Consider the following 144,179-nt stretch of genomic DNA (forward strand, 5'->3'; position numbering starts at 1 on the left):
GGATGGCGATGTTTCAGCCCCATTGGTGTAAAAATAAGAACCTCCCTCCATGGCAGCTGTTGCCAAAACATAACTCTCAGGAAGGCGCTTGCCTAGATCTGTGAGGCTTTGACCTCTGGGTCCCAAAGTAGTTGGGACTTACAAGGCTGTCAGGCGATGAGGTAAGCTAAATGGTGGTCCTTCTCTGGCAGAAGTACAAATTGGTACTTTTTAAAAAAAATTTTTTTAATGTTTATTTAATTTTTACAGAGAGAGAGAGAGAGAGAGAGAGAGACAGAGCATGAGTGGGGGAGGGGCAGAGACAGAGAGAGGGAGACACAGAATCCGAAGCAGGCTCCAGGCTCTGAGCTGTCAGCACAGAACCCAAAGCAGGGCTCGAACTCACAGACTGCAAGATTGTGACCTGAGCCGAAGTCGGATGCTCAATCGACTGAGCTACCCAGGCGCCTCACAAATTGGTACTTTTAATTTGGTACCTATCACTTACCCAATCCTCAAAAAACCAATTAGAATTTTCCTATAGTTCTATTTTACATTCAGCTCTCTTTCTCTCTCCCTTCCTCTGGGTATCAGGACCTTCCATGGAGATAAGGAAATAGGTTAAGTAAAGAGGAGCTGGAAAAGTCAACCTGATTGGAGAGGGAGAGGGATTTGGTCCTATGTCATCACAAACTTGAGAGTTTGTTGAACACAACTGAAACTGTGCTGAAAGTCTCTTCTAAGATGCCAACTTGGAGAAGGCACAAAATCCCATTGCTATTTTTCATTTCCATGGTGATGGGCTTGAGTTTTGGGAGAGGAGTAACTCCACAGACTTACCTTTTGGAAAATGCTTGTTGGGGGCGGGGGAGATATTGTTCTTCTCCTATTCACAACCCAGCTTCTGAGATGCTGGGGAGAAGGGCCGCTCCAGAGGGTGGGGGTGTGGTGGTGGGGAAGGGAGCAGGCAGCCAGTTGGCCTTCCTCAGAGTGTAAGCACAGAGCAAAGTGCTCTGCTTTGCAGCCAGAAACAGTGATTCATTTGATTTTAATTTTGACGTTAGCATTTTTCTCATGACTCATTTGATAATTTCATATGGAATTTAAAAGGCTGAAACAGTTATTTACTTTTTAGGAACTTAAAACATTCACTGGGTAGAACACAGTATTATCCTCTGAAACAGAAGATGCCCTTAAGACTTCATTAAAAAAAAAAAAAAAAAAAAAGAGGGGGCATTACTCCCATCTTTCCCCTCCCAGCTCCAACATAAGTCTCTACCGTAGATGATCTTCTCACTAATGTTGACCGACTGTCAGACTGTCAGGCAGCCTGTTTCATCTTAATGTTTTCCTTATCTTGACTTCCTTTCATCACCATATAGGAGATTTGCTGTAGGTACTTTTAAAAAGATGTTTCCTTATCACATTGAAGAAATTCTCCTCTATTTCTGTGTTTTGAGAGCTTTTAACACGCATGAAAAATGCATTTTACGCTTCAATGGCTGTGATCAATGACTTTTCTGTTTTAGTCTGTTAATATGGTACATTACATTGATTTATTTTCAAATATTCAGTCAGCCTTGTATCACTGAAATAATCCCTACTTGGTCATGGCACAATAGTTTTTATACATTGCTGAATTCTATCTGCTAATGTATTATTAAAAATTTGTGCATTCATATTCATGAGGGATATTGGTCTACAGTGGGGTTTTTTTTGTACTATTTTTGTCTGGTTTTGTTATAAGGATAATACTGGCTTCATGGAATGAATTAGAAAGCGTTCCTTCTTGAATTTTCTGGAAGAGATTGTATAAATTTGGCTTTAAGTCTTTGAGCATTGGTAGAATTCTTCAGTGAACATCTGGGTTGAAGATTTCTGCAGAGATTTTTAATTATGAATTCAATTTCAATTTTTAAAATAGTTCTAGGGTTATTCAAATTACCTATTATATATTAGATGATTTATGATAGTTTGTGCTTCTGAGGAATTGGTTCACTTTATTTACGTTTTCAAATATATGTGTAGAGATGTTTGTAATATTCCCTTATTCTTTTGGTGTCTGCAGGGTCTGTAGTGGTATCTTGTTCTACTGTAGATAATATTAGTTATGCCTTTTCTCTTTTTTCTTTGTGAGTCTTGCTAGGGGTTTGTAGATTTATATTCAAAGAACCAGACTTTCTGCTCATTGATTCTCTAATTTTTTCCTGTTTTCAATTTCATTAATTTCTATTCTTTGTTATTTCCTTCCTTCTTATTTGGGTTTATTTTTGCTCTTCATTTTCTGTGCTCCTGAGGTGAGAGCTTAGTTCCTTTATTGATTCAAGACTTTTCCTCTTCATGAAAGCAATCTAGTACTACGATATTTCCCTCTCAACACTACTTTATCTGTCTTGCAAATTTTGATATATTTTCATTTTCAGGGTTTTTTTTTTTTTTTTTTTTTTTTTTTTTTGCCAGTGAGAATTTCCCTTTGACTCAGCGTTTATTTAGAAGTGTTGTTTAGTTTCCAAGGGTTAAAATATTTTCTTTCTGCCTTCCGAATGCTGTTGATTTCTAGTTTGATTACATTGTGGTCAGAGAACATACTCTATACAATTTCAAATCTTTTAAATTTGTTGCCATTTGTTCTGTGGACAAGTTTGGTCTATCTTGGTATATATCATGTGAAGAATTGAAGATGATGTGATTTCTGCTGTTGTGTGGAGTGTTCTGTGAATGACTTTAGAATTTGTTGGTTGATAATGTTGTTGGATTTTCTAAATCCTTGCTGACTTTCTGTCTTTTTATTCTATAAATTACTGATAGAGGGGTGTTGAAATATTCAGCTATAACAGTGGATTTTTCGATTTTTCCTTTTAGTTCTATCAATTTTTGCTTTAAATATGCATGCACATAAAATATACAGCATCATATTATCTTTTTTTTTTTCATCTTTTTACTTTCAACCTACTTAAATCTTTATATTTGAAGTTACTTTCTTGTAGGCAGCACATAGTTGGGTCATATTTCTCAATCCACTCTGCAAACCCTTGTCTTTTAATTGCTACAACGTCTTTTTAGTGACATGTAATACATGGTTGATAATTGCCTAAGTCTTCCTTTTTATTATTTCTCTTTGCTCTCATTGCCTTTTATTTTCTTTCTCCTGCCTGTCTTGAACATTTTTTAGAATTCTATTTTATCTACAGTTTGTGTGTGTGTGTGTGTGTGCGCATCTCTTTGTAAAAGGCATTTTTGGTATATAACTCTGTACTACAGAAACTAAAGTGAAGAAATCTTACCTCCCCTCAGGTGCCTTTACCCATCTCCGCTGAGAACATGGGTGTCCCAAATAATTTCTCTGCATTCATTGCCAACCACATTAGACAAGGTTACAATTTTTGCTTCAATCATTAAAACGTAATTTAGAAAAGTCAGGAAGAGAAGGACAGTTGATTGTGCTTAACCCATATATCTGTTCCTCCTGTGGACCTTTTTCATTGCTGATATCCCAGGAGTCCTTTAATCACTACGTGGGTTCACAGCTGCAGCCTGGGAGGCGGCTGGATGCGCACGCGCACTGAGAACGGCGCGCGGCGCGCGAGAGAGCAGGAGGCCCATAGAGTTCCCGGCAGGCCGTGGCAGCCACGGCAGCAGCAGCATGGCGGCAACTCCGTGGCGGCCGGCCTGGCGGCTTGGGCCGCATTCCCCTGTCCCTGTGGTGGTTTGCGCCATTCTTTACTCTTTAAGGCAGGTTGGCTGGCAACAAATTCTTGTAGGTTTTCTTCACCTGAGAATGTGTTGGTTTCACCTTTATTCTTGAAGGATCCTGTCAACTGGGTATAGGATTCTGGGTTGATTTTTTTTTCCAGCTCTTAAAAAACATTGTGCTATTTTCCTTGCCTTCTGTGGTTTCTGGTGACAAATGCTCTGCTCTTTGAATTGTTTTTTACGTCTAAAAGCAATGTGTCATTTTTCTTAGGCTGTTTTTGATATTTTCTTTGTCTTTAGTTTTCAAAATTTTGACTATGGTGTGTCTTGTTAATAGATTTCTTTGGCTTTTTAAGTTTATTCCGCTTGAATCTGTAGGCTGCCCCTGCCCCTGCTACTTGGCCTTTTTTTTTTTTTTCCCAAAATTTAGGAGATTTTTTTGCTGTATTTATTTTTTCAGTCTTCTTTCCTCTTTCTAGGGCTTTGATGACAAGGTCTTTTGTTGCAGTTCACATATCCCTGAGACTGTCCATTTCTTTTAGTCTGTTTATACTCTTGTGCTTGGATTGAATAATTTCGATTATGTTTAGGTTCACTGATTCTCTCCTCTGCCTTGTTCATTCTGGTGTCAAGCCCATCTGTGTAGTTTTTTTTGTATCAATTATTTTGTTTTTTAGTTCTAAAATTTCCATTTGGTTTTTCCTTATATCTTCTGTTTCTTTGCCAGGACTTTCTGTGTATTAAATTATTTTAAGTATGTTTGTAACTATTCTGAGCAGTTTTATGAAGCCTGCTTTAAAATCCTTGTGAGATAATTCCAATGTATGTGTATCATCTTGGGGCAATCTTATGATTGTCTTTTTCTCGTTTAGTATGAGTTCTTCCTGGTTCTTGTTATAACAAATGATTTTTTTATTGAAACCTGGACAGTTTGGGTTATTAACAGATTCTAGGTCTTATTTAAATCTTGTGTAGCAGTCCTCCTCTGATAGTGTTCTGGTGGGTAAAGTAGGGTTGCCACCTCCTGCTGCCAGGTGCAGGTGGAAGTCCAGGTTTTCCACTCTGCCTCCATTGACACCCAGGGAGTAAGGGACTTCTTGATGGAATTTCAGGGTCTCCTTATGGCTTCCACTGACACTTATGAGTTGGAGTATTCTTGTTACACTGAACACTGGTGAAAATTTACTCTCCATTAGGCTTCTTTTGACATATTCCCAAGGAAGAGAGAATTGAGGCACCTTGTTACAGCCTGCCAAGGGTGCCTGTGTAGCTAGGTTCTCCATGTGGCTTTTGCTGTCAGAGGTAGGGGTTGGGCTGCAGTTCTTTTCTGTGTTGTTTGGCTGGAGTAGACTTTGTGTTATCTAAACGTTTTTGTATTTCTGGAGTAGACTTTGTATTATCTAAACGTTTTTGTATTTTCCTGGTTCTTTGGCCAGAGAGGGCAGGCTTTCCTTTGGGCTGCTTCTTCCTCCCCTTCCTTCCTCCCTCACTCCCTCTCTCTTTCTCTTCCTGCCTCTCTCTTTCTTTTTTCCTTTGTGTCTATGACCATAGGGTGCCAGTTCTCCAGTCTACTCTGGAATATATGAAGCAGAAAAAAGCCCCAGAGAACTCACTACCTATGTTCTTCTGGCCCAAGGTCCCTAGATGGACTGCCTTCCTCTAATTAACCTTTCAGATATGCTTGTGTTTGTTTTATATATAACATCCGGGGTTTTTAGTAGAACTTAGCAGGAGGAATAGGGAAAAGTACGTCTGCTCCATCATCTTGGAAACAAATACCAGCAGGTAAGTTTCATTCAATCTTTAAATGCCCTCACAAATTTGCAGATCAAAGGTGATAAATTATTTCAATTTTCTGAGGGAAAAATTGAGACACTTAGAGGTAATTTACCTGATCAAAGTTGCTTAGAAATGTGGCCTTGGCTTGAAGTAAAATCTTGGAATTTTAACAGTTATTATTTTGCTTTTCCTTTTTCTTTCTATGTTTGTTAGAAAGAAAAATCTGGGTGTAGGGGTGGTGAGAGTGGGGAAGGAAGGAATAGTTACTAAAGAGAAGACTAAAGGATACTTGCTTGTTCATAAGCAGCAACTGTTTAGAATTATAAAACTAGGACTTTTTAGGTGGATTTTAATTGACCTATGAAATGTTGTTAATTTCCACAAATTGACTCCATGATCTTCATAGTTACTCATTTATGTCTCATTTGTAAATGAATGGCTTCAATTATTTATACCGTGTCCTGAAACTCAAGTGGCAAGGTACATATTTAGTAATCACTGCCACCTCCTTAATTAAAAATTTGCATAGACATGGGAAGGATGGGGAAAATTTTCATCACTTTGCAGTGATGAAAGCATGTATAAAACTTGCATCTGAATACTTTTGGTCCTGTAAATTCTCTAGATTGCTTAGTATTTCAAAGAAGATTTTATTTTGGAATGCTATCTTAAAGCCCATTATTTAGAGTTCCTGAAAAGTTTCCAATGCTGCAAAGGCAACAATGAGCTCAGAGAATTAACTTCCCTAAGCAAATTTTCCTAATTCTAATATGTTTCCTAATAGATAGAGCATTCACAGCTTCCTCTTTTCCTATTTTAGTCTTGATCACTAACACCACTCTTCAGAATTCCTGAGTCTGAAATTAAGAAGGGATAGGAAATGGGGAAGACCTTTTAGAAACTAGTGAACTGACCTATCTGCTTGATCCTTTTGTGGCCATTTTAGTTCAGCCAATTCTTAGGAGTTCAGACCTGGCATATATTCTAGGAAGAGGGTGAGCAAAACTGTGTAAATTCTTGAGAAGAATGTGGGGCACAACAGAAGGCAGTTGGGAGGGTAGAATGAAGTAAGGGTATAGTCATTACTATGGAAAATTATCCTTGCTTCTGAGTCAAGAGTTATGACAGTTCTAGTTTTACGAAGGAATTTGGGGTTCCATTTAAACTACCTACTATTCAGGAATCTCCTGGAGTGCCTCTGTCTTCCATCCAGTCTCCCGGTCTTCCCATAGAGCTCGGTGGGAAAAATGTCTCTTTGAATGTAGCAACTTCTAGGTTTTTGTGGAAATTTTAGCTGTAGGGATTTTTTCCCCCCTAAGTTGTTTATAGTATGTTCCAGCCTCTCAGCTCTAGAACCACCTCCACTGAGGCTTTCAAATTTGTCTCAACTTTGGTTCAAGACGCTTTTTTGTTACTTTAATTGTCAGGAAAGGCAGTGAGCCTTGCTCCCTACACTTTCTTTGTTGGAGGGGATAGGCTGATTGCTGCTTGGAGAAGGGAAGAGTGGGTGATAAGATCTGTCTTCTGCTTTCTCTTTTCATTTTCCATGCTATACTTCTCTCATGAAAAAAGACAGCCACACATAAACTACTTGGACATAGAGGAACCCATGAACTTGGCTGGAGGCAGGCTTAGAGTTTAGGGGCAGCTGAAAAATCTGTTACAAGTTTGCAGTCGTTTCCATGAAACTAATTGTCACCTCCAGAAATCAGACCAGAAGGAATAAATATGTGTTTTTCCCTGGTAAGGGAAGGGGAATGAGGAAATGGGGATTGGGGATTAACCCTTTCACAGGAAATGACTGGGCCCCTAAAGATCATCTGAGGTCTGCTACCCAGCAGAAAAATGAGATAGGTGGACCATGTAGAGTTTATGTTGGCCACTGGCATTGCCTGCTGTAAAGGTGGTTATTCTTTGTAATACCAGAAAAATTGCTTTGTTAGGGTATCAGAGGTCAAAAGTCTGTTTTGCTTTTTTTTTTTTTTTTAATGTTTTACAGTCTTCCATTTGAAGTTTTTCTTCTCAAGATAATGGTTTCTCTTAAGACCTATCATTCTCGGTGAATGTGTAGAATTCCAGAAGAATCTGTGTCTTTGCTCCCTCTCTAGAACACAAAGCTAGTGCTACAAACAGTAAGAATGAATATTTTCTAATTAGAGAATATTATGTGAACAAAAGAGTATCTTATATCAACATTCATTTCTGTATCTCAGTTTAAATTTGGATACTTTGTGTCATTTAAAATTTTTTTTCACATGCCACTTATCCTTGTTCCATACCAGAAGCCATGCTAAGAAGTTTGCAAAGAATAATGCAGTTTACTTCTAAGCTCAAATATTTAGTGATCTTTGTATATAATACTTCTAATTGCAAAATTTTGTGCACCTGGAAAGGAGATCCGTGTTTCTAAATATTGATGTTTCAATAGGGTTATTGAGCTTATCTCTTACACATGTTCTCAAGGAAAGACAACTTCTGTAACTTTTCAGTTTCAAAGTACAAGTGTTCTATCATTTATTCATTTTTAGATTTCAGAATCTATTGAGTGTTTTATTTTTTATATATATTTGTAAAAGTTTATTTTTGACAGAGAGGTAGAGAGAGGAGAGAGGAGAGAGAGAGAGAGATAAGAAAGAAAGAAAGAAAGAAAGAAAGAAAGCAAGCGAGCACAAGCAGGGGAGGGGCAGAGAGAGACAGAGACAGAGGATCTGAAGTGGGCTCTATACTGAGAGTGGAGAGTCCGATATGGAGCTTGAACTCAGTAATGGAGAGATCATGACCTGAACTGAAGTCAGAAGCTTAACCAACTGAGCCACCCAGGCGCCCCTATAATTTTTTTTAAAGTTTAATTATTTATTTTGTGTGTGTGAGAGAGGGTGTGCTTGCATGAGTGGGGAAGGGGCAGAGAGAGAGGGAGAGAGGGAATCCCAAGCAGTCTCCACACTGTCAGTGCAGAGCCCAACACAGGGCTCAGTCCCACAAACCACAAGACTATGACCTGAGCCAAAATCAAGAATTGGCCGCTTAACTGAATGAGCCACCCAGGTGCCCCTAATGAGTGTTTTAAATAATATTGAACGGCTCAGAAGTTGACAGTTGTGTCTGAAGAGGAGTAATGGATTACAAAGATCTGTTAACTGGCTATGCATCATTTTCCCAGTTTTTGGCAGATACTCTTCAAAATTTAACAGATATTTGTAGGATACATTTTGGGCACTGAGTAATATTGTAGGCCCTGTGAATTCAATGGTGGATGAAAGCTTACAGGCCCTTCCCTATCTAGTCCACATGCCCACTATTCCTTTGTACTCAAAGTGCAGACTACCAGTGTTACCTGGGATACTAGAAATGCAGAATCTTAGACTTCATTCAAAATTTCCTGAACCAGAATCTGCATTTTACCAAGATTCTCAGAGTTTTCATGTGGACATGAAATCCTGAGAAGTTTGCTAGTGGTCAATTGAAGAATTCAGGCTGTAGCCAACCATTGTGTGCCATTCCTTGGACCACAGGAATTGGCTCAGAAATGGGTATCTTTTCAAGGAGATGATGGTAAAGGAAGTTCTTTTTTCTGTAGAGAGAGCCAGAGGAAGGAATAGTCCCTTTCTCCCTCTGTCTACTATGCTGTTGAGGTAAAATTCCTGAAATTGCTTCAGCCTGTTGATGAATGTGAGGATGGGCAGAGGCAACAGTATCACAGGAACATGGAGCGGAACCCTGATTGAACCATATTTGATCCCCATCTTACCCTTGGGCCTTGTCAGTTATGGAAGCCAATATATCCTCTAACATCCTAACTGATTCACTCAAAGAGGCTATATTCTAGAGCCTTAGTGGAAAGGCCCATATGTCAGAAAACAACATATACCAGAATAGGTAAACTTGGTCAGCAGCATGTCAGTCCTTAGTGCTGCCTGCCAAGGGGGATAAATGAGACACAGTTTTGGGAAATCTCTGGGCTTGGGACCAATTTGGGAGGCAAGGTGGAGGAGTGAAACTACATGTTTTGCTGATAGAGGAGAGTGGTGAGTCATAGAGATACACAGATGCTTGGGGTTGTTGTGAAAGAGAAGGGAGAAGTCCTTGGATTCCTGAAATGGGATCTGTGAGGTGGCCTCAGGCACAATCAGTCTTCTCTGCTCATTTTGCCACCTTCAATTGCTCTCACCTTCTTTCTACTACCACCTAAGGCAAATCAGTGGCTTTCTCTACCTTCTGTTCAGTCCCCTCTCCCTTCTCACCTTTCCTACTTCCCCTCCCACCTCATCTAGTGGCACTTTTTCCAAATCCAATAGGGTTGTGAGGCTACAGTGAGTCCTTGATGTTTGTTTTTTAGGAGGGCTTCCTTAGCATGACTTATCCTAGCATAAGTCCAATAAAGGGGAGGGATATTGGGTTGTGGATTCCCACCTTCACTCAAACAAATACCTCCATTGTCAACCCAGAGGACATCCCCTGGGCGTATGAAATAATTATAACTATGACAATTGATGGAGCATTTATATTCCAGGCTCTGTGTTATATATTTGAAATGCCATATCTGAACCACTGAGGAACAGAGGAATAAGGCATGAAACAAAGAAAACAAAAAAGCAAAGTGGCATGTAAATGAAACCATATCAATAACTACACTAAATGTGAATGAGTTAAAAATTCTAGTCAAAGGCAGAGATTGTCAGACGGGATAAAACTTTAAGCTCCAGCTGTATGCTATCTATAAGGCATTTTTTATCCAAATAGGTAAAAATCAAAAGCATGGCAGTGATACACCATGTAAATGATAACCTTATTATCAGAAAAAATAGAACTTAAGATCACATGTGTTACTAGAGACCAAGAGGGGCATTTTATAATGTAAAAGGGCCCATTATCAGGAAGATATAACACTTATCTAAGTGTAAACACCTAATAACAGATCCCCAAAATATGTAAAGCAAAAATAGAAAGAATTGGAAGAAAAAATGGCCAGTAACAATAGTTGGAAACTTCAATACCCTATGCTCAATAATTTGTAAAGTGGTATTGTATATGACAGGAAAATTTACAAACATGCAGAAGACTTAAATAACACTATCATCCCTGTGGGATACTTCACCCAGCAGTAGCACACATGGAACATTCTCCAGGGTAGACCATATGTTAGGCCATAAACAAGGCTCACTAAATTTAAAATGATTGAAATCATACAATTACATCCTCAGACCATAACACAGTTAGAAATCAACAACAGAAACAAATTTAGGAAATTCCCTATTTGAAATTAACATATTTCAAATAATCCATGGGTCAAAAAGAAATCATATGGAAATCAAAGTATTTTAAACTGAATAAAAACCAAAGCATGGCAAATCAAGATTTGTGGGGTACTGCAAAAGCAGATTAAAGAGAAGCAGTTTAAAGAGATTTAAAGCTTTAAACACCTACCTTTGAAGTGAAGATAGAGCTCAAATCAATAAGCTAGCTTTTTGTCTTAAGAAATAGGAAGAGAAGAACAAATTAAATGCAAATCAAGCAAAATGATGAAAACAATAAAGATTGAAGTGGAAATCAATGAATGGAAAACAGAAAAGCAGTAGAGAGTATTAATGAAGACAAACATTGAAAAATCAACAAAATTGACAATCACTTAGCTAGTGTGACAAAAAAAAAGACACAATCAAAATCAGGAAGAGGGGAGTATTATTAGTGCTAACCCTGAGAATTTAAAGGGCTTATAAGGGAATATTATGAAGAATTTGATGTCAACAAATTGGCCAATTTAGGAAACCAAATGCAGCAGCATATATAAAGGATTATAATCCACTGGTAGCACAGAGCCTGAAGCCTGCTTCAGGTTCTGTGTCTGTCTCTCTCTGCCCCTCCCCTGCTCATGCTCTCTCTCTCTCTCAAAAATAAACACTAAAATAAATTTTTAAATATAAATTAAAAAACTTACAGAAGAAAACATAAGGGGAAATGTTCATGACCTTGGGCTAGGCAAATGATTCTTAGATATGAAACCAAAATTAAGATCCATAAAATAAAAATTTCATAAAGTGGACTTAATCTAAATTAAAAACTTTTGCATCTCAAAACAAAGATTTTTGCACCTCAAAAGACACCATTAATAAAATAAAGACAAGTCACAAACTGGATGAAAATATTTTTAAATCATATCTGATAAAGGATCTGTATTCATAACATATAAAGAGCTCTCACAGTTCAATGCAGTTGACCCTTGAATAACATGAGTTTGAACTGCACAAGTCCACTTATACATAGATTTTTTTACATTACTGCAAATATATTTCTCTTATGATTTTCATAATGTTTTGTTTTCTCTGGCTTTATCATAAGAATACTATTATAACATACAAAATATGTGTTAATTGGATGTTTATGTTATCAGTAAGGCTTATGGCCAACAGGAGGCTATTAGTAAAATTTTTAGGGAGGGGAATCGAAAGTTATATGTGGATTTTGACTTTGAAGGGGGTTGGTGCCTCTAACTCTTGTGGTGTTCAAGGGTCAACTGTACTGAGAGTAACAACCTAATTTAAAAAAAATGAACAAACTATTTGAATAGGTATTTTACCAAGAGGATATACAAATAGCTTCTAAGCATATGAAAAGAGGTTCAGCATCATTACTCCTTTAGGAAATTAAAATTAAAATCACAGTGAGATACCACTGGAAAGATTACCATAAAGAAAGCAGATTAAAGCAAATATTGGCAAGGATGTAGAAAAACTGGAACACTCATACATTGCTAACGAGAATGTAAACTGGTGCAGATACTTTGGAAATAATTTGACAGTTTCTTAAAAAGTTAAATATAAATTTGCCATGCAACCCAGTAATTCCACTCCTAAGAATCTACCCAAGAGAACTGAAAACATATGTTCTCCCAAAGACTTTTATTATGAATGTTTGTAGTAGCATTATGCATAATAGCCCCAAAGTGGAAACCCTCTGAGTGCCCATCAACTAATGAATGGATAAACAAAACGTGGTGTATTCATATGATGGAATACTATTCAGCAATAAAACAAACTACTGATACATTCTATAACATGGGTGGATTTTTAAAACATTATGCAAAATGAAAGAAGCCAGAGGCAATAAGCAATATATATTGTATGATTCTCAGTATATGAATCGTATATTTTATATGAAATGTTCAGTAAAGGGAAATCTATGGAGACAGAAAGCAGTTCAGAGGTTGTCTGCAGTAGAGACTGACTGCAGATGGGCCTAAGGGATCTTTTGGGGTGATGGTAATGTTCTAACACTGGATTGTGGCAATGGTTGCACAACTCTATAAATTCACGGTAATTTGTTGAAATACTTAAAATGAAGAGTTTCTGGTATGTAAGTTATACTTCACTAAAACTGTTAGAAAATTAAAAAAAAAAAAAAAACACAAACCTCCCAAGTAAAGCCAACCAACAAACAAAGCAAGCAAACCAAATACAAAAATACATATACAAAAAAACTAAAAAAACAAAACAAAAACAAGTCAGCCTTGCCTTGAACTTCTTGGTTAATGTTGAAATAGTGTCCCAGAAACAAGGCTAATTTTTCAGAGTAAGGATTAATACAAGTACCCTGCCCTTTGCAAATGGTAGGTGCATCATGTAGTGTGCATTCCTAAAAAGCTGTAAGCTTTAGATACTTCTTTGTTTTATTTATTTGCTATCACCTTCCTTTCTCCGCCCCCCTCCCCACCTCGAAATCCCCAGTCAGAGCTCAGTCACTATTGACTGATGTCCCTGAAAGAGCTTGTTGTCTCCTCCCTGTCAGGGGAGAACTGCATGTAATCCTTTCTCAACCTAAATTCTTGTGGGAGGAGAGGGAGGGCACAGAGCTATGACCTGATCAGGACTGAGCTTCATGTATGGGCCAGCAAAGATGATTCTGATCTATAACTACAATTGTCACATGTCCTTACTCCAGAAGGGTTCTTAGAGGTCTCCTGGCTGAACTCACTTCTTCCCAGCTGGTGACCACCTGTTTTAGTGTCTCTAACACTTTGAATTCCAGATAGTAAAAATATGTGCTCTTATTTCTGTGGCTCAAGGTGAATTTTAAAGATTTAAAGTGTCCTGGGTTCTTTGGGAAGGATTTCTTTCTGTAAATATAAAGGATTCTTATCATTACCAAAACATTCTGAAAACAATAATGTTCCTGGCATTTGACCCAATTTCATATCTGTATACAAAATACTCGTGCATTGAAGCCTTGCTATCTTATGTTTTCAAGGTTCCAGAAAGCAAGAAAGTGGTAAATAAAGGGCATATTACAAATGGAATTTCTCTACAGTCTCACAGTTAGTCTTCTGAGAATATCATAAGCAAAAATGCTAAGTGAAAGAAGCCTATAAAATCTGCATTGTTCCCACTTTTCTGTTCCATGTTTCCTTAGAGTCCTCAGGCTTAGAGACCCCAGGGAACTGGCAGGTGCAGATTTCCATGGAAACCAGCCCTAAAAGAATGAAATCCAAAGAGAGAATTGTGTGAAGTGCCCTTGCTCCTGTGTAATTTCCTTGCCAACAGTTTTCGAGGTCAACCTAGCTTATTTCATGAAATTAGAGGCCCTGCTGTCAGGATTTCCCCAGCAAGGAGGGTTTGCTCAGTTCTGTTGGTTGGAAGTCCACAGATTAGGGTTAGTTCTCTGCTTCTAGAAGAACAGGCCTCATTACTTGGCCTGACTTTCAAATACCTTTTATTCTAGCCTCATTTTAGTTAAACAGAGCCATGCTTTTTTTTTTTTTTTCACATTTAGGTTGCATTTATTTACTTTCTTCATTACAAAATAGGTGTATTTTTAAAGAACCAATGAGAAGAGGTTTTTATTATTACACATGTATGAATTTTATATATGTGTTCACATATATATGTATTTTATATATGTATTTTACATATATATATGTATAGTTATAGTTAAAATTTCTGACAGTATAAAAAGTCAAAAAGGAAAATACCTGTGAATCCTTCTTCCCAAAAGCAAAATGGGTGTAAGTTGTAGGAGTGAGTGTGATTCCTCCAACACTGGCCAGAGGAACACTCTTTACTAGTATCTGCCAGGGTGGAGAAATGGGCCTCAATTCTAGAAAATCTCGGCTTGAAATCAGTTTGGGAAATGTCTTACACCTTGCTTTGTGATTTAATAAAAATATAGCTTAGAAGATTTTCTTCATCGACTTACAGATCCAGCTCATGTAGTAGATCAGTGGTTCTCAAACTTGAGAGCATATCAGAATCACCTGGAGGGCTTGGTACCCCACCCCAGATGACAAGGTGCTACCCTCAGAGTTCTTTATTTAATAGGTCTGGGCTGGGGGTCTGATATTTTGCTTTTCTAACCAGCTTTCAGGTGATGCTGTTGCTTCCACGTGTGTACCATTCTTTAGTGCTGTGATTGAGTGCTCTGAGCAAATGTAGAGATCCATCTTAGCAAAGCAGTACTGTATGAATTTATCATCCTATTTTTAACCAACTCTGTGTCATTAAACATTGTGAACTTCTTTTTGTTATCTCATTGTCATCCTCACAACGATCTTACAATAAGACGAATAGTCACCATTTTTAAGTATATACTATAGGCCAAACACTGTGAATTGTTTTATCCTCACAGCAACCCTGTCGTGAAGGTACTTCCATTATTCCCATTCTATAGATGAGAAGACTGAGTCTGAAAAATTACATAATGCGATTGAGTTCATACAATTAATAACTTAAGATAGGTTTGCCTGATTCCAGAACCCATGTTCTTTTCAGAGTGTCTACAAGGAATTTACAGGCTAGTGGGAGAGTTAAGGATGAAACACAAAGGACTAAGAATAATAGAGAGTGATAAGTAACATAAGAAATACAGAGAAGTTGACTTAATCAAAGAAGGGATCAGGGTGTATAGTCTCTTGTGGTCCCAAGCTTAGAAGTGCTGGCTCTTGTTTCATGCTTTACTGTCACTATCTTGAAATTCAAATTTTTAAACAAAGTTAAAGCATATTTTCACTTTGCACTGGGTCATACAAATTATATAGCCACTCCTGGAATGGTTAGTCTTCAAAAGCTTTAACAGTACCTTTAATAACCACTAAACTGGGGCACCTAGGTGGCTCGGTCAGTTAAGCATCTGACTCTTGATTTTGGCTCAAGTCATGATACCATGGTTCATGAGTTCGAGCGCTACATGGAGCCCCATGTGGAGCCCTGCGTGGAGCCACTTGGGATTCTCTCTCTCTGTTTCTCTACCCCTCCATCATGCACGAGTGTTCTCTCTCTCTCTCTCTCTCAATAATAAATAAATAAAAAAACTTAAATAAACACTAAAATGATATGCCCACAAAGTTCACTCTTCACTGTTCATTCGCTGTTTACTGTACCTTCATGGAGGGAGGGAGCATTTTCAAATGATTTGTGCAACTTTTTATTCTATACTTCTTTGTTTTTGATCTCCAAGTAGACACCCTCCTGAGATATATATATATATATATATATATATATATATACATATATATATATATATATATATATATATATTTTTTTTTTTTTTTTACCTGAATACATTCAGAGAGGCATTCATTTGCCAAACAAAAACATCACTAGGACAGTAAATCTGAAGGAAGATAATGCCAAACATAGCTTTCCAAAGTCAGCCAGAAAGGATGTTTTGGGGGAGATGGAGGGGAAGGGAAGAATCATTTTTTATTTCCCATCTCCTGGTCCACATTTATTCATTAGAATATTGTTATCTTAACTATAGTTTACAGCCTCTGAAATTTATTATTCTTAATGTAAAGCAAAGTAGAGATTCTGAAATTTTTCTACATTAGCTAGTTTTCATATATTTTCCAGGGAGTAAAAATTATTTCCACTTCTGTACACTGGGAAAATTCCATTGTGAACACAGTGCACATCAGCTATGCCCCAGGGGAGTGCTGCCTTGTGTATTTCATATTTCACGCCATAACAATGTTATCCGATTTTATAATTAACATTAAATTTTTATAGGAAAAAGTACCTTGTTATACTAGTTGTTAACCTTTCGATGTATTTAAAGCTCATTTCATAAGGAGCCATATGCTTCTTCATCACCATCCTAAGTGGGCTCTGTTGCTAAGTGTTATGGGATCTGGTAATGAAAGATATATACACAATGTGTTTGCCCAATACCAGGGGCAGAATTAAGGGAGCAGTGGGAGCCTTAATTCTTGAATTTCCTGACTTCTGTGGGTTTCATTTGCAATTTCAGCATTCCAGTGATATTTCCTTTCTCACACCCATTCTTTTTTTAGTTTCTTCCTCAACATCCCTACCTCCTCTCCAACCCAGATAACAACTACTTAAACATTCATACTCACTTTCCTACCACATCTGAGTTATATGATTCATTATACCATAGATTAATGTATTAGTGCCATCTCTCATGGGGCTTAATTATTGCTTCAGTGTTCCCAAACTATGGCTCAGTGACACAAATCCATCTAGGACAAGACATGTAATAAGCAAGCAATGGTGAACCTAACAGATTTTTATATACTTTTCCAAAAATTTAAGTGGGTAACAGCTTACCTGAGAATAGGTTTTCAAGCTTGTATTTAAAGTAAAAATAGAGAATGGTAAAATTTGCCATTGAAAATCTTTTATGTCATTCCTTAAGAATATGGGAGCATGTGTGTTTAATGTAACAATAATTCTTACTAAAGCTAAAGTTAAACAACAACCAAGTCAGACCAAAAGAAGAAATTAAAGAAGAATCTTTACGCAGACAACTGGGCAGCCAAACCATTTGTGTTCTGACACCTACCTAGTGGAGGGAGAGGAATGGATGGAGAGGCTAATGTGGTCTTCTTGTTTGCTGGTTTATTTCTTTCTGTTTTAATATTAAGCATCTCCAAACTAGTTTATAGTAATTGATTGCTTGCTCATGAGGATTAAGAGAAATGGTAGAGTCTCATCTTACAGAGGATGAAGTTTTGAAGTCAGCAGCTGAATTAAATTTGCAGGTGGGGCAAACATACATTTCTAGCATTAATTTGAATTTTTGTAACATGCATACTCAGAAAGGTAAGTAAGACATTTGGGATTGCAGTATCATTGAACTTATAGAAAAAAGTGATGTTCCATTTAGGTGGTATGTGGCCTAAAATAGTGCTTCTCAAACCTCATTGAGCCTGTGAATCCCTTGAGGGATCACGTGGATTTAAAAGGTCTGAGGTGGGATCTGAAATTCTGAATTTCCAAGTTCCTGAGTCACCCTGCTGCTCTTGGTCTGCAGACTATACATTGAGAAGTCAGAATGTAATGGATTAAGTATTGGGAACTGAAGAAAGAGTGGTCATGACATTTACCTTCACCTCTGCCTTTGTGTGCTAATTACTGAAAATGCCTTAATTCTAGTTTCTTCACCTGAAAACAGTGTCAGGAGAACTTTATGTTAGTAAGTTTCTGCAACAAGTAGATGTTTAAGTTAGTTGGAACAGATGTACAGGTACTTTCAACTTGAAAATATTTGTTACCTTTTATAATTTATACATTATATTTTTGGTTTAATATTAAAAAAAACAGTGTTGCAACTTGGTAGGTTTGAAGTAGGTTCCACACTTAGAAGACCAAACACATGCAGGTAAAAGCATCTCTGGTGAGTAAATCACTCCTGCTTGCCCGCCTTCCATGACTGGTGGCTGTCACTTTTACTTTGAAGGTATTCCCCTAGCCTGAAATTTTATAACCTTATTTAATATAGCCTCCTCAGTATTTAAGTATCTTTTTGATTAAAACCATTCTTTGTGTTTAATTTAAGCTCTGCAATTGAAAAGTTTTTGTCCCTGAACTTAGTTGAGTTACGGATATAAATCCACTGCCCATTTAAAGGAATCACGATAGGGTAGGATTTATTTCCCATAAGCCATGTGATTTCCTTTCAAATTAGCAAGACATTTTTGGCTTGAAGGGGAATTTTTTTTTAATGATGCAAACTCTGTATAAAAATAATATCATGGTCTATAATCCTAAGCACTGTCATTTTTCTGTAGAATAGGCATTTCAGTGGACTTCGTCTAATAATTAGAGCTTCATCCTCATCCTTTATTCTGTAAAACAATGTCTATTGCAAACAGTGTACTTTGACTAGACTCTTTAAAATTGAAAGCATATCATGAAACTGATAATTCAAAGATTCACATTTTAAAAATATTTACACTTATTTAAAAAAAATCTAGACTGGATTTCCTACCCACTGAGATAACTTGGAAAATAATAGTACAACTGGTAGGGAAGTTTTAAAATTTCAGTTAACCAATGTGATAAAAATAAATGGTTCTTTCCTTCATGGGCAAAATAGAGTCAGAAACCCAGGGTATTTCTTTAGAAGAAGCTGCTTTTGGATATTTGGTTTCTCCAGCATCCTTTCACCAGGAGGATTGGAGACAGGGTCCCTGGTGAGGTTAGGGTGAGAACTAAGGGTATTGAGAGCAGTGGGAGTTCAGGGTGAGGCTGCTGACCAGGGTGCTGAGAGCGGAGATTGTTAACAGTGTAGCTGTGTGTCCATTCCAGTGAGCAGTGGAGATGGATAAAGCTTGGCATTGACTCTGTGGCTCTTCCTGTTGGGGTGTCCAGTGTGGAGTCCACTGGGTGATGTAACAGGGGTAGTTGCTTTTGCACAGCAGTAATTTAGAAAAGAATTGGAATTATCGTGATCAGTGCAAGACTTCCCTGTGTGGAATACTAGTTGATATTTTATTTGTCCAATGAAGTTAAAAAGATGTTTTAAAACACATTTTAGTTCATGCCTTCTCACAATCTTGAATTATTTTTCATGTGACTGGATGGAAACTCAATGAAACTTTTCCTTTGGTCCAATTCCTTTGCTATATATAATTGAAAAATCTCTGTTGCTAACCATGATATTTTTAGGATGTATCATTTGGTAATTGCAGTTTTCAAATACTTGTATTTTATTTTATGTTTTTAATTTTTAAAATTTTTTTCAATATATGAAATTTATTGTCAGATTGATTTCCATACAACACCCAGTGCTCATCCCAAAAGATGCCCTCCTCAATACCCATCACCCACCCTCCCCTCCCTCCCACCCCCCATCAACCCTCAGTTTGTTCTCAGTTTTTAAGAGTCTCTTATGCTTTGGCTCTCTGCCACTCTAACCTCTTTTTTTTTTTTTTCCCTTCCCCTCCCCCATGGGTTTCTGTTAAGTTTCTCAGGATCCACATAAGAGTGAAAACATATGGTATGTGTCTTTCTCTGTATGGCTTATTTCACTTAGCATCACACTCTCCAGTTCCATCCACGTAGCTACAAAGGGCCGTATTTCATTCTTTCTCATTGCCACGTAGTACTCCATTGTGTATATAAACCACAATTTCTTTATCCATTCATCAGTTGATGGACATTTAGGCTCTTTCCATAATTTGGCTATTGTTGAGAGTGCTGCTATAAACATTGGGGTACAAATGCCCCTATGCATCAGTACTCCTGTATCCCTTGGGTAAATTCCTAGCAGTGCTATTGCTGGGTCATAGGATAGATCTATTTTTAATTTTCTGAGGAACCTCCACACTGTTTTCCAGAGTGGCTGCACCAATTTGCATTCCCACCAACAGTGCAAGAGGGTTCCCGTTTCTCCACATCCTCTCCAGCATCTATAGTCTCCTGATTTGTTCATTTTGGCCACTCTGACTGGCGTGAGGTGATATCTGAGTGTGGTTTTGATTTGTATTTCCCTGAAAGGAGCGACGATGAGCATCTTTTCATGTGTCTGTTGGCCATCTGGATGTCTTCTTTAGAGAAGTGTCTATTCATGTTTTCTGCCCATTTCTTCACTGGATTATTTGTTTTTCAGGTGTGGAGTTTGGTGAGCTCTTTATAGATTTTGGATACTAGCCCTTTGTCCAATATGTCATTTGCAAGTATCTTTTCCCACTCCGTTGGTTGCCTTTTCGTTTTGTTGGTTGTTTCCTTTGCTGTGCAGAAGCTTTTTATCTTCATAAGGTCCCAGTAATTCACTTTTGCTTTTAATTCCCTTGCCTTTGGGGATGTGCCGAGTAAGAGATTGCTACGGCTGAGGTCAGAGAGGACTTTTCCTGCTTTCTTCTCTAGGGTTTTGATGGTTTCCTGTCTCACATTCAGGTCCTTTATCCATTTTGAGTTTATTTTTGTGAATGGTGTGAGAAAGTGGTCTAGTTTCAACCTTCTGCATGTTGCTATCCAGTTCTCCCAGCACCATTTGTTAAAGAGACTGTCTTTTTTTCAATTGGATGTTCTTTCCTGCTTTGTCAAAGATTAGTCGGCCATACGTTTGTGGGTCTAGTTCTGGGGTTTCTATTCTATTCCATTGGTCTATGTGTCTGTTTTTGTGCCAATACCATGCTGTCTTGATGATGACAGCTTTGAAGTAGAGGCTAAAGTCTGGGATTGTGATGCCTCCTGCTTTGGTCTTCTTCTTCAAAATTACTTTGGCTATTCAGGGCCTTTTGTGGTTCCATACAAATCTTAGGATTGCTTGTTCTAGTTTCAAGAAGAATGCTGGTATAATTTTGATTGGGATTGCATTGAATGTGTAGATAGCTTTGGGTAGTATTGACATTTTGACAATATTTATTCTTCCAACCCATGAGCAGGGAATGTCTTTCCATTTCTTTATATCTTCTTCAATTACCTTCATAAGCTTTCTATAGTTTTCAGCATACAGATCTTTTACATCTTTGGTTAGATTTATTCCTAGGTATTTTATGCTTCTTGGTGCAATTGTGAATGGGATCAGTTTCTTTATTTGTCTTTCTGTTGCTTCATTGTTAGTGTATAAGAATGCAACTGATTTCTGTGCATTGATTTTGTATCCTGTAACTTTGCTGAATTAATGTATCAGTTCTCGCAGACTTTTGGTAGAGTCTATCGGATTTTCAAATACTTGTATTTTAAAGCTTCAGAGACCCAAGTCATAGGGAACTGAACCAGAGAAGAATTTTTTCCTTTCTTTCTCATAACATGAAGTTTGGAAGAAGATAGTGCAGGGATGTGATGAAAATTCTATAGCCCTACCAAGGTCTTAGGCTTGTTCTTTCTTTCTGTTCTGCCATCTTTTCAGAATTAATGGCTGCTATAGCACTAGCTATGGCATTTACTCTCTAGGCATGAAGAGGGAGTAAGGGAAAAAGGAGTCTTACAGTTCAGCAACCCCCCCCCCCCCTTTTGGATAATTCTCCCAGATGTGCCACATAATGAGGACTTTTCCCTCTGTTTCATTATCCACACTATTCTTTTAGAGTCACTGGGAAATGTAGTTTGTAGCTGCCTCCAGCAATATAGGGATTTTGTTAGTAAGAAGGAAGGGTATTATGAATATTGAGTAGAGAACTAGTAGACTCTTGTCCCAGATGTTTGGCATTTTAGTGAAACATGATGCTCTTTCATGATGCTATGACATGTATACTCTTCATTCAAGATGGTTTCGTTCATGGGCAGGATGAATTTTCCCTCATGTGACCAGAGTAGCTAGACATATTCCTTACATGTATTAAAAAAGAAAAAGAAAGACAAGAAAGGAAGAAAGAAAGTAAGTGCTACAGTATGATAGAGTGAAAGGTGAACACTTAGGTGTCACAGTTCCAGTATGGTAGATGGAATTGTTCACTCCTTCAGTGCCCCCTTGTGCCCAATATACTGTAACAGGATAATAAAGTTAAGCACTGTAGAAAGAGACCTGTTGAAAAGTTTTCTCCATTACAGTTACAGTGTAGCAATGTGTGGTTTTAGCTACTAGGAAAGCAAAAAGAGAAATATATATCTTCATGATATTGGACAAAAAGTCACAGTGTTGAGGTGTATCTATTTATTTAAAATTTCTAGCATTTGTTGTTTTTGAGAGAGAAATAGAGTGCAAATGTGGGAGGAGCAGAGACAGTGGGAGACACAGAATCCAAAGCAGGCTTTAGGCTCTGAGCTGTCAGCACAGAGCCCTATGTGGGGCTCGATCCCATGAACCTTGAGATCATGACCTCAGCCAAAGTCAGATGCTTAACCAACTGAACCACCCAGGCTCCCTGAGGTGTATCTTTGTTATGCTAAATGGTTTTCTCATCAAAATAGTAAATTTTACTTACATTTAAATTAAGAGTATTTCTCCCCCCTGAAATTTATGCATAGACTGACTATATTTATATTTATTCTATAATCTGCTAATCTATGAATGAACTTGGATAATAGTTTACAAACAGATTTGATCATTTGGAATTCAAGAGGGATTTTTTGAAAATAAAATACTCATTTGGTTTGATGGACAACAAACTTTATTAAAGAGGGTGTGGATCAGAGACTTTCCGATGGACTTAACAGGAATTGAATAAATCTTTGTTATACTGACACAAACCATGAAAGACTATGAGCATCATTACTGTTTGTTTACCTTATAATTTACCTTATAGTATATGTTATAACTAAAGATACTTTTTTTTGAGACAATGGACACTACTTGATTGCATCAAGATAGTAGTGTTTCATCCTTGATATGTTGATACCAGGTGTTTAATCTTGACTTATTCATTCCATAGAAGAAAAACTGGCAACAGACCTCTAACGTAGTCTGCCAGAGATAAAGCATCAGTATAAATTCCAAATAATTTTTGTTTTCTACTTTAATGCAAACTCAGTTTAAGCTAGATGCAAGAGTGTTTTATTTGTTTCTTTTTGATTTTCTGTAACTGTCAGAAAGACATTGGAACATGTGCTGCAAAATTTACCAGAAGCACTGTCAACTGATAATTGATAAAAGTGGGTATCAAAACGAAAGCACCCCACGTCTTTGTTATGGGTAGGCACCCACTAAGCATTGAATGGGTCTTGCTGATTTGGATTCTCTAATTGCCCCTAGGCAGATTCCACTGGAAGCAATATTTAGAGCTATAATCATCAGTAGTGACCATCTAGCACAATTCTCTCTTTATACTGAGGAAGAAGCTGAAGTTACAGAGGAGAAACAAATCTTTTCATAGTCTCATGGGCCAGAGCAGGAGCTTGAATCAAGGTTTCATCCAGAGTTCATGTTAACTTCAAACTACTGCTACCATCTGCAGAGGCTCATAGGGGTCGCTGCTTCCATATGTGTGTGACTACTCCGAAGTAGGACTGGGAGTAAATCTTACATTTTTTCCTGTCTGCTGCTACATTGTCATTGTCACTCTGTTTTCCTTCCCTAATTTGAAGACTTGACCCATTGCAGACCTCCATTGGAATAAAATGGGTCAGTGTATAAGAATGCCATTGGACTAACACTGTCAATAGGAAAATTAAAAATTTTATTCCACTTGAAATAAAGTGTTGGCAGTTTAAAGAAATTTACCATAGGCAAAGAGGATGGGGAACCTTTGGAATTTATTTTCAATAAAAGACCCTGCAAGTAGAAGAAAACCCCTGAAACTCTGGTTTTATTAAGGCCCATTAACATGTGTACTTGAAACAAGAGTATGAAGCTTTTAAAATTTGCCCTTTCAAAAACTTTGACAAGTTATGTAGGGAGTTACAAGTACTTAAGATGAAAATGAACACCTTCCCTTGGTAAATGTATTTCAGGAACATTGAGAAACCATAAAGAGAAAGTTGAGGGTAATAGAACCTCACCTTGTAATTTTCTGGGGTGAGAAGACAAGGCAAAATGGCCCTGGGCTGAAAGGAAAAGGAGAAAGAAGGACAACTCATTCTTAAATAATGTGTATAAATTTCTGCCCTGAAATTCTTATTTTGGGTAAGAACTTTTACTTTCCCTAACAATGTGATCAGACTTAAGAGTTTGATATAATGTTTAAATAGTCTTTGTGTTTCTAGTCAGTAAAAACCTAAATACAAGTGAAATATCTTTGCTTATTCTATACCAGTATTTAGTTGGAGAATGGGAAAATCCCATCAATGTCTTACTATACAGTTCATCTAATATTGCTTTCAACTGGATTGTGGAGAATATTCTTTATTTCTGCATGAGAGTCTATTTGCTCTATTGTGGACTTTTTCCTTACCTTAAATCCATCCACAAGTGGCCATTATATCCTGGTCCCAAATGTAGTGAGGAAGTGAGTAGGAAATCCTTAACATCCATTTTCTCTGTTCTCTATGTCTTTGCTTCTGTAATTGCTGTCTGAAAGCTGGTCACATCAGTATCACCTGGGAGCTTGCTTGAAATGCAGATCTCAGGCCCTCATGCCAACCTGCTGAATTAGAACCAACATTTTTAAAAGATCCTTGGGTAAATTGTAAGCCCATTAGAGTTTGAGAGGCTGCCACGATATATATAAATAACACTTCTTCAGATCTAAATGTTGATTATGAAGTTGATAAAGTGTAAAATAATCTTCACATGATTTAAATGCCTACTCTTGAGAGATACCTGGGAAATAAAATTAATGAGATGATCTGTGTGTATATAGCTTTCTATGGCTCAGCTTGATGTTTCTCCTCTTTTTTATGCCAATGACTATTCTACCGAACCAACTTGGCTTTTGAATGGTTACTTGACTTATGCATTTCATAAATCTGTATTAAACACTCTAAGTATCAAGAATAATAAAAAGATGATGAATATGTCCCTTTCTTCTTGAGAAATTTAGACTATGTCCAGGGGAGCAAATTTGTGTTTCAAGGAGCCCTAGCTTAGATATTCTTAACTTCAAGTGGGTCACAGACCCCCTTGATAGAATTGTGGAAGCTAAGGAACCTTTCTCAGGAAAATGTCCACAATTTGGGGTGTTAAAGTAACCAGATTAGACCCAAGATGGAGTTGCTTATGCTACACCTTATGTCGCAAACCAGAAAACTTAAATAAGTTTCTATGCTCAGCTCTCCCGGAATAGGAAGGCTTTAGGTCAACTAATCAGCACTTGCCTGCTTAGCACAAGTTACCTGACCTAGTTCCAAGACTTCTCTTTGTTCCATATAAGGAAATCTCCCCTGCTTTAACCAGTCAGCAAATGCCCAGTATAACTTCCTTGATCCTGCTCACTTTGGTCTATAAAAATCTGTTATCTTGAACAGTTCTTTCGACATCCTTTCGGTCTGCTAGATTGGATGCTGCCCGATTTATGAACCACTGAATAAAAGCCTGCTAGATCAATAAATTGTTTATGGAATATTTTTCTACATGAGGAATTTGTGGTACCACTGAAACCCATCCGTAGACCTCCTCAGATAGTTTTCCTTATCTGGTTCACTTTGGTCACAGTATCTAGGATTCATGAATCTCAGAGATATTTCAGACCTCTGATATCTTATATAAAATTCTGTTTATGTGAATTTTTTTGTGTGAAGAGAAACCATGATAATAATCTGGTTACCAAGAAGTCCAATTCTCAAAAAGCAGGTTTAGTAGATTTACATAGGTTTTTACATAGAAAATCCTTCACCTGTGTTATCTTTAGTAACTCAACAGAAGGGGTAAACAGGAGATTCAGAGGTGGGACCTAAAGAAAAAGGTGAATTAGTCTAGTTTCACACCCCGTCTCCCTTTCCTGGCTGTTGAGCTGGTAAAAGCTTTAGGGGCCTTCTCCAAACCCCATATACACCATTTTCACAGGTGTTCCCAGAGAAGTAGTCCTCCCTGGCATCATCAGCCCTCACATGTCAGGAGGCCAATTGTGTCCTTGAACAAGAAGCAACTCCCAAGTTTCCTATAGTGAGCAGGGAGAGCAGATTTAATTTGGAAGATCTTCATGGAAATTAAGAAAACAAAGTAAGGAAATGGAGGAAAATGAAGGAAATTAGCTTGGAAGAGTAGAGGAAGGACATGCAATGCGATGACATTCTCTTTCATGGATAGTATCAAGGCAATAAAATGGAAAAAAAATGTTTGCTTAAAATGCAGCTAAGATGTAGGCAAGATATCTCTTTTGGCAGGGTGGATTAAAAGTTATTTGAAGTTTAATATAATAAAGCTCTTTAAATGGAGAGCCTTAGCTTGCCTGAAGTAATCCAGTTAGTAGAGCTTCAGCTTTATGTGATAGTGTTGGTATTTCAAAATATAACTCTTCACATTCTCTTTTTCTTGAATAGTCTTAGATGTCCTCACAAATTTAAAAAATTTGTAATACATTTTTCTTTGATATATTTGTGCTTTAAAATATTTATTTTCCCTTTGTTTTTTAAGGATAAGATGAAGTAGGCGATGGGCTAAAATATATTTTTTTCTTTAATGATAAATTTGTGAATTGTAATCTTAGTTACATAGATAGAACTAGATGTGACAACTGGGGAACATCCTGGGTTAGGAAAAGTTGGCATGTTGCTTCTTTGAGCTACTTTTCAGATGATTAAAATTTTGAAAAAACTTCTTTTGAGTAGAGTGTTTTGTGGATTGCTTTAGAGTATATGTGACGGTTCTAATTTTTTAAAGCTGGAATTCATGTATGAATTATAGTGCCTAGAACAGTCTTGTTATTTCATTTACCTACTAGTAACAATTTACTCTAATTGAATCTTTTAATCGAGAAATACCAGAGCAGTTTACAAGCATTAATTAATGCTCCCAACTCCCCAATGCGGTAGGTACGTGTTAGTCTTGTTTTATAAATGCAGAATTAAAGAAAGAGTTAAGTGACTTGCCCAGGGCCACCCAGGAAGCCAAGAGGTGAAAGGTAGAGAGAAACTAACCATTCTTGGCTCTGAGGGAGCATCCTTGTGGTTCTTGAGCTGAAGGAAGGCCTGCATTTTGGTTTATGTGGTGGTATGAGAGAATAGGGAGAAAACGTGGAGATCCTCTTATCTTCACTCATTTATTTCATAGATGAGGAAATTAAGTCACAGAGCAGTGATGTGACTTCACTGCCCAAGATAAATTCATTCATTCATTCATTCATTCATTCACCAAGTATTCATTGAGTACCTATTGCATGACAAGCATGCTTTAAATTCTGGAAACACACTAAACAAAGTCCCTGTTTTCGAGGAGCTTATATGACAATGGGAGGGAGACAGTCAATAAACAAGTAGACAAATAAATTTTATGTTGTATCTTTTGGGAAAAAAAAGTCCAGAAAAGGAGAGGAAGTGTGTGTGTACTGGAGGGGAGGTGTTGCTGTTTTATACATGGTGTGCAATAAAGGTAATAAAGCATTAGAGCAGAGATAATATGTATTGTGGGATCAGAATATTTAGGTAGCTGGAGGAACAGCTTTCCAAGGAGAAGGAAAAGTATAAATGGAGGCAAAATCCCTGAGGTAGAAGAGTTCTTGGCTTACTTGAGAAAGAGCAAGAAGGCCAATTTACCTAAGAAAAGCAAGCAAAGGGAAGAGTCTTAGGCAGTGAGATCAGAATGCAAAAGGGGGCAGTATTTGAGAGGACCTGGTCAGCCATTGTAAGGACTTCAGCTTTTACCCTGACATGTGAAGCCATGAGACAGTTTGGGAACAGGAGTGATGTAATCTGACTTACTATAAGAAGGATCACTCTGGCTGTTATGTGGGGAAGAGTTACAGGGGTTTGGGGGAAGTGTAAAAATAGGGAGATCAGTTAAATGAGCAATTTTATGCTAAAATCGAATATTGACCAAGACAGATGTCAGGGAATAGGAAAAGCTGTCATGAGCTGAATGGCTAGGACATTAAATTCCAACTTTAAAGCACAAGCTTTTCTCCTTGTGACGCTAAGTATTTAATTAGGTTCAGAAGGTTTAAAAATATTCCTTCTGTGTGAGTAACAGCAACTGTATCTAAATTTTCTCTAATGTGCACTCTTTAAGATATAGATGCCAAATGATGGCCACCGAGCAAGCTGTACATTGGTGTGGATATACAGGTCACTCAAGTGAGACACTTCCTAAGATACTTACTGGGTAGAGAGCTAATGATGGGCCCAGCCCTACCTGGAGGCTAGGGGTGGTGCTAGAAGTAAGCCTGTGAACATCATGTCAGTGGACGTGGGTTCAAGTCTCAGGTCTGTCTTGTAAGCTGGGTAACCTTGGATAAACTTACCTCTCAGAACCTCAGTTTCCTCATCTATGAAATGGGTTAACAATACCAGCTCTTTCATTAGGTCAAATCATTCACAGGCTCAGATTATTGAGGTAAAATGCTTAATACTATTTTTCATTAGTCAGCCTCATTAAAGATTAATTTTTATTATTTTTCAGTTCATTAAAAGAAACTTTTCCATGGAAATGCTTATAAAACAAGTCACTTTTATACTTCAGCCTTCATTGTTACTGCTAAAGATCTTCAAGAAAGTTTAGCAAGAAGATTATAGGCCTCAGTAACTCTGTTGGTTCTTTGTCATCAGGTATTTTTAAGTGGACGCTACATTATAGAGTCGAAGATTTTTAATGAGTGAGCCATCATCATTTAGCAGGAAGATTCTGTGTGAGTGAACATATCAATTAGGAATACTTTGTGCTGAATGTAACAGAAAGATATGATGAGCAGGGTCTTAAATGATAAGGTTATGTGATAATTTTTTATGGCAATGAATCTACAGGTTGGTTGTTGGACCAGGAGCAGTGTAGTGGTTCAAAGATCAGAGTCTGATTTGTATCTTACTATTTTATCATTCTTGGTGTGTTAGGTTTTCATTATCATGCTGTTTATCTCACATCACAAGATGGTTGCTTATCTAATAGTTCTGGACTTATATCCTTATGGTAGTTACATTTGGAGAAGTAGTGATGGGAGAAAAAGATGTTGTTCTTACCAAGATTACTCTTTTTATTTTAGAAAGGAAGCTCCCAGTAAATATCCTCCTACCTCTCATTAGTTGGTGTAGGACCACATGACAGTTCTAGACCCTTTTGCTTCATCATTGAAGGAAAGGATTACTGTGTCTGCAGTAGAGTAACATGTGTCATTTCCTATAGATGAGAGGAGCCTGCATTCCCTAATACTGAGATCTCTAGGGGCACCTGGGTGGCTCAGGCTGGTGGGTTCTAGCCCTGCATTGGGCTTTGTGCTGAGAGCAGGGAGATGGCTTGGGATTCTCTTTCTCGTTGCTCCTCCCTGCTCATGCACTTTTTCTGTTTTTCGAAATAAATAAATAAACTTCTAAATAAAAAAGTAAAATGAAAAAAGAAAAGATCTCTTTGCCTGTTCTTTTTTAAAGTTTATTTATTTATTTTGAGAGAGAGAGAGAGAGAGCACGAGTGAGGGAGGGGCAGAGCAAGGGGAAGAGACAAAGAGGGAGGGAGGGAGAGAATCCCAAGCAGGTTCCACACTGTCAGCACGGAGCCTGATGTGGGGCTCGAACTCACAAATCACGAGATCATGACTTGAGCTGAAATCAAGAATCAGATGCTTAGCCAACTGAGCCACCCAGGTGTCCCCTGCCTGTTCTTTAAAAAAAAAAAAAAAAAGTTTATTTTGAGAGAGAGAGAAAGCATGAGTGGGGGAGGGGCATAGGGAGAGGTAATTCTAAGCAGTCTCCATGCTCAACATGGAGATCATGATCTGAGCTGAAATCAAGAGTCGGACGCTTAACTGAGTCACCCAGGTGCCCCTTGCCTGCTCTTAAAGAGTCAGGATGCTCTTAGCAGGTAAGACGTGCACTTGTGTTTGTGTATGGGGCTGGGGCAAGAATGACAGCTGGGCAGGGGAGTATCTGAATGAGTACTGTATCTAAGATACAGTAAAGCCAGTGGTTTTTCCGGAAGTGACATTTAAGCTGTGGTCTAAATTCTCCCAGGGAAGAGGAACCCAACCTGGTATGTTGGAGGAACAAGCATCTGTCTATGGTGGCTGGGTTTGATGGGAAATGAACTTTATAGGTAGGCAAGGCCAGGTTAAGAGTTTGGATCTTACTCTATGTAAAATGGGAAGCCATTGGAGGGTTCTAAGTACAAGAATGACAAGATCTGATTTCTGGCTTCTGAGTGGTTAATGAATGGAGATGGCAAGAGGAGAAGCAGGGATGTGGATCTGTGGGCTGTTTCAGGCCCCTAAGCAGTTGTGTGTAGAGGGTTAGGCTAGGATGAAATGGTAGCCAGCTTTCACATTTGCCTACAGTGATTCTCTATTGATATTTACAGTCTTCTGTTAGTCAGCTCCCACATTTTGCCATGGTTAGTCAGAATGACTAGTAGAATATAGCAGAAGTGATGTTCTGTTGCTTCTGAGATTAGGTTATAAAAGACTATTGGTTCCACGTTGGTCTCTCTCTTTCTTGATCTCTCACTCTGGGAGAAATGGGCTACCGTGTTCTGAGTTACCATAGGGAGAAGCTCATGTAGTAAAGAACTGAAACCTCCAGCTAGTGGCCTTCAAGGAACTGAGCATGCCAACAACTTCCTGTTTGACCTTGACATGACTGCAGCCCTGCTCAATGCTGCAGCCCTCTTGAGTTTGTAGCCTCATGAGAGACTCTGAGCCAGAACCACCCAGCAAAGTCTGTCCCAGATTCCCGACTCTCAGAAACCATGTGACATAATAAATCCTTGTTGTTTTATGGCACTATGTTATGGAATTATTTATTATGCCCAAATAGATGGCTAACATAGGTGGCATCAGTGGAGATGGAGAGAAATAGAATTTTAGAGAATTTTAATTCAGCAAGAATTTCAGATGGATTATGTATAAGGAGTGAGAGAAAAGAGTCTGATCAAAGTTAGCTTTCAGATTTTTTACTTGAGCAAATGGAAGTGTTTTTGTGCTGTTTACAAAAATGAAGGCATTTAGAGAGAAGAGCAAGTTTGGGTAACATAATTAAGAGTTTTGCTTTGGGGTATGTCACGTTTGAGATGCTGGTTATTTCTCAGATGGTCAGTTGGCTATGAGTCTGGAGTTCTGGGGAGAAATCAGGAATGGAGAAATAGATTGAAAAATGTCTAGAATACAGGTGGCATTTACAGGCTGTAGAACTGGATGAGATAACCTAGAGAGAGTGTAAAAAGAAAATAAGGGTGCAGGGCATAGCCTTGGGCCCCTTAACATTGGTTTTCTTATTGTGAGCATTGACAAGGGAATGAAAAATGAATATTAAAACACAGCTCACTTTACAAATTAAAACTCAAAATACATATAAGTATTGAGTTGTTCATGCTGGGCCTATTCAATATTGCGCATGTCTACTGAAGAAAACTTTTAAACCTCTTTATGATGTGGCATTTGTACATTGTGGGTATGTTAAGACTACTATGGGACTTTAATTCTTGAACTTCCTGATACTTGGTATACTTTCATTTGAAACTTTCCTATTGTATGACCATAAATTTAAAAGTTAAACATGTATAGCTATGCACAATGACTTCTGATGTGTCTAAATTTCCAAGAAACATGTACCATGGTATTGGCTATTTATGAGTGTGGAGAAATTTAAGGAAATATATTTCTATTTCATGTTGTATAGCAAATTACAGCTCAGTATGGGCCTTTAAAAAATAGATTTGCTTTACTTCAACATGCTTACCCTGAATTTTTCCAGGAGTGTTTGGTACATACACTTCTGATGGTTCTTTTATAAATGATGTGGTGTACCAGAACCTTGTCACCCCCCAGGCTCCTTGGAAACAGGCAGAAGAGGTTATCTTTTGCCTTTGGGGTTTGCCTAGGGAAAATTGAAAAGCAGTCTTCCATTTGAGGTCAAGTTCCTCAAGATACACAACAGGATAAAACTTATAGTCTTCAAGATACACAGCAGGATACAAAATTATATCTCCAGTGGTCAGGGGAATGCATGTCCAATATAGCTTGTAGAGGGAAAGGTAATGGCAGGTTAACTGAATCTCTTGTATTGGTGGAATAATAGGACTGAAACATACCCAGAACTTCTTGAAAGTTGACTGTGAATAGGATCTTTTCCCTTTGCTTTCTGGACTTTTCTTTTCCCCTGTCAAGGAAGACTGAGTCCCCATGAAATGAAGACTTTTGATTTTGGCCTAAAGCTTACAACTTGCGTTTCCCATGAGAATACCAACACCATGCCTTGTACGTCAATCATGATATGTCACCAGCAGGTGGCAACAGCGGGTGCAATAGAATGAAAACCCTAGGTCAGTATCTTGTGGATAACTAAGAAGGGTGGCATGCCAGTGCATGCAGAAGGGAAACAACTGCTATTTATTTAAAAATAAATGTGTTTTACCACTTTATCTCACCTCTCCAAAAGCCCATTTTCTTTCTTCCACCAACATTGATTTGGACCAGAGGTCAGTACTCTATTAACCAGAGGGAGGTCCTTTTAACAGCCTGTAGATCTTTTCCTCTACATCAAGGGGAGGGTGGTTTGCCAGCGTTTGTTAAAGAGTTCTCATTTTTGACTTGCCTGCCCCTGTGGGCCTCTTGAAACAACTCTGAAAACAAGTGGCAAAGAATAATTTATTACTTAGAAGACTTAGTGAGAGCCAACTAATTTGACCCCGTTAAGTGGGGTATTACAAAGCTAGGAAGGGATGACTGAGTTATTTGCCAACATGAGAGAACAACAGAATTCATTGGCTTTTAAAGCTGGCACAGCTGTGGTCAAAGGGGTTTGCTGTCATTGACTCCCAGCCTGTTGGTGAAGAGTCCCATTTCATTGTGGATGCCAACTCAGAGAGAGGGACTTGCCCCTTGCAGTGGCTTCTGTGTGATTTCAGAACTGGTGTTTTGACAAACACACTATGGCAGGGTGGACATGCTTGGACTTGCCACAAACACAATGAGGGTCTCAAGTTTTCTTTCAGATCCAAAGAAAAAGGCTATTTGAAGAATGAGGTCAACGGAGTGAATGTTCGTGAGAGTACATCTGCTCCATAGGGGTGTAGATCCTTGGAAGGGCATCCTTTGCAGACTGAGGATGGGACAAGCCATAAATGAGGATAAGCTTGCCCTGTGCTTTAGTCTACTCTGAGCTCAAAATTACCGTATATGCTTAATAAATTAGTTAGGCCTCAGGTATCACAATATGTCAAGGAAAAGAAATACAAAACTATGAGGACATGGTTGTAGGCACAGTCATAGCAGGGCAACTGTAAAAATGATCCCTTTACATTCCTCTGAAAGCCAGCCTGTGCGTATTTTGCAGAAACCTCTTGCCTCCTATCTCACTCAGAATCTGAACTGTTAGTAGCTTCCCGAGATGCAGTTTTAATCATCCATGAAGTCTTTTCCCACTTCACTGTCTCTAAGAGCAACAACTTTTCATGTTTTTAAGAAGGTGGGATCTGTATTTACCTTACCACATAAAAGAAGCTCAGTGTAGGAGGTTGGGCTATGGCTTTGGTCTGGCCTGAAACTGACATTTTAACTTCTTATAAGTAAAAAATGTATACATTTTCATTTAATCATCTATCAAATAGGGTAATAATCCTACCTGGGAGACATTATAGAATATATAATAATAATAATAACTAATTACGATTATAGCTTATTTATGTGCTAATTGCTAGACCATGTGGCTTGACACTTCACCTGTCTATCTCAGAGAAAAGCCGAAATCCTACCATTGCTTCCAAGGCTGTGTGCAATCCCACTCCCTTACATCTGACCTCATTCCCTCCTGGTTTCCTTTCATTCTTCAGGTCACTGTGCTGGCCCCCTTTCTATGTTTTGAGTATACTGGGGTCTTTGCATTGCTGTACCACCTGGCTGGACTGCCCTTCACTCAGATATGTACAGGGTGAAATTTCTCACTGCCTTCTGTTCTGTCAAGTGCCACCTTCTCAAGGAAGTCTACCTGGATCATGCTTTTTAAAAATGCAACCTGCCCCCTACTGACACTCCTAACAGTATTGATAACCCATGTCTGATTCTGTGTTTTCTACATTTCAAAACACTTCTCTGTTAATTATGATTATTTTTTGTTGTCTGTCTCCCTCAATTAGAACATAAATTCTTTGAGTGCAATAATTTTTAACTTTTTCTTAGTGGAGTATTGTAAGTACCTTGAATGTGGCTAATATAGAAAGGCATTCAATTTAACTTTTGGTTGAATGAGTGACAAGACAACAATCCTGCAGTTAGGTACACACACACCACACACACTCTTATCCATACTCACACGTACGTATACTCACAAACTCGTACTTCCACACACCCCTCACACTCTCCTGTTCATACACACTAATACACACTTACATACAGGATTTATTTTTGATATTGATAAATTTGGTTGATAACCTATTTTGTGTTCCTATTACAAAGGTAACATAATTAGAACTGCTCGAATATACATTTAGGTGAATTGGGTAACCTTTTTCCACTAGAATCATTTCTATAAAAGAAAATACTTGTATATTATACAAGATAATATCTTATTATGCAGGTATTTGTTAGTATTGTTTTTCTAATATGAAAAATTATGAGATGGTCAGTATAAATATGAAAAATCAGAATCTATGAATACTTTACAGATATACAGTTTTAATGTTAAAGTAATAGTAAGCAAGCTACTAAACTATTCCAGATAAACACTCTGCTAGATGTAGTTGAATGAATAAATAAGGATCATTTACAATTAACACACTGTTGGATAATTGTAAATGTGTTTGAAAACAATTTGTTCCCTTAAGTAAATTTTAACGCCTCCCACCTCCACCTTTGTTTACATTAATTTGTTTAATCAATCTATTTTTTTTATAATGGGAAAGTAAACTGTAGAGGCATAGACAGTAGACAAAGTTGTATTTAGATTGTCACAAATTGCAAATTACAAGTCTTAATTTAAGGTACTTTTTTTTTTCTCTTGAACAAGTGCTATTCTATAACTACCATTTGATTTGTTTTGATGGTTACTTTTGACCCATATTCATACTTCTTTATCCAGAATCTTCCCAAATCACACTTCATTACCCAAATCCTCATTCAGAAAATGATTGAGCCACAAAAATATGGGTTTTATTTTGTTTGCAAAGGAATATTGGTAGTAGAGATGAATGATGATTTTTAAGGTGTATTTTAGTTCATCTGATATTTGGTTTGATAAATTTCTCAATTTTGGTGGGGAGGGAGGAGGCGTTGTATCCAGGAAGCCTAGCTCCTTCCATTGGGTACTTTCCCTTGTTTGGAGTTCTGTGAATCTGTGTCTTCTGCAGCTGCTCAGAGTGACCATCTGGTTTTGGTTGGAACATTCCTGCAGGGCCTTACTATTTTCCCAAATAGAGCATTACAGGATTGCATAGTTATAGGTGTTACAGAGTTCTTCCTCATGTATAGCTAAAATTTGGTTTCTTGGGGTTTCCCCAACTGGTGGTAGATCTAACACTGTGGTAAGGCCCTAGCTACTACTTCTTTTTTCCTCTACATGTCAAGATCCTTTTCTCAAGAAAACTAAGAGTGACATTATTCCTGTTTTTTCTTCTCCGGGAGAGACCAAATATATCCACTTTCTTAATTTTTTTAAGAAGGTGAGTATCTATACACACACATACACACATATGGTTTGTGCCATCATTTTTTGAGGTTTACCTCATTTTTAAATGAGATCCTGTACTTTTTGCCTCCAGAAAAATCTTCTCCGATTGGTGCAAAGTCATAGGGAAAAGGAAACAGTATTTGCATTGCAGAGACTCTTGTCCAGACAGCTTCACCCTGTCCAGACAGGGTACATGCCTTCTGTAAAATGAGGCACAACTATTTCCTGGTGAAGTCTAGATGTGCACCCTGTTACTGCTGTTTATTTCTTTCAGGTTGGATTGTAGGCATTCTTCATTGGCCCTCAGAACATCCCTGAGACTCGTCATTGCTTCTACTGTTCTAGGGAGGATAATCTGGAGGTACACATTGACTGGGAACCTGCCCAAATATTACACAAATCTAACCAAGAATCAAATCCAAATCTTTGGACATATGTGAAAAACAGAAAGAGAAGACAAATGGAGTGCATGTGTCTGCATCAGCGAACTACATTATTGTAAGTGATGGTGACTTTTAGTCTTAATTGTAATGCCTTAACCTTTTCTAATTGATCAAAAGGCAAGGGGATGTGGAAGAAATTGCTAACCTTGACAGTGTCTTAGGCCCAAGTTTGATCTCCAAATTCTGGATTGCTTTGAGAAATAGCTGAACATATAGCAATGATCAGTTTAAGAATTATAATTGTGGAATTATGTATTTTTTTCCTCAGACCCAGGTAACAGAATCTTCTGGAGAAGATTAATATCAAAATAGAGTAGGGTAAAAAAAAAAATCACGAAGGAAAGTCATCTTCAACTTAAAATTAAATACGATGACATCTAACATCAAAGAGGATTCTTGCAGTGTCTAATTGTTTAGTTGTTAGTATAGTCATTTTCAAAACCAATTTTATCTCTGTAGTAGTTTTTGTCTACTGGCAACTGAGGTGAAGGCCTCTGGGCTGTTGGAAAGATTCAAGCTGTTTTACAGAACTGCTCATGGAAGGCAGGAGAGAATGGACTTGTAAACAAATGTTTATTTTCAACTATCACTGAATTGTTAGTAAAGGTGTCTGAGCATTTTGATTTCCCTGATGTACCCAGACCTGTGCTTCTCACTACTTATTTCTAAACTTTGGGAAATAGAGTTCGGTTTCAAAGTATATCAAATGTTTTGTAAACTATGGACGGAAAATCTGTGATAGGATGTGGTTATCAAATGTTGCCATTGGGAGCATTTAATCAGAATAAACAAATAATATGCCCTTGGATCACATTTTAATTAGGAAGGTCTTAATTAAAAGCTGAGAACCTGTCGCTGAATTTATATTCAATTTGTGTATTAAGTATATCACCTATGATATTATGCAAAAGAGGATGTTTTGCATCCTCAGGTTTTTCCAGATTTGCTTAATTGAAGTTTTACAGAATTGGTGCTTATTAAAGTTATAAAATGTGCCACATTATTATATTATAAAGACTATAGCTTTTATTTTATGTTTTTCATTTCTTAATGCCTTCTGATTATTTGACTAAAGTCATTTGACCAGAAGATGAAATAAGCATGACACTTGCTGGACAGTCCCCTCACCTCCCTGCACCATTCAAGTTTAAAATAACATTTATGATTTTTTACACTTACACACTATCTCTGTGATAGACATCATATAAATTTGTAAAAAGTATAAGAAGAAAATACCAGCCTGATCTTATTGCTCAAAAATTAGCAGTTAATATTTTAATGTTTCTTTCCTGTCTTCTACTTCTGTGTGTTACGTAGCTTATATCCTTTTGTGTGTGTGTGTGTGTGTGTGTGTTTTACAGCACATATTGTTTTGTGTATTACGAGCTCTTCATAAACATATTTTGTAATATCCTGTTAGGATGGATAATTAATAGCACTAATTACCAAGCCTTTCTGTATTTCAACAATATTGTTTAGGAAAAACATACTTTTAGATGATGAAAACCATGAGACTTAAAAAGCAGAGCTTTGTTTATGATTGATCACTAACATGAGAATATTAAGTGCCCATTAAATGCCCCTTAGTTTCTTGATTCCCCAGCTCTCTTGGGACAGTGGTTTAAAGCCTTCATTTAGATATTGGAGTAAATTTTTGAAAGCCAGACTTGAGACTGGTAGACTTACTGGGAAATAAAACCACTAAGGAAAAACTTAGAAATTCATGGATCTCCTAGAGAAAAAATGATGTATTTTGTGTTATTTTAAATTAATGTTAGGCTTAAAGGAAGGCTGCAAATGATGAACTTTTAGGGACTGTATTTTGTGCTATGATGTTAAATGAAATGGAAAATACTCCCAACTTCTGGAAAACATACATATATCACAGTTTATGTCTTGGTAACATTTATAAAGGAAAGATGCTATTTTCTGAATTTCTCTATGATAATCATTTGTATTTTCCTTCTGATTTAATTTTCTTTGTGGAGGTGGGTATGGGGACTATGAGTACAGTTTCCGAATCAGCTGAAACTTTTGAAGTAGGCTGAAAACCTTTGAACATATCGATACCCTCCACCTTTCAAGATATCACACAACTCTTGTTTATGTAACAGGAAAAAAACAAAACAAAACAAAACAAAAAACCTCGAACCAAACACCAGTACACCACTCTTCAACCAAATTGTTCTCTTTGCTATTTCTCAAAGAGTCTAACACATGGTTAGTGGGATATTTTAGCTGCTGACACAGCATTCTTTTTTTGTACCCAGGACTTTGAGAATTTTGGATTTTCAGGACTTTACCCTGAACATTCTATCCCCCAGGTTGATGTCCCAAGAACATCAGATGCATTTTTGGGTTCAGCAAGACATTTAAAAATGTAGTGGCACCATTGAGAGGTACATTAATTCCTCTTTAAATTTAGAGTTAGAAAAAAAGAACTAGCCATGAGTACTTGCTGGAAATTTTTAGGGTTTCTTGTTATAAAAATTTCAGACCTGGAAGACACTTGAGACTTCTTTATCTTGTCCATACCAGTCCTAAAGTGTAAAGTGTTAGTTTGCCTAGGACAGTCCCAATTTATGTCTGTTGTCCCTGTGTAATTATAAAAGTACCTCCTGCTGCTCTCAAGAGTTTGTGGTTTAAATAATAAATTATACATTTACTAACCTTACTAGGAAGGGAACAGAATCTCAAGTCTTGATAGAGCTGCACAGGTTTTTCAGCTAGACCAAGCTAAGTTTACAAGAAAGTAGAAATGAACTCTTCTAACTTCTAAAACAGGGTTAGGTTATTATACTCATGCTATTCATGATTTAGGATGAATTGAATAAATGCAAAACCCCTGGATTTTTGACTAAGCAGTGCATGTGCCCAGTGGTTCTCAAAACGTTAGCTTGCATTAGGATTACCTGAGGGCCTTGTTAAAACAGATTACTGGGCCCCACCCCTAGAGTTTCTTATTTCAGAGATCTAGAAATTTATATTTCTAATAAGCTCTCAAGTGATTCTGGTGCTGTTTATGCAGTGTGCTCACATTCTGAGAACCTCTGACATAGTATTAAAGTGGCATTTTCATGAATGTCATGACTGTGCACCTTCCCTAGCTGTAAATGTTCACTTTTTCTTCTCAATATGTAATTTATGTTATATGTGCCAGAATTTTCTTACAGTGACAACTAGAGGGGTGTAAATGAAAAATTTTGAAATACAAAATTAATGGAAAAACGTAGGGTGATTTGGGATTGGGCTGGTTGTTTTTTCATCAGCAGGCCCAAAACCAGTCTGTGAGGGCAGAACTGGATGGTTATCCAACTGGAAGGGAGAAAATTGCTTCTACATGTATGCTCAAGAAGCTTGCTACTCAGAGTGTGTTCATGATCCATCAGTATCATCTGGAGATTGTAGGAAATGCAGTTAGGAGCTGTTGGGGCTCCTCTGAGACCTTCCTAAATCAGTCTTGGTTAACTGGTACAGTGAGTGAGTGCAGAAGTTTTACCTGGAGATCATGGAGACATCAAGAAAGTCTCAATTGCAGAAATTCCTTCCCATTGAAACATTAGCTTCAATATTAGCAGACAGTCTCTGCTTTCAAACCACTGTGAAGTAAGGTTAAAGTTTACTGTAAATTTATCTGAAATAGTTTTGTATTTTCAACACTTTATAAAATCCTGAACCTGACAAAAATCTAGGGAGAAAGACCTGCTCCACTCCTACTTGGAGAAATACCTAACTGGAAATAGATGGGAAACTAACATCAAGGTAAGAAGCTAAAGGAAGGCTGAGTTTAGAATCATAAGCATCATGTCAGTCAGGGAAGAGCGTGTCTCAGTGGTTGCCTTAGCCTAGGTTAGAGGAATTTAGTTGGTAAGAATGAGGTTATGTATTCTTGTATCCTTTGGGTAAATATCTAGCAGTGCAATTGCTGGATTGTAGGGTAGTTGTGTTTTTAACCTTTTGAGGAACCCCCATACTGTTCTCTAGAGTGGCTGCACCAGTTTTCATTCCTCCCAGCAGTGCAAGAGGGTTCCCCTTTCTCTGTACCCTCGCCAACACCTGTTGTTTCTTGTGTTGTTGATTTTAGCCGTTCTGACAGGTCTGAGGTGATATTGTGATTTTGATTTGTATTTCCCTGATGATGAGTGATGTTGAGCATCTTTTCACGTGTCTGTTAGCCATTGAAGGTTGATGGAGGGAGGTGGTGGGAGATGGGCTAGATGGGTGATGGGTACTAAGGAGGGGACTTGTAATGATGAGCACTGGGTGTTGTAGGTAAGTGATGAATCAGTGAATTCTATCCCTGAAACCAATATTGCACTGTATGTTAACTAAAATTTAAATTAAAAAAGAATGAAGTTATGTATGGATAACACCATTGAAATCAAATTCACCTGGAAGTTCTGAAGGTGGAATTAATAAGAATTTCCAGTAATGTTATGTCAAATACTTTGGGTTTTCCGGGAATTAGACCCAAATGATAAGACATTGACATTGGATTTTCATTCCCTGCCTTTTCTTCAACAACAACAACAAAATGGGAAAACTGTTTTTCTGTAAGATACATATTAAAAACAGAATTTTGTGTGAGTCAAGCAGAATCACCTTTGCAACTGTAGCAATGGTGAGTCACCATTTTAAATTACTTGTCAACTCTCAAAATCTTGCAGTTGCTATGAATGACATCGCCTTTCCTGGAGCATGCCTTGAAGATAGCCCCAAAGAGCACCATTTTCTCTCTTTTAAGAGGCCAAACGTTCAAAATGCACTTCTCCTTTGTGCACCTGTGGTTTTGAGTCAACAAAAATTGCCAACCCAGGGTGATAAGCTCCATATAAATAATTAATGACATGGAACTAATTACTCCTGCATTAGGCCACCTGCACCCTCAAAGCTCAAGAGCCCCAGGTGTGAAAATTGCAGGGGCAGCTAATTGTGAGCTGCATTTCATCACGTAAACCCTGCAGATGAGGCCCTGGCTGTTTCCTGCTCATGGTTTTTCAGGGTTCAGCAGGCTGAGCATGGGTGGGACTGGCTGCATTTGTAACTATCTCAGAAGGCAAACCAGACAACACAGTGACTTGAAAACCGAGCCCTTAGAGGCCTCCAGGAGGTAATAGGGATTAGGTTTAATTAGAGGAAAATACGCCTTGAAGGATATGGCTGGAAATTGTCCCTTGAGGTATGCGAAACCTCCTGCAACAACTCTAGGTGAGAATGTTACATTTAGGAGCTAGGAGACATCTGTTTGATTATTCAAGTAGATTATTCAACTAGAGGACTTTAGAATTTCTGTCTGGAAATATGTGAATTAAATTATGTATCTATACATCTGAGTTTCAAGTGTACTTTTTGGTGGGGATCTTTCTTTGAGTGCATTAGTGCGGCCTGTGTGTGTGTGTGTGTGTGTGGTGTAGACTCCCCCAACCAAGATCTTAAAATCTTGTTTAGAAGGAAATCTAAAGCAGAGAACTCTATGCTCACTTAAATACCTGTAGAAATTTTCAGGCTGTCTTGCAGAGTACTCATTATTTTATGTTGGCTTTGGAATGAGGAATAACAGAAAAAAATAATTAAAGTTACTATGTCTAGCAGCTTCAAATGCACTGTTGAATTTTGCTTGATCGTAAAGCATGGTCTGAAGATCCAGCTTCTCACTTACTTATCAATTATTATTCCTATCTCATGGTTTGAAGGTGAGCTGAGGAAAGGCGTACTTATGAAGTGATAGGATTAAGTATTATAAAAGTAGTTGGAAAAAAAATTCCAGCCAAGATTGTTCAGCTGTATATTTTTCCTTCTACACACACACACACACACACACACACACACACACACACAGAGTTTTACATGAATTAGATCATAGAATACCTACTGTTTTCATCTTGTAAATTGAAAAATTTGAAAAAAACACTTTTTGGGGGGCTTAACTCCCTTATCCAACAACCTACAGTGTTTTTCTATGCCTATTATAATATTTAATAAGTGGAGAGTGGTCTCTAACCATTTTTTTAATGAATAGACTTTTGTTGATAAGTTGTAGGTTTACATAAAAATTGAGTAGAAGTATAGACATATTCCATAAACCCCTCAACTCTTCTCCCCCAGTTTTTCCTATTCTTCAGTCTGACGTTGATGTGGCACATTTGTTACAATTGATGATCCAATGTTGACACTTACTACACATTAATTAAAATCCATAGTTAGGGTTCTTTCTTGTGTTTTACTTTGTGTGTGGTTTGACAAATATGTAATGACACAGTATCCACCATAACAATATCCAGAAGAGTCCCACTATTTCTAAAATTTCTAATCATGTCTTCACAAAGTTTGGATATATCTTCCTTCTTTTCTCTTAGCATCTCTTGAGTCAACTGACTAGGCAAATCTATCTCTTTTACTTTCTTTGTTGTTTTCCATGGTAGGACTATGCCACAGTTTATTCAACATTTCCCCTTGTGGAGTAGAATTTAACATTATACCCTTGTACATATTATGCTTTTATACCTCAGGATTAACTCCCAGGAGTACGGCTGCAAGATCAAAGGCTGTGTGCACTAATACTTTTAATAAGCACATGGCTTATTGTCACATGGCTTTTAAAGATAGCTGCATCAGGTGACATTTCTATAAGTAATATGTGTGTACTTTTTTGGACCTAATCCCCATCAGGAGCAGGTGTTTTTTTTTTTTTTAACATTCAGTTTTATTAGTATTTTTAAAATTTATTTTTTGAGATAGACAGCTCCATTGAGGGAGGGAGACAGCTCCATTGAGCTCTCTCTCCAGAGAGAGAGGGGTAAAGAGTACCTGAAGCAGGCTCTGTGCTGACAGTGGCAAGCCCAATGCAGGCTCGAACTCATGAACTGTGAGATCACAACCTGAGCTGAAGTCAGACACTCAACAGACTGAGCCACACAGGTGCTCCTAACATTTGTGGTTTTGTGTGTGTGTGTTTGTTTGTTTTTTGCAACAGTTGGTATTTTTAAAAACTTGGTAATTCTTGTTTGAGAAGGAGGCATGATATACTAGTTAACTTATATTGGCTCTGAATTCTGATTGGCTTAGAGTTCCAGTTCTATCACTTTTTGCTCTTCGACCTCAGGCAATTCACTTCACTCTTAGTGTCTCAGTTTCCTCATCCTCATCTGTAAAGTATGGATGGTGATTACCTTTTTTTTTTTTTTTTTTTTTTTTTAAGAGAGAGAGAGAGCAGGCAAGGGAGAGGGGTAGAGGTAGAGAGAGAGAATCTTAAACAGGCTCCATGTTCAGCATGAAGCCTGACACAGGGCTTGATCCCACGACCCTGGAATCATAAGCTGAGCTGAAGGTCGCTCAACTGACTAAGCCACCCAGGTGCCCCTGGATGTTCTATTACATCATAGGTTTCATGGGTGATTTGACTTAGACTAAGCATTCAGGTAATGATAGTTTTTGTTGTTGCGGTGTTACAGATTGATCATCAGACCCTTTGAGCAGTATCCAGGAATACTGCTTCATTATGATATTCCTGGATATATTCTAGAGTTCTGTCAAATTTGATGATAATTAGTGAGATACAGAGCAGGTGCAGCATTCCCTTTTAATACCAAACCACAGAATATAGTGCCCTGAAACAGAAGGCTGTCTCTGATCATAGTTCCTCTGTACACATGCAAAAAAGATTAATTGAAAACCAGGTTGTTATAGAACCTTGCTCTGTATAAGCATGAACCTTTTGTTGGAGTTGAAGCTACCTGGCATATCAAATTTATTCAAGTGTTATTTCTCCTTGTCCATTTTTAAAGATAATATAGAAGCTGTTACTCTTAAATTATTAAGTAGCTTATTTCTTTTCAGATTTTATTTGAAATCTTTCGTTTAGGCAGTCTGTAGACTGTACCTCAGAGCACATTTTACGTTCCCTGTGATTCTTTGGGCCTATGACTCTCTCTGACTCTCACCATAGCCCATGCTATTTTTGCTACTCACTCACCAAAAATTATTCCTTAAAAGAAGTTGGGAGCATCCTTTGGGAAGAAATAGAGGGGAAGGAGGAGGGATGGGTATTTATCTCTATATCTGAAACAGAATCATTATCCTCCAGAAGCCTCCAGACCAATGGCAGTCAGGTGACAGGGAAGGTGTTCCATTCTAGTCCCAGGTGAAGTGGCCCCTCCCTCAAATGAGAATTCTTGTGATAGACTGAGAAATTATGAACATGCTGAAGGTATAGATCCTGGTCTTATGCTGGGAAATGTTAGTTGTGACAGAAAGTTGGTTGTAGTGGATAAAGACCTTGAAGAACCGTGAGGAATTTTGCTTGTTTCTCTGGGGGCTTTTGTTCTGTACTGAAGCAGGAAATATGGCTTATGAACTGGATGACCTCCTAGGAAGCATGCCCTGCTACATCAACCCTTATTTCTGAACCAGAAGGCAGGACATGTTGTCAGACAAAGGCGTTTTCATTAGCTGTTGTGAGTAATGCCAAACATTGAAATTTCCAAGACCTTTTTGCTATTTTATGGGATTTGTGAAAAAGAGTATTCTAACCAAATTGGTATTGACTTGAAGAATCAGTAAAGTGCAGTTTCTGAACAGTAAAATTGGAAATCAGTTGTGCTTTTTTTTATCTAGCCAATTTTTATACAACTCCATACCAAAAATCAATTTATATTCTGTACATTTTAAATTATTAATTTAATAACACTCACTGAATTCCCATTATATGGAAAAAAAAAGGCATCAAAAGTCTAATAGGCCAGACCTAACTCCCTTCTAAGCTTACTATCAAGAATGGGAAATACAACACTTGTCAGTAATTATATGTGTAAACCTCTGAGCAAGAACTGACCCTGAGTGAGTGTGAGAAGAAGGAATAACTTCTGTTTGGAAAGTCACCAGCCATATCTCATGGGCAAAGAAAAGGGGCCAGGCTTTCCAAGATGGGTATAGATTCCAACATCTTTAGGAATCCTTCCTAAGAAGCCGTGATGTGTAGGCTAAGAGTGCGAGGAACACTTAATTAATTAATTATATTAAATATAATTTATTGTCAGATTGGTTTCCATACAACATCCCGTGTTCATCCCAACAGGTGCCCTCCTCAATGCCCATCACCCACTTTCCCCTCTCCTCACCCCCCATCAGCCCTAAGTTTGTTCTCAGTATTTAAGTCTCTTATGGTTTACCTCCCTCCCTCTCTGTAACTTCCCCACCCCATGGTTCTGTTAAGTTTCTCAGGATCCATATATGAGTGAAAACATATGGTAACTGTCTTTCTCTGCCTGACTTATTTCGCTTAGTATAATACCCTCCAGTTCCATTCATGTTGCTACAAATAACCAGATTTCATTCTTTCTCATTGCCAAGTAGTTTTCCATTGTGTGTGTGTGTGTGTGTGTGTGTGTGTATACCACATCTTTATCCATTCGTCAGTTGATGGACATTTAGGCTCTTTCCATAATTTGGCTATTGTTGAAAGTGTTGCTATAAACATTGGTGTACAAGTGCCCCTATGCATCAGCACTCCTGTATCCCTTGGGTAAATTCCTAACAGTGCTATTGCTATTGCTGGGTCATAGGGTAGATATAGTTTCATTTTATTTTTTCATTTATTTATTTTTGAGAGAGCACAAGTGGGAGAGGGGCAGAGAGAGAAGGAGAGAATCCAAAGCAGGCTCCAGGCTCTGAGCTGTCAGCACAGAGCCCAGCACAGGGCTCGAACCCACAAACCGCGAGATCACGACCTGAGCTAAAGGAGGATGCTTAACTGACTGAGCCACCCAGGGGCCCCAATTGTTAGTTTTTTGAGGAACCTCCACACTGTTTTCCAGAGCAGCTGCACCAGTTTGCATTCCCACCAACAGTGCAAGAGGGTTCCCATTTCTCGACGTCCTCTCCAGCATCTATAGTCTCCTGATTTCTTCATTTTAGCCACTCTGACCAGAGTAAGGTGGTATCTCAGTATGGTTTTGATTTGTATTTCCCTGATGAGGAATGACGTTGAGCATCTTTTCATGTGTCTCTTGGCCATCTGGATGTCTTCTTTGGAAAAGCATCTATTCATGTCTTCTGCCCATTTCTTCACTGGATTATTTGTTTTTCAGGTGTGGAGTTTGGTGAGTTCTTTATACATTTTGGATACTGGCCCTTTATCCGATATGTCATTTGCAAATGTCTTTTCCCATTCCGTCGGTTGCCTTTTAGTTTTGTTGATGGTTTCTTTTGCAGTGCAGAAGCTTTTTATCTTGCTGAGGTCCCAATAGTTCATTTTTGCTTTTAATTCCCTTGCCTTTGGAGATGTGTCAAGTAAGAAACTGCTGCGGCTGAGGTCAAAGAGGTTTTTTCCTGCTTTTTCCTCTAGGGTTTTGATGGTTTCCTGTCTCACATTCAGGTCCTTCAACCACTTTGAGTTTACTTTTGTGAATGGTGTAAGAAAGTGGTCCAGTTTCATTCTTCTGCATGTTGCTGCCCAGTTCTCCCAGCACCATTTGTTAAAGAGACTGTCTTTTTTCCATTGGATACTCTTTCCTGCTTTGTCAAAGATTAGTTGGCTATACATTTGTGGGTCCAATTCTGGGGTCTCTATTCCATTGGTCTATGTGTCTGTTTTTGTGCCAATACCATAGTGTCTTGATGATTACAGCTTTGTAGTAGAGGTTAAAGTCTGGGATTGTGATGCCTCCCACTTTGGTTTCCTTCTTCAATATTACTTTGGCTATTCGGGGTCTTTTGTGGTTCCATACAGATCTTAGGATTGCTTGTTCTAGCTTCAAGAAGAATGCTGGTGCAATTATGATTGGGATTGCATTGAAAGTGTAGATTGCTTTGGGTAGTATTGACATTTTAACAATATTTATTCTTCCAATCCATGAACACGGAATGTTTTTCCATTTCTTTGTATCTTCTTCAATTCCCTTCCATAAGCTTTCTATAGTTTTCAGCATACAGATCTTGTACATCTTTGGTTAGATTTATTCCTAGGTATTTTATGATTCTTGGTGCAGTTGTGAATGGAATCAGATTCTTTATTTCTCTTTCTGTTGCTTCATTATTGGTGTATAAAAATGCAGCCGGTTTCTGTACATTGATTTTGTATGCTGCGACTTTGCTGAATTCATGTATCAGTTCTCGCAGACTTTTGATGGAGTCTATCGGGTTTTTCATGTAGAGTATCATGTCGTCTGCGAATAGTGAAAGTTTGACTTCATCTTTGCCAGTTTTGATGCCTTTGATTTCCTTTTGTTGTCTGATTGCTGACGCTAGGACTTCCAACACTATGTTAAACAACAGTGGTGAGAGTGGACATCCCTGTTGTGTTCCTGATCTTGGGGGGAAAGCTTAGTTTTTCCCCATTGAGGATGATATTAGCTGTGGGCTTTTCATAAATGTCTTTTATGATGTTTAAGTATGTTCCTTCTATCCTGACTTTCTTCAGGGTTTTTATTAAGAAAGGATGCTGTATTTTGTCAAATGCTTTTTTTGCATCTATTGACAAGATCATATGGTTCTTTCCTTTAATTAATGTGATGTATCATATTGATTGATTTGCAAATATTGAACCAGCCCTGCAGCCCAGGAATGAATCCCACTTGAACATAGTGAATAGTTCTTTTTATATGCTGTTGAATTCTATTTGCTAGTCTCTTGTTGAGAATTTTTGCATCCATATTCATCAGGGATATTGGCCTGTAGTTCTCTTTTTTTGCTGGGTTTCTGTCTGGTTTGGGAATCAAAGTAATGCTGGCTTCATAGAATGAGTCTGGAAGTTTTCTTTGCAAAGAAAAGGGGCCAGGCTTTAAAAGATGGGTATAGATTCCCAACGTCTTTAGGAAGCCTTCCTAAGAAGCTGTGATGTATAGGCTAAGAGTGTGAGGAACATTATAGATTGAACAGGTTGATTTGGATCCCAGATGCATAGGGCCAGTGTTAATTTCAAATATTCCCATTTGTTGTCTTTTCATGAAAATAAATTTGCGAATCAGTAAGAAGAAAAATGCCTTGTCATGCCATGTGTCTCCAATCAGGGCTGGCAAAGTCAGTTAATCCAAATGCAAGAAAAATGGTGGATAGTGACTCTCAATTTATGGAGGAGCTGTAATGTGGAGGATTTTTGAATAACAGCTGTTAATGGACCACCATTCTGGAGTCCATAGGGAATTATTAAAAAGTTTTGAGCAGGCATGGTGTTGGAATTGTCAAAGTTGAGACTGTACCTAAGAGAGTCAGAGCAGAAACAAGACTTGCCAATCACTTATATGGAAGGAACAATGGAATGGGAGAAACCAGAGATGAATCTGAAGTTTTAAACTGTTGTGGATTGAATGAAAGGTAATGTAATGATTGATTGCTTGAGCTGTGGAATGCACAGATATAGCTTGAAACTCATTTTTCTCACTTCCTAAGAACAACTTTGGGAAAGTTTTCTTATCTTTAAAACAGGAAACCTAATAGAACTGCATTATAAAGTTGTCTAAAAAACAAGTCTGTGCTCCAAAAATTGTAGTTATTTATATCATTCGGACAATATTTCAGGTAAGAAATCCTAGGCATTCTGACTGAACTGTCCAAGTCCCTTCCCTTTGTGGAGTCAGTATATCAGAGGCAGAAATCAAAATTAGCATAAAATAATGTGTAGGATTTTGCATTGGTTTTCCATTTGTAAATTGCCTGTAGAATGTCCTGGATTATTTATAGAAGTTCTTCTAGTGAAGGATAGAGAGGGAAAAGAAAGGATAGGAATGGTAGGGTGGGATGTCCTTAAACCAAAGCAGAGAATTACTAGGAAAAGGATATGTGATGGGGGGATGGGAAACTGGCAGGAGGAAGCCTGGATCATGTGTGTACTCATTACACTGCTTATTTTGGAAAAGATGTGGAAAATTGCATGCAGAGTTTGAAAATGACTGTCCCAGCTATGATTCACTAGAGAAGTCACTCTCAGCCTCATCGACCTTGGCATTTTTTCAGAGGTCATGTTTACACATAATTTATAAAGTTATAACATGTGGTTGAAAGTTTCTCTGGCATATTTATAAATGTCAGGGAGGGCATTTCTCACTATTTCACTCTGTCTGCCTTCAGTTTCTGCCTATGTTTTAATTCAGTAAGTATTTATTGTGCTTAAAGCAAAGAAGGGCTCTAGTTTTGTGTGCTGTGAACCACAAATCTGGAGCCCTCTGGAGACTAAGTTCTCAGCTGGCCACCTTTAAACGGTGAAGAAATGTCTGTGCTGTGGACTCTGAGAACATCGTTCATCTGGCCCCTCACATTGGTCCTCTTCATTTTCTGGGTCATAACTGAAGAGACATTTTTTTAAATGCTTTGAAGAAAAGTCATCAGGTTAGGTGTATTAGTGAATTCCACCTGGCTTCTGCTTTTCCCTTATGATTGGATACCATTAAAGGGAGGTCACTTCTTTAAAAGGTCCATCTCATTCCTAGGCAGTTCCAGTTGCTAACTTACTCTTCCTTAAAATCTGTGTCTATCTTTGCTTGTTGCTTCTGGAACTAATTAGAATAAATCTATTCCCTCTTTTGCATTAAGAGAGATTAATTTGGATGGTATTGTGTTTCCATAATCTCTCCTTATTTTTTTTTGTCTTTTATAAGCTAGACCTACCTCAGTGTTCTCTTTGACATGGTCAACACTGTTTTACATTCCCCCTTTCTAATATTTGAAGTTTGTTCTACCAGTAATTAGCAGTATAGTATTATATCTTTAAGATAACTTATCTTGATAGGTGTACTAGGTTTTCACATAGATGAGCAACTAATTTTTAAAATTAGTTTCTCTCTGAAAGTTAACATGTTGACTTGTGGAGGTGATAATTTCAGTTATGTGGCCAAATTCCTGAGGAAAACTCCTTTGGCCTAATTTTGAGGGTTTGCCACTCTGCTTTCCAAAGAGGTTGCTGGTGACCAAGTCAGATTTGAACATGCTTCAGATTTTTTTAAAAAAGGAGTTTCTAGTGTTTGGGGCAAAATTGTTTTGTATTATTAATTCTTTTATAGCAATGTAAAGTGGGCTTCTTTATTCATTTATTCATCAAACCTTTATTGAGTGCCTGATAAATATTAGGTGAGAAGTTGTGAAAGATGGATAATGTTCCTGCCAGTCACCAAAAGCTCTCCTGGTGTCAGTTGGTCTTGCTCTTCCATTGATAAAGCTCATTATGCTGTTCAAAGTGCTTTCACGTGCACTATGGCATTTGAACCATGGACTCTGGAATCTGGAAGAGTAGAGAGAAGCCAGAGGTCACACTCTCATTGAGAGCTGAGGTACCTGAAACTCAGAGTGGAAATGTCGTTTGACTTTGTCTCATCCTGTTCACCAGGCTCTACAAACAAGTACGAAATCAACAAAGTCAGTTTGGGATTGAACAACATTGTCCTTATTTTGAAGCCATAAGTGATATGAGAAGTTTTAAAAGTTATAAGTGAGTTATTTTTCATATTTTTGAGTGGAATATGTTACTTTTTGTAGATCTTAGAGACTATATCTGGAGTTAACCTGAAAGGGACAATGCTCAGGGAGATGTTTAGAGGCCATTATTAAACTTCCCGATACCTTTGAGTTGATAACACATATTTATTGTGATTTAGCAACAAATTTATCTGTAGGACATTTTTCTAGCTACCTCAACTTTGGGAATATAGACAAAAACCCAGAGGGAATAATAAAAATTCTTTGAGCAGCCAAACAGATGTTGCAAGTTCTATAATTGACCTTTAACAAGAAGGTTTTGTAAATTCAAGAAATAGCTAAATGTTGTTTATACATTATCCTTAAGATGGAAGGGAAGAGTTTAATCAGTTTTAGAAAGATCACTAACAGGTAGAAATCTTCAGTTATGTGGAAAGTGACATTGGATACATGAGTTATTATTAGCTGTTTAGTGGAGTATAAAAAAAAGTTGAATTTGAAATTGAAGATGGCTTTGGAGAGAACAATTAATACAGGCCCAGGAGGGAGGGGTGTGTGTGTGTGTGTGTGTGTGTGTGTGTGTGTGTGTGTGTTTTAGTAACATTGTTAAATAAAAAGACATTAGAATGTAAGCCTTAAGAATGTTCCTCAGCCCTTTGAAGCTGTGATTTTAGCTTTCGGCTATGTGATGCATGTCTTTTACCTCCATTTCATTACCATCTTTGGACCCCATAATTAAGCACATTATTTAGAAGTGTAGGTCAAATTCTTTTCAAACAAATGCTACTAAAATGAAAAAAAGATTCCCAAATGTCACTAATTTTACATGGCATTGCATGTAATAAAATTCCAGAACTATAAAATAACTTGGTTAAACCTGAGAGTTTATTGTATAAGAGAATTTGGATTGTGCCCAAGTATCTGAAGTGTAATACTGGTATCCACCTGGGTTGAGCTTGACTTCCCATGAGCTTTGGCACTGAGGTGGGGGGGGGGGTCTTGAGCTAATTAGTCACTTTTTGCCAGAAGCCAGGGATTAAATCATGTTTACTGGAAATTGTATAATTCTATAGATGTGTTTGCAAAGTTTTGTACCTCTCACCAGTGTCACTCATCTGCAAAGTTTCATGGTATTTTTTCCACCTGTATTTGACCATATGGATGTAAAAAGAGAGAAAGCTCATGGTTGTTGATCTAGGTTTGGAGGTGTGGCAAAAGGACAAGACACTAGGAGTTAATAGGTAAAGTAGAAGTTGAAAGAGCAAACCAGGGTGACAAGACTGCTTAGTAAAGGAAGCCAGGAGGAGGGTCTTGGAATGGAGGGAAAGGGAAGCTCCTAGAACTGGAGGACATAGTGGAGTGAAGGAGGAAAATGGAAGAATGAGCTCAGAAGGAAGGGTATATGTAATTAAAATTTCAGAAGTGGAACAATCCTGAAATTCAAGTTATGGCCATGAAGTGGATTAGCAAAGACAGTAGAAATTTTAGAATTGGGTTCAGGCAGACAGGGCATCATAGGTATCTGATAATGGCCGTGCTGTCTACTTGGGTGTTGCCAGTTGGCAAGAGCTATAGTGATCTAAGAATATTGTGATCCAAGTACCAAAGTATTCAGTTGATGGAGGGATTCTAGGAGCCAGTAGATATCAACCCTGTGGAGGGACAGGCAGTGATGGAGTTAGGTGTCATGAGCTTTTGTGGAGAGGGAGTTTTGCAGGAGCTTAGAAGACCATGAGGAGCAAGGAGAATGCTGATGTTGAATTCATCCATGAGTGGTGGGAGATTGAATGTCTTCCATTAGGAAAGTTGCAAGGGGGGAGTGGAGTGACTACGTGAAAGAGCAGATTTTGCTTAGCAGGGGGCTACATGTTGAGCTTCGGTTTCCTTAATCTGTAAGACTCTTAGAATCTGTTTTCCACATTTAGAATTCTTACCACCATCTTTGGCAAAGTGACCAATGCTACAACCTGCATTAAAGAGATCTGGTGGCTTGGTTTTAACACCTTGTTTGAAAATCAGCAGCCTGAATCGGCAAGCCTCATCCTTCCCCCATAATGTCCCACAGCTGTGAATTCTCTAGTTAATTATATGTTGGGTAATGAGGATTGCTTTTATCTGTACTAAATTTCAGTTTTAAGCTTTATTAATGGGCTTTCATTTTGGCCCTTGTGGGAAAAGGGCAGTAAAGAGGCCTATTAAATTTTCTCTTGGGTTTTTATACATCTTCCTTCCTTCTAAGTAGAATAATAAATATTTGCTTCCTTTCTTCTGTAACATTCTCTTCATCTCTTTTAACCCAGATGCCTTGTCCAACATTTCTGAATCCCAGGTATGCCGCTTATTAGTTCTTGAGCATCTCTGTGCCTCAGTTTCCTCATTTGTAAATTGATTATAATGTTATTTATACCTCAGAGGCTTGTTACGAGGGATAAGTGAACTGGTAACATTTGGAAAGCAAGAATAACAGGATCTGGCAATAATAAGCCCGATGAAAAGTATTTGTTAAATAAAAATACTGTGTGTGGGATTCTTTAATAGTAATACTTGCTGCAAACTTGGCCATAGAAGACAGCAATGTAAAGCTATTGACTGGTGTTGTCCTCTTTTAAAGATGAAATTCTTCTTTTCCTTGGAGTTCCCCATTGTGGTTCTGCATATTTGTATATCTCTAGAAGAATCTTGTGAATAGATACATCCTCAGTATCAACTTCATAACTTCCTTTAACTCTGTCACCATGGGCCACTTATCTCTCCACTGTCTCACACTTGTTCCAGCCAAAGATTAGGAATTTCACTCAAAGCCTTAGTAGTGGATTAGAAAGCCTTCTCTGCTTTGGTGCTCTATACCAAAGCCTTTCAAGGCTAGTGGTTGGGCCATTACAGGGCCTGAGCTGAACTTAATTGTTAACCCACTTCCTAACCAAACCTCTAACTCAATTAGCACTTATTTGACTGTCTAAATCTTTGGCTTGAAGCACCCTGCCAGTTTGGGTGGGAGCTTTTGGTATGAAAAGACACCCTTTTCCTGGGAACTCAGCCCGGACAAACCAATTCATTTCACACTTCTTTCCAACCGCCTACAAATGGGAAGCAAATCTTCATCCCAGTTCATCTCTTGGGATTGCAGCCAGAAAGCTGATAGATCCCATCAGCCAATCCATCTCTGAAGTTTCCTGGCCTTTTTAATACTTATAATGGCTTTTGAGTAACACCTTTACTTTAAATAACCTTTTCATTGGGAGGCTTCTGTGCTTGCTGGCAATTCCTTTGGGGAGAGCAGCAATTTTGAAGATGATATTTGTGTCCCTCTTAATGCCATTTTATAACTTGAGCGTTAAAGATTGTTAAGCAAACAAGTACAGCCTTTGGTTTTGTACTAACATTTTATGACTGGTGAATTCAGTGACCTTCTACTTTGGCTTTGATCTTAATTATTTTAAATATCATAGGGTCTGATTCACAAGGCAGTAACGGCAGCTCATTATTCCTGGCATGATTAGTCTAGGTTAGAAATTAGCTTTGAGGCCCCCGGCACTATGCTCTAATACTTTCTGAAATGGAACACCTGTGTAATGGCTGCACAAATCATTTGGTTAAATCAGTCTCTAATTTAATGAGCTCTGACTTCACATTTGTGTTGTGATCTTTAAGAGTTAAATATGTATGCATAGTTTTGAATTTGCCATCCTGTACAATTATGTGCATGCTCATCTTGTGTAACTTATTGCTACTAATTCATGTAAGAAACCTTTGCATAGATAAACATCAGTAAATTGAAAATCAGCCTTTAGTTTAGAAGGAATGAAATAGAAAACCATAGTAATCTATCTATACTTCAACCCACTTGCCAAAATGTAAAGAGCAGCAACAGAATGTCCTCATGATTTATCCTCAGAAACTGGATAAAGTCATAAGTGAATATGAGATTTTTAGTGTCCGCATCAGAGGTTCAAGATTGTATGTACATGGCCAGTTGCTATTTAGTAGGTTACCCTTTCATTTTGTGGTCTTTGGATCATCACATCACTTGGGAACTTAGAAATGCAGAATCTCAGGCCCACCCTCGGTCTGCTCAAACAGAACCTACATTTTAATAAGATCCTCAGTTAATTTATAGATACAGTGAAGTTTGAGAAACACTAATTAGCTTATTCGCATTAGGCTGATACTGACTCTGCCCCCACTGTTGGTATTTAGGGTCAAAAGTCCTGGAGAGATCAAATGAGACAGCACTAACAAAAGCTAATAATATAATGTGGATTTCTAGCGACGTTAGAAAATCCTGAACTCAGCCTGGGCCATTCTACCATCCTTTTCCAAGCCCTCATCACCCTTTGCCTAGATTATTACAAGAGCCTCCGAAGTATTCTTCTTGCTTCTACTTTACCTGTTACTCCCTCCAGCTTTACTATTTGATCATAATCTGTTCTCCACAATGCCAAGTAATTCTTTCAAAACTTTAGATCCATTCCTCTCTTCCTAAATCCTTCTATTGGCTCCTTATGTCACTCAGAGTAAAAGCTACTGTTACATGTAGATACAGTCTGCTCAAACATTATGAACCAATGGGCATGCTTAGAGCCATGTGAATTCTTCCTGGAGTGGGTGAATATTGGGCATCATATGGTGTCCACTTCTGTAATCATATTTTAATACAGAATTATTTTTCACTTCCCCGAATCTTTGAAACCACGAGTGTTTATGTCACAGAGCTTCCTTCACTGAACAAGGGAAGGGACTGCTATTGGCTGCCCAGTTCTCCTTGCTCAGAATTCTAGGAAATCAGGCTATGGGAAGGAAAGGTGGCATGCTGAAAGACAGCATATTTGAAGTGTGGTGCCTAGAATTTGGCAGCTGTTCAAAAGAGTACCTGGTGAAATCTTGTGTTATGCCAATAAAATTGCATATCTTGCCCTCCCCTCTTGCTGCCTTTCTCTTTCTCTCTTGCCATCTAATTTTTCTTTTTTCTAATTTTCTCTCCCTCCATCTCTCCCTCATGTCTTCCTCATGTTCCTTTGAGATCTGAAGCATATTGTAGATTGCTGGCTATATTCAATTGTCTTCATTTTCTTTTCTTATTTAAAAGATAATTTGTTACTGTTCATATTTGTTTAAATATATGCCCTAGCACTCAAAGATCAAGAATTTTTTGGTAGCAATTTAATGGATATTCAAAGAGGAAACCCACACCTTTGCTCTGAATGTTCAACCGCATTTGAGCAATGCTACTCAATTAGTTCACTTGCAAATACCTGTCTGTGGCTGATTTCTTTTTATGGGCCAAAGTTTTTGCAATCAGGTTTTATGAAGATACCTTGAGATTTGTTCAGATTGTATTTTTCATGGATGGCAGCAATGATATCTCTCATCTTCTATTTTCTGGTGCCTTGACAAGCTGCCTTCAAGAGGTAAAGTCCACATCCCCTCTCCTTGAACCTGGATGGGCCATTTTAATTGTGTCAGTGAATGAAGTAAAATGAAAGCAAGTACTCTGTGATTTCTGAGGCTGGATCATAAAAATGTGTACTTCAGAACATTTGGGATGTTGATCTGTGAGAAAGCCAAGGTTGCCCATGGTGAGACCACATTGAGAAGGAACCATGGCCCCTGGCCCCTAGCTCCAGCTAAGCTATTAGCCAGTATCCAGCACAAACTGAGCTAGCCATGGCAGTCAGCCATCTTAAAAATGGCTCCTTCACCCCCTAGTTGAGTTTCTGGAAGCACAGATGAACAGTCTCTACCAAACCATCTCAAATTGTATATTCATGAACATAATAAATAATTGTGATTGTCTTAAATTTTAGGGCTGACGTATCTATGTTGCTTAGATATTTATTTTTGTATTTAGTCAAAGTTTGAAAAACACTTAATGATCAAATAGTACAACCCACTTATTTAAAACAGTACCAACACCCCACATAGACTAGCCATTGTTTCACCTTTTCTGAAGCATTTACTTTGTCCCAGGGCCATAATTTGAATGCAAAAATCTCTGGAACTCTGCCCAAGATTAGTTTAAATTCTAACAACTTATCACATTAGGAAATTATGCACTACTGTTTTCATGCCTATTTCAGACTCCTAGGAGCAGTGATGGATGACCCTAGAGAGGCTTTACATCAGGAATGAAAGTAGCAAGTGTGAATTCCAAGCTCAATCACAACCATCATCTGAGAGGCTTTATAGATTTGTCAGAGGGCAGGGAATGAAGACATGATATAAAAAGGGAGTGAGTTTTGGGGGAGGAGCAAGATTGAGGCTAGTGGGACTGAGGTCTTCAGAGCTGGTCCCCAAAGAACTTGGATAGCAACTAAGAGAAGGGTTGTTGTATATTAAACATTTTGACAGTTCTTAGTAGCCTAAGAATCCAACCTGCTAGGTATGGCTGGGAAGTTGTGGGCAGAAGCAGTGCTCAGTGCCAGGCAACTCCTAAGCAAAATCTACCCATGTCAAGGTTGAGGCCCTCTCTAGTGTCTTCAGTCCAGCCTTTCTAGGAGAGAGGCCAGCCTGTCTGAGCCCCCTCAGTCTGAAGGGGAACTGAATCACCAGCCAGTGAGGAAGCCAGACAGAACTGGCTTCCCTCAAGGGGGCTAATTTGTGTTATTATTGTTGCTCCATTTGTTGCATAATATTGTCCAGAATATTTCTCAGGCTCTAAAAAGCAAAATGGAAAAGTATATCCGTCCATAACACTGTTACCTATTTCCGAAGATGTTTGCTTGTCATTTTTTTTCTTAACGTTTTACTGATTTCAACACAAGGTCTAAATTGCTCATTTATTTGTCCTTGCAAACTGCACAGACCCATCTTAATTATAGATCTACAAAAATTTTGGAGGTCATCCCTTAGGTAAATTGATCCTTCTGCCAGTTTGCAGAGGTGTGGGGGGGAAGCAGGCTAAAAGCAGGTGAGCTGCAAAGAGGATTATCAGGTGATTCTATGGGAGGAAGAAGCATGGGAATGAGGCCTGAGAACATTGAAGCAGCCTTAAGAGCAATTTGGGACAGTTTGGTTCCTATAGAAGAAAATAAAAAATGAAAAAGTTCATGTATGTGTCTGTTTTATTTTTTTATTTCCAGAAATTAGGGCAGTTCCTGGCATAAGGTAAATGCTCAAAAATATTTACTGGGAGAAAAAAAACACACACAAACCCTGCAGCTTCCCCAGCATATTTCTGGGATAAGCCCAGGCCACTGGCCTTGAATTTTCAGTCCCTGCAGCCATCTTCCAAAGTCTCTTCTGCCTCTTTCTTTAAAATTATTAGTGATAAAGAATAGCAAGAGCCCTTTTAATCAGAAATTCTTGTCAGTATTAGGAACAAATTATTTTGACCATCTTCTAATTGATTAATTGGATCTTCCAAATGTATTGGGATAGAGACTGTGCATTCTAAGGCATAAAAACCAAAGTGTCCCTGGTTTCCTGCCTCTCTCATAAAGCCGCTTCTAATTTCCTGCTTTTAATACAGGTTATAATCAGACACTATTAGTTTGGGATCCTTAGTCTTCTGTGGTAGAGGCTTCTTCCTCTTGTTTCAAATGTCCAAAGAGTAGAGACCTGCCCTACCTCCCGTCCCCCCTTAAATAAAGAAAAACAGAAGTTAATTCACTGGAGAGATCTGTGGACATGGCCAGGTTACAGCTTCCCGGGGGCAAGGAAACATGACTCTCTCTTTAATAAGCAGATGGTTGACCTTGGTGACATCCACTTACCACTTTTCCTTTCTCATTTGAAGCCCGGGAGGTGGGTTTCCTCTCTTCTCTAACAGATATGTTATGAAATTCCAAACATAGACAGTTTCAGGACAGAGGGTAAGTATTAAAATGAAGCAGATTTCTTTCACGTGTTGAAATATTCATAGGTCATCCTGTTGACTGAAATGGTCCTGGCCTTGTGGTTCCATATCCCAAGAACAGAAGTGTCTGCATATCAAGTTCATTTTATCCCAGGTCTGGGAAGATCCTAGTGAGTAAGAGTTTTGTGCCTCCTGCCACATTTCCTCTGTAGACCTTGTGTTTCACCCTCAGCACATTCTACACTGTTTTTGAGAGGGTCCCCACAAGATGGAGCCCCACTATGCACAGTAAAAACAGATCAATTCACTTGTGAATTGGCTGTCCCTCATGCCTTATTACATCATTCTGGGATCATTTGTACTTCCTATGGGATCATCTCTCATATATGCTACTTGCACACAAGTCCTTATCTCAGGCTGTACTTTTGAGAGAACCCAAACTAGCACTGACAGTATTGCAACACACACACACACACACACACACACACACACACACACACATATATATATATATATAGCACATGGAAAGTGATGTGCTAGTTATCAGCTCTCCCAAAGAAAAGCCCCTGATTTGTAGCATTTGCAAGTTTCTGTGGTGTAAATATTTCCACTCTGGCCGATATCAAGCCACCAGCATGCTATTGCTAAACTCAGAGTGGGCTGAGACATGCACCATCAGCCCTTCAAATGCAGTTTGGCTCCAGCACATCACTGCCAGGGAGCCCAGATCAATATAATCCACATAGCTGGTCATCGAGGAATATCGGTGAAGACTACAGATACTACTAATGTTCTGTTTTCTATTAGGTGCTCTAACCCATTGTATTAAATATTGCTTTATTAAAAAATAGATTGCTTTATTTATTTTAAACATTAAAAATACATATTTTACCCATACACCTATAATCAGAATGTAAGTCACTGACATTTGGAGCTGCCTTTGTGTAATCATGTTGCACACAGAGCAGTTGCCATCTCCTTAGAGGGAAACAGGTGGCACCCTTACATTGAGATAATTTGAGGAGAGTTTAGTGAAAGGGCTCTTTACAAAGAAGTAGGCAGGGGATAGAGAAAGGATTTATGCAGTACCTCTGGGTCTATGTTATTAATCCTAGGCCTGAAGGGGCAGAGAAGGAAGATATAGTTATCAGAACTGAGGACAGGGCTGTGTGGAAAGAGCTAGCTGACAGAAATCAAAAATTTGCAAAAGACATAGCCAGCCCACAGTAACTCATGGTGGTTGCAGGGATAATTATTCCAGCAGCTCTGTCCTCCTTCCTTCCAGTCTCCTACGCAGGCAATCCATTGGCAAAACCATCTCTGCCCTTAAGAAGCTTACATTCTGGTTCTAGTAGGGTCTGTACTTTCATTTGAGCCTCAAGCTTAAGAACCCATTTTCATAAAATGAACTAATTGAGGCCTTTAAGAATTAAGTTACCATAACATTAGGTTGCAGTTTGAAATAATAATAGCACTTGGGCTGTTTGGAATGATCAGGAGAAGTAGAATCAAATGCAATGCTGATCTGTTTGCTGGGAAAGCTGTACTTTAACTAATGAAAGTACCACAATTGAAATTGGAAGAGTGGAAATTTATGAGGCAAGTATGCCAGGGAACATTCTGAAGGAAGTCCAAGGGAAAGGTGTCTAGACAATATTAAGGAGTGGCTGGACAACGCCGTCAGCTGGTGACACAAATAACTATCTGTAAAGTTCGCAGCTCAGAATGGTTGCCATAGATACTCCTGGAATGGAACAATAGGGTTTCTAGCAATGCTTTTTTTCCAACATACTAAAATGCTTTAAGGAAATCTCCTTGATTTTATTTTTTAATTCTTGACTGCTGACCCCTCCATGTGGAAAGCCCCAGCAAGGTTTTAGATATGGGCCTAGGAGCACTGTTCTACCCTGACCTAGATTTTGACCTCATTTTCCTTTTTAAACATTGGTCAATAAGTTTCGAAGAAATTACGAAGTTCAAGACTTGGATTTTGATCTTCAGCATTGGTTTCTATTAGTGAGAATTTGTGGGTAGGGTGAGGTGCAAGAAGAGTTACTTTCAGTAAGAACCTTTTGAAAGATGTTCAAGGAATTGAGCTTAGTGCCAGTGATCCTTAACTTGGAGTCAAGGGACTCCTGGCAGCTGAAGTTTCTATTTGAGTTTCAACCAGTGTTGCTTATAGGGAATAAAACTTCCTAGAGCTTGAATGACACATACCAGACTGTCATACTGCATGGCCCTTCCATTCTGGGACCACAGCTGTAGTATGACATATTTCTGGAGGGCACTAGGAATGTGGTTTGGGCTAATATTTATAACAGAGAAGGAAGGAAGTGAATGATGATGTGCTGAACAAAAAAGCAGAGGGTTTATCAGGATGCTTTGGTTATAATTAAGACAAAAGCCAACCCAAACTGGCTTTAACAATATGGAGTTGTATTGGTTTTCACATCTGGAAAGTTTATAAACTTCAGCATGGTTTGTTTTTGGTTTGTTGTTAAAAAGTTCAAGCTCTTCTTTTTAATGAATCTCTCATTTCAGCTCTCTACTGTGAGTTGTTTTTATATTCATGGTAGCAGAAGAGCTACTGTGGACTAGCTGCATCACCTAGAGCATAACAGTCACTGTTTCAGAATTTCAGGAGTTCCCAGAAGTCACTATAATTAGTTTGACGTAAGTCACACACCCACCCCGGATCAGTCTTGTGTCAGCGTAGTAGAGAGTATATCTTCTTGAACCTCAGTCTGTGCCTCTGGAACCACATTCACACAAAAGGAGGCATGAAATGGGCAGTAGAGAGATCAGCATGGCACTCATTGCAAAGAGTGATGGACAAATGATAACAATAATTTATTGCTACTATTATATACTCCCAAGGTGGTAGTTACTATATTTTAGAGTAGTTTTGGTGATTATAAAAGATAGTATCTCTAAAGGATTTGGAATAAATGGGAAGAGAAGTAATATTAGAATTAATGATAACAATACTGCATAGTTTATTTAACATTATATATCATATAATTATTATTTACCCCTAATACTGTATTACTAATTTTATAATGTAAATAATTCCAAGATACAGATTTGAAGGGCAGCACTCCCTTGATTATTTAAATTTTGTAATAGAAGCTTATAAGATTTGCCTTATTACTGCATGGCTCCATATCATAGTCATTGCAAAAGACCAATAAATAGTGCTGTAGTGATGGCTAGGATTCATAATTATGATTTGTTAGTAGTTATTACTAAAAGGTTAACTTTATGATGTATTCACTTGATAACAATGCTGTGTAATTTCCCCCTTTTAGTATTCAACACCTAATGTGTACAAAGATATCATTTTGAGAAAACAAGGTACGGATGGCCTTGTTAGGTTATGCTTTCAATTACATTCTCAGTGACCTCTCTTAGCAATCTTATTCTCATAATCTACTTTTATAAGCTTAGGGGTTTTAGGTGGTAGGTAAGATGAAAACTATATATAATGGCAGCATTTAGTGTATTTATATTCTGAATTGTCTTGCCTTGCAACACTCAAAACTGTAACATTTCTCACATTGTATTCTCCCATATTCACTGCTAGTTGGTTATTTATCTCTGGTACTTTTAGTGTTTAATTCCTATGGCAGTCTTGTTTTTAGTTCCAACTGTTATCTTTATTCAAATGTTTCTGTCATATTCAGTGGTTAATTTCAGTCTTATAAGTGACAAGAACTTTCCTCTAATCTTTTCTAAGTCTATCTTACATGACTTTCTGGTTTCTTTTCCATCTTTCAACTATTTTAATACATCCTAAAACAATTAAACCTTTGCTTAAGTCTCAGAAACACATACAAATATTTGGTCAAGTAAATAAATGATTAGAAACTCATAGTATTCTTAAAAATATGTCTGTGCTGTATTAAATTTCAAATGAGACATGAGTTTGCTATTAGACAATATTAAAAATTCTACCTTACTTATAAAGATTAAGTAAATAAATGTTCAGAAATGCATATAGTTCCTACTAAATGCCATTACCTGTCTCCTTTAAGCATTGATATTTATCAACTGACTGACTTGTTTTATCAAGTAGTCACTGTATGCGTAGACATGTTTTGCTAGTCACTTCATGTGAAAATCACTGCTACTGAATCTTAAGAATGCACACATACATGTACACATATTCTCCTTATAGGTTATAGATCAGATGAAAAATGATTTACGTTAAGAGATTCATGATAAAGTGCATTTACTTTTCTTGGAATTTGATCACCAATTAAATGAAACTTTGAGGGCTTTGTGATACTAGGAAGTAATAAAGGATGATAAGTTCTTTGCACAGAGTACATTTTAGAGTGAGGTATGCCTTACAAAACATGAAAACTTAATTCTAAAATGAAACCATTAAAAGAAGAAAAAAAATCCTAGGGCTGATGAAATGATAGCCCCAGTAAGCATAGGGACTGTAAACATGACTAATCACAAATTATTTACAACAGAACAAAGGAGATAGCAGGAAAGACATTCCTTGGTTAATGCCTCCAAACTCATGGAGTAGGACCAGATTTTTCTCTAAAAAAGTCTGCTGTAAAAAATTCTTGGAGACTTATCATTGTGATGCATTTGGTGAAGGATGCTCTTTTTTGGGCAGGAGGAAGGTTGGGTTTTGGTGGGAAGGATGCTCTTTTAACCTCTAATCTATTTCAGTAAAATTACAGCACTATATTAAGGAAAGAGTAAATAAAAAATAATTGAAATAAAGTTAAAATAAAATTATCTTTTTATAGAATATTATAATTATATATTATATGATGTACAATATCATGTACTTGAAACCAGAATTGCCTTGCTTAATCAATTTAGATACATCTTAGAGTGCTTTATGCTTAGAGCATATAAGTAACACATTAATGGTTATTGGCATTTAGTATTTGGCATCAGACCCCTACTACACTAGTGATCCACTAGTAATCAATTTAGATACATCTTAGAGTGCTTTATGCTTAAAGCATATAAGTAACACATTTATGGTTATTGGCATTTAGTATTTGGCATCAGACCCCTACTACACTAGTGATCCATGACTACTACACTAGTCATCCATTGTGACTTACAGGCTTGTCCTTTTGGGTAACATTTTAAGGAATCTAATGTGCCTTGGGTAAGAGGATTGTATTTATTCATTCACATCCACTGGTATCATCTGTGTGTTGACTGATTTATAAATATTAAGGAGGAGTTTTGTTTCTGTGGGGTTGACATTAGCTATTAAAGTGGTAGGTTTGTGGAAGTCTTATGTAGTTTTTTCCATTTACCAGTGAGTTGAGTAGAAAGACTACTGAAGGGTCCTGATTTTTTTGTTGTGTGTTGCTTTCCCTTTCTGAATCTGTCACTTAATCTGTAAAATGAGAGGGTTTGAAGTAGATTATCTTTAAAATGTCCTATTTGAAATTTTAATCTCACTGGGTGAATTAGCAAAGTAGAAATTACTCATTGGTAGCACACTGATATGGGAAAGGTAACTAACATGGGGCACAACTGTGTACCTCCTGTCTCAATCCAGTGCGTGGAGATGTAGTTCACTTGGTTTGTAGGTATTTGCTGACCATGAGCATCTCAGCTCAAGTGAGCATACATGGAATTAGAAAACAGGGGGCTCTCAGTTCTTATTTGAGCTTTCTTCATGTGGAATAATATTTCCTGGGTCTCCTTGTGAGCTAATATGAATAGGGACAGGAAACCCAATTAAACTGAACTCCTCAGAAACTTTTCTTATCCTAATAAACCTTCACTCCCAGCCCCAAAATAACCATTTTAGGTGTTTGACTAAAATGTTACAAGTGCCTTTAGAGTTTTAGAACTTTTCTTTAATGTTAAACCTCAGCTTTCATATATATGTGTGTGTGTGTATATATATATATATGTATATATACACACACACACACACACACACACATATATATATATATATTTTTTTTTGCCTATATATTTTTATACATTATTTTTATGGGAACCCTACTTTCAATATTTTATTTTTCCCAGAACATTTCTGAGGATTTTCTCACCTACTTTTCTCTGTCTCAATCTTGACTTTTTTCCTTTATAATGTTTGCATTTATTTTATGTAGGTGTGTTCACTCATTTTTCGGTTATTTTCCTGTTAGAAAAGAATTTCCATGAAGACAGAACCATAACTATCTTGTTTTTCTTATGTACCCAGTGCCTAACATTTAAAGGAAGCATAATAAGTATTTATTGAATAAATAAATGAAATAAAGTTTATTGTCCAACATTCCAGGGAGACATTATGTTAAGGATTATCTAATATCCTCCAATCATTTTGAGGTGGGTTAAATTATGATATCCTTTTTGATGGATGAAGGAACTAAAGATCTAGAATATATTAAACTCTCCTTTAAAAATTATTAGGCTTGGGCACCTGGGTGTCTCAGTCAGTTGATCATCCGACTCTTGATTTAGGCTCAGGTCATGATCCCAGGATCATGGGATCGGGCCTCATGTTGGGCTCCTCAAGAGTGTGGAGCCTGATTGAGATCTATATACACATATATAATATATATTATATATTATTATATTATATATTACATTATATATATTATTATAAAGAATTCTATATTATATACAATATATACATATGATGTAATATATACACATATATAATATATATATGCATATATAGCTTGAATATTTAAAACAAGGATGTGACAGTGATAAAAAAAAACAGCCAATTTAGTAATATATCTTATGAGAAACCAAGCAAAATGATAAAACAGGTTGAAAAACTGAGAGATGGAAAAACATCCACTGGAAACTACCAGAAAAAAATGGATAAATCTACAATTTAAAGAGATATTTTTACACATTTCTCTTAGAAGCTGACAAATCAAGCCAACAAAGGATTATCATGGATACAAAAGTTTCAGCAATTAACAAGCTTGATATTAAGCTTATACTCCAACTTGGCTGTTGCTTCTGTCAACTCTTTTTCTTTAAAAAGACATTATTGAAGCATACTTTATCTAGAGTAAGATGCAGAGATATAAACTGTACTGTTGGAAGTATTTTAACAAATACATACACACATGCAACAATCACCCCAATTTATTAGAGCATTTCCTAGAACTAGAGAGTTCAAAAGAACTAGAGAGTTCTTTTGTGATTCTTTCCAGTCAGCTCCCAAACCCCACCCTCCAAAGGCAACCCTGATCTGATTTCTGTCCCTAAAGATGAGATTTTTCTGTTCTTGAACTTCATGGAAATGACTCATATAGTATGTTCTTTTACCAGTTTGGCTGCTTTCACTGCACATACTGTTTTTCAGATTCATTAATATTGTTGCATGTATTAGTAGTTCATTCTTTTTTATGGCTAAATAGACTTGTATGGATTTACCGTAGTTTGTTTATTCCTTCACTTGTTGATAAACATTTGGATTGTTTCTAGGTCTTGGGTGTTATCAATAACATCTTTATGAACATATCTATGAACAAATCTTTTTGTAGATACATGCTTTCATTTCTTCTAGGTAAGTACCTAGGGAAGGAGTTGCCAGATCATATAACAAGTGTAAGTTTAACAAAATTGCCAAACTGTTTTTCAAAGTGATTGTATTATTTTCCATGCTGACCAGCAGTATATGAGCATTCCAGTTGTTCGACATTCTCACCAACCTTGTTTTAATCATTATAGTGGGTGTGGAGTGGGGTGTAAGTAGTATCTTAGTGTAGTTTTAATTTACATTTCCTTCATGGTAAATGATGTTGATGATATTTCCATGTGCTAATTCAAGTGTTATGTCAAGATTAGAATCTTTTGTCCCCTTTAAAAACACTGGGTTGTTTGTTTTATTAAGTAGCATATGATTTTTATATATTTTGGATATAAGTCTATAGTAGGCAGAATGCTTCCTTCCTCTAAATATCCATGCCCCCATTCTTGGATTCTATGTATATGTTACATTACATAGTGAAAGGGATTTTGCAGATAGAATTAAGGGCAGGGACCTGAAATAGGGAGATTACTTTAGATTACTGTGGTGGGCCCAGTCTCATGTGCCAGTATAAGCAGAGAACTTTCTCTGGCTAGAGGCAGAAGAGATGAGGCAGAAAGAAAAATCAGAGAGATTGGAACAATGAGAAGTATTTGATACACTGTTGTTGGCTTAAAGGTAGAGGGGACAATGTGACAAAGAAATAGGCAGCCTTAAGGATCTAAAAGAGGCTCCTGGGTGACAGCCAGCAAGGAAATGAGGACTTCAGCTTAAAAGTCTCAAGGAACTGAACGCTGCCAACAACCTGAATTAGTCTGGAAGTGGATTCTCCCCGAGAGCCTCCAGTAAGAGTTCTGGATGGCTGACACCTTGATTTTGGCCATGTGAGACCCAGAGTAGAGGAACCAGTCCAGCCCACCTGGACTTCCAACCTTCAGAGCTGTGAGATAATACATTTATGTTGCTTTAAATCATCAAATTTGTGGTAATTTGTTAAAGCAGCAATAGAAAACTAACATAAGAGTCGAGTCATTTGTCAGATGAATGCATTGCAGATACTTTCTTGCAATCCTGATTTGGCTTTTCATTTTTTTAATGGTGCCTTTTGATGACCATTTTTAGCAGTTTTAAATTCAGGTGAAGTCTGGTTGTGTGTGTGTGTGTGTGTGTGTGTGTGTGTGTGTGTGTGTGCTTCTTTTCATTTATTTCATTTGTCTTCAGTAATCCCTATTTTGTTCTTTGGAACTTACCTCTTTTGTTGGATCTCCTCTTCCAAGAGATTTTGGACTTTTTCAGAGTTGTTAAGATTTGTCCTGCAGCTCCCAGTATTGCTTAAGGACAGTTAAAATATATGAGATCACTGGTTAACCCAGGGACCCTAAACATCACACCCACATTTATGGGCCAAGTTCTCCCTATATACAGAATCATTTATTCTTATTTTATGAAATTGATTTTTATCTATTTTTCCCAAACCATTCTCTTCTCTCATAATTTTATAATGGGCTGTTTCAATTCTGACAGAAAGTAAACCATCTTCAACATATATTTCCATTTACTGAGTCTTGTAATGTGGCAGGTACTCTACTGGGGACGTGATAAACCTCTAGTCTTCATAATAACCGTGAAATGTAGGTATGATCGCACCACTTTAAAAAATAATACTGTAGCTTAGTATTTGAAAGAAAACACAAACATTCTAAAAGTTTATTGCGCAGAGTTTTGCCACTTTTCAGTTCTGATATCCACTAGGATATTAATCTATGTCCATAAATTTCTCTTCAGAGTAGAGATTTAGCAGTTTTCTTTAAATAACATAATTATGTATAGATATTTTTGAATTCTAAGATATTTCTGTTTACATATTTAAGAAGAAAAGTGATAGGGAAAATTTAATAGGGAGAGGGATCTTAACATGGTCTTTAGATAAGGAGCAAAATAGTAAGTGTATAGTAGAGCAGTCAGTTAATACCTTGACACAGTGATCAAATATAACATTGTAAATATGGCGCAGCTGGACATTATGTGCCCTCCAGGTGTGATACCCTGGAAAATAACACATTATATGTGATATTCTAACTGGGAGTGTATCAACTGAATATGAACAGGGAATATCAGATCTCAAAAGGGGAACATAATTTTTTTTAAAAAGACCATATTCTTTTTTTTTCCTTTTTTTTTTTAAATTTTTTTAACGTTTTATTTATTTTTGAGACAGAGAGAGACAGAGCATGAACAGGGGAGGGGCAGAGAGAGAGGGAGACACAGAATCTGAAACAGGCTCCAGGCTCTGAGCTGTCAGCACAGAGCCCGACGCGGGGCTCGAACTCACGGACCGCAAGATCATGACCTGAGCCGAAGCCGGCCGCCCAACCGACTGAGCCACCCAGGCGCCCCAAGGACCATATTCTTAAAAAAAATGTCATTGTCTGAAGGAGAGACTGAAGAACATTCCCAGATTAAAGCAGACTAAAAGAGATATGTACTCATATCTCTTTTCAATTGCACATTCAGTGATTTAATTTTGGTAGATTGAAATTGGTTATGGTGAGAGTGTTTACATCGCAGGAATGACAAATGTTACAAATGGGCGTAGTTATCCACTGGAGCACTGGTTGTTAAACTTTTACCAGCACACCACTGGAGACTGGACAATCAAGCACAATATGTGATACTAGACTGGATCTTGAACTGGAGGGAAAGATATGCTATAAAGGATGTTACTGTGTCAGTTGAGAAAATTGGAATATAGATGGTAGAAGAAAAAGAATATTGTATCAATATTAAATTTACTGAAGTTGGTAATTGACTGTGGTTATGTAAGAGAATATTTTTATATTCTTAGTAAATACACATTGAAGTATTTAGTACTAAAGGACTCTATGTATGTAACTGACATGTTTTATGTCAGTATATATAAAGTATATAAAAAGCGTGTATGTAAAGAGCAAATAATAAAACAAATGAGAAAAGGACAATATGCAAACTAGATAAAGATTATATGAGTTATTATTTTACTCTTGCAACTTTTCTGTAAGCTTAAACTTATATTAAAATAATAGTTAAAAAATATCCTAAAAGGCAAAAAAAAAAAAAAAAAAAAAAGTTCTGGATGGCTGACACCTTGATTTTGGCCATGTGAGACCCAGAGTAGAGGAACCAGTCCAGCCCACCTGGACTTCCAACCTTCAGAGCTGTGAGATAATACATTTATGTTGCTTTAAATCATCAAACTTGTGGTAATTTGTTAAAGCAGTAATAGAAACCTAATGTAAGAGTCGAGTCATTTGTCAGATGAATGCATTGCAGATATTTTCTTCACTATGAGAATAAGCTTAAAAAAATCAGAAGATCTACATATGCTTTTCGTTTCATGACATCTCTTTTTTAAAACAAGGCAGTATTCTCCTCAGCTATACATGGAAAAGATAGGGAATTTTATCACCTGGAAATTTTATTTCCCTTGGTAAATTCTTTATTTTGTCAAGTTTAAGATGTGCCCTGGCCGTTGTGGTTTTAGTGTATCAACGCCACTTGGATCAAAGATTGTTCAGACTCTCACCTGCATTGGGCAAACACTGCTACATGAAACTCAATCCACTCCATTCATTCTCTTGAAATCTTTATAAAGAAGTTTCAGGGGAAATGCATGGATAATTACTGTTTATGCTCAAGGACCAAATTTACCCCTTTCATTGGGTTTGAAGAAGATGGTAATGAGCTTCTTTTGTGGCCCTGCCATTCACCAGAAGACAGCTCTTTCAAGCTGAAAACTGGTTTAATTCTTTCTCACTGAATAGCAGTTCAGCAAGGTTTCTAGGAGAATTATATTTTTGTTATTATTTTTTTTTTAGTAAGGGCATTCCATACTAATGTTTAAAAAATCAAACTATACTAGAAAGGAACCAGATGAAAAATAGCAATTATATCCACTAACTGCACCCCCATACTCATTATGAGCTATTTCTTATATATTTCTGGGGAAAGAGGATATACACATACACTGATACGTATGTTCTTTAAAAAAATATACAAATGATTCCTTTATACAGTACATTTTTTCTCTGTATCTTTTTTTTTTAATTTTTAAAAAATGTTTACTTATTTTTGACAGAGAAAGAGAAACAGAGCATGAGCAGGGGAGGGGCAGAGAGAGAGCGAGACACAGAATCCAAAGCAAGCTCCAGGCTCTGAGCTGTCAGCACAGAGCCCGATGCAGGGCTTGAACTCACAGACCGCGAGATCATTACCTGAGCCGAAGTCGGACGCCCAACCGACTGAGCCACCCAGGTGCCCCCATTTTTTCTCTATATCTTATATTTTCCCCACTTCTAGTAATATATCTGGGACATCTCATCTATTAGATAAGTATGATATGCTATATGAAATTGCTGTCCTGGTGGTTTGGCCTAATATCTCAGGATATTTTAAAAAGTTATAAATTATATAGAATATATATTCATATAAAATTTACACATTCATATAAATTCATATAAATTATATGTTGATATTTTTGTGACTTTATCAGTTTGATAAATTCTTATACTAGGAGAATTCTACGTCAGAGAAAATGTACATTTTTAGTCTCAATTTTGTCAAATTTCCCTCTAACAATGTACCACTTACAGGGACCCTAGCAGTTCAGGACTCTGCCTCAACACTGTTGTAACTTAGGAATTTAAATTTTTGCCAATCTTAATTTTAGTTAAAAATTTCAGTTTTTATTTGTTTTGATTGACTTTGAGCATCTTCTTTATTTGCTTTTTGTATCTTTACAAAAAGATCTTTTGTATCTTTGCTTTTTGCTTTTTGTAGCTTTATTTGCTTTTTGTATCTTTTTTTGATAAAAGTTCCCTGTTTTGAATCTTTTAGAGATCATTATTTGACTCATTTCCATTGATTTGTGGGTGTACTGTGTAAGTTCAAGAAAATAGCTATTTATCATATGTTCTGCAAGTATTGAAGGGGAGTGAGGAGCATAAGTAAAATGTTAACATGGTAAAAGTAATGCTGAGACTATGTCACAGCTTACATGTAGAACTTTCTTTTTTTTCAGTTTTCCTTTTTTAATTTAATAAAAATTTTGTTAATATTTAAAACAATTTTGAATTGCTTAGTAGATTTAACATTTTCCTGGCTTCTCTATTTTGTGTCTAACTTACAATGACTTTCTCCAAAATTATTAAAATTTCATCCCTGTTTTCTTCTAAAATTTCTAGGACTTCCTTGTTTACCTTCAAAGAAGCGCATGTGTCTATGCTTTTCTAGGAGAGTTTTGATTATAAATATTCCATTTTAGTATCAGACTATGCCACCAGAGTTAAATTCAGGAAAAAAGAAAGCATATCTCCAGTGACTCTTTACTACAACATAGTTGTGTCATGGTCTGTTATCAGGCATCCCTTAAAACTGCTTTTACCTGTTCCTCTAGCTCCTGCCTGATTTATGCTCTCTAAACAACTTTCCAATCATTATTTTGGTTTTTTTTGGAAGGTGATGCTTTGGAGTAGGAATGTAGCTGAAAACCCACCTGTAAATGATGAATTTGTATTCTGATGCAAAGGAATGTTTTCTGAAAGCCAGGTTTCCCCTTGACATTGCAGACTTGCAAAGATGAAAACTAGCTCACTCTGGAAGCTAGAGGTAAGAGTGACTTGGAATTACACATTTAGAAAGGAGTTAGAGCCTGTTCCTGATTTAGGTTCCCATTTGAAAGATGGCTCAGATACTCGTCCCACATAAGCCAAAAAATAAAAATAAAAATAAAAATAAAAATAAAAAGGTGTCCAGGTGACAAGATCTTCACTGGGGCAAGCAAAAGTTAAGGCAACAACGTTGGGGGGTTTGCTGTTGTTTTTGTATGTATGATTTGTTGCTGGCTTGTTTTTTCTAGGAGTTCATTGGACTTAGGCAGCTCAGCCTTCGTTTAAGAAAAGGTTCATGGGTGTCTTGCGGGCTTCACTCCACATACCTCTGCTCTGCATCTATGACTTGCGAAAACAAGCATGTGGGATGCTAATTCAGTCTTTGGTTTCTTTCTTGTATTGAATACTGCCAACTTGGCCTTAAATGTGTGCCAGATGTGCTATGGTTTTATGATGTGATACTGTTAGGAAGTCTGGGTTAAGTATGGATGTGAGCTGGCTTCTGTTCCCGGAGTGGTTCCTGTCGCTGATGGCTAGAGCATAAGTTTGGGATCCCAAGCTCTTTGCTAGGCATCTTAGCGAGAAGTGCCTGGCAGCAAATGGTCATCAAATCCATGGTGACAACTGCAGGTTCCCTGGTTAGTTCTCTCCTCTCTGGTGGCTGATTTCTGAGTCTTAGGAGAACTTGCAGAGTGCTTTCCTGGAGGAGGGATGCTAAAGCTTCACCAGAATGCAGCACACACTGTGGAAGGCTTGTCCCAAATATCCTAGGGTAACCTCATGATGTGCACAACTAGGGCACTGTTGCCTTGCCAACTAATATTTTAAGGACATTGTCATTGCTGATGGGCCTGGAAACTAAAACATATTTAACTTCTGAGTAAGAATCGAAAATAAAATGAGAGTTACCCAAATTAATAACTTGGAAGTTTAAGGAAAGTAAGATCTCTTTCAGATCTCTTTCAGATCATCTGATTTGAACTGAAATGGTCTCTTCTGGATGCTGAAATATATGGACAGTTTTCCCAGTTCTGTATATACACTTTTACAAGAAACATATCCCAAACATTATAAGTGCTTATCATTTACATTTTCCCCTTTTCATTCTATTGCTTGCAATCAGACAAAACCATGGTTACAATTTGGTGCTTTGTTTCTGATTTTGACAAAACCTGATATCTCTCATGAACGACTGTGATCAAAGATACTACCAAATTATGTTAAAAATTTATACACTTTAAAACTAAATTATCTTATGAATCAGTGAAATTATCACATTTTTAAATCTTGAAAATCCAGGTTTGGTTGATCACTGGGAAGACTTGAATATTTTATTTCTGAAATCTGCTTAATCCTCAGTTTATGGTAAATTAGGTTGTACATGAATATTAGTGGTTCTGATAATAGTAAAAACAGATGAGAGGAAATCATAGAGGAAAGCATTGATGTATCTTAGGCATTATGTACCTAATAAGGTGTTCCCAAAATGCAGGGCAACGAAAGAGATTTTTACATTGCATCAAAATGAAGTACCAAAGACCAATTTGTTTTCAGGATGTGGCAGGCAGCGACTCCCATTTCCTGTAATAGGGTCATAACCTCTTGCTAACAGCCTACCTTCTCCTACTCGTTGTGGCTCCAAAATGATTTATGACTCTTGCTGTCCAGAACTGTATTTACTAAAGGGAGCATATACTTGTAAATGTGGGATAGAGGTAGAGAATATAGTGTATTTCCTTCATTTCCTTCTCTGTTTTTTCAAGCACTCCTGTTAGGGCAGAGCTGTCCAATAGAACTTGCTGATGGAAATGCTCTAAATCTGCACTAATATGGCAGACAATGGCCACATGTTGCTCTTGAGCCTTTGAAATGTGGCTAGTGTGACAAAACAACTGCATTTTAAATCTTAATGAAATTTTAATTAGTTTAAGTTTAGATAGGTAAATGTGGCCAGTGTTGCTTTGGACAGTGCAGCCCTAGACTAGAGTTTACATAAATTTTCCAGTGACATTGGACTTAGGCAGAATACCACTGTGCTTCCTAAATAACAGCACAAGTGTAAGAAAAGTCAAGTAAATATTTACATTTTTCTGAATTTGGCTTCAGCAAGATTTCATAGGACCCTAGTTCCCACTAATGGCTTTAGGGAAAAGTCATTGATTGTATAAAAAAAGCTCCAATGCTGGTTTATAAAATGTTCAAACAAAAATGCATTATTTGATAAATCTATTACTTAGATCTTAGGGATTTTCTTCTTCTGTGAAACACGTTTAAGTTATTCTGATGTGACCTTGTATCAGGTTGGGTATTAATTTGGAAGTCTCTTGTATTTATCCCAAACTGTCTCAATAGAAATCTTATGTGACAAGATGTACAAAAGATGCATCTTTTTTTTCTATGTTTTGGTGCTTTGTTTTCTTTTAAATCATGAAGAGGTGCATGAAATTACTCTCAGAAAAATATTCTTTATTTGACTTTGCTTCACAGCTCTGGGAGGAGCTAAGTTTTTGTTTATGTGTGATCCAAGATGATCGATATCATCCCAAACAGGATACCACCCAAAGTAGGCTTTCTGTTTCCAAGTGAGTGATTTTTAAGCATGTAAACTAGTGGTCACCAAGAAACATGGTCTGCATCATTATTTTCCTATAAGGGACGTAATATGATAAAAGGTGATACCGAGGCACAGAGTTTAAGAGATATCAAACATCTGTAAACAAAATTACATGCAATAAATTTAGTTTGTCTTCCTGGGAATGAACTTTATTCATTAACTTCTTTTGTCATATGGAAATGCTCTTACTTCTTTCCTGTGAAATCACTGTCTAAATACGATTTCCATTTCCTGTGTGCGTATGTGTGTATGTGTGTATGTGTATATAAAAGCACTGGACTTTGTATGTGACTTCTTAGTTGTGTGACAAGTATCTTCATTCTTCAGTTCTCCAGGACTCTTTTTAATCATATGTGTGTGTGTGTGTATGTGTACATACATTTATATTTTATTATGTATGTATTATTATGTATATGTATTGAGTATTATGTAGTATGCATATACTATATGTGTATATACACATATAATATGTGTGTATTATATATGTATGTATGTATACATATATGTGTATTATATGTATATGTGTATCAGATATATACATGTATCCATATTGCATATGTATAATGTATTATTTATTATATATATAATTTTATACATATATTTAAAGCTTTAAATTTACTAAACAAATTTAAGGCTACCTTCTCAAAATTCTTTGAAGAGTAATAATGTGGTAGGAATACTTGAAGGTCATTGATCACAGAATTTTAAATATTAGATGTTGGTTGGGGTTCGAGTGCAAGGAAGTGGAAAGGTGACGGGGGAAGAAAGTGAAAAGAAGGCAAGGTCATGAATAGGTACCCACTGTTAGCAACTAGAGCTTATTCTTGGGAGATCTGGAAAGCTATGTAGAACATACCTTAGGGTTGTCCCATCTGAAGGACAAGGAAACTGATGTATCTGTCCGTCAATTTATCACAGCATCACAACATCAGTGCTTGAACACTGCTCTGCAGGTCTGTTCATTGCCAAGTACTACAGTTAATGGGCAACTAATGAGCAGAGTGGTCTTCGATGGCTTTGGAAAATGCCTGCAAGCAAAAAGATGCAAATACTGGCAGTTGGAAATAAGATGCACAATGAGTTGATAAAGCTAGGGTTATAGGTGGAACAACACCATCATTTGCTACATGGGAGTAGAGGGGTCCATAAAGTCCAAAGAAGAGTCTTATTGGGTTTCTTGTAAACAGCCCCTGTGGTGTACTGTACTTCAGATCAACTTTGCCATTCACTCCTGAGTGATCTTGGACAAACCATTTGATATTCTTCTTCTGTAAAATTCAGCTTTTTATAAATACAGGGTCTCAGGTCCCAATCCAGAACTAATGGGTCAGAATCTTCATTTAGCAAAATGCCAAGGAGATTCATACCCACATTGAACCCACATTGAGAAGTAGTAGGCTAGGGTACTGTTTCTCATGCTTCTTTCCTTTGTAGTGGAAGGGTGGAAGAAATTTTCAGATGGAATGGCTACATAGCTGGAGCTTAAGTGAGTGTGGCAAGAGTGGTCTGCCACTTACAGCTTCCATCTCTACAGCCTCAGAGAGAGTAACTGTCTTGATCACTCAGCTGGCTCATCCACCCGGAAGCAAGAGAGAGTGTTCTTTCCTAAGACTTCATTCAGCTTTGTTATTTTACAGTTCTAAGAACAGATGATGAAGGGATCAGATAGACATGTAGAGGACATGACAGCTTGGAAGGGTCTTTGTTCATTTGAAATTTGTTTTCTCCCCAACTTGTTAGAAAAACTGTGGAGTTTGAATAATGCTAAATGACAGGATACAAAAATAAATCTACATTATGAATCAAGTAATATAAGAATCATTTTTACAAGTAGACATAAAATTTAATTCAGTTGTTGGGATTAGTAAAACTAGGGGTAAACATTTTTAGCTAGCAGCTTTTATTGCATATGCATTTATTTTATTAATGGTGATAGTGTTCTTTATTTTAATAAACCCTTATTGAACAACAAACCCATGTAACATATAGTCTCTGGATCTGAAACAGTAGGGAAAATGGGTAAATATGCATAGTCTGGTAAGAGAGAAAGATGAAAAAAGCCAATAACTATAACATGAGGTGTTACCGTTAGAGAGATGTGTCCACTGTGCTTTGGGAGATGATTATGATTTCTGGAAATCTCCATAAAGATGTTAGGAAGTTCAGCTTTTCTATATAATGTATGATTTAGTAGGAAAATATTTTACCAAATTCTACACAGTGCTGAATACTCGAAAGAAAGCCTGAAAACAGTGGCCTATGGCCATGTCAAGCCCACACTTGGTTTTTGTTAGTAAAGTTTAATTGGAACATAGGCACATTTATTTGTTTATGTATTATCTGTGGCTGCTTATATGTTACAGTGCCAAAGTTGAGTAACTGTGACTGACTCCATATGGCCTGAAAAGTCTAAAATATTTAGTATTTTACTCTTAACAGAAAAATTTTGCTGACCTCTGCTTTATAAATGTAACATCTAGAAGGTCACCATAACAAGCACTTGCTAGAGACCAACTCCCTGGAAGTCATCAAGACTAGCCCAGGAAGGAGAAACCTCTGATCACAGTTGGGCATTTTAAAGACATTGGTTCTTCTTGATTGCCTGCCTCTTTCTTGGCATGATCTAGGTTCCTGCTCATTACTGGTATGCACCCAGAATTTCACAGAAAGAGTTCTCTTCATGTGTGTATCTGGAGTGGTACATGTACTTTTTTCTATATTAAGGAAAACATTTAACAAGACTCCAGTCCTGTTCCCACTTGGAAGCTTAGTGGCATCAGGCATGATTTAGGAAGTCTCAGTCTACTTAACATTTGGAATGGAGGACCCTGGTTTTAAGGGGTGGCAGAGTAGAAGGATGAACTAGGTGTGAAAATACCTTCTCTGTTAGATAATAGCATCTTCCAGATGGCAGTGGCCCTATCACTTTGTACCCATTTACGGTGCAAAAACTTGATAAATTCCTTCAGCCCTTTCACTGACATGAAAAGATTTCTCCAGTATTCCTTCTATTGACCAAAATAACAGAAATGTGTTTGTCTTCAGAGAGAACTAATCAGAAGCTCCTTTAAGTATCTGATAGATTTTGCCCATTTTATGTTTCATTTGTTATAGCTTGACTTCTTTACCCTTGAACAATGTTCTTCCACCACTTGTACTACTTTTATTTTTTCTTTAGCAAAATATAGAGGTTATATCCACTGGATTTCTAGAGGAAATAAGCATTTGCCAGTCAGGTTTTAGAAACGGTCTTAGATTTTTGACTTCTGACAATATTCAACAAAACTATAGCCTGGCACAGCCTGTCAAATTGTATAGCTAGCCTTTTAATTTGGAAGGACCCCACTTTATAGAGGGAAGAGCCTTATAAAATTCTTAACTTCACACATATTGCCGGATTTGGGCATCTCTGAGGCCAGAGGCAGACTTGGCCATGAGGGATGCCTAGAAATTAAGTTAGGACAAACCAGAGAGAATGGAAGAATAGATAAGAGGCTATAACTTGGGCTTGTGAGTCCCCAAGTAATCAAATATTTCATTCACCCATTTGTAGCTTTTTACTCTAGAGTAATAACAAATTGGCTATGTTTTTCTCACACACATTATGCTGTTTCATATCTCAGTGACCTGACCAGGCTATTTTAATCCATTTATCTATTCATCTACTAACCACAGTGTGCTCCACACTCTAAAGAGAGCCAGTGGTTATTGATTACCTACCATAGTCCAGTCACTGTGCTAAAGCACTTTACTTGCTGGCTCATTTCCTTTGGAAATCTACCCTGTGAGATACATAGTACAGTAATCTGCATTTTTCAAATATGGGAATCAAGGCAAAGAGGTTAAGAAACCTTCCCAAAGTCATATAGCTAGTGGATAAATGACCTACTGGTTTCAGGTCACTCTACTATTACTAACTCCTTACCTTCCTTCCCAGATATAATATGTTAGTCATTCCAGGCCCTAAAAATATAAAAAATTGTCATATATTCTTTCTGTCCTAACAGAGGCACAATGAGTGAGAAAGATAAACAGATACATGTGATCAAAAAATGTTAAGTATGGCAACAAAGACATACATGGAATACGAGAGGAGGAGAGTGGAACAGTATGTGGCACTGCAGGAGGTGAAAACAGAGAGCACAGGTCAGAGAAAAGCTCTGGAGAAAGTAATTTTTCAGTAATTTTTGAGTTTTCTGAATGGTTAGGAACTGATCAAAGGGAGGTGGGGTGGGGAGAAAGGCATTTAAGACTCAGAGAACCTCAAGAGCATAGAACAGAGATAAGGAACACCTTGCAAGCTGCCAGAATGTAGAGTGTATTGCATGCAGGGAGGGATGCACAACAGAACATCAATATCTGTACGGGTGATTTCAGGAGAGTGTTCTAGGCATTACTATGATGATTGCAGCTAGTGGGGAGCCATGAAGGTCTGTAGATAGTGGAGATGCATGTCTTATTTGCATTTCAGACAAATCACATTAGAAGCTGGGTGGATGATGAATTTGAGGAAGGAAACCAGTCAGGGAGCTGCCGTGGTTGGTGCAGGTGAGAAATGATGAAGAGCTTGGTGAGCAACAAGGAAGCTTTGGTTGTGGTGATGGGAAGGAGAAGAGTAAGCTGGACAATACTCATGAGTCAAAGTTAGCACTTGGGGATTTCCTGGATGTGAGATAGAATGGAGTACGAGGGGCAATACAAAAATAGGATTCAGTGTTCTACTTTGGGTGGCTGGGCAACCAACAACTGTGTCGGAACTGTGTGGAGGATAAATCAGATTCAGGGAAAGATAATGGGCTAGAAGTGCACCTGGGATATATCTTCAGGAAATTGTCCAGAAAGCTGTGAGATACATAAGTTGAGGTTATTGAAGATGTCTGGGTAGGAAAAAGAGATTTAAGAAGAATTATTCTGGCAAGTTACTTACCCATATATGGGGAGTGATGGACCCAAGATCATCAACTTGTAAAATAAGTCAAAGTAAAAGGAGCCTGTGGAGGATACAAGGAAGGAATAAGGCGGATGAAAAAGAGTATAGCATCATGGATAGGAAATAAGTAGTTTCCAGGTCACCATGGTACATAGAAGATAGAAGACAATGAAACTGTTCTCTTGACATTGTGGTTAATGGGGAGTGGGAAGGAGGGGAAAGTGGGTGATGGGCACCTGTTGGGATGAGCACTGGGTGTTGTATGGAAACCAATTTGATAATAAATTTCATATAAAAAACATGATAAGCATCTAGCCCCACTGTTGACTGTTCCTTTGTCTCTCTGACTCTTTCTATGCTGTATCCCTGCATATTCTACACATTCTTCAAAACTCAGTTTAGTGGCATTGCTTCCTTAGAGCTCCACCGGTCTAAGCCACAGTAGGTGCTTCTCCATCTGTTTGACCTCTGTCATTGCAAGACAGTACTTTACAAACTTACTTCTCTCTCTGTCCTTCAAGCTCTTCAGGGCCATTGTGGTAGACTGATGTGCACTAAGGACCCCACTTTTTCATGTTGCTCTGTATCCACTCCCTTTGGTAGTGTCCTCTCATACTTGGAGTTGACTGTGTGTCTTGATGTGTCTTTTGGGGGGCAGTGGAATAGTAGCAAACTTGATTTACGTAAGCAGAGGCTTGAAAAGTGTCTGTGCATTTTCATTTTCCCTCTTAGAATCTTGCTACCACAAGGTGACAAGTCTAGGCTAACATGCTAGAGGAAAAGAGATGGCTTGTAGCTGAACCAAAGCCATCCTATACCATCCAGCCCCTAGCTGACCCCTTTGGGGTGGTTTGTTACACAGCAATACCTGACACAATTAGAAATCCTGTCTTACACATCTTTTTACACATTAACTGAGTACTTAACACAGAATGAGTGGTCCATAAATATATGTTGAACTGGAAAGCATAGAAGAAATGGGACGAGAATTCCAATCTATTGCAAAGCATTTTCCCTCTTCTTTCTACCATACATCATGACTGAACCCCAACTTACTTACTTTTACCTCTGAGATCTCAGGAGCTAAGACTGTAGGGGAGGCTGTGGGAATTCCAGCATGCACAGTGTGGTTTGAAATCCACAGACAAGGGAGCATGGCTTCCTTCCTTGGCCTGCTGCCCCACGCGTGGTGAGCAGAGCAGCCAAGCCAAAGTGGCAGCCGCAGTGTGGGAGCCCAGCTCTGCTGCCATAAATTAGCCAGGGGCAGGAAGGAGCAGTGAGAGTCAGCGGTTTCAGCTACCTAGTAGTTCATTTTTGTTCTTGTTTTTCAGTTAGCAATCTGTAAAATTTATTGCAAAATTAAGCTCCCTGCTCCAGAGTCAATAATATTCCTGGTGCCAGGTGGTGTAATAATTCACAAAAAGGGCAGGAGCTGGAGAGAATGAGACTGATTTAGGAAGTAGACTTCCAAGCCCGATTTGCTGCTGCCTACTCCCTGCTGCTAAAGGTCAGGTAAGTAGAGGGCTAAGATTACAGACTCATAATATCCTTGGAGGGCTAGAATTTCTATTGGGTATAAAATTTAAAACAAAAACTTTCTTTTGCGTGATGGATTCCTTTTATCCTTCCCACCTCTGTTTCCATTTTAGCATAAAAATAGAAACAATCAATTTTCATATTCTGTTTCTGGCATTACAAGGAAGAGGTGCTTGTTATAGAAAACTTGGCCTGGTGCAAGCTTCCTATAGTGCTTTCTAATACCCTGACATCAGCCTCTCTAACTGGAGGGGCAACTGGAGATTACTCTATTCTAGCATCTTCATTTACAGATGCAGACACCAAGTTTTGGTGTCATTAATGACTTTTCATCTCCTACCTGGCTACCTACCTGGGATCAGAACCTAGATCTGATCCCCAGGTCATACACCAGCTGCTTCACTAGACATTCTGCTGCTGAAGGAATTTCAGGTTGTCACTTTGGCTTTTCTTGATCATATCTAGTATCTTCAAAAAATTGTCTCTTCATTTGCTGTTCTCTCTCTTTTTTTTCTTGTTTTGAAAAATGATCACCACAATATGTCTAGTTACTATTATGTAAGTTATTATTATTAAGCCTTATTATTTCTCAAAGACTCTAAATTCCATGTCTGATTACAAAAAGGACCAAAAAGCCACATTTTCATTTCAGTTGCAAGGCACAAGATATTATCATTAATTTGCTTTTAATGATCTTTATAAAGTAAGTCCCTGAAAGATAATCAGAGAAATATTATATTTGGTTATTCCTCATGATTTCTTCCTTGAAATGTCTATAAAATCATATTTTCAGTCTGGGGTACAAGGTTAGTATTTCTTGGGAGACATTTAGCAGTTGGGAATTAACTCGAGAAATTAAGTGTCTATGCATTTTGTGTTCCACATCACCATTTGCTCTTTTAGAAAATTTAGGTGGAATTTCTTTCTTTCAAATCTTTGTTCTTTTTTTATTGGTGTTGGCGCTTTAGCTACTGCTCAGGGCTGGCTGTAATGCTTAGATTAGAAGGAATTGCTTTGATGTTTTTCAAAGTCAAGAAAGTCTCTGAGTATCCCTTGACTGCAGGTAAAGAATGTACTTCTCTGGACAGGTACCAATTAAAGCTAATTGTATATGACCTGATTGATCCATGGAGCGCTCAGAGTTTCTAATTGAATTTGCTATTGTCTTCATAAAATGAAGATTTGGTTTAGTTGCAAGTTGTGGATTGGAGGACCTGGCTGCATTCTCTATCTGACTGCAATGATACTGTCAATATAATGACCTAAAGGGGGCTGTGCAAATCCACCCTGTCACAGAATTCCTCCTCTATTACCCTTGTAAATTAGGGATAGTTTAGAACTGGCTCCCAGCACCTGAGAGGGAATACTAGTTCCACTTCTCAAGAGCTGATACTTTTTTTTCAGTTACTTGTATAGGGGAAAGGAATGGGAGGGGTAAGAGTGTTGTGAAATTTTTGTAACCTGACCTGGGACTGGGCAAGAGGAGCCTGGCTTTAAGCTCCACCAAGACCTTGAAACTCAGCCCAAGCTGATTAAAACTCCTGAGTCCTTTCAAGTACGCTAATTGTGTTACATTGTGGACAGAAACCATGAAAAATGGGTGTTTTAAAATTCCCCAGGTTGTGGTGCATTTTACTTCTAAGATGATTAAATATCTGTTCCATTCTGAGATTTGGGTCAAATCTCAAGTGAATGAACGGTTGGAAAACAACCGTTTTTAAATAGGCATAGTTAGTGGTCAATAAAATGGATACACATTCTGGTGACGTTTATTCTAATCTAGTTAAAAATAAATGCCTGAAATGGGTATCATCTTTCCAGTCTGTCTACCAGTATGTTCAATAAAATAACTGTTGTTTTTAAGAAAATTGGATGTGAAACTTACTGCATATCCCAAGTTGTTTCAAAATAGGAATTTTCTTAGCCAGACTTTCTTAAAATTACTTTCTCTTTGTGTGTGTGTATACATACATATATATATATATGTATGTATACACACACACATACACACACGTGTGTATGTGTGTGTATGTGTGTGTGTATAACATTCTGTGATCTTCCATGAAAAGTAAGATTAAATGTAAGGATATTATCCCCCCTTGCAAAATAGTCAGTTGCCTTCCTTACCTCACACACATAGATACACTTCATTCATTCATCTACGGACTCCCTGGACATTGAGTTACAGTGTCAGCCTTTCAGAATTCATGTCACACAATGAAGAGCAAAAAGAAAAAAGGCATTTCCTGAACTAGCCATTTTCCCCTCAATTTGCATAACAACAAACTGTCTACAATTGATTGTACATGGAGCAGATGTACAGGCAGTATATAATGTTGTGGTGAAAGATACGTACTTTGAAACTGCCTGAGCTCAAATTTCTGCTCTGCCACTTATTAGCTATATGACCTAGGGCAAGTTATTTAAACTGTTTGAGCCCCAGTTGGCTCATCTACAAAGTGGGATAATAATTCCACCTATCTCAGGGGATGTGGATGAAACAAATCAATCTACGTCAAGTCTTTAAAATACTGCCTCGGTGCTTTTACTCTTATATATACAGTATACATGTTTCTTTTATAATACCCTAAGTGTCTTAGATATATTTGTGAATTCAGGTAGTCTTGAAGTAAATTGAAGCCAGACTTAACCTAATTAAAGTGCTCCAATTTGAAGTTGTTTGGTATCAACATGCCACCTTTCCCTTGAAATCAAGGATCTTTTGCTTGTGACTTAGAGCCCTTCTTGTAAGGCACACATCATGAAGCCACACTTTAGAGATTAAAAAAAAATCCCTGCTTTTTCTTGGGGAATAATAATTTTATTTTTGTTACCATCACAAAGGAGAAGAAAAGCTGATGCACTTGTTGGAATAATTTTAGTTAGGGAATGAATGGAAATGAACTTGTTTTAGCTGACTAGCCTCTTCTGGCATCTTCTCACCCTCCATACAACCCCTTAAAATAGTAAAATGCTATTTTTCTAGAGTTATCCTCTTTGAAAGTTTTAAAAGACCCTATTGGAAGCTCATTTGAAAGCTCATGGTACTCAGGGTGATGAGGTTTTCTTGGTGTAGGGATTTGTTTCAGGTTGTGCCATAAATCAACAAATGTGCTGCTTTTTCTGGTCCTCTTTATGATCCTGATGGGGGCTAAGCCATTCTTTAACTTGAAGCTTAAAGATGGTATAAAAGAAAGGAAAGGAAAGAAAAGAAAAAAGAAAAACTAAGCCCTCAGGTTTTAAGGAAACCCACCTACCTACCTCAGCTCTCTTCTCTAGTCTTTCACTAAGATAAACTTTGATAAGTTGCCTCTCTGTTAAGCAACAGGATGAATGAATTCACAGGTTTCCATGTCATAGGACTTTTATTCTTTCATACTGCAAAGTGGATGAATGATCTCTCCTAGTCCTTTCTTGATGTGTGAACTTTTAAATTTTGATCTCAAATATTGTTTTTACTCCTGTATGGATAATGGCTCCATTTGTTCCCTTTAGTTTGAAGTTTGTCCTCATAAATTCAGGTATAATTGTTATTTATTTATGTTAATTCAATAGCTTTTGGTAATTTAATCAGTTTATTGGATAGAAACACCAAGAATTCTTGAAGCGTAGGGCCCTTGGCTTAGATGATATGCCATTCCACTGCTTGAATCTTGATTTCCTGACATTTGCTCCAACCTAAAGAACCAGCATAATCTGTATGTGGGACACATTTGCAGAAAGTACTTTGGCCTTGTGCCTCAACACTGATGGGTCATTAGTGGAGTGACTCTATCATTTATCATTAAGGCCAGAGCATTTTTGAGAGTGAAAGGAAGAGCTAGTAATAACTATCCAGGACAGCATAAATTGGGATTATTTTACACAAATAATTAAGTGGGCTAAATTATCAAGAAGTAACTGGGCAGTAAATAAAAACTTATTCCAAAGAAAGGGAGAAAATCAAGAGGAATTACTGTCTTGCTTTAATGTTGAGAAATTGTACTGTGTACTTAGTATCTATTAACTCATCATAGTAACTGTCTTAGATAAATGTATACTTTTATGGAAGCACTGTCATTTTCTCAAGGACACAGCATATTATATGTTGGAGATACTATTGACTTTAAAGAGGTTAGAAATTATGAAAGGAACTATCCATATGAATGAGTGTGTGAATGAATGAATAAAATGATGAAAAGTCCAGCATATCTCATTCATGAGGTGAAGAGAATCCTGTGCATATCACCATATGGGTTTTCAGAAATCTGCCAATTTGAAAAATATTTTTAGCTCATTTAGACTTCCTACACCTATTTTATAACATCATAAAGATGATAGCAAGTTCCAGAAGTAAGAAAGCTTAGGACCATTGCTGTGGATAATTTCTCCAAATGGTAAAATACATAAAGCTTTCCAGTCATGTATTTGACTGGTTGAAAAGAGTTCTTACACTTTTATTTAGTAATTTTATTTCTAATAATATATTTTATGGAAATAGAGCTGGGCCTTTTTACCCTTTGCATGGGCCTATTGTTGGAACCCAGGGCAGCAGTTGAACCTTCAGCCGGAGGCTTTCTTTAGCCAATGATAAGCTCCAGCCAGGGACTCAGGTAGGTAGCTGTATGACCTTGAGCAAGTTACTTTATCCTCTCTGGTTATCTGCTTTCTTATATTAAAATGTGGATTATTAGTAACCACTGTGTTTGCTGTGCATTGTTATTGTGGGAATCCGTGAATTGCCACCGTGTCTCAAAGCATCTCAGAAATGTAAAACATGAAACAGAAGAGACATTGTTGTCGGTCCCGTAGCCCTGAATGAATTTTTGCTTTCCAGTTTGACTGTTTGTAAGTACCTGATCTTTTTAAATGAGCTCCTTCAATGGCACATTTTGGCTTTGCAAAGGCAGGCATATTGAACACATTTCTTCTCTTTATGTTCTAGGAGAGACTATATACATTTTTTGTTCAATTTATTTTTAGTTTATTGATTTATTCTGAGAGAGAGAGAGAAAGAGAGAGCGAGCACAAGTGGGGGAAGGGCAGAGAGGAGAGACAAAATCCCAAGTAGGCTCTGTGCCATCAGTGCAGAGAACCTGATGCGGGGCTCAAACTCAGGAACTATAAGATCATGACCCAAGCCGAGATCAAGAATTAGATGCTTAACTGACTGCGCCACGCAGGTGCCCCTGGAGAGACTATCTTTAGAAAGGTAAATATGGTGGTAGTAACAATCCATCACTATCCTTACCTCCTAGACTTCATGCCCATATGTAATTTCCTTTCCTTGAATGTAGGCAAGAAATGTGATTTGCTCCTAACTGATAAAATCTGGCAAAGAGGGGGATGCCTGGGTGGGCTCAGTAAGTTAAGCATCCAACTCTTGATTTCAGTTCAGTCATGATCTTGTAGTTCATGAGATTGAGCCCCGTGTTGGGCTCTGCATTGACAGCAGGGAGACTACTTGAGGTTCTCTCTCTCCCTCTCTCTCTGCCTCTCCCCTGCTCATGCACTCTTTTTGTCTCTCCCTTTCAAAATAAATAAATTTTAAAAATCTGGCAAAGAGGATGGTTTGTCACTTATGTCATTATATTACATTAGATTGTAACTTCCATCTTGCTAGTGGACTCTCTTCCTTGAATCTCTTCCTTGCTGGCTTAATGAGGTAGGCTGCCATGTTGGAGAAGGCCACATAGCAAGGAACTGAGGATAGCCACTGTCTAATAGTTAGCAAGAAACTGAAGCCTTCAGTCTGATAACCCAAAAGGAATTGAATTTTGTCATCATCCATGTGAGCTTAAAAGCAGATCCTTCCCCAGTTGAACCTCAGATGAGAATGTAGCCCTAGCTACCACCTTGATTACAGCCTTGCAGAGGACCCAGTTAAGCCATGGATTTGTGATCAACAGAAACTGAGATTATATGTGTTGTTTTAAGCTGCTGAGTTTGTTGTAACATGGTTATACAGTCACAGATAATTTAAGACACTTGAGTAATAATAATGCACTTTCAAAGGTGTATATTCCTTAGTTATTTCTCAGAAATTGGCATTTTATAAACCAAGTCAGTTTTTTATTCACTTAAATTGTGACCATATCACTGACTACCAGTACAAGAGAGTTTACTACAAGAGTTTTGGGGAAAGGTGCATGTATCTCAAACCTAGGAATGAATTCTGTCTATCTGTAGTACTCATTAGCTGTGTGACTCTGAGAAGGTCACATAACCATTCTGGGCTGTAGCTTCTTTATATTTCTGGTGAGATAATATTTACCGTACAGGTTTTATGAGGATTAAATGAGGTGATGCATGTAAAGTGTGTGACATAGTCCTCAGTTGATTCCAGTTTCTCTCATTTATCTCAAAGGTTGAATGAAATTTAATTGAACTAACATACTCAATAGACAATGTCAGAGGAAGAGCATTCATTCATGAAACTGAGAGAAACTGACTTTAGTAGAGGATGTTTCCCTTATTTCGTTGTGATTAGATTAACCAAGTTAGCTGGACATTAGCTACATTGGTTTTGTCTACTAAGGCAAGTTTTGCTAATAAAAATGATAAGCAGTTTGGAAGTAAAATTTTGGGTGTTATTCAGTCTTCTGAAAGGTCTAAAGAGGTACCACATTAGTGACTCCTATGTGCATGTTCTCTAGGTAGAAAATGTTTTTATTCATTTAGCAAGTATTTATTGAGTACTTATTATGTACTCGGTACTCTCTGTGATGTTAGAATTTTAATTTTATTTGGATATCTGGATATATTACTCTTCACTGAAGGTCGACAGACTTAAATTTTCAGAGATAGACTTTCCTTAAGCCGCATTGTACAAGATGATTTTTTAAAAGTTAGGATTATTGTGGTATTTATATAGAATGGTATACAATACCATTAAGAAGAGCAAACCAGTGATATATACAACAACCTGGATGATCTCAACATCATTATGGTGAGTGAAAGAAGCCAGAAAAAAGATAGTACATATTGTACAATTCCATTCATACGAAATTCTACAAAGTGCAAGCAAACTTGTAGTGGTTACCTGGGAATGAGAGGGAGAGAGAGATAGTTTGACCTGGGCTTGAAGATAGTTTGGAAGTAACAACAAATATTTGATATTTTGATTGATGGTGGTGATGGCTTCATAGATGTATAGATATGTTAAAATTCTTCATAATATACATGTTATATATGTAGTTTGTCATTATAAATAACATCCCAATAAATTTGTAAGAATGTTTCTACAGCATTTGAGGGATAAATGAAGTGATGTTTATTAAGTTAGCTGAATAAATAATTTATATCTAATGTAATTTAATACCTATTTTTATAGTGGAATTTTAGTACAGTCTAGGGCAAGAAAGGAAAATACAATGTTGCTTTTTTAGCTTTTTAATGTTTATTTTTGAGAGAGAGAGAGGGAGAGCGAGCACACACATAGTGGGGTGGAGAAGCAGAGAGAGAGAGGGAGACACGGAATCTGAAGCAGGTTCCAGGCTCTGAGCTGTTAGTGCAAAGCCTGATGCAAGGCTTGAACCCACGAACTGTGAGATCATGACCTGAGTCCAAGTCTGATGCTTAACCAGCTGAGCCACCCAGGCACCCCTACAATATCTTTTTGACTGTAGATCACATCAACTGATAAACAATTTGTGAACACAGTGTGCAACAGTGTGCAAAGCCATCAAAAGATATGAAGCACTGTTTCTGGGGAACAGATTTTTTTTTAATGGACATATAACATATTTCTCTTGATTTGAGCAAATGAATTGTCCTACCATAAAGTTTGGTGGTGACCGAGTACAGAAACATACATGGTGATTTCATAGAATCTGTAGCAATTATAAACCAATTTTATTTTATTTTATTTAACGTTTATTTATTTTTGAGACAGAGACAGAGCATGAACAGGGGAGGGGCAGAGAGAGAGGGAGACACAGAATCTGAAACAGGCTCCAGGCTCTGAGCTGTCAGCCCAGAGCCCGACGCGGGGCTCGAACTCACGGACCGTGAGATCATGACCTGAGCCGAAGTCGGATGCTTAACCGACCGAGCCACCCAGGCGCCCCATAAACCAATTTTAAATCTTTCTATTGTCCATGATTCCTCTTGGGGATTTGTAAAAACAAAACAAAACACAGTTTTAGGTCTCATTCAGCTAAGCCTTCTTTGTCTGAACATAATTTTTGAATTTACAGTTGGGCTTAGATCAATATGAACATAAATATGAACATCTGAACGGGCTTATAATAACCTAGCAAAGGCAAAGAGTAGGCATTAAAAATTTAAATACTCTTCATTGAAATGTTTTTGAATATTTTTCTACTTTTGCATTATTTGTTTTTCTTTAGGTTGAAGATGTGTAGTATTTCATAGAATTCTTTTTCTTTTTTTTTTTTTTTTTTTTTTTTTAATTTTTTTTTTTTCAACATTTTTTTTTTATTTATTTTTGGGACAGAGAGAGACAGAGCATGAACGGGGGAGGGGCAGAGAGAGAGGGAGACACAGAATCGGAAACAGGCTCCAGGCTCCGAGCCATCAGCCCAGAGCCTGACGCGGGGCTCGAACTCACAGACTGTGAGATCGTGACCTGGCTGAAGTCGGACGCTTAACCGACTGCGCCACCCAGGCGCCCCTAGAATTCTTTTTCTAATAGAGGAAATAACCCATCTGATGTGACTATTTGACTTTGGAAAAGAAACAACCTAAACAACTTAGAAATAATTATTGTTCATTATCTGTGCCATTCAGAATGACTTATTTTTTCCCTTCTGTTTTTTTATGACTTCTATATATTTATCTTTTCCTTTGTGTATATAATATCTCAAGATTATTTTCTAATTCAGTTAGTTGGTTTTTTGCAACAGCTAATCTGCTCTTCCCTGTTTCCAATGACTTAATTAGACAGTTTTATTTCTCATCCTAAAGAGGGCCCTCCTACTCTGTTCAGAGTAACACCTTTTCAGACCTGTTCTGGTCTTAACAGATATGTTACTTTGGGAGACATAATGAGGTAATAAATTCAAGACCTTTAAGATCTTCTCCCTTTCTTACACTGTGTTACAAAGTATTAATTATTCTTTCTCAGGTTCATCTTTTTCCATCTACATTTATTTTCAATCTGTTCTATGAATATGTCACAATTTATTTTTCTGTTTTACTATTGTTGGATCTTTAAGTTTCTTCTAGTTTGGGGCTATTACAATAATGCTATTATGGCCGTTCTTTTAATGTTTATTCTGGTTCATATAAGCTTTTTATCCTGGTTATTAAAAAGGGAGTGGAATTGGGGGGTCATGTGAATGCACATCTTCAACTATACTAGATAATGCACAGCTGTTTTCCAGAGCAGTTGTACCAATTTATAGTCATATCAGTAATGTTTGTCTTCAGTTGACAGACTTTGTAGCAGAAATTGTTGGTTCCCTACCCATATACTCTGACACTCGCCATTTTCATGCATGGCCAAATCAGGGGCTTTGAACTACAAATACTTGCAATTCTTTGCTTGATTTTTTTTTTTTTTTAACTGCCAGAGCTCACTTATCTCACAAATGGAGCAGTTTGGAAATGTCTAGGAGTTAATCTTCTCTCCACCCACTCCTGAAAGCTGCCCTCAACAAACCCTAACCAGCAGGGTGTACAACTCCAATTTCCTCTTCTCGCTGCTGGGATAATTCTGAGATATATTTGCCACCTTTGGTGTTTTTCATGGGATATTTCTCAGTGATAGCTTGCTTAATAATACTTTTTTGGCTTTGTTCTCTTTCTTATCTCTCTTCTCTACCTTGTATATTAAAGTTTACTAGGATCATCTCCCAAATAAACTGTTTACACTTGAATCCTTTACTGATATTTCTCAACATTTATGGAATGAGCTTCCCTCTTGTCTTTTCACACAGCCTTATAGCCTTACTGTAGCTACTTCTCACACTGCACTGTCTTCCATTGAGAATGTAAGCTCAGTGAAGGAAAGGACTTGAAGTGTTTCCTTCACAGCTTTATTGCTAGTATCTAGCAAAGTTTCTGGTATGTAGAAGGGGCTCAGTATTTCCTAGAGGAATGACTCTCTCCAACAGTACCAGGAGACCGAAGGAGCCAGGATGAAAAATAAAGCATTGAAAGGCGATAGTGAATATAAGGAAGTAGTAATACGGAGTATCTCAGAGAATATCTCTGAGGAGGGATATTTGACCTCAGTGAAGTATAGGAGCAAGCTGTGCAGATATCTGGGGAGAGAGCATTCCAGAAGATAGGAAGAGCATGTGCGAAGGCCCTGAAATGGAAACATGCTTGACACATTCGAGTATAAGCTTATAGGCTCCTATGGCTAGAGCAGAACAAGGAGAGAGTGGTAGGAAACGAGGCAGGAGAAGTAGCCAGTGATAAATATAAAGTGATAAATGAGTGAATAAATGAGTAAATGCGTAGGATAAATGTCTGAATAAACATACGCTGAGAAGCAGCAGGTATAGTGAAAAGGTAACAGATTTGAGTTAGACAGACTTAGATCTTCTTGTGAATAAACTTCTTAATTTGTAATATGGGAATATTAATGTTTAACAGGAAGGGGTAGAGGATAAAAAGACAGTGAGCAAATTGCTTAGTCAGAATAGGTTCTCAATAGAACTTAGTAGGAGTGGAGTAGTAGTAATAGAAGAAGTAGTTAGTAGTTATTCTGGTGTATAGTTAGTACTAAAATACTCATAACTGTGGTAGAAATAATTAACTTTCCCCAAATTTTCAAGGACGGCTACTGAAAGCAGCTAATATTTGAACTAGGTCATAACACAAAGAAATTATGAAAATAAATCTGCCAAAAAAGAAGATTGGCTTTCTAGAGATTACATTTTGCTCATGTAAGTAAGTAAAGTCATTTCTGTTTTCCCAATAGGGTACTGACTGAGTAACTTTGATTTCATGGACAAGTCTGGGATGTATCATATATATTTCCTCCAGTTATTTTAAGTTGGAATCTATTACTTTCAACATAGTAACCCAGGTGATGCATATGGTTTATAATAGAAACTCAAGAATTGATATCCATAAATAAAGTACATCATAGTAAGCCCTATGGAGACAAAATCAGGCAATGTAAAAAATATTTGATAACATTGGGCACAAATATTTCATATAAATTGCTCAGAAAATTAGGAGTCTCTCTTTCCTGCTCATCTTTTCTCCTGTCTGCCTCACATATATTCATTCCACCACCTGGATTTTATAAATATATCACTCAAAGCATTACCCTTGCATTGCATACACATTATTAATGTTGTTAATGTAAGCTGGGTGTTGTCTGCTGGTTCTAAATGTTTACCTGCTCTTTGACTGACTGACAAGTACATTGACAAAGAATGTTGAATCAAAACCACTTGAGGCTTAGGTAGAAGAGACAGGCTGATGAATTATGGACAAGTTAATACTTCGGGAATTCATGTATCATAAAACCTGTGGCATTTGGAAGTTATTACTATTTTAGATGTTTAAAAAGTTCTGCATCCATCATTATCTATTGCTTACAGAATCCAAATTAACGTATCAGTGAAAGAATTAGTTACACAGTTGATGGAACAGCCAAGAAGCCAAACACTGGATATTGAGATAACCTAGATAATTGCAACAGCAGGAAGCTATTACCATCCTAGTGACTGGAAGAACAAGAGAGGGATGGTATTACCAGAACTCAGGGACCAGGTTCACTCAGTAGAAACTAGAACCATGGTGGGCTTGCCTGATAAGGGCTGGAGTGGTGGAAGAGATATAGCCACTGCCAGAGATGTCACCTGAGGCAGGAGTAGACATGGGCAGGGAGAGATACCCTGGTTTTTCTAGCATACTCCCACTCCATTCTTCCACGAGTGCCACCTGTTGGTTGAACCCAGAAGGAAAAGTGCTGATATGGAAGCCTAGGAAACAGTCTACAGAGGTTAGCCCCACCATGGCACAGAGCAGAGAAAGCAGAAAAAGAGCAAGAAATGTATTTGAAGACAAGTTCGGGGACCAGTACACCAAGGAATAGTTGAACAAAGTTCGAGGACCTTAGAGAGGGGGATCTTCTTTTACGAACTCTGTTAAAAGTAACTTTCAGCTCCCAATTCAGTCTGATTTTCAAGGGAGAGAATCTAAGTTGTTTCAAGTCTTCACTCTTATCCAAGCACCCATGGTCAAAGAGAAGGATTAGCTAATACAAATGTGGCAGACTGGCAACTAATCGCTATGGATTCCGTTTCGGAGAAGGGTGGTTCAGGGGCTGGGCATACACTACACACTTTGCCTGACTACTAGATTTCAGTTACCTAATACCTTCCTCAGGGTTTTTGAATCTGTATTCTTAAGTGAGATTGGCCTATTCCAGGATGTATTTGTCACATTTGGGTATCAGTATTATACTTGTAATATGATATTAATTGGCTAGTTTTGAGTATTTTGTTGTTTATTCCAATAGTTTATTGGAAATCAGCAGTAAAATAATCAGAATCTCATTTTAGAAACAAGCCTTGAATAACTCTTCAATTTTATTCTTATTTTTGGCCCTTCATTTGCCAACATTTTTACCTTCCCCCCAAATATAAATATTTTTAAGTTTTACATATGGCTGTGTGTATTCTTTTTTAAATTAAAAAATATTGTCTCAGTTATATCTATGTTTTCATTTCTTCAGGGTTTAACATTTGTTAAGGGTTCTTCGAGTTAATAAGAAATCAGTTACACATTTTTTTTTCTACTTTACTAGCTCACTAAAATTTATGTACCGAGTTTTTCCTACTGCCTATGCATTTGTGTAAATTTTGTTTATTTTTCAATTCAGAAATTTGCCAGGACATGTTTGTGTATCACTTAATCTCTCTTCACTAAACTTGACACATTGTTTCAATATGCTTGCTTATTTTTTCCCCCTAAAGCTGTGCATTTTTAATGCTTTTTGTGATTGCTTATGTTTTAATTTTACTAGTTTTCCTTTTGAGAATACACTTAAATTGTTGGTTAGATAATCATTTCTTCATTTTTCATTTTTTTCCTTGCCTTCCACATTGAGGTAAAGTGTGAAAATTTGTCCTCCCCTTTGTGTGACCAACTGTCCCAGTTAGCCCTGGATTGATAGGTTTCTGATTCATAGAATTTTCAATGTGAAAACTAAGAAAGTCCTGGGCAACCAGAGACAATCTGGTTACCTTGACTGCATATCACTGACTCAGTGTCTCATAGTATCAGTCCGAATTTTACTCCTTCCAGCATTCCGGTATGAGTTTTAATTATCTTATTTTCCTCCTTTTCTTTCCTTTCCTTTCCTTTCCTTTCCTTTCCTTTCCTTTCCCTCTTCATTCATTCATTCATTCATTCATTCATTCATTCAGTTTTAAATCCAGTTAGTCTGCAGTGTTATATTAGTTTCAAGTGTACAATATAGTGATTCAACAGTTACATACAATACCCAATGCTCATCACAAGTACAATCCTTAATCCCTTATCATGTATTTCATCCATCCCCACATTCACCTTCCCACTGGTAACCATCAGTCTGTTTTTTTGGTTTCTCTTTTTTTCCTTTGTTTGTTTTATTTCTTAAATTCTACATATGAGTGAAATCATATGGTACTTATATTTCTCTGACTGGCTTATTTCACTTAGCATTATATTCTTTAGATCCATCAATGTTGTTGGAACTGGCAGACTTTTTTATGGCGCGCGCGCGCACACACACGCACACACACCTCATCTTCTTTATCCATTCCTCTATCGACAGACACTTGGACTGCTTCCATGATTTGGCTTATTGTAAATAATGCTGCAGTAAACATAGGGTTGTATCTATCTTTGAGAATTAGTGTTTTTGTATTCTTTGGGTAAATATGCAGAAGTGGAATTTCTGGATCATATGGTAGTTCTATTTTTAATTGTTTGAGGAACCTCCATTCTGTTTTCCACAGTGGCTGCACTGGTTTGCATTCCCACCAGCAGTGTACATCCTTGCCAACACTTGTTTCTTGTGTTTTTGATTTTAGCCATTCTGACAAGTGTGAGATGATATCATTATGGTTTTGATTTGCATTTTTCTGATGATGAGTGATGTTGAGCACCTTTTCATGTGTCTGTTGGCCACCTGTACGTCTTCTTTGGAGAAATGTCTTTTCATGCCTTCTCCCATTTTTTAATTAATTATCTTATTTAAAAAATTGTTTCCTCTCATGGTTCCTTACCTCAGTGCTCTCCCTTTCCATCATATCCTATATTCTTTGAGTTCAGTCTGTCAAATTCTTTTGTCTTCTGTTTTCAACAGTTTTTTCTTCCATCTAGTAGTGATGCCACCAGTTTTGTTTAAATGCTATTTTTGTTTTCTATAGTAAGTAATTCTCAGCGATGGTATCTTGAAATTGTAGCCTGATGTTCCTTTTCTATTAGTATGAATATGCAAACAACATTTTTAAGACCAAAAATAGCCAAATATCCAAATTTCCATAAGATTCAACAAAATTTTATCATGTAGTCATTTTCTTAGACCCTTTTTATTCCTTTAATTCATTCTTGAGAAGTACAGTTCATTCATGTTTGCTTTCACCAAAGATAAAGAATGTGAATTTAACCTTGACTGTTTAGGTGCTATCCATTCTCAGATCCAAAGGTAAAGAATGGACTTCTATCTATGCACATGGTATAGGCTAAGCTATTCTGCTTCCTTTTATGGTCTAGGCTCTGCTGTACTCTCTGTCTCTTCCTTGACTACAAAAGGAGTTGTAATGCCTGTAAGTAGTCCTTCCAGTGCCTCTCATAACTTACTTTTGTGAATTACCTTTTTGCCTTCCTTTTTTATCTTCCCCTTCTGTACCAAGTTTTCCTTTATACCAACTTCTGTTTTGTTTTCTGAGAACCAGAAATAAATGCAGAACTAGAAGGGTTGTACTAAACTTAGTCTATCTTCCTTAAGTACAAGCAAGAATGTAACAACAATAACAGCAGCATTCACTGAGCACTTGCTATGTGTTAGACATTGTAGTAAATGCCTTAGATAGTGTGTCACTTTATCCACTGAGTAGCCCTCTTTTCTTGTTAATAAGGAAACTATGGACAGATAGTAAAGTAGGGTAAAATTTATTCCTACCTTTTTTTCAGGTAAGCAGATCACTAATTCTTTTTGTCTAACCAACTTCATCAACATTCTAGTTAGTGACAGTTTCTTCTACCAGCTTGCTTATCAATTTTCATTATCAAAATTTTTGAGGGTTGTAATATTTTCAACTGTCTTTTCAAATATTTTGATGAGAATTTAAAAATTATTCTTCAATACTTGTAACTGTATAACTTTGTTTATAAATTGGAATCCTAGGAGACTTTAACAGATGGAAATACTATGTTTTTTTTATTGCAAGTAGTACAACATATAACTCATAAATAATAAAAGGATTTATTGGATCATGTTATTTTAGAGTCAAAATTAGGATGGATGTCAAGTGCAGTTTAACTATGGTTCTGTTTTTTAGTGATTCTTTTGGCTTTTCCCTCACCTATGTTCATTCCTTGTTCTCAGACTTGCTTCGCTAATATTGGCAAATTTGTGTATTAAATTCTGAACATTAAGTCATGCAGAAAGAAAAGGTTGTTCTGTCAAATCCTTGAAAAAATGTCCTAAGCTGTGTTCTACTTCTACAACTCCTGAATTACTCTTTGTTTCTGGGATAGATCACCCAGGTTTACCCTGGAACTATAACTGTGGTCAGTCATTCCCAAACCCCTTGGTAGCTACTCACACAAGATAGGGGGAGGGGGCTGGCCCCAGGAAGACAAGTTCATGGTTACATATTCATCTACATTTTCTCAGAAGTTGAGAATACACTATAATGGCCAAGGCCATGCCTCCTCTTTCTGAAACAAATATCCAGTAGGTGGATTTGCACTTTTAAAAATTTGGACTAAAATATTTCTGGGGTGAGAATATATTGTTCTTTGATTTGGAAAACTCTTCCTCCTTTGACTTTGAGTTTTCAGTTCTTCCTTATCTCTTCAAAGGTCCTTCCTTTGTCTTACCAAATCATGTAATGAAATAAGTCATATTACTCTTACTTTCTACATTTCTTACTTTTACATTTAGGATATTTACTCTATATCTTTTTGTACTGTTACTAGATGAATAAGACATGATTTCTCACAATGTTTTCACTACTAAAGCTTTGCATGACTGGTCTGTTATCCTTATCTTTCCTATTAAATTAAAAGTACATAGGAAGTGAGTCTGATGGATTCTTGCCCTCACACCTTTTGCTTTATGCACACAGCAGACACTAAATAAAAACTCGTTAAATAAAAGAAATAAAAATATTCCACTGGATTGGAAAAATTTGCTCCAACACAATCACTACCTACATAAGAGCCTCCTATCTGTTCTCTCATCTCCATCCAAATTACATACTCAGCCTTATCTCTTCCCTCTAATTACACCCCTCTTGACCTGTAAATGATGGGAATACCTCGCTGACCTTTGCTGAACTGGTTTTAAGTTTCTCTCCTGTTTGCAAATGTAATGCATTGAATTTTTTTTCTCTGTAAGTTCTTGGAAGGCTGTGTCAAAGTCTATATTTTTTGAGTTATAATACACCAACCCTGATATTAAGCCCAATTTGGTTCATAAAAATTGGTTTATGATTATATGGTTATTTATTATTTATATGGTGTGATTATATTGTGTGGCTCTGAACAAAGTCACATAAAATGGAAGTACATAATATCAAGGAATGCACCTTAAAAAAAACCTGCATTAATTTGAACCTTATGTAAAAGAACAGAAATACAGAGGGTACTAAAATAGGGGAATTTAAATGCACTTTAATATTTTGAAAGGAAAACCAAATTCTTCCTCTTTTTATACATTGTATATGTATATATCTATACCATTATTGGGTGAAGAAGAACAAAAATTATACTTAGGCATGAATGTTTTTGCATCCTTAGAAATAAGCTGACTCTTAAATCTCATTCCTGAAACTAATCTTCCATTTCATTTTTAAAAAATGCTTATTTATTTTTGAGAGAGAGAGAGAGAGAGAGCATTCAAGAATGGGGATGGGCAGGGAAAGAAGGAGACAGAAGATCTGAAGTGGGCTCTATGTTGACAGCAGAGAGACTGATGCAGGGCTTAAACTCACGAACTGTGAGATCATGACCTGAGCTGAAGTCGGATGCTTAACCAACTGAGCCACCCAGGTGCCCCACTAATCTTCCATTTCAAATTGGAAAGATCTATGAGTTTTATTAAATTTTTAAAATAGTTCAGAATAATAAATAGCATTTTTGAGATTGATTTAATCTTTTACTTTTACTCCCATAGCAACAACACTGTTGATTTACAACAGTCATCATTTTTCTCTTCTTGTCCAATAGACCTGTGAATTATTCTGGTGTATCTTAGAAAGGTGGGCTATAATATGAAGTATGCCATCTCCTCTTCCATTTCCACTAAGGGAAAAATGCAGTGAATCAAAATGAAATTAAATTATTGAAAAGATATAAACTAAAAGTAAGTAAAAACTTCTTATTTTTGTCACAATATTTAGATGAATGAGAAACTCCAATGGTTTAAGTAGTCCAAAGGAGATATTAGTATTCTGAATTTAAGAGCATTGAATTCTCTTAAATTCTGAAGTGCTAACAATTAAATTAACCCAAACCAGAGGAGACTATTTAAATAGAAGCTGGAGGCTCCTGGGTGGTTCAGTAGGTTGGGCATCTACTTCGGCTCAGGTCATGATTTCACAGTTCGTGAGTTTGAGCCCTGTGCTCACAGCTCAGAGCCTGGAGCCTGCTTGGGATTCTGTGTCTCCCTCTCCCTCTGACCCTCCCTGGCTCGCTCTCGCTCTCTCTCAAAAATAAATAAACATTAAAAAAATTAAAAAAATAAATAGAAGCTGAATAACCCTCAACTTTGGCACTATCTCTAAATGTTGCATGGATATTAATTTATGTTGTATTTTTTACTTTAGATTTTGTGGATGTTGGTTTTAAAAAAATCAACTAATCTCTATAAAAGCTGCATTGAAAGCTAACCTGGATTGATTACCTGGTAGAACAGATAGCTCACATTCAAATGAAACTGACAAGATGTCCTGTTGCAAAGATAGTTTTAACACACTGAACATGGACAATTGATGCTTAGTGTCAAGGGATGAAGTAAGTGATTATGGAAATGATATTTATTGCAGACATGCTCTTCTGTGACTAAACTAAAAAAATACCATGTTCAACATAATTCCTACTACCCCCTAAAATGATGTTAGACAAAATCCATGGCACACTCCATGTACAATGTGGCAGATAATTTCACTTTCTTCTCAAGCTATCAAATGAATTCACAAAGTAGGTCTTTGCAAATGTCAATTTAAAACACTGAACTGTGTAAATCTACCTCTCTTGTTTTTGTTTTTTGTTTTTTTTTTTTTTAACTTAGAGCTTATCATATGCATCAGTAGAGTTCATATAGATTTAACAGTTAAGTGATATATTTTATGATTATCTATCAGTCACCCATGATTCCATGGGGTGGTAGTGAGGCTGTGTATGTGGAATATACACTGTCGTCTAAAGAATGCCCTTTATCAATTGGGGAGGTTGCTTTCTCAATTTGAGTTGTAGTGGGAAAAAATAACCACAGTTATAAGGGAGGAAAGGAAGTATATTAACAGAGTATTAACAATGAACAACATTTATCTGACAGTTACTTGCTCCAAACACTGTGTTTTGCATGGATTAGTCCTCATAGCTCTGTGGCTTAGGAGGAGTAGATGCCCCATTTTGTGGAGGAGGAAACTGGGTCATAGATTATTCAAATCTACAGAACTAATACATGGTAGGTATGGTATTCAGACCTATGCTTTCTGACTTAAGAGCCTTTTCCTTACATACTGGTATTTCAGTAAAGGTTGCCTTACTTCCAAGAAGTGGAATGTACACTAACTGACACAAGGACAGAAAGCCCAGCTGGGGTTCATTGGAAACTGAAATATAGACCTGGAAAGCCATTGGGAGCCCAGTCTCTTTGATAATATCAGATATCTCTCTCCAGGTCTGTCTTCTTTCCTACTTTGCTCAGTAGGTTTTCTCTTTTAAATTTCCACATGGTCCAGCGTTAGCAAACAACATTTTATGTGTTTCTTAATTAAAATTCTCAAGAGACATACCCCAGTTGATTGAGCCCATCTCTCACAAGTTTCTGGATAGACAGTAACTTGTCTTATTAAGATTTACAGTCTCCATCCATAAATGAGAGAGGGCAAGAGCCATAGGGACTAGACTAGAGCAGCCATGGACCAGGTGAAGGATAGAGACATTGCAGGCTATTGACATTGACCTTCAGTCACCTCCCAATGTTTTGGTTCTCTGCAGCTTTGGGGTTGCTCTCATCAACTGTGTAAGGACCAGAGCCCAGGAAGGAGCTACCTAAGCCCCCAGTTCACTTCTCTGTGTATGATGAGGGATCATTAAACATTAGGCTGCCTGGAACTACAGTCACTTTTAGTTAGTCTCGGCAGGAAAGAAGTCATATTCCCATTTTTTGGTTTTTTTACATTTGTGTGAAGGAACTGGGTCTAGGAGGTGAGTGGGAAGTGGAAAGAATACCTCTAAACCTCTCAGTGAGAGAAGAAATTTTTTTTTTGCTGGGTTCATACCTGGAGATTGCAAAGGATCCAAGTAATTGCAGTGAGGTAGGTCTCTTTTCCTCTTACTCTATCCTCTGCCCCTTTATGGGGCACCTCTACTCACCTTCATGCTGATACAGTATCCCCTCAGGGAGATCCCTCAGGGCAGCTCATACTTCTTCGTCTTTGTCCTTCTTTACAGAAGCCTTTTCCAGTTTCCGAGAGTTCTCTGCTATTCTAGAACCACCATTGCCTCAAAGGTGTGAGCTGAAAAACTTCACTTTTGTTGGCGTCATAGTGAAATTATTCCTGTGTAGTTTTAGATTCCCCAAAGTAAAACATTATCGTGTTATGATTCTAAGCATTAGCCTCTTCATTCTGGTATATGCCTTTGCTGGCAGAAAAATACTGGTAACATTATGGATCCTTAAAATTCTTTATACATAGTTGAGGAAATTATGGAGTAACTTCTTTGTCACCTTTGGTTAGCTTTCTTAAGTTGGCTTTAGGATTTGTTGGCTTGGCCTCTGAAGAATTAGGAAAGTTTGACCTTGCCTACAATTAACTTTCTCAGTGCATGGAGTTTAAAGCCAGACCCCCATTTTTCACTGCAGCCCCCTCAGCCTGCTCTTGGACCAGCAGAGGCACCAGTTCTTGCAAGGAAAAGACAACTTTTGATGTAGCAAGGTCAGAACTAGGATCCCAGGAAGCAAGTTTGACTGCACATGGTCCCTGTAATTTCAAAGCAAAGCAATGTAAGGAGACAGCTTAGTAGTTGTTTTATTTTCTCTTGAGTGGACTTATGTTGTCAGTGGCAGAAAGCCATGAACCATGAAGATAAAATAATGCTAACCAGAGTGCTAAGTAAAGAAAACAAAGATGGCTTCACAATTAGTAGCCTTATATATGTTAGTGCTAAGTAACAACAGATGTGTCTACAGGGAGTGAAGCATTCCTTGCAATCCATCAGAAACCAAAGTTCTCTGACATCACAAACCATTATGGTTGTCTTGGGCTTGGAGGAATGATGGCTGGGTCCATTGGGTCGGCAAAGTGAGGATGCATTGGAGGGTGTTTCCATCTACCTGTGTCATCCTTACCATGCTGCACACTTGTGCTGAGTTAACAGGGTGATGTGTGCTGTAAAATCCGGTTCTGTAAAGACATGCACTAGCCATGAGTCATTAGCAAGCATGCGGAGCTAATTGGCAAAATACTCATAAAAGATTTTGAAGGTGGGTTAATTACAATTCATTACACTGTAAACTGTCCCCAGGCTATTGTTAAAAAATGCAGGAGTTTCAGGGCCCATTATTTTATGATTCATTTTGCCATGTTGTGAAAAACAGACTCTAAATCAAACTACATTTATTATAGGTCAGACCACAAAATCTTTATTGGTTTTTCCAACATTCCACCCTCGTTATATGAATTCATATGGACTGCACATTTCTGTCAATTGGCAAGAAAGCATGAAATAAAATTTATGATATTTTCTTACTTTATCCTCAGTGCAGCCTTAAAAATCACAAGATCTAATTGCTTCCCCTATTTCCCCAAGTTCATGAGAAAAATAAGTATTTCAAAATCAGCCCTAAAGTTCTGATTATTGGAAGCAACTAAAGGATAATGAAGTTTGTCTTCTAAAGGAAATATTTTAAAGAATAACCAAAGAAGCATCATCCAGTTGAAACGTATTAAAGCTGTTTTCCCCCCACATCTACAAAAATGACTAGAATGACCTTTTCATTTGGGGATAATTTGAAGTCCATTGGCATCCTAAGCATTAATCTTGTTATCCTCATCCCTACCTTTGGAAGTATCCTTTTTTTTTTTTTTTTTTTTTTTTTTTAACAAAACAAGACCCCATTTATTTCTGAAAAAACTGTGATACAATTGTATGCCTCCTGTTATTACTACAGACAGACTTGGTAAAAATCATGTAAGATCTCATAAGTAGTCATTCTGTACCATTATATGTAATTGTTTGTTGATTAATGCTTTCAATTATGTCGATTTTCACTATGTGACCCAAACCACCTTGACAGCGACAGCCTGGTATACTCATTACTGGGGATGAGCAAAGAACAAAATGCTAGGTTCACTTCCAGCCCTCAAGAGCTGAACAACTCACTTGAACCTTATCTGAACTATCAAAAAGTTTCGACTCTGCAAAAACCCGTGTTTGAGGAAGGGCAGGGAATGTGTGGTGCGAGGAAGGCTTGAGGGTGGAATGGGAGGGGGGTTGTTGTTGGAAATTGTGCAAGAATGAGTTTCCTTGTGAGTGATCTGGTACTTCCTGATTCTGGCTGGGCCAGAAATACCACAAAAGGCTTTCTTGAAACTTCCAAGATCTTTGGAAAGCCTTCCTCCAAGCAGTTTGCCACTTCTGCATGCCTGGGCTTTGGCCAGGGCTGGAGACAGAAGTATGTGCAAGGGGAAACAGTTTAATAGAAAGTTACCTGGATACTTGAGAGTTGTCAAAAGAGGTTTACCTCCAATGGAATAAAACCTGAGTGGTTTGGCCAGGGTCAATGATCTTAACCATTCCATTTTTTATAAAAAGATGGAGCTTAGAAGGCAACAGTAGAAATTACTAGAGTGACCTGCTTATTTTATAGAGAGAGTCAGGATACCCAGAGGAGCCATGTGACTGAAGCTATACAGATGTGGACTAGAGTGAAGTTAGAGTCAGTGGAGGAGTAAGAGGGAAGGAGTGAGCTGAACAGATTTCCAGAGGCTTGAGTTCTATCTTTGTTATGCCACTAGTGGTATGATCTTGAGCAAGTCATTTCACTTCTCTGACACTTTGTGCAACATTTCAAATACAAAATACTAAATTAAGCATTTCTGTGGGATGATAGTGCTAGAAAGAAGTGATTTAGAAGCAAGACCCAGCTGCATAAGAACATATCAAATAAGGAAGAGAAAGAATGACATCCAGGGAAGGCTAGTGAATAAGGAGAAGACTTTAATGAAAACATAAGGAACCTGATGAGGAGTGTTATATTGGGGAATAGGCAGATAATTACTGAAACAAAACAAAACAAGAAAAAAAAAACCAAAAACCTGGAGAAGAAGTAAAGTTGTTTGATGTAGTTTTTAATGAAGTCATAAGAATCTAAGTTTTGTGAAATAAACAGAAGAATCTGAAGACAGGCATGAAAGGAACATGTTCCCCAGAGGGGGCAGCACTAGGACAAATTAGTTTCCTAAACCATGCTTTGTGGAACATAAGGCAAAAAGCATGGGGTACCCTAAGTTTCTCCAACCAGAGTGATCTCCAGTTTATCTCTTGAGAGTAAGTTTTTCGTTAAAGTTTTCTAAGGCTAAAAAGAAGCTTTGCTAATTGCTGAGCTTGCATTTAGTCAAGAACACTAGTGGCGTGTTTATGAGTTCATTTCCTGTGACTCTTTATTTTTTTTTATTTTTTTTAAATGTTTATTTATTTTTGAGACAGAGAGAGACAGAGCATGAACGGGGGAGGGTCAGAGAGAGAGGGAGACACAGAATCCGAAACAGGCTCCAGGCTCTAAGCTGTCAGCACAGAGCCTGACGCGGGGCTCGAACTCACGGACCGCGAGATCGTGACCTGAGCCGAAGTCGGCCACTTAACCGACTGAGCCACCCAGGCGCCCCTCCTGTGACTCTTTAAAAAATTTTTTTAATGTTTATTTTTGAGAGAGACAGAGCATGAGCGGGGGAGGGGCAGAGAGAGAGAGAGAGAGAGAGAGAGAGAGAGAATGAATATGAAGCAGGCTCCAGGCTCTGAGCTGCCAGCACAGACCCCAGGATCATGACCTGAGCCGAAATCAGATGCTTAACTGACTGAGCTACCCAGCTGCCTCTACTATGACTCTTTTAAAAGATAAAATTTCATGGTCTTGAGTGGGTAAAGTTCTGAAGTGGCTGTCCTGTATAAAATACTAATGAAAGTTGCAACACTACCATTCTCATTGGGAGGTAACTTTGGAACTAGAAATCTCTGAGCTGGGCGCTCCAAAGGAGAGGCACTGGCCATCTTACAGGACTGACACTCCAGTTTGGTCATGGTCTTTTGACCAAGTGTTGCTCAGTGTGTGAAGGGGAAGTCAAAAACCAGGATCCACATCCCTCCTACCTGTCTGGCCTGCAGTGAGGTTGACCTCCAGAAGTATCTGATTAGAGTAGAGTAGGGAAAGGCAACTATAATCAGTAGCTCAAGAGTATAAACATGGAGAAGGAAGACCATCCAGGAAAACAGAAACAACAAACACAAATAGTATGATAGAGAATCATGGATACTCATCAGTGCAAAATTGGTCTGGTAGGGAGCAGTGTTGACCCTGGAGTCTGGTCAACAAGCCTTCTTGTGTTGACGTGGTAACTGCATGCTGGAAGCAGGTGAGAAGGGATCCCTGTGTGGCACCATTAACATTAGGATGCTTCTTCCAGGTATGGAGGTCATTTCTTTTTAATCATTAAGTGAAACAAAATCATCTTCTTTTCTTTCTCTTCTGCCCACAGGGCCTTCTCAGTTGCATCTTCAAAACTGCTTCCTCAGTGTGCTTTTACTCTGAGGCATGAAAGTGTTAGCCAGTACCTCATTTTGCTCCCTGCTGGGGGTGTCTCAACTGAATAGAGCAGAGGGACTTGCAGATTTAAGAGTTAAGTCCAAAAAGCAGCTGGCTCCTAACTTTTTGTTCAAGGGAGCCAAGCAGAGCAGAGCTGATGATTGCCCTGGCCAGTGGGAGCAAGAGCCAGGCACCTGTCAAATGCTGCGCTGCCCACTTTCCTCTGCACTGTTCCCCAGCGTGCCTGCCTTGAGAATGACAGTTCACACCACCACTGTCTCCCTCCACAGAAAGCCAACTGCCAGCATCCTCTTAAATTCCTTCTCTAGCAGATATTTTGATCCCTAAGCAAGTTTCTTTCTTTCTCTGCTCCCCCCACCATTTGGCAGGAAAAAAAATGCCCAAAAGGGAAAATGATGATGTCTTTCTTCTTAAATGAGGTTATTAAACACAACATGCCCATTCTTTTGCTTTGGGAATGAGGGAGGGCACATGGTATCAACTGTGTGTGTGTGTGAGGTATAGTGGGGGAGGGGATTTGCACGTGTACGTTTGTCTGTTATCTGGGTCTTGAGAAGCTTGAAATCTGTATCTAGAAGGGCTAACTCTCCTCTTTCCTCAGTCTTAAGTTTTTTTTAATGTTTATTTATTTTTGAGAGAGAGAGACAGAGTGCAAGCAGGGGAGGAGCAGAGAGAGAGGGAGACACAGAACCTGAAGAAGGCTCCAGGCTCCGAGCTGTGAGCATGGAGCCTGATGTGGGGCTTGAACTCATGAACCACGAGATCATGACCTGAGCCGAAGTCAGACTTGACCGACTGAGCCTCCCAGGTGCCCCCTCAGTCCTAAGTTAAAATGTTAATAAATACTCTGTGGATTTTTTCACTTCTGGGTGTGCTGGTTACAGGGCTGACCCCCGTAAGAAAGACATTGTAAATGGCCCCCAAGGTTCTGGGTGTAAATTGAAATGAGCACTTCACAGGTTCAGGATGAAAGGATGGTTTTCTCTCCTACATCAGAAAATGCTGCCCACTGGACTGACCCTTTGGCTTAGGACACAGGCACTGGCTTGGGCATCAAAAGAACTAAGTTTAAGATCAACTCTGTTGCTAACTCACTTGGGACTCCAGCAATCTTTTTTCCTTTGCTGGATTTCAGTACCCTCATTTGTAAAATGAGAGGGTTAGACATCACCTCCAAACTGCTATGATTTTCATGAATTTGGCTGTACTTAATCGGTGGAGCCTGTGGCCCTAACCTGAAGCCTATGAACCAAGTAAACCTACTTCAATTTAGTTCCTTTCTTGACACAGGAAACAAACAGAACACAGTGTTGCAGAGAGCCCAGAGACTAGGTCTTGTTTTTAGGAGAGAGCCTAGAGATGACAGCAGCATGCATGCATGCCTGGCACATTCCTTCACCATAACCACAAAGAGCCTGCATATATTTGTTGTTGTTTTTAATTGCAAACTTTTCTAACAATCTGCCCTTTAGAAATGATTGCCCCTCTCCGAGGATCAGATCACAGCCTAGGCAGTTCTCAGAGAAAATTAAATGAAGAATGCTGAGCCTGGAATCTATGATTAGGGTGCCTGGCTAAGTAAAGATGATCATGTACTTTCGCAAATGGGTCAGCTGTGGCCCCGGATATCCACAGTGGAGCGGCAAATGATTCATGCTGGCTTGATAGCCTCTCTAATGCTAGATTTACAGCTGGATTTAGGGCTAAATGTTGCAGGTAAATCTAAAGGAGCAGAAAGAGGCTAGGGAGGCAATTGGGAATCACGGGAATTTCCATCAAAGCTTTTCAGAAGCAGGAATCCATTTTACCTTTGTCGATGACTGTGGTTTGCTAGGATCAAGATCAAAGGAATCACCGTGGGCAGAGCCATGACAAATGCGAGGCTCAGTCTGGTGAAACCTAGCATTAGCCCCTCTCTTAGGCTGCCGTCTAGACTGGAAGTGGGTGCTCGTGCCAGACCAGGCTGAGTGTGTAGTCAGGGTGCTCCTTCATGACTGGGCAGAGGAGGTATAAACGTTCTTCTTGATCCCCACAGGGAAGTTCACAGCCAGGGCCAGTCCAGTGAGGCCCAACACAGCTGTAGCTCCAATCAGAAGAGTAGTTTTGTAGGAAAATGGGGGACATGATGTAAGCATAGAGCTAAGTAGTTGATGGAGATGCAGAGCTGTTTGTTAATGAAATCCAACTGCCTTGAGTTGTGCTTCTCCTTTTCCCTTTCTGATAGCTTTGGAAGACTGCTTCAAAAGTCTAAGAAGTTGTTCACTTGCAGGACCAGAGACATTTGAACTGACATTAACCAAGAAGAATAACTACTGGAGACTTTTTTTCTTTCTGATGGTCCATATGGTTTTCCAGAGCTTCAGTTACTGTTCTAAGACAGCTCAAGTAGCTAATGAAGGGATATTCTGGACTCTGAATAGGCAATGTTATGACACGTTCCATATTGTCTTTTCCATAGCATGCTAGCATCGACCAGTGTTTAAATCTTTATTTGCCTTTTGGGAACACCAGCATAGAAAACACCCAGCACCACCCCCCCCCCCCAGAAAAAAAAAAAGATACCAATGACATTTTCCAAGATTTAGTGCATACATTATCTCATGTGGCAATTACATTGACCTGAAAGGTGGGCAGAGGGTATCCTTCTGAACATTTTAAGAGTGGAGCTAAGAGAACTAGAAAAAGAGTCAGAACTCAGTGCTTTCAGGACTCAGTGCTTTCATTTTCTTTGGGTAAATACCCAGTAGTGGAGTTACTAGATCATGTGATAATTCTACTTTTAATTTTTAAAAGAGCCTCCATACTGTTTGCCACATTGACTGCCCCAATTCACATTCTCACCGACAGTGCGAGTGTTCCTTTTTCTGCACATCCTCTCCAACACTTGTTATTTCTTGTCTTCATGTCTCTAGCTTTCCTGACAGATGTGAGGTGATATCTTTTTGTGGTAGTGATTTGCAATTCCCTGATGATGAGTGATGTTGAACATCTTTTCTTGTGTCTGTTGGCCATTTGTATATCTTCTTTGAAACAATGGTTATTAAGGTTCTCTCCCATTTTTTAAATTGGATTATTTGTATTTTGGGTGTTGAGTTTTTATTTATTTTGGAAAACAAAAACACTAATTTGAAAAGATAAGTGCACCCCTGTGTTTATTGCAGCATTATTTATCATAGCCAAGGTATGGAAGCAACCCAAGTGTTCATCCATAGATGAATGGATAAAAAAAGATGTGGTATATAAATACAATGATCTGTTACTCAGCCATAAAAAATAATGAGATCTTGCTATTTGCAACAACATGAATGAATTTTAGAGATTATGATTCTAAGTGAAATAAGTCAGAGAAAGACAAATACCATATGATTTCACTTACATGTGGAATTTAAGAAACAAATCATAAACAAAGAAAAAAAGAGACAGACAAAAAAAACCAGACTCTTAAATACAGAGAACAAATTGGTAGTTGCTAGAGGGGAGGTGGGTTGGGGGGGTGGGTGAAACAGGTGAGGGGATTAACAGTATACTTAACTTGAAGAGCACCGAGTAATGTATAGAATTGTTGAATCACTATATTGTACACCTGAAACTAATATAGTACTATTAGTTATACTTTGGTTGAAACAAATAAGTAAATAAAAGTCAGGAATCAAAGTTTCAGTTCTGCTTCTAGTAATCGTTGTGGTGTCATTCAAGGCAAGTCTCATTTTCCTTTTCTATGAACTTGTGTTTAAATTGGGAGTGCTAAGTTGGTGGGAATGCAAATTGGTGCAGCCGCTCTGGAAAGCAGTGTGGAGGTTCCTCAGAAAATTAAAAATAGACCTACCCTATGACCCAGCAATAGCACTGCTAGGAATTTATCCAAGGGATACAGGAGTACTGATGCATAGGGGCACTTGTACCCCAATGTTTATAGCAGCACTCCAACAATAGCCAAATTATGGAAAGAGCCTAAATGTCCATCAACTGATGAATGGATAAAGAAATTGTGGTTTATATACACAATGGAATACTACATGGCAATGAGAAAAAATGAAATATGGCCTTTTGTAGCAACGTGGATGGAACTGGAGAGTGTGATGCTAAGTGAAGTAAGCCATACAGAGAAAGACAGATACCATATGGTTTCACTCTTATGTGGATCCTGAGAAACTTAACAGAAACCCATGGGGGAGGGGAAGGAAAAAAAAAAAGAGGTTAGAGTGGGAGAGAGCCAAAGCATAAGAGACTGTTAAAAACTGAGAACAAACTGAGGGTTGATGGGGGGTGGGAGGGAGAGGAGGGTAGTTGATGGGTATTGAGGAGGGCACCTTTTGGGATGAGCACTGGGTGTTGTATGGAAACCAATTTGACAGTAAATTTCATATATTAAAAATAAATAAAATAAAAAAAAACATGACAATAGAAAAATAAATAAATAAATAAATTGGGAGTGCTAAGATGGGGATGAGGGTAACAGTGTACGAATCCCAAAATAATTATGCCCATTATGGATGTTTACCAGAAAGAATAATTTGCAGCCTTGAAAAATGACAGTTGTGGATATAATGCAAAAATGATCATGATATAATGCTAAATAAAATGTCAACCACAAGATTGTATATGGAGTTTACAGTTTTGCAAAACAATGCATGTGGAGAAAGGGAAAAGGAAACAATGTAAGTTTTAGCTAAGGTTACAGTAGGGTAATTATTCAGGTATTTTCATATTTTCCCCCATTTTTTAGAGAGACCAGGGAAGAGGGGCAGAGGGAGAGAGAAAGAATCTTAAGCAGGCTCCACGCTCAGCACAGAACCTGATACAGGGCTCAATCCCATAACCTTGGGGTCATGATCTGAGCCAAAATCAGGAGTTGGATGCCAAACCGACGGAGCCACCCAAGTGCCCCTTATATTTCTATAATATGATTAGTTATATCATTTTTTACGTATCTAGATATAAGCGAGTCTGTGAAGTGAAAAAGAGATACTTACCCCCTCCACACACCAAATTTCACCAGCCCTACAAAGGGATTTTCCACTTACTAAAGTCTTGAGCAAGTTATCAATTCTGAGCTTCAGTTTCCTTAACTATAAGAGGACCATAAAAATTTTAACTTCTATGTATTAATTTCTTACTTTGTGCCAGACAGTCATCCTGAGCATTTTCACTTGTACTAACACATGAAATCCTCATTATAACACAAAAAGCAGGTCTTATTATTTTCTGTATTTTAAAGATCAGGAAACAGAGGCACAAAGAGGTTAAATTAGGTCACCCAGCTGAGGGTGGAGGATTTCTTAGCAAATCAGGACAGAATAATACCAAACCCCCTAGAGTCAACTACTGAGCCAGACTACTTTAAGGAAGAATGGTTACAAAATTCAATCCTGTTTCTTGGGAAGGCCCCTCTTGCAGAATTGGTACATCACACATACTAAACAGATCTAGTTCTTTCTTAGATTAATTTATTCCTAAGGCTCACATGTACATTTGTTAAATTACAAAGCTGAAGATTTAGAGACTGGGTGCTGAAGATATCAGTGTAAATTCATCATTTGGTTAACTTCATTGGGGTTAATCAAATGGGGCTAGTGATGATGAAGAGATACTTTTGGGAATCATGTGGCTGAATTTAAAAATGCATGTTTTTCTCTAAAGCAAAGTCATCTTGAACATGTTTTGATATTATCTAATATTCCTGATTTGTTTCCATAAATATCTAAGACTCAGAGAAAACCTGAGCCCACCATACCTAGAAAATCTTTTAAAACTTTTTTCTTCTCCAGTAGTTTCCCTCAATTATTTGAAAAGTCATTTTTCTCCTTGCTCTAGCTTCCCTCCCTTTAGGTTTAAGCTCCCCTGAATTTTATGACTCATCCAGTTCTATATCTATCTAAAAGATTGAAGCAAAGGTTGGTACTCTCTCAGGACTAGCGTGCTTATGTTCATTTGTTCATTGGAATTTAAGGCTTCCTTTGCCAGGAGTAATAACCTTCCGTGTCCTTCAGACCTCTGTGGCTGTAGAACCTTGATGCCAGCCTGGGGCAAGGGAAGGGAGAAAAGGAAAGAACAGGGGGAAATATAATTTTTCATAGACTTGTTAATATTTTCTATGGGGAATTCTGATGCTTAGAAAAGGTGCACTCTTCAGGTCACTCTTTAGGGAAGATAATCCTGGAAAAAGAAAGGAGGGTTTGTAGTTTTGGAGCATCTCTACATTAAGAAATAGAGGAAAAAATAGAGAAAAAAAAACCAAAAGGCAAAAACAAAACTAGTGAAAACCAGGAGCAACTTGAAGAACAGACGAAACAGTGCATCAGGAAAGAGGATTAGAGGACTGTTCTCTCTGTCCCCTCTTTCCCTTCTCTTCTCAATCTTCATTGAATAAACAAATATGTGTATAAAGACCCAGTGAATGAGTAAATTTTTGAATGAATAAATGAATGAATCAATCATAGGTTCATTTTCTCAACTTGGCTTATCCTCAGAATCAGCTGGAAGCCATTTTTATAATACAAATCCCTGGGATATCCCCCTGAAATCTGCTTCATTAAGTCACAAATGGAGCCCAACCATCTATTTTTAAGCAGCTTCCCAAATGATTCCAATGGTCAGCCACATTTGAGAACCCAAGGTCTAGAACCCAGCTATAATCTAGATTCTGTTTTTATTCCCACTCTGAATGAGGGCACCACACTGATTGTCCCCATAGTGAACGTAGTTGAAGATTAATTAATCAATCGTTATTCCCTTCTTGATCCAAGCAGCTGATTCCCCTGTTTGGCATCCTTATGTTGCCAATGAAACTTAGTGATAATTTGCAAGAATTTGTCTTAGAAGCTTTTTTAAATTAAGCTTTTCATTTTAATTCCACTAATTAACATACAATGTTTTATTAGTTTCAGGTGTATGATATAGTGATTCAACAATTCTGTACCTAACTCAGTGTTCATCATGATAAGTATACTTTTTAATCCCCATCATCTGTTCACCCATCCTCCCACCCACCTCCCCTTTGGTAACCATAATTTTAGAAGCTTTTAAATTAAAATAATCATAAGAGTCTCCATCCTATTCTATATCTATTTTTTGAAATTGTCCATTCCCAAACCAAGAATCCTCTTGCTTAGTGTACTTTTCATTTCTGGTTAAAAATGAGGATGCTTCTAAGATCCATAGGTTTTAGAAATGTCTGAACTCATCTCCCTCTCCCTGCTTAATCATATGTATTTTTTTTGATAAATATGTATTGAACACCTCTAGGTTGCTAGGAACACTGAAGATACAGAGATGACCGATACCATCCCTTTCCTTAAGGAATTTATAGACTAGTGGGTAAATTGCATAAGAAAATGATTATTCTACAATCCAGGTATGGTGAAAATATGCATAGATTAGGAAAGTAGGAATATATGTTGGGTCAGGAGGGTGATAAGTATTGATGAACAAAACAAAAACCAAGATTTATATGATTAAGGAGGACTGAAGCATTGTGTCCACTGTTTTAGAGATGATGCCCTTAAACCCTTGGATAACTAAAAGCAGGGCTGTGTGTATGTTGGAGATGGTGGTGAACATGATGTTGGAGATGCAAATAGAGACCATTTTATGATGTATCTTGAATATCTTCCTAAAATTTTGGATTGTAGACTGAAGTAGTGGGACTCTCATAAGAGACTCAAGCATGAGATAGACACAAACATGTAAACATTTGAAGAAATGCTGTCTCATTGTTGCGAGAGGTTTGCCTAATCTGAAATTTGTCAGACTGGAAGATTCAGAACTACAGAGGAAGTGATAGGGACCTGAAGAAGTTACCCTCAGGAAATCTAGAGAGAGGGGACAAGGGAAGAAATGAAGTGGTAGAAATAATCACTGAACATTGATGATTGGGTATGTTTGTATGTGTCATGGGTAGTAGTGACAAAGTAGGGGGATGTTAGAATGGCCCTTAATGCTTTTAAACCTTGGCCATTTAGAGAATAGTGGTATGATTCATAGAACCATTTGTTTAGCTGATTTTTATTCATTTTACTGTGGTATCTAGAGAAAATGCTGAGAGCATCACAATGCAAGGACCCAAATCCAAGCACTTGAGCAACTGGCTTGCCTGCCTTCTTTCTTTCTTTCTTTCTTTCTTTCTTTCTTTCTTTCTTTCTTTCTTTCAGTTCTTATCAAGGCTGAAAGATCTTCTAAGCACACATGAAAGAAACAGCAGGGCCAAGACTACTTTGAACTTACTGCACATGATTCCTTTCATATAAGATATGCTTGACAAACATTAATTAAATCTCCAAGCACCTCTTTGAAGTAATGTAGGAAATATGTACAGGTGGGTAAACTGAGGCCCTGGGAACTAGAAGGAGAGCCTGAGGACATACTAGGGCAGGTGCAGCATTTGAAAAGACCCTCATATGAGGCCCTTGTTTCTCTGATGAGGCCAGATGGAGGTGCTTGTTTCCAAGCAAAGATCTTCCAGAAAGTCCTCTAAACCAGGCAGGATGAGGCAGGCTGGTTAATTTACTCCAGTGGCCACATTGTCTGAGGTCAGACTTGGCAGCCATGGGCTTTATAGCACACCCTGTCTACTTATAATCCAGATGCATCATCTCCTTCCTCAAATCTATAGCTATGTTGTATCCGTTCTGATGTTTGCTTTGTCTTGTAACTTGCTGGTGGTCATGAGAGTCAGAAGGTGAGGGCACTTGACTTTATGGCCAAAAGAAGTAACCGGAGTCATTTTTGTACCTGAGTTCCTGCTTTTTAGATGTTTTTTTTTTTTTGCAGGGCACTACAGAGTAGGAGTGGGCACATGGAAGAGTCGAGCTGTGATGCAGGCCTGCCAGCAGCAGCCTTGGCCAAACTTATGGGGAGCTCTGGAGCTAAAATGGCCCTTCAGAGTTGTTCCAAGTGGTTATGATGGGCAAGCCCTTTGTACTTCCACACTGACCAGTCATTGGACATGCCTATCCTGAGAAGGGCTTCTGCTGACCCAACCTCTGAAAAGACTGATAATGGTGGAAGGCTGTGCACAGACCACATGAAGAACCTCATCTTCTGTTTAGTAAACTGGATACATCCAAAAATATGGGCCTTGGTCACTTGTATCTGCTGCCTAACTATTGATTCTACTCACAGAGTTATTCTGTATATCCATCTGTCTATTGCACCTGTAGCACCTATGATGCCAGAAATGATGTTAGGTGATATAATGATAAAAGAATAAGTACCTGTGGTCAGGAAGCTCTCAGTCTAGTGAAGGAGACACAAAATAAATAGACAAACAGAATCAACTCAGAAAGAGCTAAATACTTCAGGAAATAGGAGAATCAGATAGAGAGGAAATACCAAAAAATAAATACATGCACATATGTTGTTGAAGAGAAAAATATGGGAAGGACTTTTGCTCTCATCCAGTGGCATAAAAAGCCTTCCTCATGATAGTCCAACAATATATGCAGATCATCACCAATTTAGGAGGTTACAAAGTTAGGAGACATGCTTGAAATTTATGGCAGGTAATTGAAAACTGATTTTTATAGTGCAGTAGACCTTCCTGGCAAAGGGAATGAATTAAAAATAATCACTCAGAGGGGAAAAAAACCATGTTTTTAAACAGGAGGATTTGGAGTTAGTGGAATTGTAAACAGTTTTCTGCGTAATACATCAGTAATATGAAGTGAATATTTCTTCACTGACTCTTTTTATTTCTAATATATTCTTCTAAATCCATTGTCCTTTATTGTGTGTGTGTTAGAAGTTTTAATTTTTTTTCCAGAAGCATTTCTCAAAGAAATCTTTGACTACAAATATATTCAGTTGCCTTACTGTATGTAATGGTCCCTTGAAAATCCTGTTGCAGTTAAAATTTCTAAGGAATCCATTCAGAGATGAGAGGCATCTAGACATTTTGTTCATTAGTTTGGTTAACCATTGGTTTTCCATTTTATTTACTACATTTTCCTCTTTCTGTATGATTTAGTTCTCTAAAACATTTGGGCGGTTTGCATGAAAGGGTCTATATCATAAATGCTTTTAAGGTTTATATGATTTATACGTACAGCACTCATGATTCATGTCTCAAATGGCCATGTTGGTGGATTTTTTTTATTAAATTCTTGATTTATGTGAAATAGATAAATACACGGATCATTCAGAACAAGGGTGTCTGTGTTTGGGGGTGGAGAGGGAAAGGACTGGAGGGATTTGGATGCATGAATAACTCCCTATGGGTCCTAATGGGATTTGCACAAGGAAGACTCCTGTATTCCAAGATACACTCTTTCTTCATCCTAACATGTGGTTAGGTATATGTTATTGATATCATAACTTTAATTTCCGAGCCATGTTAAATAGATATGTGTTTTAGATGTCCCCCTTAAGGAATGAAACATGAAAGAATATGTCTTTTTTCTTTTTCCTCTCCCCATGTTACATATGATAGATTACCTTGACATTCTAAAATGTCTATCTACCTGATTTTTAAATCCCTTGAAGGCTGCTTGTTGGTCTTTCTTTGTATTATGAACAATCTCCTATGTTTCATCAGTATTTACCATCATAATAGCTGCAAATGGAACCAAGAATGCTTCTTAACAATGGGAGCATTTCATAAAGACGATACTTAAATAGGGTTTCCTGTAATAGTAATAAAACATTTTCAGGTTCACTCTCAGCTGAAGAAAGGAACTTTCACCCTGCTTAAAGCTAGAGTTGTGTGAGAAAGTGTGCATGTGCATGTTTCAAATAACCAAACCAATAAGTCCTATTTCTCTCCTTATTATAATCAAGGGAACAAGCATTCTAATAAAATTGTGTTCAACAGTTCCTCTATAAACTCCCTCCCTCATCCTAGCTCCACCTGGTATAATATAAAATGTAATATACTTTGGAGGCGTTTTTAATAAAACTTTTTCAGATGACTCTATGTGGCAACACAATTCATTTATAGTTTCCTATTAGTTCACCTTTATAGAGGTTTTAGTCTTTCCTATCTCATGGGGTAAAAGAGTCACTTTTTTTTTTGTAACCAACATGTATTTCCGTTGATTTAATCTCTCCATTTCTTAATGTTTCACATGTAAGACAAAGGTGGGGGCAGGGGGAACAATTAACTTGCCCCTACCCCTTTGACATTAAGATTGATATTTTATATGACTCCTACCTTTCCCTGATACTTTTTATTATAAGGCTCTATATTAACTCTGTTATTTATAAAGATGGAGAAAGAGGAGGGAGGAGCTAATTCATGATTTATTTTTATTAAAATAACTGCACAATTATTCTGTGTTATCCCCAGGGTCAAAATAGTGTTATTCATTCAGAGTGACTTTTTTAATTAATTAATTAATTTATTTATTTTGAGAGAGAGAGAATGTAAGCTTGGGAGGGGCAGAGAGAGAGAGAGAATCCCAAGCAGGCTTTGCAGTCAGTGCAGAGCCCTTTGCAGGGCTTGAACCCACGAGTTGTGAGATCATGACCTGAACCAAAACCAAGAGACTAACACTTAACCAACTGAGCCACCCAGGTGCCCCATTCAGAATGACTTCTTATGTAGATAAGATGATTTAGGTATGGTGAGAATTTGGAATGCCTCCATGGCAATAAAGATTTGTGTGAGTCATGATGTAAGCATGGGATAAGGAGTATCTAAATTAAGAAAGGTCACTCTAGCAATGGCTGAAACCCAACTGCAGACAATTTGCACATCACTCCCTTCTAGTCTTTAAGGGCATGGTTTAGTCCAAGAGAGGGGAAATTAGTTCTTTAGGGAACCTCATAGCTTCTTAAACTTTTCACCAGTTCTGCTTTTATTCTTCCCTCAGCCCAATGTTAGTGGGGCTGGAATTGCATGGAGGTACCATTGGATCTGTTTGACTCATGACCATGTTTCAACTGTCATCTTAATATTCTGATTCTTGGCCCCATGGACTGTTCTAAGTGATAGCCAACAGAGTGGAAAACTGAGAAGCAACTCACTATGTGTAGAAGAATCTCCCCAAGCTTAGGAATTGGAGGCACTAGATACCTCCACAAGACTGGCTAGATAGTTTGGGGAATGTTCAATGCAAAATGAAAGAGTAGAGCCTCTTGTTAGACAATCATGAGGGATTTGAAAATTGTGAGAGTAGAGCATTAAACCAATTATGGGGACCTTTCAAATGCGGAGCCCTAGTCCTACACACAGGTTGCTCCCAAGAAAGCACCCCTGCCCTGCCTTCAGATACTTCTATATGTGAGAGTAAAAATCAGGCTAAAAGTCAGGAATTTTGACTAAATATCTATTTAAGAAGAAGTTAGACACCAAATTCCCATTTCTACTCCACAGAATTGGACTGCTGTCCCCTTGCCCTCCCAAGCAGGATGGTGAAGGTGAACATGCAGGATATGGACTTTGATACCCCACTAGTTTGCTGCATGTAATTGAATCAGTGAAATTATTTCCCTAAGCCCTCGATGCCTCAGTTTTAATATAATAAAGTAGATTTTTAAGGTATTTAAAAACTTTAATACATAAAAGTATTCAAAAGCAAGATAAAAAAACTTCAAAAGCAATCATATGGGGTTTGAAGCAGCCTCTTGGAAATTTTGGGGCAAGAAGAGATTCTTGGGATTACTGATCATTAACATTTTTCTGTAAGGATAGTTGTGATTTTCTTCAAAAGGTAGTAGTGTGTTGGAACACTCTTGAATGAATGATGGCTCTGTCTTTTATTAGCTGTGTGATCTTGGGCAAGCATCTTACTTCAGTGAGCCTCCTATAAAATGTGATCAGTGGTAAGTACTGGTATCAGAGGGTTGTTCATGGGTTCAGTAGATAATAGCTGGATGGTACTTCTTAAGGTACTTGGCACATAGTAAACATTCAGTAAATGTAATTGGATATGGATGGCAAAGAAGAACATGATGATGATGGTGGTGGTGGTGGTGGTGGTGGTGATGAAAGTCATAGTTGTTAAAAAGGTGGGAACTGAAATGAAACCAATCTGTGCTGAGTCTTACCACTGCTACCTGTGAGAACTTGGGCAAGTAACTTAACCTCTTGGTGCCTGTATCAGTTAAGGTATCACTAAGTAACAAACCAATCCAGAACTCAGTGACCTAAAATAGCTATAATTTATTCTTGCTCATGTGATTACACAGGAGTCAGGTGAGCTAGGCTGGGCAGCTGTGCTTCAAGTTGAATATCTAGTTGGTTGGCCTATTTTTGGCAGTTTTGGCAATTTGCTATCCCTCTGGGATTCTGGCTGGAACATAATACTTTCATGTTATTGGTGGAAGCATAAGAGTAAAAGCTCCCTATATGTAAATCCATTTTAAGGTTCTGCTCACTTATGGCTATGAACATCCTGTTGGCCAAATTAAGGCACATGGCTGAGCCTAAACACAATGGGCAAGGAAAACATTTCACTCTGGTAGTGGGAACAACTCATATGGCCAAGAGTGTGCATATAGAGAGGGAAAAGATCTTGGTCCAATAATTCAACTTCCTTATATGTAATATGGGGTTAATAAAATGACCTCCCTCATAGGCTTGTTTTGAGGATTAAATGAGATAATCCATGTAAAGTGTTTAGCACAGTGCAGGCACATAATTAGCACTTAATAAATGTCAGCTATGTTTATAATGATGACTCTGATCACTATATGACCCAAATATAATGAAAGATTTTTGATGAGAAAGGCATATGTGGGTAGGGGTAGTTGGAAAAGATTTAGTTGTTGAGCTTTTAGCTAGACCTTAGAAGAAAAGAAGTTCCTGGATGGGGAGGAACAAAAGCAAAAAGTCTAAAGGCAAAATAACGTGGACTTAGAATGTTGATTGTATTTAGGGTTTTAGGTGAATTAACTACCTTTCATTTTCATAATTTTTCTTTTAAAATCCTCAAGGTGAATTGTCATTCACAATCATGCTGTTTGTCTGGAAAGAGAACAGAGCATGTGTATATAATAAACCAGCTGTAAACCTGTGTTCTCTGCTTGAAACTTCCTTGAGCATTTTCCTTCTCTGAGCAGGTGCTGCTTCCCATGGGTCTGTTTCCATTCTGAATGGAAGGCTTGTCCACATGAATCCAGGATACTAGAAATTATGAAATGCTCCTTGAGGGCTCAGTCTTATATTGTAGCCTTTGAGAATGGCTGTTGCTTTCTATGCAAGGTTCTCGGGAGGACCTTGGGTCTCTGGGAATTGTATTGTTCCTGAGGCAGAAGACCCTGTGAGCAATTAATATTGTAAGCTATTTTATTCCAGCTTCTTGCACATGCCATGCCTGATCCCCTCAGTTCCACCATCATGCTACTTTGATTGCACTGGGGTGTACTGATGAACTAACAGGGGCAGAGAGCCTGCTGCTCACACAGCCCAGGTTGTCCAGGTCTGTTGGCATCCTTGTGAGTAGCCACAGCCTGAAAAAAGAGCTTTCTTCCCCTACTAGGTAATATATGTGTACTCTGAGGGTACTCTTTTCTTTAGAAAAATCATACATACAATAAAGTCAAGCATAGAGGTGGAGCTTGGAACTTTTTCAGCTATGATGTTGTCCCTTTGGCTCTCTTCTCATCTCACCCGACCCTACTGTAAGAAGCATAGTTTGAAAACCTCTCTTCAATCACCTTATGGCTTTTAACTCTAGCCTTATAAATCAATTTTGAGAAATCACTATGCAAAAAAAGATTTTATCTGGTTATCCCAGTTGATATTGGTGCTCTCCAACGTTGTTGTGCCCTCACACACTTCTTAAGAGATGCAAATCAAAAGAGACAGTTATGACAGCCAGAAGTTATTTAACAAATATTCAGTGTAGTGGATAATGTGGTGTACTGATTAGAGTTCCCCTCCAGGACCCTGAGGAGGAACTCATTTCTCCATTTATTGGGACTTTTGGCAGCTAACATCTCTCAGCTGCATACCTCTCTTGTCTTTCTGCCCTCAGATTGAGAGGGGCACTCCTTCTGGGGGCAGCCCACATCCATGACTGGGCGTCAGTGGTAAACAGACAGCCCTTTTGCCTCAAAGTGGGACAACTCAGAAGGACTGTTTCAGCTCCAGAGATGCCCTTGGGGTTCTCTAGGACTTTTGTTACACCTTATGCCTCTGCTCAGTCCTGTGCCCCTCACTCCTCCATATGTGTTAATACTGAGAACACTCTGCAATAACTTCTTTACAAAAGTCTCTTAGAGTGGCTATACTCAGGAATCTGACCTATTCCATCTGCCAACTGCCATTTGGCTCTTGGACCTTTTCACACCTTAGCTCATTTAATTTTCACGGCCACCATCCTAAGCTCTTGAGGAAACTGGGATTGGATAGTAACTTGCCCAAGATTTCTCTCTTGGTAAGTGGCAGAAATATCTAGTTTTCTCCAAATTCCATAGTCTGTATACTGTCTCATAGTTAAGAGCACAGGCAGCTGAAAGTACACACAAATGTGGATTACTTGGTGAATGACTGAATAAATGAGATGTCAGAGCAGACAAAAAAGAAAGGTGTCAAATGTACTCAGTGAAATGATCTTTCTGTATGAATGTCAGGGATGAGTGCCAGTGATTCTATACTGTGACTCAGGTATGTCTGGGTGTGTCTGATGTATGGATAGGTCTGCAGCCATGGGAGAAATCAGCCCTGTGAGGAAACTGCATTCTTGTATGTAACCAGGGTGGGGGTGAGAGGAGGAAGTGGGGCATTTACATCCTACATACATGTGTGGGGTATTTGAGGAGAGTTTAGGGAAGGGACTATTTACAGAAGTGTGGGAAGATTTAGAAGAGAACAAGGGATGGTGAAGCTCTTTGGGTATAATGACAGTGGAGAGCTGTTGCCCCCATAAGGTTAAAAAGGCAAGGTTGGGGAGCAGCTGTTGGGTAGAGTTGCTTAGATGATAGGAGAGGGTTGCCTGACAGCCTTTAGTGGAGAATTGTGTTCAAACTACAGACTGATGGAAGGAGAAAGGAAAAGAAATACTCCAACTACTCTCCTCTCCTGCCCTCTCATTGCCTATTGACCAAAGAGTATAAGCCAGAGGGCATGGGAGCGAGTTTCTGCAGTCCATTCATGCTAGCCTCCCAGGGCACAAAGCAGGGTGGGCTGGAGAGAAGGAGTCTCATGGGGGCAAGTGGAAGGTTCTGGCACAGCCCTGAAATGAAGGAGTTGGTTTCTAGAGACACTGAAATAAGGGCACCAAGTAATACTTATTTCATGGTCAGATGCCAAAACATGAGCCAAAGCTGGGGAGAGTGTATCTTCTCCACTATAAAAAGGAATGTGGCCTGAAAGTGGATGAAAGAGACAGCAGCCTCACCATGGCCCCTGAGGGTTGGCATGTTAGGGAGCACTGGGAAGCATCGCCCTTGGCATGAATCTCAGCTTGAGCAGAAGCCACAAGTTATGATCCTTAAGTGGCTTCTCAAGCCACATTTATCAACAAGGAGAGGCCAGGAAGGAAGAAGAGGTTAGCATTATTTCTGGTTTCACATGAAACAAATCTGGGGACCCTCAGAAATGACTGAGAAAAATCTGAGATGGAGTCTCGAATGTATTGGGTTGCGGTGGGGCACGGGAATTAGTAAAACGAGATGTTACAAATAATGCGATGCCTTTGTACCCATAAGCCAGTGAAATCTGGGGAGCAATTTAAACATAAAATCATGGAAATTTAGAGAAAGAGGAACTTGAAGTCCATGCCAGAAGCCCTTTCATTCAGCCTACAGAAAGAGAGGCAGCTCATTCAGTAAATATGTTTGAACACCTTTTGTAAGCCAGGTACATGCTGCTAGTGCCTCTTAACCTGAGGTCCACTGAAGTATAAGGGTCTGTGTATATTATAGGTGGTGCCATGGGCTGAGAAGTAAAAATGTCACATTTATTTTCCCTAACCTCTACCTGAGATTTATCATCCTTTCCTTCAATTATAAATGTAGGTAACAAGGGGCGCGGGGGTGGCTCAGCCGGTTGGGGATCTGACTTCGGCTCAGGTCATGATCTCACAGTTTGTGAGTTTGAGTCCTGCATTGGGATCTGTGTTGACAGCTCAGAGCCTGGAGCCTAGTTCAGATTCTGTGTCTCCTTCTCTTTCTGCTCCTCCCCTACTCATGCTCTGTCTCTCCCTCTCTCTCTCAAAAATAAAATAAAAACATTTTAAAAAATTTAAAAAATAAATGTAGGTAACAAAACACAGTAGGAGTAATTGAGGATATATTCATGTATCACATTATGATTATTAATAGTGTTTATGTTCATCACTATTTGAAAAAAATGGTAATTTGATTAATGTATTAATAAAGAAGCATTGTATTCCTGTATCATACTTTTTGGAAAATACTTTAATAATACTGTTTTGATATGTTTGTTTCCTTTTTAATCCTGTGCATTTTATTTTACACATTTAAAACATTATTTGGAGAAGGAGTTAGAGGCTTCACCACACTGCCAAAGGGGTTCATGACACAGAAAATGTTAAGAACTCCTATGCAAGGTACTGGAGACACTGTATCTACTTTTGAGGGGCTTTCTTCAGTGTGGGGGAGACCTTCAGAATTATGCACAGGGCACACTGAGAGCCACAAAGCATGGCAGGACTAGCCTACCTAAGGGGCAGAGAAAGACTTCATAGAGGAGGTGATTTCTAAATTAAGGTTTAGAAGATAAGAGCATACCCACCAGGTGGGCAGTGGGGTGGGGTCAAAGGAGGAGATGACTAAGGAGGGGGAGCAAGGAAAAGGAGAGTTCTTGGCACAGTATGCAAGGTACTGAGGAATGAAAGAGCATCCATGCGGGAAAGAGAGGTGGCAGAAGGTGCAGTGAGCTGGGCAGAAACCAGGTGAGAAAGTTTGCAGTATTTCCATGAGTTCTTGGAGAGCCGTTAAAGGACTCCATGCTGAGCAGGGAATGCTCACACCCAGCAGCTGTGTGGAGGTTGAAGGGAAGTGTGTGATGGGAAATAAGGAGACACATTAGGACGCGCTTGCCAGTATCTAGACCAGATATCACGAGGGTCTGGCATAAGGGTACAACAGGCCAGCATGGTTGGCCCATTTAGAAGTCACTGAGTAAAGTTCTAAAACACCCCAAAGGCTTCCTATGACTTTCTTCTAAAGGCATTTTCTGGAAGAAGGAAAATGCTTGGCCTGTGTACATACTCTGAAGGTGCTAAGAGAGATAATGTCCCAGGAGCTGCCATTGACAACGAGGGATGGAAGTTGGTTGATTGATACTTCAGCTCCCTCACCCCCAGGCACACTGTTCTAAGGTGTGTCCTGTGTAGCCTCTCAGAGGGCAGCTTTAGCTGCCCATAGCAATGACCTGCTGTCCTCCTCCTCCACATTCACACTGTTCTTCCTGGGGTCACATCCCAGATAAACCACTTGCACCCAAATCCGGTCTCAAGAACTGCTTTGAGAGAACCCCAGACTAAGACAGGGAGTTTCACTGGGTGTGGAGAGATGAGAACATAGAAGAAAAACAGCTATGAAAGAGGTGGGATTGCAGAACCTAATCATTCATCAGATATAAAGGTGAAAGAATAGGGTTATCAAGGATGATGTTAATTTTCCTTTTTGCCTTGTGTGGCTGGCTCATAGAATGATCTGCAGTTCTCTGAAATAAGGATGACAGGAGGAAGAACAAATTGAGAAGGTCATGGTGACTTTGACACTGGACATGGGACATAGACAGGATACCTAGTAGGAACTGGGAAATGCAGAGGTAGAGTTTATGGAGGGAGAGTTGGGCTGGTGGGCCTTACTTAAAATCATTAAGGATTTGGGTGATAAAATATCACCAGTGTAAAATACACTACAAATTTAGGTAACTTGAACCTAGTCCTTTAGAATAGAACATCTGTGGAAGCTGCTGTCTTCCAAATTGGTCTTTATCTTACCCTAATCCTGATTCTGCTGCATACCCCTAAACACTGCTTGCTCTGACTTAGTGGAAGGTAGTTTCCTGCCTAAAATTTCTTCCAGTAATAGAAAGTCAAAAATATTTTAATTTTTTGGAGAGATGGTCAACTGTAGGTGTGTTGACCAGAGTGTATGCCTGCCTCTTTATTCTTTCAGTTTCTACAAAATCAAGTATTATTTGTGGTACAGTCATGTTGTTAATCATCCAAATCAAGACACTTTTGAGAGTAAAAGGAATCGGTATTTCTACCTGAGTAGTAGACATAAATTGGAACTATTTTAGATGAGTGAAGGTATATGGTTACACTAATTACCTCATTAAACATGTAGACCACAAATCTTTTTAGAAGTATGTAGATGTAGAAATGAGAAAGTGAGAGACAAGAACAGAGAGCAACAGAGAAAAAGAGAGCAAAAAATAAAGGAGAGGGAAAGATACAGATAATGAGGATAAGTCATGTATCTGTTTTAAGAGTTCTTTGTGACGTACCGCTACCTGGAACATCCTTTTACTATTTCTCTACCTATTTTTTCGTATGTATGTAAGGTATGTATGTATGTATGTATGTATGTATGTATGTATGAATGAGGGGGGAGAGAGAGAATCCTAAGCAGGCACCATACTGTCAGTGCAGCACCCAACACGGGGCTCAAACTCAGGAACCGTGAGATCATGATCTGAGCTGAAATCCAGACTTGGATACTTAACCAACTGAGCCACCCAGGCACCCCTGTAGTGTTTATATTTTCTGTTACTCAGTTTTTTATCTCTAACCTATACCCACTTCCCAGTACACACCAGTCAGTAAATGATTTTTTAATATATGAATTAGCAGATTATCTTTTAAAATACTCATAAAAATTCCATTTCCCAACCATTCTGGCCCATATGGAATTTTTCTTCCACTGGAGTCCTGTGTTACCACTAGTTTTAATCACTCAAATATTTGATGAAATACTTTCCTGTTCTATTGATCATTTTAGATCAGCATCTCTACTACTCTGTTGCACTGATCCTATTAAAATGTCCTGATTTTGGGTTTTTTTTTTCTGTAAAATGAGGATAATTGTAGTGCCCACCTTGTAAGATTGTGGTGACAATTAAGTGAGCTAATAAATACAAAGAGTCTGACCCATAGTAAGGGCTAATTTGATGTTAATTATTGTTGTTGTTGCTTTTATTATCTCTTCAAGGTAGAGATGGGGCCATTGCACTTATTACTATTTGGGCAAAAAATAGAGACTCCATTTTTGAACGGCTTAAAAATACGTTAACCCGTATTTGGTAAAGTGGTTTCACTGAACTCAATTCTTCATATATGGTCTACTCATGAATGGTATTCAGTGAGCAGTGATCCCAGATTTTAAAACTCTGTGTGTGTGTGTGTGTGTGTGTGTGTGTGTGTGTGTGAGCATGAGCAAAATAATCTAATTTCAATATTTGAAGCTATGTTTCTGGATCATTCAGTTATTTCTTCCCTTAATATAGGAGCATATTGGCTGTAGCAAAGTGGGTGGGGGAAAAATGCCTGGAATTTACATTAAAAAAACCTCATCCAAATTGAACTTCCATGAGTTTTCTAAGAGTGAGAAAACCTTTTTCTAGTATTATTGTTTTTATTTTTCTGGATTTCATAGCATAAATATTAAAATTAAAATGTGACTTTCAACAGGTCATATTAGCAGAATGTCTAACTTCTGCAGATGCATGAAACTTAGCTGATCTTAGGCAAGTATGTCAAAAGGGCACCTGTAATAGGGTTGTCTCCCTGCTTGAAGAAACCCTCTTCCCCTCATGTCAGAGCTTGAACTTAAAAGACCTTGCATTCTTTGTCGCTAGTTTGCAAGTTTCTCAATCCAACTTTGTGCCCTTTCCCCTTTGAATACATTCTGAAACACATTCATCATCTGCCCCAGTTCTCTCATCTCTAATGGAGACAAATGCCATGTTTTATGTTCTTTTTGGCCCTTGTCATCCTCTCTTCTCCTGACTTCCTCACCTAAAATGTGGACAGTGTTTTAATACTTGGGACATTGCTTCATTTTTGGCTCACTTAATCATGGCTCCTCATTGATACAGGAGAATCTTAAGACTAGGCTGTCCAATAGAACTATTATATAATGATGGAAATGTTCTATATCTGCGGTGTCCAAAATGGTAGCCACTAGGCACATGGTGCTGCTGAGCATGTGAAATGGTGGTTACTGCAACTGAATGCTGAATTTTTAACCTAATATTATTTTATTTTATTTTAATTAATTTAAATCCATAACCATATTTGATGGTGAACTTAGACTGTCTTTTCCTTTAAAGATTTCATCCAAATTATAGTTCCTAGGAAAAACACAAACATAAACAAAAATGAACAAAAATGCTGTTTATTTATAGTCACAGTTACTGTTTAAACCATGTGTCTAGGTAACCACAAAGAAATTTACTGAAATTGTGAGGTGCGCTGGGACTTTGGCTTAATTCAAAGTTTTCCCTTGACTTTGGTGATGCTGTTATTAAACTTTTGCTTTTCCTTCCACTTCTGTCATTTCTTGTTAGGTAAATATTGCTTTTTTTTTTTTTTTTTAATGTTGGAAGTCCTCAGGAATGAGTCAAAGACTCTCTCTTTTTTTAGCTCCATATTCTGTTTCTAGGTGACCTTATCCATGCCTAAGTTTCAGTAATCTCTACATCAGTGACTCCCAAATGTATACCCCTGGTACACACTCTTTGAGGCTTTCTCAAATACAGCATGTTCAAAACTGAATGTGTGACTCTTTTCACAATCCAATTGTTCTTTAGATCGTTGAATGGCAACGATCGTTGAATCGTTGAATGAAATAGTCTAGTCAGGCAAGTCTGCAATCCAGAAACTATCCTGGAAACCTCCATCTCCTTGCATTAATTTCCCACATATAAGCCATCTACAAGTCTAATTAATTTAATTTGGAAAATAGCTTTCAAATTCATTTACCTCCCTTTATTCCCACTGTTGCCACTATAGTCCAAGTTGTCATCATCTTTTTCCTGGACATTTTGCTGAAGGTTTCTACATGGCCATAGTTACACAGACTTTCTTTTGAATTTTATAAATGTGACGTGCTCCTTTCAGTCATGGAGCCATTGCAGTGTCTCTAGAACTAATGCTGCCTGGACTGTTCTCCAACCTCACTCTCCCAGCTATCCTGTCCTATTCAACATCTGGTGGATCTGCCTGAGGATTTACTGAGACCTTAGCTCAAATTCCACTTTCTTAAGGATACCTTTCCTAATATCCTAGACCATATCTAAACTCATTATACATTTTCACATCACCCTGTATTTTCCCTTCAGAGAATTCACCATAATTGTAATTAATTGTTCTTTGACATTGTCTCTGCTGCTAAAAAAGTAACTTCCATGAGGTCAGGAATGTGTGTATTCACCACTATTCTCCGTGTTTACCTCAGTATAGTTGACCCTTGAAAACACAGGTTTGAACAGTGCAGGTTCACTTATATGTGCATTTTTTTTTCAATAAATACAGGATAGTACTGTGAATGTATTTTCTCTTCCTTATGACTTTCTTTTGTCTAGCTTACTTTCTTGTAAGAATACAGTGTATAATACATATAATATACAAAATATGTGTTAGTTGATTATGTTATCAGTAAGGCTTCCTGTCAGCAATAGGCTATCAGTAGTTAAGTTTTGGGGGAGTCAAAGGTTATATGCAAGTTTTGATTTCTTTGGGTGATTGGCACCTCTAGCCCCAGCATTGTTCAAGGGTCAACTGTAAATGCACTTAGTAGGTGCTTAGTCAATATATGTTGATTACATAGTTACTTACTTAACTGGAACTTACTCTTACTTCGTGGGATTAGTAAGCTGAACTATCACTCAATATCTGAATCAGGAAATTGGTAGGGAAGTGAGTTTGGTAACTTGTCATTTCCACGTGATCTCAGCTCTCAAAACAGTGAGTTTCTCTGTGAATAAAACAGTAAGTTACTAGAATCTTGGAGTTTTCAAAACAAATGCTTGATGTAAACCTTTATGCTTTTGTTATTGCAGCTGCAAACTGTCCAGCTGTTCTGTAATATTTTAAATGTGTTTCGAATTATTCATCTACTACTTTGAGTATTCTTCCAGAATACATTTTTGTTTTTTAAAAAATTTCAGTTATTTACTAACATTACTCTAATTGTTATTATTTTGTAGAACAGTGTTCTTCTAAGAGTTCCTGTCAGAGACTCTCACCAACACCATTAACTGCTCATGGTTACTGATTTCCAAGAGCCACCCATCCTTCAGGAATAATCTCTGGAATCAGTTGTCTTTATATATCTGGCATGACACAAGTCTACTAATTGTATTATTCAAAAGTGGCACTTTTTAAATTTCCTTTGTTATTGTTCCCAAACATGGATTTGATACTTTCCATGAAGGAAGGGAAAATGAATACTTCTGAATTTGTATGAGACTTTTTGTCTTTGCCTATTAATTGCACAACTGACCTTGTAACTAGCTTCCTCTCTTTGATCTGATACTTTCTTATTTCGCGCTTGCAGATGTTTTAAAATGTTCCAATATTTTTCCCCCTGGGTAAACTGGATGCTTTGTGGTAGTTACTGACGTAGTTTGCTTGGCCACCAGGGCTTAATTTGATAACTTTTCCTAACAAGTAGGACCTTTAGATTGAGGATGAGAAGGAATAACAGGTTACACGAATCTGAATTTTAGATATTCTTCATTGGATTGCCTCGTTAGTGAGTTAAATGATTTTTTTTTGGGGGGGGGGAGGAAGAAATTGCTATGTATATCCTGCAAAACATCTGATTTTACAAGTTCACAATAAATATTTATACAAATTAAGGCTGTTTAAATATAAATTGCTTACAGGAATTTATAGGCTTTTAAATATTCAGAAAATTGACTTTAAATCATAATTGTTCCATTTCTTCAGAATATTTGAGACAGGTCATATCAAAGTTGGAAAAGTTAACCATGTAGCAAACATCCAAAAAGTTATCAAAGTACATTAATTTTATTGAATTTAATAATTAAGGTTATAAAAAGGTCAAATATTTATACTCATTTATTTTATTTTTGAGAGAGAGAGAGAGCGAGGGAGTGCATGAAGGGGGAGAGGGTCAAAGAGAGAGGGAGACACAGAATTTGAAGAAGGATCTAGGCTCTAAGTAGTCAGCACAGAGCCTGACATGGGGCCCAAACCTACAAACCGCAAGATCATGACCTGAGCTGAAGTCAGAAGCTTAATGGACTGAGCCACCCATGTGCCCCTATACTCCTTTATTATTAATAACTATTTTGAATGATCATTTTCTAAGGCCATAGAAACCTGTAGTTATATTAATGAATGAATTAATAATGTTCAACTTTTGTTTTTAGAAACATGCCTTCTTTTTTTCATTTCTGAGACAAATAGTGATTTATTGTAGTTTTATCAAGGGTCAGACTTTAACTATCATCATGAAATAACAATTAAGAGATTTAATATAATTCTTTGAGTTGAGGAGAAGCTGTTTACTGATGATGATGATGATAAAGATAGTCACACATACTTCTTCTGTTAGAAGAAAAAATATAGGAAAATGAAACCAAATTATATCTAAAGCAAAAGTACAGCTTTTACATGAGCATGTGAAATAACTTCCTAGATGCTAACTCCAATGCAGACTGGAATGTTCCAGTGTCAGAATCAGAGGGCGCAGGGCACCACATGGTGTAGCCACTCTAGAGCCTTCTCTGGAGATGGGTCTTAGGCATTAAAGTTGTACACCCAAAAGAATAATTACTAGCTTCAGGAAATCTATGCCATTAAAACCTGAGCTGTTGTAAATTTTCAAATGGCTATAAAAAAGTAGGTTCTAATTTCTTTTCTCTATTAAAGTGTACCTGATCAGTGTCTCAGGCTGCATCTTGTCCCTATTCTGGTATCTGTGTTCTGCACGCCTTTTGGGAAGGCCTGCTATTCCACATGGGGTTTGAGAACTCAGCTCTGTGCCTCAGGTGAAATCCTGACCTTGTCCCTTCTTACCTTGGGTATGTCACTTAACCTCTCTGAAGTTTAGCTACCACCTCTATAAACCATAAGGATAATTACACCTAATTCTTCAGATTCCTGTGTGGATTAAATGAGATAATGCATGGAAGTGCACCAAGAGTGTTCAGTAAATGCTGGCTTTTGTTAGTTCTAGTATTCCCTCCATGGACTTTGAGTGAACTTGCTTGGTCAGGCCTCAGAGCCCTTCCATCTCTTATTATCTTTTTATCATCAGAAAGGGATGGAGTGTTAGCTTCTCTAAGTCGGCATTTGCTAGTGGAGGGTCTGGTATGCAGGGCACCTGGATTTCTCAGAAGAATAGCCATTAGCACCAGATTTGTGCTCCTGCCAACAGAAGCAAACTACTTTAACTTCATTAGCACAGCCCTGCAAATAGCTTATTAAGTGGCCAGGACAGTATTCAGCTGGGGCACTTTTTCCCTGGAGAGGCGACTTACATCTTACAACTTGAGAGGGTCTCTGGACCCAGTCTTGGAGCTTCCACACAGCTGCTGATGCCAGACCCACACTTCTCCTTGCATTTGGCATTACAAACAGAGCTTCATAGTCAAGGGGAGGGCCTTCATAGTCAAAAGACGCATGACCTCTTTTCCCCTAGGCTTCCCCAAGATTTTCATTAGGCTTCAAGTGGGAATCAGCAAGCACAACACAATCAGAATGGACAGTATTTTTTTCTTTCTTTCTTTTTTTGATTGCAGGTTTTTTTTAAGTTTATTTACTTTGAGAGAGAGATACGGCGGGGGGGGGGGTAGAGAGAGAGAGAGAGAGAGAGAGAGAGAGAGAGAATCTCAAGCAGACTCTGTGCTGACAGTGCAGAGCCTGACATGGGTCTTGAACTCACAAAGTATGAGATCATGACCTGAGCTGAAACCAAGAATCAGATGCTTAACTGACTGAGCCACCCAGACACCCCTGCAGTATTTTTTTTTTTCACTTAAACTGTTTATTTGAGGTCATTATAGATTTACGTGTAGTCATAAGAAATAATACTGAGTAATGCTGTGTACTGCATAACTTATAACCTTTACCCGGTTTCCCCCAATGGCAACACCTTGAAAAACTGAACTACAATGTCTAGAATATTGGCACTGATCCAGTCAAGGTACAGAACAAATCCATCACCACAAGGATTCCTCTTACTGACATTTGTGCCACATCCTTTCCACTTCACCCCTCTTTCATCTATGACTTCTGGCAACTACTAATCTGTTTCCATTTCTAAAATAATTTTGTAATTTTAAGAATATTATATAATAATCATATAGTATGTGACCTTTTGGCATTGTGTTTTTCAACATTTTGCATGATGCCCTGGAGATTCATCAGAGATGCTGTGTATATCAGTAGCTTGTTCCTTGTTATTGCTGAGTGGTATTCTGTGGTATGAATATACTATGGTTTGTTTAACCATTCATGCATTGAAGACATCAGAGCTGCTTCCAATTTTAAGCAAATATGAATAAATCTGATATGAATAGCGATACACAGGTTTCTATGTAAACCTACATTTTCATTTCTCTGTAATGTCCAGTTACAGAGGTATATTGTGGTTGCATGTTTAGTTTTATGAGAAACGGCCAAATTGTTTTCTAGAGCTACTGTACTATGTAGTATCCTACCCACAGTGTATAAATGATCACATTTATGTGCATTCTTTCCCACATTTGGTGGTGTTACTATTTTTTTATTTTGGCTATTCTGACAGGTGTGTGGTCATAGCTCATTATTGGTTTTTTTGTTTCGTTTTGTTTTTTTGCATTTCCTCAATAGCTAATGATGCAGAGTATCTTTTGCAGTAGTCTTTTAAGATGGTATAACTGAAGAGCTGGAAAGGACTGGGGGGACCCATTTCAATGATTGAACCCAAAATTAATCTATTTGGATATGAGGTCTTAGCAAGATTGGGGGAGTGGGGGCACTTCATTCTGAACTCGAGTGTCTTAAATTCCAGCCCAGTGATGTTTGCACAAGATCCTGATTTTCTTGCTCTGAGTGGTAAGGTAGACCAGAATTGGGTGATAAGGCTAATTAATAATGTATGTAAGTAATCTAGCAATTGTGCTTGTAGCAGTTAGCACATATCTGGCACCTACTAGAAACTCAACAAATAGTTGAAAATTTTTGCATGGATTCAATAGTTGAATATTTTGCATGCATATATCTCATATTCTCCTAGGAGGTAAGTATTTTTCCTTTCCTTAAAGTAGGCACATTCAAGTTTATCTCACACTTTCAGAGCAGGGAATAAAGAAAATATCCTTTTTGTCATTTCAAATATTATCAAAAGAAAAAGAGAAACAATAAAACCATGTCCATTCAATCTGTGCCGTAGGTCTCATGTATGATTAGGATTAGTAATGTGGGTGACTTGATGATGAGGGCATTCACTTTCCTGGTTTGCAGATGCCATTAACTTAGAGGCACTTTAAATCTCTCTTGACCATTTGCACTGGTTACCAGAGGGAAAGGAGCAACCTATGGCACTGGGAGAGGGTTTGGGATATGCTAAGGAGATAAGGTTCCAGCTTCTGAAGCATCATAGAATACGTTACAGAAGCAACAACCACCCAAAGTGAAGTGAGGGATTCCTAGAGGCCAAGGGAAATGCCTTTGTTTGGGGTTTTGAAAGATGTACTTTTGAGCATCTGTATCTGACTGTTAAAAGAATCATGAGCTCAGTGTTCAAGAGGCTTGCTGACTTTCTTAGTGCTGTTACTGGAGGAGGAAGAGGTGAGTAGATAGTGTGAACCACAGAGAATCATCTTCCATCACCACCTTCCTGGAGAAAGCTGCACAGCAAGGCTGTTATTCCGCTCAATTTATTCCTTGATAACAATTGTGTTTGTTACTTCATGTCCTGAAGCAAAACTAGCAAATGTAATAGCTGTTGAAAAAAAAATTAACTGGTATGATGACTGATTTATAGCTTCATCATAACATAAATTATAACAGGAGATGGAGGGAATGGCTTTTTGGAAGCACTGCTTTTCTGTAGAAGTGCAAAGCCCTTCTTTTCCAGCTATTGTTAAGTTTGCTAAAAATAAGGTCTGTGAGATATATAAACACTATCCCCTCCCCCAGAATGAAAATTGTGAATTATTCAGATACTAGAGGCAGGAAAGGGTCAGTTGTTGGCCTAAAGTCTTAAGTTCATGTCCCTGACAGGCTTAGGGCTTGTCAAAACTGCCCTTCAATCTCCTTGCTAATCGTATGGTATACTTCAGTTACTGAACCGGTCACATAATTAGAAGCATACTCCTCTGGCTGGGAAGAAATCTGCTGGTACACTCTAAATTAAAGAAAACTGACGAGTTGTGCCAGGTTATATAATTTAATGAAGAAACTGTAGAAGGAGCCCTTTAAAAAGTGTGATGGTGCACTCATTTCTGGTATAATATTAAGTACTCAAGCAGAACATTTCTCTTTTAACTCCCAGCCAAGACTCATCACTGTTGTGTAAATGAATCAAATGCAGCCAAAAGCCCCATCTGGTTGACAGGAAACAGTCCAGTGCGACCTGAACACACGGGGTCTGTGTGCACTTGCTTTGTCACATCTTGGGCAAACCAGCACTGATGTCCAGTGCAAGAGGCAGGCATTTCTGGTTTCATCATTGCTACAAGCCCGATTTTTCTTTTTTAACCTCTTCTCTATTTGTTCTTTAAACAACAACAAAAAATCTGGTGGTAGATCCATCTGACCTCATTGAATCCAAAACAGCATCTCCCTCTCCTTGTTCTTTCTCTCTGGCCACTCCTTTATTTTTCTTCTTCTCTTTTTCTCTTTCATCTGGCTTCTCCACCCAAAAAGCCAAGGGAAGTGAGGTAACAATAACTTTGTTACATTTCACCTGGCCCACCCAGAGAAGAGCTATTTCTAGGCAAATGCGGAAAACCGAAACCTTGTGGAACGAGACTGGCCCTTTAATCTAACATCCTCTGTGTGCTGCAGAGCCTAATGTTTAATTTGAAAAACAATCTGAAAATAGCATGAAAGGAAACGTGGAATTTGCATAGCTATATATATGTTTAAGATAGTCATAGTCGTTTTCGAAAACACTGTGTTTGAGAGCTGACCCTTTACTTGAAGTTGCCCGAATTTCATGGACTCTTCTGAGATAAGGAGTGTAATTTTCACTTGAGTGATGGTTGCTTTTTTGCAGTCTTCTTGGTATTAAGGAGACAGATGTCAAACCCTGACATTCTGGAAAACTGATAGAGCTGTTTGACTAAAGCTGAAGTAACAATAATGATGAAGATGTGGTTATTTCTAATATCTGTTGGATTGTCACACTTTTGAGAATCTAAAATCTGTTTTTCTTTCTTTGTATTTCTACCTCTCTCGCTTTTTTTCTTTGCCATTATTTTGGCCTTTTTTCCTTTTTCTTTTTTAAAAAAATATTTTTCTATGTATTCTTTATTTTCAAAGTTTAAATTGCACCAAAACCTTTCTTTTTGCAGGCACAGCTTTGATTTGGTTTATTCTGGTTGCTTACACGTGGACTTTTTTTTTTTTTTTTTTTTTTTTTTTTTTTTTTACCATCAGGCCCTTTGGAGACTGACTCCTATTTCCAAAGCTCTAAATTTAATAGCTGGAGAAGACAACAAAAATCTCCATCATTTCAGGATTTCTAGAGGTTCTATCATATTCAAGGTGCCTTTTAAAACAATCTTACCAATAGGTGCTAAAAATCCATGTGGGAAGCATAAGATCCTTACCAAAAGAGGTTTGCTGTACAGGCCCAGGGTATAAGGCAGAAAGGGTACAGAGCTCATAGTGGGAATAATTTAAGGAAGATTTGTAACCAGTATGTAGGTCTTTACAAAAAGGATTCTTATTTTGAGATCCACCAAAGTACCCATGGATGGAAGTAAGGGCCCATGAACTTAGATAGGAAAAAAATTACTTACTTATATTACCTGTGCTTTTGTTGAAATGTAGCTTTTCCATCAATTATAAATATGGAAAAAATCCCATGGTAATACTACCATTCTGTCATATTACATTGAAATTGTGATAAATATTAAATCCACCACTATATTTTTATTTAAATCTTGAATAAAAGAGCACATACATTACTTAACATAATTAAAAATATTACAATTATTTCAATATAACTGTTTTCCTTAATAATCCTATACATTTTATTAAATGTACTTAAAATCATTATTCTGATAAGGTGTCAGTGGGTCTCACCAGATTGCCAGATGAGTCCATGGCACAGTAAAGGTTAAGAATCTTGGTTTGGAGGTTAAATGATTCCTCCAGCTGTACATTTTGCAGTCTTAGATTTTGGAGAAGGGAAGTGGTGTAGAAGAAGAGGAGAGAGGGGACCATGGAGTTTGGTTTGGGTCTAGTAGAGCTTGTGTTTGCCTCTGTTTGACCTGTACCCAGAGCTGAACATCTGACTAGCCCTCACAGAATGTAAAGAGAAGGGAAAAAGTGCATGCTGGATAGTAGCAGGTAGGGAAAATAACAAAACAAAACAAAAATTTAAAAACCCACTGTTAAGGCCCATATCAAAATGGGTTCCTTATCATTTCTTCCCACCTTTTTTTGTATAAACTTTTCCTGGTTCCAAATCCCCAAACTCATTTTCTCCCTCAAACATCCTTTTTAAAAATTTTTTTTAATCTTTATTTATTTTTGAGAGAGACAGAGTGTGAGCAGGGGAGGAGCAGAGAGAGAGGGAGACAGAATCTGAAGCAGGCTCCAGGCCCCAAGCTGTCAGCACAGAGCCTGATGCGGGGCTTGAACTCACGAACCGTGAGATCATGACCTGACCTGAAGTTGGACACTCAACCGAGCCACCCAGGCACCCCAAATGCCTTTTTTTTTTTTTAAAAAAAAAGCAGTTTTAGATACACTAGGAGATACTCATCCCCTGTGACATCACTTTGCATAAGCACTTGTAGTCAGGCACTGGTGCTGTACCAGCGACTGAGACTTTTATAGAACCTTTGCACACTCCCAGTTGCCCTGCATAACTCGTTATTAATATTGTGGCAGTAACACAAGGCCAGCTTGCTCCAGGAGGTAGTATGATCCATGAGGATAGTTGGTTTCTTTGCAAGACCTACATCAGCAGGGGCGAGAGATATAAGTTGGTAGCCATTATGTGTGCTAAATTAACTGGGGGAGTTAATTGAAATAAGGTGAGTCCAATGAGACATAATGTTTCCCTAGAGTTTCTGTTAAAATAGTCTCTTCAGAATAATATTGAGAAGAGGAAGACTTGTCAGAAAAAAAAAGCTATTTTTTGCTTCTATGTTAACTTCTGATTCTGCAAGGTGGTAAGAAGAGAAAAAAGGAAGGAAGGAAGGAGGAAAGTGGACAGTAAATGAAGAAAGTGAAGTTTATGGGGACTGGCAGGCAGGAACAGATTTTAGAGACAAATGGATAGGTTCAAATCCCAGCTCTGCAACTTGCCTGTCTGTGTGATTCTGGGCATGTCACTTAACTTCTCTGAGCTTCACTTCTACATTTGCGAAATAGACACTATTGCAGTACCAACTTATGGAGTTATTGTGAGAATTTGATGACATATGATATGCAAGGCGTTTGGCTCTGTGCCTGGTACCAAGTAATAAGAACTCAATAGAGGATAGCTCCTGCATGGGAGGTGCCAAGATTAGATGAGTATGTCAGCAGGAAGAAGAGACAAGCATATGAGCAGCTGCTGTCTTGACCCATCTGCTGATCTGCTGGGTTTTTCTTTGTGATCACCCATCCAGTTCTATACCACTAGAGTGTCCTCTACATTGGGCTGCCAGCAGCTGGGCTTTCTTTCTTTGCTCTTAATGATCTTGGTTGCTTTATTGAATAACTGGCTTGACTCAGTTTTTCTAGCTACGAAATAAGAGTCCTAATGATAGTTAATATCTGCCTATCTCACACGCTGGATTAACTAGTGTGTGTGTGTGAAGTCATATTTCTTAAAGTCAAGAGAGTGACTTCACTAGTCTTGTAATGAGGGTGTGAGCACTGAGGTAAATGCATTTATAGATGCATATCTGTACCTGGGTTTTTTTCTCAATGTAGTACTACCTAGGTAATGTTTTAAATTGGATAATCATTTAACTGGTAAATAAGATAGTCATGTGAAAGCCTTTGTACATAGTAGAGCATTATGAAAAGCCAGGGTTTTACTATTATTTTTTAAAACATTTTTTAAATTTATTCTTTAAATTTCCATCCAAGTTAGTTAGCATATAGTGCACCAATGATCTCAGGAGTAGATTCTTTGATGCCCCTTACCCATATAGCCCCCCTCCCACAACCCCTCCAACAACCCTCTGTTTGTTCTCCATATTTAAGAGTCTCTTATGTTTTGTCCCCCTCCCTGTTTTTATATTATTTTTGCTTCCCTTCCCTTATGTTCATCTGTTTTGTATCTTAAAGGCTTCATACGAATGAAGTCATGTCATATTTGTCTTTCTCTGACTAATTTCTTGTTGTTGAAAATTAAAATAATTTGGTCTTTGGAAAATGCCCTCTAGAATCCTTTTGCCCACTTTCAAGGAAGAAGTTAAGTCCCTCAGAGGATATGAGATCTCTAAGCTTTAGCCTTGGCTGATCACTGAGGAACCAGGATAGTTCCTGAATGATTTAGAATCTCATCTTGCTCTTTTGTGGGATAATATCCTAGGCTTAACCCATGGTTAGCCTTCTTAATAATCATTCTTGGAAAATGATGCTGCAAAGTGGTTGACAGAGAGTATGACAGATGAAATTTTGAGTGATAATGCTTATACCCCCTGCTTCTCCCAATAATTGAAGATATGTCTTATTCATAGAATAACACCTTTCTTGAATCTATTTATTACTTAGTAAGGCCTTTCTAAAAAGTCCAGAGAGTGCTTGTAAACCCCCATAATAATGCTAGGCTCCTACAACAGTACTGTTTGGACCTGGACTAACTTGAAAAGGAAGCTTGCCTTGCCTCTAATCACCCGTGTGTTTTACTTAAATAAATAAATAAATAAATATACTTTACACCTGTTATTTTATAGCTTAGGTTAAGCTGTTTTGTTTTTGTTGTTATTGTTGTTAAAAGAATTCCACAAGGAAAGGCATAGCTCATTTTCTCTTGGACTGAGATATTCATGTGGTTTGATCATAGAGATAGAAACCTATAAATTTTGCCAGTTATTGTATACAAAACTGATTGGGTTAGATACTGGAAGGGAAACAGGGAATTAAGACATAACTCTGCCTTTAAGAATAAAATGATCAACTATGTTTAACTGTCAGCACTTCATCAAGCCAGTGAGAAGAAATCAACTGGCTGTCCAATATGTGATTTTTACTTGTTTGTATCTGTACTGGCATCCGAAGCGGCAGCTGGGCATACGTGCCCATGCCCACAAGGTGATTCAGCCAGTACTAGTTTTCATGATAGTTATTATTAATAGTACTAGGCTAGTTTGCATTAACAGTTCCTTATTCAAAGTGATATTGTGCCTGTTTTAAAGACAGTTTGGAGTGATAACTTACTGGCAGAGTAACTCTTGAGAATGGCAAAGAAAGCTCTTTACCAAATTGGTTGCCAATATCCAGGCCTGGTTTGAAAACCATATTTTGAGGGAGACTCATTTCTTCTGCTTGGCTAGAACAGCTTAGAGATGCTGAATTATAATTTGCTCCTTTTAAATCCAAGATTTGGCTATCCATTTAGGTTAGTACATGCAAAACTGGCAGACATTGATTTCTAGCTTCTTTTTTAATGTTCAGGTTCGATCATTTCCCTCTGGTTAGTGTAGAGAGGACTAAAGCCTTCTGTTCTGACCAAACAACCACAACCCAAATAGGCCAAGACACTTGGAAAATACCAGGGCAAATGAAATGAGGAGTGCCATTTAGAGCCGCCAAACTGAGGCATAGAGCTTAAAACCAATGCTAGGGCATGCCTGGGAGATTTCTGAGGAGGCCTGATGGCACTTCTTATATGAAGATCTAAAGTCGGAGCTGTTTACATTAAGTCAGAGAAAAATTCAAATTCTATATAAGTCTGTTATGCTCTTATGTTCTCTACCTCTGTGTACCATTTTGGTAAAAGTGTCTTTATTTTATGAGAATCAATTTCTTCTTCACATTCAGTCCTTAAAGTTGGATGACACTGACTCACTCTCTCCCTATCTCCACCAGCTCCATTGATGGTAACATAGCCCATATCTAACCTTCTGACTACTAGTCAGATCAATCATAATCTACCATCGGATCAGAGAAAGTTAGTTTCAGGACTTTTGCTAAAGATTTTAGAAAAGAGATGCTATCCTTCTTCTAGGGTAGATACACTGTAACATGTAAACTTGCCACTTCTGGAGGCTGTCTTTGTCACCACATGGAGGGGGTTTATCTGAGAATGAAGCCAACCCAGAGGAAAGCAGAGTTGAGAGCTGGTGACAGGTATACTTCTGATGACACCATTTGAATCATGTTAAATGAGGATCTAAGTCCAGCTTTGCCTAAAGCCATACTTGTAATTAATTGTTTTATTATTATTTTTTTTTTACATAAGCCAGTTTGAGTTGGGTTCCTGTTGCTTGCAGCAGAGGGTACTCTGAATAAGATACCATCTTTTATAAACCCTGTGTATCTGTCAGCTATTGCCACAATATATGTGTATACACATAAAATTGTGTATACATTTATTATGTATTTGTTATCTTGGATTGGGTTAGTCTAAGCTGGGTTCAGCTGGGCTTGATTTTGAGGTTGGGTCAAATTTACTCCATGTATCTCTTACCCATTTTGGACCAGTGGCTATTTGGGGAACATTGCTCTTTTCATGGTGCTGTCAGGAGTGCCAGTCAGCAATGCCAACCACACGAGTTCAAGTCTTTGCTTGTGTCATGTTTACTAACATTGTATTAGCCAAAAGAATAACTTGCAAGTCCAACGCCAAAGGGAAGGGCAAACGTTACCTTCAATGGAGGCGGGGAGGCAAGAGGGGATATTTGGTGAATAATAGCCCTACCTACCACAGCCTGAATTGAAACCAGAAGAAATAAGGACTACTTATAAAACCATATAATTCTAAATCTACAGGGCTATAAATATAGTGATAAATAAACAATGTAAAATATTTTAAACAAATTAATGTAACAACTGACAATTTTTTTTTATCTCTGAGAGCTGCGTATTACTGTAAGATTCAAGCTTCTAATTTGTTTAATAATATGAATGATGTTGGGGCGCCTGGGTGGCTCAGTCGGTTGGACATCCGACTTCGGCTCAGGTCATGATCTCGCGGTCTGTGAGTTCGAGCCCCGCGTCGGGCTCTGTGCTGACAGCTCAGAGCCTGGAGCCTGTTTCGGATTCTGTGTCTCCCTCTCTCTCTGACCTTCCCCTGTTCATGCTCTGTCTCTGTCTGTCTCAAAAATGAACAAATGTTAAAAAAAATTAAAAAAAATAATATGAATGATGTCAAAATTAGTTTTGAAATAAGTAGAACATCATAATAGGTGCCTCCTTCTAAGGAATTATTGCAGCCATATATGGCACATATAGCTATTAATTGATGTAGATATTCAATGAGAATTTGTTTAATTTGATTTTGAAATTCTTATGTCACACAGTGTGCAAATATTATGAACACCATACAGTATACAATTAAAAGAGAGTATCTAAATGCAAAATAATAATATATAATAATAATAATAATAATGCCATCCATTTAATTGTCTCTTATGTTTCATGTACTTTGTTAAGTGAGGCTTAGTGATCTAAGAAATTTGTTCAAAATTCCCAAATTTTGGCGAGGGCCAGAGAAAGGGAATCAACCTGAGTCTGTCTTGTGTGAAAACTCAAGCCATTATTTCATTATATTATAGGAAGTTTTGGTCAGACAATGAGGTTGAGTTGGCAGCTTACTAATGGTGGTCATGAATCTTCAGTTTTAGAAAATGCTACTGCATTGATAAACAAAACCATTGTTCCAGTCCTGCTTTAAAGCAGGGGGTTGGGTTAGGCGAAGAGGCATTTGGTTAGAGAAGATAACTTGGGGATGCAGCTTGGTGCAATAGTGAAGAGTATAAGATCTTGTGAGACTCACCTGGGGTTTTCTGTGACACAAGGAAAGACAGTTGTCCCAACCTATAGATTCGTTGTGAAGGATTGATGCCATACTGTGTGACAAGGTGTTTATGCAACCTGTAGCTGAGGGAGCACAGTTGTAAATTTCAATTAAAAAAATACAAAAGCTAGTTCTCTCTCCTGGTGATTCTATAACTGACTGCTCTAGAGACTGAATATGATAATCTCTTGAAATCACTTTCAACCTTTAGTTTTTGGGGTTGTTTAGATTTTAGGACTTTTCTAACCACTTGGTAAGATAAATTTTAAAGGGAGGCACTGTGCCTGGTTTTGTGGGAATCCTGACAGTTGGTGTCCAGGCTGCCTAAATGACCACAGTTGAGCAAAAAAAAGTTCCTGAGGAAGTAGAAACATTAGGTTTCAGATTCCACTTGAATTCTTATATCTGAATGCAAGTTTTCATAGTAAAATCTTTGGATTGCAAACGGGATTTTTTTTTTTACCTTTACTTTGAAGAGAGGTAACACTGGACTGAGGGATGAGAGTAAAGTAGCTGGAGGCAGTAATATAGTTTCCTCCCACTCAAGAAAATGAAGAGTGAAAAATACCTTCTCAGAATTTGTCATGTCTCTGTTGTACTGTTTAATAGTTTATGAGTGATAATGTGGATGACAGCCATGATAACATCTAGGATACAGTTAATATGTGAATATGATTCTGTTTATAAGGCACTTTTCAAACTAAGTAAGCACAGCTTGAAAATAATTGCATGGGGAGGGATGATTCCAGACACGTGGAGGCATGATTCTGGATTCTAATTTGAGAGTGGAGATGATTAGATTTAAAGCATGTGCCCACTTTTCCTGGGTTGTCAAGGGGAAGGAAATCTTGATATATTTTTGTAAATCTCCTTCTTTTTTATTTTTAGGATGGGAGGGTTGCTTTACCGCTTGGGTGAAGGTACTGAGCAAACACACGGGATTGGTAGCAATAAAAAGCCCGGAAAACTGAGTCAGACACTACCCTATGGCAAAAATCCTAAGTGAATAGATGGGTGCGCTGAGTGGCAGCAAGGAGGTGATCTGTCAGAACACGAAATGAGAGGAATTCCAAAGTTACAGCCTTGCTCAGAGAATATCCAGCTTCCCACTTCTGAAGATTAATGCTGAGAACCCAGAAGGAGAGCACTGCATTACTCCTGAGAGATCTGTTCAAAAAGAGAGAAAGGTGGTTGAGAGCTTCAACTATTCTGAGTTTCATAGGCAGAGTGACATGACCCAGCCATGCTATTATTTTGTGGACTGTAGCAACTCCTTTAACCCTTCTTTCTGTATGTGTGTGTGTGTGTGTGTGTGTGTGTGTGTTCATTTGAGGAAATATAGGTGATGGGTCAAATCAGTAGCTTTAAAATTGTGAGCCTTGGAGCCCTTGCAGTCCTTGGAAACCTCAGATCTCAACACTGCTACAGATTTGGCAGACAAGTAGGGCACGTGAGGCCTCTGCTCCCTGTACCCCTTTCACTTAGAATTCTTTCACATTTTGAGTTTGGTTTATGACTCTGAACAACTTATGCATTTAACTTCTTGGGAAGCCAGGGTATTATATGGCTTTAAATTTTACAATTAGGTTTACTGTCCTTGCTGGCCCAGGTTCAGAATTTATTCATTCTCAGAAGAAACAAAGTCCAGCATTATGAGTATCACATTAGGCTGTAGGGATAAAGGAACAAAAAGATATGATCCCATCCCTCGAGGATATTATGGTCAAATGAAGAGAAGGACAGGCAAATTCATGATTGTGCTACACCAAAGCTATTGACTAAATGGAGGTTGATGCCAAGAAGAGAGAGAACATTGTGGGTAGCTTGCTCAAGTCTGAGAGAGTAAGAGGAAGCTTCAAAGAGGAGACCTCTGAGCTGTGGCTTGACAGAAAAAGAGAAGTTGTACAAGCAGGTGTGTAGGATTTAAAAGTATAATTCAGATATGTCAGACCTCTGCTTGAAATTCTCCAAGTGCTTTCCACTAGATTGTAAAATCCAAACTCTTTAGTATGGCGCTAAGGCTGTTATGATACGGTCTTCTGTCTTCCTTAGACACCTACTCCTGTTCTGCTCCATGCTCATTATTCTTTCATTTCCATTCTCTAGCACTCCATGCTCATTTTCACCTATGGCTTTTAACTTAGCTGTTCCCTCTTCATGAAATGATTTTCCTCCAGATTCCTCAGTAATTACTTCCTCATCACTCTCATGTCAGTATAAATGTAGCAGCCACTTGTGAGTGTTTCCAGTTTTCCTCCTTCTGGTTCCAAGGGATTGATCATAACTTAGTGTCCTCTTGAGGTTAGGAAACACTAAGTGACTCTTGGTGAATGTATTGCAAGTGGAAATGCATTCCAGGCTGAAGCATTTACTTTCTAGTGTGAAACTCTGGAGTGCTGCCTTCTGCCATCAGGACGCTGGAAATCTGTGCCGATATGGAGGAACAGTGCTGAGCCATTACATATTGGACAAGTTGCCGCACAGTTTTCGAGACGCATAGGAGACTCTACTTAGCTGAGAAATAAATGTTTATTGATTTTTTTGCCATTGACATTATAGGTTGTTTTTTATCACAGTATAAGCTAGCCCATTCTGACTGATACAGATCCTTTGTAACTACTGGTCTTTAAGTTGCCACTTCCCCTTGACTACAGATTACTTTCTATGTGTATTTGTATTTTTTATTGCACCTATCTGAAAAACTATGCGGCTTGTACATTTGTTTGCTATCTTTCTGTCTCTATGAAAATATAAACCTCATAAGAACAGGTGTCTTATCTGTCTTGTTCTAGATATCCAGTCATTAGACAAGTTCCAGGTATAAAGCACTCAAGAGTTTTTGGACAAATGGAGAACACAAAGTCTATCAGTGTCACATGGGATGGTGTGGCTAGCCTCTGGAGAAAGGCAGCATATTTAGAAAGGCATGTGTGAGAAAGCTTGAATCAATGCCTCCCCCAACCAAAGAAACTAAGAAAACACGTATAAGGGATATAAGTTATTTATATAGTATTTCTCAATCTGAGTTTTTTATGTCTTAGACTCCAGATGTAACAATGATGAAAGAAGGTGGGATTTACCCTAAAATCTTAATTATTTATTGATAAAGAAGATATAAATTTTGTGCCTCATTTACAACGTAGAATTCCAATGTTATAGTGAGCTTAGTGCTTTTTGTTGTTTGTTTTGAAAATAAGCTTTATTAAAGTTTACTACTCTGGTGCAGCAGAAAGACTATGATGGCGCCAGGGTCTTATATGATCTTTCTTTAAGAACTGAGAATTGGAAACTGAGTCTTCGTTTGTTTCATTCATGTTGAGATTGTTTACCTCTAGTACATTACTTGAAAAATAAATCACATATAAGAACACAAAAATAGAACAGCTGAGA

General features: G+C 38.0%; 1 long non-coding RNA gene across 1 annotated transcript; it reads left to right on the forward strand.

Moving 5' to 3' along the window:
- The first annotated feature begins 5,178 nt into the window (after positions 1-5,178).
- On the forward strand, positions 5,179-115,622 carry LOC122214956. The gene is made up of 3 exons (XR_006200166.1): positions 5,179-5,457; positions 36,013-36,236; positions 113,544-115,622. It is a non-coding gene; the product is annotated as an uncharacterized LOC122214956 (long non-coding RNA).
- The last annotated feature ends 28,557 nt before the right edge of the window (positions 115,623-144,179 follow it).

Source organism: Panthera leo, chromosome A3 (assembly GCF_018350215.1).
Source record: "Panthera leo isolate Ple1 chromosome A3, P.leo_Ple1_pat1.1, whole genome shotgun sequence".
Classification (NCBI taxonomy): domain Eukaryota; kingdom Metazoa; phylum Chordata; class Mammalia; order Carnivora; family Felidae; genus Panthera; species Panthera leo.